At 40.0% G+C, this 119,263-nt stretch overlaps 3 protein-coding genes across 7 annotated transcripts; 2 read left to right on the top strand and 1 right to left on the bottom strand.

Annotated features, from left to right (window-relative positions):
- Nucleotides 1–4,898: 4,898 nt before the first annotated feature.
- col18a1a (collagen type XVIII alpha 1 chain a) lies at nucleotides 4,899–76,238 on the bottom strand. Of its 5 annotated transcripts, none has more exons than XM_061841653.1 (42): nucleotides 75,998–76,238; nucleotides 75,843–75,916; nucleotides 29,302–29,843; nucleotides 27,316–27,399; nucleotides 25,160–25,231; nucleotides 20,925–21,003; nucleotides 20,375–20,496; nucleotides 18,736–18,762; nucleotides 18,404–18,610; nucleotides 17,852–17,878; nucleotides 17,678–17,740; nucleotides 17,516–17,593; nucleotides 17,384–17,434; nucleotides 17,104–17,235; nucleotides 16,077–16,139; nucleotides 15,840–15,875; nucleotides 15,621–15,752; nucleotides 15,410–15,481; nucleotides 15,170–15,196; nucleotides 14,863–14,961; nucleotides 14,587–14,622; nucleotides 14,331–14,420; nucleotides 14,193–14,225; nucleotides 14,066–14,101; nucleotides 13,926–13,985; nucleotides 13,773–13,850; nucleotides 13,645–13,680; nucleotides 13,462–13,515; nucleotides 13,277–13,342; nucleotides 12,431–12,499; nucleotides 12,326–12,356; nucleotides 11,747–11,800; nucleotides 11,573–11,604; nucleotides 11,317–11,445; nucleotides 11,068–11,227; nucleotides 10,816–10,880; nucleotides 10,612–10,740; nucleotides 10,450–10,482; nucleotides 10,069–10,362; nucleotides 9,773–9,970; nucleotides 9,065–9,180; nucleotides 4,899–8,971 (listed from the first exon to the last, which is right to left on the bottom strand). In XM_061841653.1, the coding sequence occupies exons 1-42, from the start codon at nucleotides 76,000–76,002 to the stop codon at nucleotides 8,758–8,760; spliced, it is 4,005 nt and encodes a 1,334-aa protein (XP_061697637.1). In that variant the 5' UTR covers nucleotides 76,003–76,238; the 3' UTR covers nucleotides 4,899–8,757. The 5 variants fall into 5 exon arrangements, with proteins under 5 accessions (XP_061697637.1, XP_061697638.1, XP_061697635.1 ...); XM_061841654.1 differs by having other exon boundaries at nucleotides 29,302–29,840; XM_061841651.1 differs by lacking the exons at nucleotides 75,843–75,916; nucleotides 75,998–76,238 and adding an exon at nucleotides 37,264–37,636.
- Nucleotides 76,239–82,430: 6,192 nt separating this feature from the next.
- LOC133512674 (obscurin-like protein 1) lies at nucleotides 82,431–116,643 on the top strand. Its single transcript, XM_061842506.1, is given in 25 exon segments — nucleotides 82,431–82,649; nucleotides 85,982–87,102; nucleotides 90,108–90,377; nucleotides 90,558–90,818; nucleotides 90,906–91,217; nucleotides 91,294–91,560; nucleotides 91,673–91,948; nucleotides 101,324–101,599; nucleotides 101,685–101,957; nucleotides 102,568–102,843; nucleotides 102,920–103,195; nucleotides 103,275–103,550; nucleotides 103,621–103,896; nucleotides 103,989–104,258; nucleotides 104,365–104,631; nucleotides 104,723–104,992; nucleotides 105,727–105,993; nucleotides 108,150–108,416; nucleotides 110,198–110,310; nucleotides 111,130–111,283; nucleotides 112,634–112,795; nucleotides 113,549–113,653; nucleotides 113,738–114,004; nucleotides 114,695–114,964; nucleotides 116,035–116,643. Coding segments are annotated over 24 exon segments (6,477 nt in total). The 5' UTR covers nucleotides 82,431–82,649; nucleotides 85,982–86,087; the 3' UTR covers nucleotides 116,046–116,643.
- On the top strand, nucleotides 92,707–98,439 carry LOC133512673 (obscurin-like protein 1). Its single transcript, XM_061842505.1, has 6 exons — nucleotides 92,707–92,859; nucleotides 93,079–93,354; nucleotides 93,646–93,936; nucleotides 94,080–94,349; nucleotides 94,444–94,518; nucleotides 97,913–98,439. Exons 1-6 carry the CDS (start codon nucleotides 92,817–92,819, stop codon nucleotides 98,230–98,232), a joined length of 1,275 nt encoding a protein of 424 aa, XP_061698489.1. The 5' UTR covers nucleotides 92,707–92,816; the 3' UTR covers nucleotides 98,233–98,439.
- Nucleotides 116,644–119,263: the final 2,620 nt, after the last annotated feature.

Below are 119,263 nucleotides of genomic sequence, written 5' to 3'. Positions count from 1 at the left end.
AATCTGTTTTTCTAGTACTATAACATTTGTTCCCTAGATATATGTTTTTTTAATTGAGGAGCATAACTCAGAGGGTTAAAGTAGTCAAACGGGGAGTAGATGATGAAAATAAAGAAAAAGATACATACATATGATTCATTTATTGTCCCTCACAAGTAGTGGGCATTGTCTGTATTTGTATACAATCGCTTAAAAAGTACTTTTTATGTAATACATTATGTCTTCTTTAATCCTTTGCTGTCGGCATCTCACCAAGCAAAGTGATACGAAATGATGTCATGAAAACACGACTGTGATGTTTAGCAAATTAATCTCTATGAGGATCCACTGGTGTGGAACCATAGCTGAAGGGTCATAGCTTTTCAAAGGGTCTCTGTCATTTCCAGCAGCATAGTTTTACAGTGCAGGGCTGATACAAGCCCCATCTGCGTGTGAGTGCAAGAGCAAGAGTCATAAAAAATTAATCAGAAGATGGAAGTAGACGTCACATCGAATATGTTGCCAGCTGCAGTGATGACCGCGAGTAGTGAGCTGTGTAAGGTTAAGGAGGTGCTTCCAGATGAGGCATTGTGCAGACCCCATCGGGGTTAAATGTAGATGACTATTTAAATTCATTTCAATTGCAAAAAGAATCCTGACCATTTTAGCATTTTACCATTTTGGTTCATATTTTACAGCCAGTGAATAACTTGAAGCCAGCGTTTACCAACACAGTTATGTGTTTCCTGTGCAACATTCGTCTAAAACCAAAAGTAGCGACGCAATCCACAAGTTTTGAGCAAGTGAAATGCTCACCATGCATACCACCACCTGCACGCACCCATGCAGCAGTTTTATTTGTTTAGACTTCTTTGGTTCAATCTTCTGTTTGTGTTTTTTGCCAAGAACAACTGGAACAACAAATGATAAAACTCACCTCATTTGTTTAAAACATTCTTGGAGAACGTTGTATATGAATCACCTGCTTTTAATCTTCTATTCATTGTAGGCTATGATGAAATGTAATATATTTTGTAAGATTTTTTCCCCCCTTTTTAATCATTCTGTAGAAACAAATCAATCTGTCTTCTCATTTTCTGAAAAAAAAAATATTTGATATTGTATCCTCAAAAACTTTAAAAGGATGGCTAGTATGATATACTCATAGCCACTCTTCACATTGCCGGTAATATCTCCTCTCCATAACACTCTGCTCATCAAATATTTAAAGATAGAAGAGAGAGAGAAAAAAACAGACATAAATGCCAGAAGATCACCTGGGGATTTAACGAGTGGGTGGATGTTACTCATTATCTATCCAAATGTCATTGAAATAAGAATGCCTCCCAGACCAAAAGCAATCCAGAAACACACATCGGTCAATTCAGAGGTCAGAAAGAAGGTAATTTGCGAAATATTATTAATGAAAAGATTGCCCTCAATTCAAGAAAATTCCCATTTAAAATTAATATATACTATATATATAATATTGTGGATTTTATTTGGTTCTTGAGTGTCAAACCATCCCAGGGAGGTTTGTTTTTGTCTTGTTGAAATCAGCCCGTTTTAAGGGGGTGGGTGTATATTGTCTCTGATCTGTCAGCCCAATGATGACAATGGATTTTGTTACCATGACAACGTGGAGCAGAAGAAGGCATGCTCCCATCTTTAGCACAGTTTAAATTTTCCAACTGCCCTGACAAAGACAGCCTAGACTGTATTTTCCCTCCTGAATGCGGCATTTCATACAGTAACGTGCACTTGTCAGTTCGTGTGCAGACCCGTGTATGAGGCGCATGCAAAAGACATCGCCAAAAACCTCACCCCACCTCCAACGTCATCATATAATCAAGTACCGTAATTTCTCAAAAATAATCTGCAAATTTTTCCAAAAATATTTTCAAAATGTTAATAGACCGCATTATATTTAGGTATGGATGAAAAATAAAAAATACAATCACATTGTATAGTTGTATACAGGTATAAAGGGCGGTTAAAAAAAAGGTATACATATACATTTCGATATGATAATCGATGTCTTATGTTACACATTTATATTTGTTACGGTAATGTGCCTGAACCTGAACTCCATGACCTTGTTGGGGAGCTTGCATTTTACGATCGTTAGTATAGCATGTTTGTTGCTACTGCACCAAAGATCAGAAACGACTGCCCGTGAGTTTGTTTTAACTTAAACGAAGACAAAAAATGTCAACTACAACTGCTAGTTGTGCAGCTGCTTTTTAAATAAATGTGTCATCACTCGTGCCGATGACGCCGCCAAATCGGAAGTAGTGCTGCAGTCTGAAACAACGATAGCTCGCCTCAATGGCTACATGAGCTCAAACTACTTAATACGAGCGGCATTGGCACATTAAAAAATAAAAACGGGAAAGCTCACACCATTGAAATTGTTGTTTTTGTTTTTTTTTTCCAAATGTGCCCATTACCCTCGTTTCTACATAGTTTGAGTTCACGTTGTTTTGATGGGAAAGCTATGGCGTCAGGTGAGCGAGAGGCTGCGCTGTGGAACCAAAACTCTTGGGATTCAAAAAATGTTTCCCCACAAACGCCATGGATGGCACAGAGGATGACATGCAGTGGGAGCAAAATAGGATCACTGTTCATCAATTCTGTTCTGACAATTACTGGGTCCAGGACAAGCATGTCCTGTGGCCTGTCCCGAGATAATATTACTGCTACATTAGCACGTGCACAATGATTATTATTAATGATTGTTGTACAGACAGTTTTTTAAAAAACAATACAAGTACAAACCTAACAAAATACAAATACAGATAATTCCCAATATTTTGAGCATATGGGTAGCAGCAAATTGTTAGTGCACATTTTACATTGGTAGAAGGGTTTTCCTGATTGTTTTAGGTCAACTTTTGGGGTGCGCATTATACTTCAGGACCCATTATACTCGAGATATTACGGTATGTGCTGCATACCAGGAGCTAATGCTGTTGGCTAATGCTAATCTATGCATCTAGCAAAAGACAAAGAAGCTTTGCTTACTTTTTGGATTGACACTGACAGTGTTTCAGACAGTGCCGTTTCTTAAAATAAGTAGATCTTTAACCAGCCTTGGTGCCAAGTCAGTGGTGGAGAATTTCGCCGTGGGAAATGAAATTAAAAATGTCAAATTATTAACAAACATTTTTAGAACTAGACAAATACAAACTATTGTCTTATTTGGACAGGTATTCTTGAAACCCAAATCTGTGGATTTGAAAAAATAAAGAATTCCCCTAATAGTAAATCATCTTTAAGAAGAGTTTTGATGTGCACCAAACAAAACGGATGGAGAACAAATACATTCCAAGTGAGGTCATTTTTAGATTTGGGTTAGGGTGACAGTGACTCCCTTACAAAAGAAGAAACACAAAGCACAGCGCTGACAACCCTGTCTTTTCGCGTCCTCCCCTAGTCTAATTAACTCCCCCAATATCTCCTTGTCACCTTGTGACTGTTGTAGGCTTTTTTTTTTTTGTACTTAGTTATTACTTAGCACCCACTAAATATAGCTTTCCCCCAGGCAAGCAGCGTGATAGCTTTTCCCAGTAAAGCCAGATGTGGGTGATTACATGCCAACCTCCAGGGCTGCTCTCTAACCTCACCCACTTAAGAAGATGTAAAAGGATAATACACCACTCATTGAGTGCTCTATTTCCTCAATATTTACTTAGGAAAAAACTTTTAAGGAATTGGACAGGAGCTGAGATGCTGGTTATAGCCCAAAACATTGCTGTGATACTGAGCCCCCGACTCAATTAATATAAGCCATGGAGCATTCATCGGGCTGTGAGGCTGCTTGAGATGTTTGATTGGCATATTTAGTAAAATTGAAAAAGCGAACATACTGATTTATTTTAGGACATTTTGTACCACAGGCTTTGCCTTGTCTGAAAATGATCTTTCAGTAGAAGATCGCTTCAGTTTCAGCTCTGCCTTTACACACTGTCAACAACAATATCAGATCGAAGCCTGCTTTACCGAGTTTAGTTGGATGCAGCTTTAGCCAACAGATTCTGATAACTGACACAGACTTATTCAGTTGATGAAGTTGTCTGCTGAATGAACTGTAGGCTTTGCCCGACCCCCGTGGGGTATTCCTCGTCATGATGGTCGAAAAATCCGTATTCACCATTGATTTCACGGTAGTCACCTCAAAACTGACTAAAATAAGAGTGCAGTGCACTGCAATTCTTCAACCTTGGAGTATTAACAAAAAAAAAAAGAAAAGACAAGCATTACACGCGACAGCAGAGTACTGTTTTAACATGTTGGAAAGACGAGAAAACATTGTCACAATCTGATTTTTCTGTCGTGACAGACAGTCAATCTAATCTACAGGCAAAAGCAATACAGCCCCTGTTTAAGGCTGTGTTCATAATGTAATCAGTGTCAGAGAAAGTGATAAAGTTTGAGTGCGTTCCCCATTTCTTCGTCTCTGTGAATCATGGATTTAGACAACAGTGAAATCTGTGGATTTTCTTACCTGCTATTTGTGGATTACGCAACATTCCATCATTTTGCCCAAAAATAACACCTTTTACATCCATGTGTCCATCCGTTTTCTTAGCCACTTATCTTCACAAGGATCTGTGGAGTGCCAGAGCCTATCCCACTTCTCTTCGAGCCATACACCCGGAATCGGTTGTGAGCCAATCGCAAGGCACATATAAACAAACAACCATTCACACTCACACTGACATCTAAGAGCAATTTAGACCCTCCAATTTGACCTTTCAAAGTTTAACTTAAATTAGTTATTAAAATTCTTTCTAAGGCAGGAGAGAGGACAACTGGTTAGCACATCTACCACTCAGTTCTGAGGACCGTGTCATGGGCAGAAAAAGGGTTTAGACCCAAAATGCACAACTCCGATCCAAGGGAGAGTTCAAGAACAGAATTTTAATCACAGACAGAGGTTGGTAAATGGGCAGGCAGTCCAAAAAAGGCAAAAAGACAATTTCAAAAATCAAAGCAGGGTCTAACTTTACTATGAGTCAGTGATGTAGAAACAAGGAACGGTGAAAGCAAGGTACAACGAATTGGCAATCAGACAGAATAAGATACAAGGTTTGTATTCATGGTATAATTAGGGCAGACGAGGCAGAGGTGGGGAGGCTGCTCTCAGGAGCAGGTGTGTATGAGACAGGGGGAATGACAACACCCATGTCAGACCAGGGTTCAAATGTCGGCCTCGCCTGTGTGGACTTTGGATGTTCTCCCTGTGCCTGTGTGGGTTTTCTCTGGGGATTTCGGTTTTCTCTGACATCAAGTGGCAATCATTGGCGTGGTGGAGAACTCGTTTGCATCTCTGCCTCACAGTTCTGAGGACCTGCATTCAAAAGTTGCCTTTCCCGTGTGGTGTTTTCAATATTTCCCTGTGTCAGTTTTGGTTTTCTCCAGATATTCCGGTTTTCTCCAACACTCCCAAAGCATGCATGGTTGGTTAACTGAAGACTCCGAAATGTCAGCAGGAAGGAATGTGACTGTGAATGTTTTTTTGTCTGGGTGTGCACTCTGATTGGCTGAGTTCAGGGTGTACCTCGCCTCTCTCCCAGTCAGCAGCGATAGGTGCCAGTCTGACCGTGAGCCTGGATAAGCGGTATGGAAAATGGATTACGGGCAATGACCCACGTATTTAGTTTGGAGGGAAATCCACCATAAATCCAATTAGAGCCGAAGAAGGAAACAAGGCTCACATGACAGGGACCTTGAAATTGGAGCCTCAGCTGAGCAGAAAATAATAAATTGTGGAACATCACACCTTAAAAGTTGTGCGTAAAACTTTTGTCAAAGAGTAACATTTGTCTGAATTGTCTCAATTTAATCTCAAAAGGCCTCTCTAACAGGTCTTCCGTTTGACCCACTTTCGTATCTGTTTTGTCCATATTTGGCGCAGACTGCTCCCCTTCCTTTTATTGGTTGCTTCCATACAAAACACCCAATCGTGAGAACACCCGTGTTATGTTGAGAGTGCTGCCTCAGGACCAAAAAGGTAGTCAGAAATTTTTGACCGTGACATAGATAAGCTTGAGTGATTCAAATGACCTGATTTCATCCCTATCGAAAAAAAAATAAAAAAAACAAGTCTGGAACTCACAAATGCGTGGATGATTTTAATTCATATTTCACGTGTTTACTGAGGCACCAGCGAGCCAGTATTACCTCCCAAATACTACAAAAAGTTGCTCAGTTAGATGTGTTTGGCTTCAAACCCAAAGTGAATGAGAGGCCAGTAATCACCTGAATGTGCGCTGTGACGAGCGATGTCACATTAAAGTATCCAGCAAATTAGGCCACCTCTGAATAATTCAAATTAATCTTCTTAATCAAATATGATCATGGAACTCCTACTAACTTAAAAGTGGAGATTTAAGGGGATTTTATCGGCATTCGCCGATGACTAGTGACCTAATTCAGTTCTCTTATAATATCCACTTTACTTTAAGACCTACAGCTTTTCTGTGAATATCAATGTAGCTATATACATGCAAATTGAGGAGTGCTGTGCTAGTATCTTTGAGCGTTAACAGCGTATTGGTTGTTTTCCCAGAACTTGCTCGGCATAAAAGCTGTAGGCCTACATAAAATAATGTTGTACCAATTAAGCTTAGTAGAAACTGACGTCTATCCACAGCGCACTACACTGTGTCTTCAATTATGATGCATAAAGTATACGATTGAAGTTTTTTTTTATGCGGGGGATTCTATATTGTGTGAAATCCCAAGAAGTTTTTTGCCCAGTTTAGATCACTGATATCAATCTCAGACAGGTTTGATCATTATTTTCCCAGATGAGGCGATTTCAAGGGGAATAGAGACTTTCCTAGATACTTTTATATAATGTTCCACATTATCAACTGAGCGCATTTTTTGTTACCCTTAACTCCCATTCTCCCGTGGACATTTACATCGATTAACTGAAATCCAAAAATTTACTGCAACCAATGTATACATTTAAGTACATATCTTGGAAGAAGTTCTCACTTAGCTTGTTTGTGAATATCAAGGGTGTAAACCATTGTAACAGCGAACAGATTCCTGCAGTTAATAGTATTGTAGTATAGTATCACTTTGGATTTGAGATCAGCACAGCTTTTGAGAAGAAGATGAAGATAAGGGAGTCAATTTGAGCTCGTCATATCATTCATGAGTATTTACAGAGTATTTATGGTATAAATAATGTGTCACACTAGACAGTAAACAAATTATTTTGCCATCAGAAGACATTTGTAATTGTATGTGTGTTTCTGTTAAAGTTGGTGAGATATCACAAAAGCCCCGCAAAAAAGAAAGCATCAAAATCACAGTTCTGCTTGACATGTTTGTCCCACGTTTTGTTTGGGTGGGGTGAAAGCCACCCATGTTCTATTGCGGATTACTAAAGAATAATAAAGGTTTGAAATACATTTTGTGTGACGTAAGAGAGATTATATACACATTACAGTATCGTTAGGTCTTGAAACCGAAATGCTCTAAAATGGCTGGCAATATGGAAGGACTCAGTGAGAAAAATGGCTGGCAGTGACTCAGTTAAAAGGACTTACATCATCATCTTACATCAATTGTAAGTTCATACACCACCTCAATGAATTAAGGTCAGTGGATGAGAGTTATGATGTCCTGTCAAAGACGGGCTCCTATTAACATGCACTGATTGGCAGAGAAGAAAATTATTGGTTGGAACAGTTAAAGTGTTCTCAAAGACTTTCCCAAATCTGTGCTTAATAATGTCATTGTGCATTGTAACTGTGGCATTTGAAAAGACATTTATTCAGTGCCTTGAAGATCAGTACACCTCAATGCGCTATTAAGATGAAATTGAAGGAAATAAAACAGGTGCAGTCAAGACATCAGTTGCACTCAAGTCGAGTCATAAGGGTCATAAAATATTGCTCTTTAAAAAAAAAAAAAAACTATACAAACTCTCAACACAGATTAGCAACAGCCACCTTCCGTACACACTCGTTTATGTAAATCATCATTTTGGTGGTTAAATATCAGTGAAGAAAAATGGTCCTGGGTGTCATTTAGGTCCAGTCAAATGTATGCAGTGTAAAATGAACACAAAGGTTGCATGGGAAAGCACTTGCAGCAGCGTAGTACATCATTATAATAGTTGATACAAAAAGGAAGTGGTCCTGTACTATATGTGTGCTAAATGCGCCTTTTTTGTCTTATACTGTAACAAGGCAAACTGATGGAAAGCCCTTTAGAAAAGCAAAAATAAAACAAAAATGCTCAAGATAATTGGGAGTATTTGGGCAAGCTGTAATTATATTCAATTCATCTCTTTGTTCTTATATAACTTCATTTAAAAATAAATATCTTCTTTAAATTTAAAATAGTCTTTGCTGTGCCCAAAGGTAACCCACAACTAAAAAAGTAGAATTGGAACAAATGTGGAAATGATCAATACATAAAAAAATAACAGGATGGCTATAAGGTAAAAATGGATAACACCAAAAAATGACAATGCAAGTAACAAACAAATGTATACAATTTGTGAAATTATTTACTGTATTTCACCTTTTTATGCTGGTTGGACGCTTAGAAGAAAAAATGAGAAAAGGAACCCTCCCTACAAACCCAATCTCTTTGGCATTCATGGAGAGAGAGGAAGCATGCGACGCAAAGCCCCGCAGCCAGGCTGTAAAGACAAAAAAACAAAACACTGGACAAGTTCATTGGATGCCAACATGAAACAAAAAAAGTGAGAATTCAAATTATTTTTAAAAAAAAGTGGACGGATTCTTTTTATTTTTTGGAGTGTGATGTGAAGGCGTTCTCGATGCACAGGACGATGTGGGAATTGGAGCAACTGCGGGAGTGCTGCTGCAGGAGATGGCCGCTCTGTATCGCCGAGGCCAGACCCGTCACGGCTTGCTCGCCCGCCCGCCATGTTTCGCAGTAGTGGTCTGTTTGCCTGTGGCCTTTGCTGCTCGACCCGTGCCAGACCATTTTGTGTGGCCTGATAAAGCGGAGACGGTAGATTCATAAATATACGGGGGGACGTTCATTGTTACTGTGTGTAACCTTCAAATTTTCATTAATAAAGACTCACCATGCGCTGTCCCTGAGAATATCTCTGCCATCGAATGAGTAAATTGGTACACTATTTCGCATACTGCTGGCGTTGTCACCAAAGATTGATTCCCAACTTTCAAATAGCACTTGATCCTTCATGGGGGGGAAAAAAGGTAATTAGGTGGATTGCATTCATGGGACTTGGATAAATAACGATGCAAAATAAAACTATCACAGATAAAAGCTCAGAATTCTCTCACAGTGTAACATTGAACCACATGCTTCAAATAACATTTGTATGACGCACTCTTGTTGTGGTTTTTGTTTGGGACTTTTTGGACCTTTTAATGTGATGTGAATCTCAACATTCGCCTTCACGTACAGGGACTCTGCCTAATCATACAACTTCAACTACTTGCATTGATATTTCAAAATCAAGTGACTGTGAGCTGTTTTTAAGTAACAATAATGCTATGAAATGAATCAGAAATAATATAAAATTCTATATTTGTGGGATAATTACTTCTACCAATACTATTACTAGACAGGCAATTATGAAAAAAATAAATAAAATGGGATGTTCAATTATTTGTATTACTTTGTTAGCTGCAGTAGGGCTTTGCAGCTGTCACCGACCAATAGCTGATTGTACTGCTCTATAAATATTAGATAAAGTGTAATTGTTATCTATGAAGGTGCATAATTGATGGTCTTCTGAAATGACTGTAAAACTGCTGCTTCCCACCTTGAGGTTGACAATGGGCAATGAGTCCCTGTCCGACCTGCGGACAATGGTGTAAAGGTCTTGGAGCTTGGAGGACAGGAAGGCTCTGAAGGTCCCCTTTAGGCCCACAGCACGGGCCTGCTGGAAACACAAGAAGTCTGCCCCCCGAATTCCTCGCATGTTACCACTTTGAGGGGCGTTGAGAGCCACGAGATGGAGCTAATGCAGAACAAAGAATGTACAATACAAGTATTTGTCAATTTATTCAAGATTAAATGAAGCATATAATCAATCTGTTGCTGCTCAACGCCATTTACCCCTGAAACTGTTTTGCCCCCATGCACTGGAGGTTGCAGTACAGGGAGGCTCGGTCTTCGCTGGGGAGTTACAGGATGTCTGTTCTCAGCCTGTTCTGCTCCCAGTCTGCCATCCGTCTGCCTCTGGTCTGGGAATCTGGTATCATACTGTGAAGGGTATCGGTGGTCCACAGGTGAGTGTGACGGCGGCTCGATGGGTCGGACGTCCGAAACGGTCTGAGAGTAGCGGTCTGCGCCATTGCTTTGGGACTGGTCGTGGGACTGGGGGTACTGGACCTCTGCCACCTCGTTTTCCTTGAAGAAGAAGTGTAAAAATGACTATCCAGAAACTGTAATGGTAAGCTTGCAAGTTCTGTCCATTTTGTGTGGTGTCAGCCTCACCAAATCTCTGGAGAAGGGGCTGTAGTCGCCAAGCTGTGAAGGAAAAATGATTCTTAAATGTAGTATTTCACCAAATGAATTTGAATTTGAAGTTTTATGCAGCCTGCGCTTTTAATGTAGATTTCTGTTAACTGGTCTGCAGATGCAGCAGAAGAAATATACCATCACTTGTCGCATTCCATCGCGGACTCTTAAATAGAGGTCGGCTTTGTCGATGATGTAAATGAGGCTGCCTTCTGCCTGCCGTCTGGCACTTGCAAGCATTGCGTCATAGGACCTGAGAACCGTAACCTGTTCAGAACCAATGAAGGAGTTGGTTTGCTGGACCTCAATTAGTCAAACAAAGAGTCAAAAAGGGACACCTACTCCAGATGAGAGGCCAGGACTTCCAGGTGGGCCAGGAGGACCAGGTGGTCCTGGTACATTGGCAGCTTTAAATTAAGAGAATTTATTTAGGATGCGTTGTAACGGCATATCCACTAGTGCTCATTTTCACACTTGATGTCATTGATGATGATGTCAAATAAACATATGTCACGTTCATCTTCGGCCCCATTTTAAATGATCCAATGAATGTTTAGTTTTGATATTCTGAAGGGCAGGAGCAAAACTACTTACTTTGACTGGGCCAAAAGGCCCCAGGTAGAGAGGGTGACGTCACTGGTCCCGGCGGTCCTGGTGGTCCAGGAGGACCCGGGCGACCGTCGTAACCGATGCCCGGTTTGCCAGGTGGTCCCTGAGGACCAGGGGGACCCATTACAGAATCTCCTTTTGGACCCTAACACAAAGAAAACACATTACGTAAACAACCAAGGGATATCCATCTTGATAATGTGTGGGACATTGATGGTTTCATTTTAAACTCACCGGTAAACCTGGCTTGCCAGGAGGCCCTTGTGGGCCAAGCGGCCCTCCAAAACGAGAGTCATAATATCCACCAGGTTCACCCTTTTCTCCCTTCAATCCTGGATCTCCATGCTCTCCTTTTAGGTCATTCTGTTAGGGGGAAAAAAAAAGTCTTAATATGTCATGGTGTTTCCTCTGTTGGTGACCTCTTAATTGTTTCATTGTTGTTAATAGAGGTTGATGCTTTAATTATGAAACTTTTAGTTTGTGCGCTCACCTTTAATGTGTGAATATCAAAATTGAAGACTCCTGCAAAAAAAAAAAAAATATATATATATATATATATATATATATATATAATTTTGTAAATACAGCATGTAATAAATGATCACAGCGGCAATATTAAAGAATATTTTCTAGTTTGATCTGTATTTAAAATGAAGGATTTTACCAGGGGTGCCTGGAAGGCCACGTTCGCCATGGTCTCCCTTTTCTCCTTTAGTTGCTGTAATAAAAAAATGACATACATACTGCAGGATGAGACAATATTCCACAGATAACTCACTTTGGCTTTGCTACTTCTGATCGCAACATATTTAGTGGTTTATCGGCTCGTTTCTTAAATCTAGTAAAACTTGAAAATCTTGCCACAACGGAGATTTCTTTGTAATGAAAAGCATGGTAGATTTCAACATCCATCCTATTGCATCCCACACGCAGTTAAATCGGTACACTTAAATGATACAACGACATTGCAGACAATTGAATTTTAAATACTAGTTCAGATTTTTCTTTTTAATGGCTTGTATATAAGCAGTTGGATCTCTGGAGTGCATGTCCACCATCAAGTGTGAAATCAAACAACCTATAAACAATACAATGTGCCTGTGAGTAAGCAGTTCCATGGGGTTGTCACCATCTGATTTATTTGAATAATAACTGCTGATACGGCAGCTCATCTGGGTGAAAAACCTTTGAACTGGGTCTAAGTCAGTCGACTGACAATTGTTTATGGCAAAAAGGGTCATACCTGGATAATTTCTGGAAGTTCCATCATAGCGCTGTGAACAACAGCATAAAACACATTCAGCCATATCAGTCAACTTGTTATTTCTTTAAATATTTGGCAACTCACATAGAACCGATCAAAGGCTGGTCCTGCAGGTCCTGGTGGTCCAGGTGGTCCTGGTGGGCCTGGAACTCCCTAATGAAAAATGATGCGTAACAACTTTCGACGAACCTAATTGCAGCTAAATTACAGTACAACCAAAAGAGGAACAAAAAAATATTACTGTAATTTCCGGACTATAAGCCACAACTTTTGTTACACGCTTTCAACCCTGAGTTATGCAATGATGCGGCTAATTTAGGGATTTTTTTGTAATGGCCGCCACGGGCGCTCGAGGAGAAAAGGTAAGAGTGAGACAGGTGGAATATATTTGTTGAGGAAGATGCAAGTTTAATGTAATCTTGCACTTTGTGCATGAATAAAATTAGCATGAACAGACCCTCATCATGGAAAATGCTCGAAGAAATGCATATGACACAGCTTTCAAGTTAAAAGAAAACAGAGCTGCTGCACGTAGATGAAGATGGCTCTCAGTGACTTTTATCAATATGTTTTTTTTACCCAGCCCTGTTTGTGCTGTGTTGCTACTGTATTGCTGTTGTGTTACTGCTCCGTCACAGGCACTGTTTGGAAAGAAAAGCTATGGTATATTATTCAAACTTTGAAAACACTTTCTGTGTACCGTCTTTCTTTGTATATACCGTATCTCATATTTCAATGTGGGCCCATGCGGCTTATAGACAGGTGTGGCTTATGTTTGTACAAAATGTTTTTTCCTTTAAAAATCTACTGGGTGAGGTTTATAATATGGTGCACCTTGTCGTACAGAAATTACGGTAGTTGCAACTGATGAACCTGAAAAGGCTAAAACAGAATATTAGCTGTCATCAAATGGCTTCTAAAGTAACTTACTGGATATCCATAGCCAGATGCCGGCTCTCCTTTCTCCCCCTTGTATCCATTTACACCAGGCCGACCCTAAAGGAAGTGACATTTGCTTTTTTACTTTATGTCTGATTAAATATCATCATCAGCTGTGTTCAAAATTTTATTTGAATTTCATTTCAAATTGTACACATTTCACTCTGTATACTTACAGGTCTTCCAGGCATTCCAATTTCACCCTTAATCCCAGGAGGTCCATGTTGTCCCTACGTAGTAATGAAACATGTCTGCATTGTACAATAAAGCTCTGACATTTTGGAAATAATTGCTGTTGTTATATGAGCACTAATATGACCGCAAATGTTAAAGAAAATATAAAATGCGCAAATACTTACAGGTGGACCAACAGGTCCAGATGGTCCTCGATCCCCCTGATGGCATGGTAGAAATGTAATCAAAACAAATGTGATGAGGTAATTCATTTTTTATACAAAAGCAGATTTTCAAACGTATTGACACTCACCTTAAAACTTGTGAGCCCAGCCGAAAAGAGTGGACTCCCATCAGGACCGATGACGAGACCTGGCTCGCCTTTCTCACCCTGAAGAGATAACCGCTATGAGCTCCAAAGATGACATAAGGGTAGAAACAGTACAGTACTAAGGTTTGACCGCACCTTAACGCCGTAACCTGGAGGTCCTGGGTCTCCGCTATTACCTTTTGGTCCCATAGGCCCCTAACAGGACCACACAATTCGAATTACAATTTGTTGACTTCTAACAAATATTAACTTAATAGCAACTGAAGGGGACTTACAGGGAATCCTGCTCGACCTGGCACGCCAGGTCCTCCCTTTACAGCAAAAACAAGACATCAACATTCGATCGATTAGGTAAAGCACACCATGGACTGGTTAACATCCCAACCCAGTTTGAATACACACCTGAGGACCAACACTTCCAACAGCACCGTCAAACTGTAGTGGCATAAAAAAAATATAAGCGTAGGGTACAAATTTATATTTCCAAAGAATATTTTGGGATATTGATATGAAAACAAAATGTGAGTTGATTTAGTATACATTGTCAGATGGCTGGTAGATGATTTGTCCAGGTGGTCCTGGTGGGCCTGGTGGGCCTGGGACTCCAGCTCCATCTCGGCCCGGTTCCCCCTTTCACAAAGCATGCATGTGAAAACATTACAAGTCCTCCATCCATTCAATAAGCTCACCAATATTATAAGCCATTCGCCAGGAGAATAAGATTAAAAATATGATTATAGCAGTTTCATTTGGCATCAAACAAAAAATAATACATAACAAGGAAAAATATATTCACCCGTTCTCCTTTGTCACCACTCTCCCCTTTTGCTCCCTGTAACATTATCAAATGAGGCAAAAGAATTGAAAAAACAATTGATCACAGTCAAAAGGTAAGCAGAGCTGCAGTGATTGCGCAGATTAGCATCTGCTAACATTATAATATCCACATTGCAATAACTTATAAGAGTTTGTCACTGTCTTCAATGAAGGTACTTTAAATTGCAACAAAACTATACATTTAGAAACATGCCCATGCAGAGGCTAGTACAGGACAATCAAAAGTACGGAAGACCTGAACTCCAGGGAAGCCGTCCAGTCCCGGTTGCCCATCTCTTCCTTCGGGACCTGCGCTGCCCTTCTGACCTGGGAGGCCAGGCAAACCTGGTTTACCCTGCAGAGGTGAACGCGTTTTAAGTAGATGTTGGTAAGACTAAGAGACTATATTGTAATATAGTATAACGGCATGTTAACGGTGTAAAACTGTACAAAGAGGGGTGATATTTTCTCCTCTATTAATGTTCTTAACACTATCCTACTACATGTACAGTAATGCATATATATGTATATCTAATTATTGCATAAACTGCTTGGTTACTTACTGGAAGTCCCGGCAAGCCAGGTGGACCCTACGGGAACACAACATTTGATATTGTTAAAGACATCTTTAAAAACATTCTATCTTGTGTTTACATTGACTATTTTGTCTGCCTTTTATACCCTACAGGGCTATTCCAACATATCTTGTGTATTTATTTTTCATTTAATTCAAATCAGTGCCATCCCGAAAAGCAGATTTCATTTTTTGTACATTTTTTAGGGGTATTCACCAAGAGACTAACCTGTCTTCCTTCAGGTCCTCTGACTCCAGGAACTCCATGAGAGAAAATCCCACCAGAACCCTCCATGTCATCCTTTAAACAATAAAAAAAAAAAACCTTTGTTTCCTTTGTGTACTCTTTATAATGAAGCAACAGCAGTTTCCAGTGAAGTCAAATGCATAATAACATTTTGGATGAATACATGACGACATAATGTTTGAAGAGAACTTACAAATCCAACGTGGTATCGAGGTCCAGGAGGTCCGGGAGGCCCTGGTGGCCCAGCTGGTCCAATTGGTCCTGGTAAACCAGCCAATCCAGGCTCCCCAGTTTGTCCAGGTAATCCGGAATCTCCTTGAGCTCCCTGGTGAATGGAAACCAAAGAAATATGCAATTACACAAGGGAGAGAATAATTTCTTTCATTTAAAAAAAATATATAAGTGTCTTCACCTTCTCTCCGGCTGGTCCAAACACACCAGAATCCCCCTACATTAAAACAACAGAGAATAATGTTAATGTGATCACTTTTCAAAGCTTCTAAATTTTTTTTTTAACTCAAACATGTAGGTTTGATTCAGTGGTTAATGCTATCGAGAAAAGGAATCATTACAATGACAACAAAAAAGGGATAGATATAACAAAACCTAGGAAGATGTACTCATCAATATACAAAATGTGTGAAAATACCTTTTCTCCCTTAAGGCCAGGGGCTCCTGGAGGGCCATCGACACCTGGTAAACCAGATAAGCCCTGCAGGCCAGAAGTTCAGGTCATGGGTGGATCATTATAACTACTTAGATTCCTTGGAAGGAATTAAGTGGAATTGGCTACTTTCATATGGCCCTGGCTTTTAACCCATAGTGTTGTTTTGTGCGAAAGATATCGGCAATGTGTAGGGGAATTAAGGAGAACAGTATCAGCGTATGAAAGGCCACACCTGTGACTCCCTGATCCTCACGTTTGCAACTGTCATCAATCAAAAGTAAATCCAAGTTCAATTGTCTGCCTATGTGGGCTGCTCCACCATTTGTGTTCAAATACGTGTTGCATGAAGCAGTGATTTTCAACCTTTACTGTGCCAAGGCATTTGAAAAATCTCATCGCACGCCAGCAACCAAAAATGTCACAAAAAGTGGATACACAAGTCAATGATACACTTTCTGCTGTCTAATAAATGAGCCTTTATAAGTTCTGTCTGTCTTTATATGCCCCTGCTACAGAATTATGAACAATGATACATTATTTGTTGTAAATACATAACATCATGACCAATTAAGCGAAGTTTAATCATTTTCCGCAGCACACCAGAAGAGTTCTTACAGCACAATAATGTGCTATATTGCACACTGGTTGGGATTCAGTGGCTTATGGGGTTATAATTGCCTCAACGTTGATGCTATTCATGAGCTCGTTTTGGATCGCTTCCTAGCATTAAGATAGTAGACTGCCTTAAGTCAAAGTTGTGTGGTTGTGTTACATGTGTAATTCTAATTGCTTTGTGAATAGTTTGGCAATAATCTTGAACTACGAGTGTCAATAAACAATTTGAAGCTCTGAAGAGTTGTTAACTGCCACCATCTGGGGCTTTGTCCCAATTCAAAGCAAGCAAACCCCTACGTCTGGTCACTTGTAATTCAAGGTACCACTGAAGCATTGGAACTCTATTTCTATTGAAACTATTTATTTCTTTAGCAACAAATATATCGGCACTCACAGGTTGACCAGGCGCCCCATCTTGTCCCGGTGGCCCAACTCCTCCAGAACTTGATGCTGCATTTGGTGTAGCAAGACCAGGAAAACCAGGTAGACCAGGAGGCCCTGGCGGTCCTGGTGGCCCTGGCAGTCCCTAAAACAAAAAAGAAACGACAAATGACATTTCAATGTTGCACAAGTGAAGAATAGAAGAAAACAGATTTTATGAGAAATAAAGCCAGCACTGTCCATTATATTTTCCTTCACATATTTTACATTTTATATACAAACACAACACTTACCCAAACTGATTCCAGATCAGGGAATCCTGAGCCCTCCATGTCCACAAAAGTCTGAAATGCGTCCATTAAAAACAGTTATGTCCAATCAATGGTCACTTACAAGACTCAGCATGGAACGCAAGAGTCACTCACAGATCTGCTTCCTGGTCCTGGGGGTCCAGGAGGACCCGGTGGCCCCCTGGGGCCAGGGTGACCCTCGCCACGATCTCCCTGTGTGCATCATTGTCATTAGGTTTAGATGTTACAGCCAATATTGTTATGACTCCAAGTCCACTGTGCATCTGTTCACCTGACCTTCTCTCCTTTCAGTCCAGGGTCGCCAGGGGTTCCTGGGAAGCCCGGGGGTCCATCGGCACCCTTAATTGAGAAGACCATCCAATATATTGAGGTATTAGAAGTTGAAATGGAGCCAAACGTTGGAAAAGCAATGTATAAATGGGACTATACAAGTTGTTCCAAAAAACTCACCCTTTTTCCATCTTCGCCAGGATCACCCTATACAATTACACAAAATACAAATGAGCATTATTATACTGTACATGGATTCCTTGCCACATGAGATTTCACCTGAAAAACTGAACATTAAAGTGGGGATAAAATGGAAAAAATTAATTAGTTAATTGTTAATTAGTTGTAAATTGCCTATGTAAATTGCCTAGTTGGCAACACGGGCTCACACTCGTGTCGTTGCAATGCCCTGGCCACGCCCTTGGATACCAAAGTCACATTCAGCATTTATGCATTTTGACCAAATTATGTCAGAGACCTTTTATTAAGATAAAATTGAGAAGAAAAATATATCTTAATACAGTTTCATTTGAAATTGAGATGATGATATGGTATGGGTGGTACTTCTAAACTAAACCAAAGACACATTCTGGGCCAGATGCTGAAGACTGATTCAAAAGAACACATCGATACAGTTTAGAGACACTCTACACAACTGCCACTTTGCATAGCTAGACCCAATTGTGGAAATATCAAATCTCTTAAGAAGTATTCAATAAATAGTGCACGAACTGGTTCTCCGTCATCTCCTGGTGGTCCCTGAACACCAGGGACACCTGCTGGTCCAGGTGGTCCTCGAGCACCAGGTAAACAGGAAGAATCTGAACCCTCTTTGCATGCTGAGACCTCTGATGCCAGCCCAGGGAGTCCAGGGGGCCCCGGGGGACCTGGGGGGCCAGGGTCTCCCTTCTTTCCTTGGTAGCCAAAACCTGCATTGCCCTAAAAAGAACACGAATTAAGTTTTTGCGGTTCAACCTGGCCTAGCTGAGAAATATTAACTACAAGGCAAAAACAAAAAGAGAAAAAAAGAAAAACTAGGGTAATTATTGGGAGACTCAACTCACCTTTGCACCCTTTTCTCCAGGTTCTCCCTGAAAATGTGAAGAAAAAAAAAACAGCATTGTTACAGTCCACTTTGTTTTTCATCTTGAATCATTTCAGTTGTCACTTTTAACGGAAATTTTGTTTGCCAAAAAGTACTTTGCTGAAACTCAAATACAATTGTCATTTGTTGAATCGCAATGCACAATCGAGCATGATTTTTCTTTTTTTTATCAATTATCTGAAGTGATTGGCTGTGACTTTTTCTAAAATAAATCTTGCAATCCCAGTACCTCAACATTTATCAAAGACCCCCCATTAATCTGTGTGCATATTAGGGCGTATTTACATATATACACAATCCAAGGCCCAAAAAACACTTTCCAAGGTCAAATTCATTTAATCATTCATGTGCTAGGAAATGTTGATGGCTTAGAAATGTTATATTACACATTTATAAAAATATTTTGTACACATAATACTGTATGTCCATAATTCCTCATAGCAGTCAGAGAAGACATTTGAGTCAAGATAATCAATTATACACTGCATTTAAGTCAAGATAATGAATTATATCCTCAATTTAGTATATGCATTTTTTAATACTGTCTATCACACTGATCTTCTTCCCTCAAATCAATGACGTTTTCCTTCTCCTTTTGATGATGATGATTCTTGTCATTTGCTTTTTTTTTCTTTTAGGTTAATAGAATGCAACCTGCCCGTGGTGTAGGATGATTTCACTATTACCGTGCAAGCACACACATTTAATAAACTACGCAAGCCTATTTTGAGAGCTGCATAAGTTAGCGGTATTGCTCTAAATTTTTGTATGTTTTTGTTTTTCCGCTTGTATCTTGTGGTTTCAAAAAAGAAAAAAAAACATCACATTGCATTCAACACTTTTTAAAACTTGAAACTGAAGGATTGTCCTTAGTTTTGAGCACATGTAGGAGATTAGATAATGAAATTGTACAACAGTAAGTCACAATCGCAAGTTAAAAAATAATTAAACTCTCAATATGGGGGCAAATTCTCTGTTTTACCATACTTGGCAAATAAAAATGGTTCTGATTCTGATTAAAAATAAAGGCAACTATAAACACTTCAAAAGGAAATCGGAGCATCAGGGGTTGCGGGGGTGTTTGGTCAAGCTTTGACCTTGGAGGGTTACATTATTACATTTTTCTGGATTATTGCACTCTGTCTCATAAACAAGGCTGAAATTGTGACACCAACTGGTCAATTTTGTGTTTGAAGGACTCCTGGAAATAGCTAAAAATGACCCTGAAAATTACCCTTCAATGCAGCGTGGCCGACTTCCAGTTTGTATTAAAGCATGAGTCTTTTGAGGTGAATTTATGAGACATTCCTTCTAAAAATTCATTTAACTAAGTGAAACTGACCTGAAAGAATGAATTTTAAAATATTCTGGTAGGTGTCAATATTGAACGTTACACGAAAAAATACTTAGTAAATGCAGACAATTTCTTGATTTTTTTTTTTTAAAGTTTGGGAAAACCCTTGACAATGGGCATTTATTTGGATTAAAAATAAAAAAAAACTAGCAATTTCAAGATGGCCTTTGCACAACGTGTTCAGTCTCCAAAATTATTATTATTATTATTATTTTTAAATAAAATATGTCCTGTGGATCCACACCTTCCCTCCTTGAGCGCCACCCCGTGAACTATCAGCAGTGCCAGTGTCTCCTTTTGGACCCGTTAGACCTCTGTCCCCTTTCTCGCCTCGGTCTCCTTTTTCTCCTTTGGCCCCAACTGATCCTGAAAAGACAACAGAATCACTGTCACATAAAAATAGAGCAAAAAACGCCATGTTGTTGTAAATTTATGGGGAGGGGATGAAGTCAAGTAGAGCCATTACGTCTCTGAGCCCTTCATTTTTAAAGGTAATGAAATATGAATGTGAAATGTTATTAAAGTGTTTTGCATTCATATTTTGTGGAATGATTGTTTAAAATATTAATATAGGTAATTATAAACATATGAGAGTGGAGGGTGGTGTTAATTACTCACTATGTCAAGGAAAGTTACAAAAATTCTTGGGAAATGTTTACTTTGTGCAATAGTGGTTTTGTCCACTAGATGGAGGCGCTTTCCACTAAATATGAAAGGCACGTGGCGTGTGGGTAAATAAGAGAAGTGATTGTGCAGCCTCATTAATCTGGAAAACATGCGAGGCAACGCTTCACCTGTATGTCTAAAAGTCGACGTCTCCTCTTGCCTGGCAACCGGGGGCTGCTGAATGGGTCGCGAAGGTGGTGGAGCTGTCTGATGGTGGGAATATCATAATATGATCAGCCCGTCTATTTATGAATAAGGACAAATAAGCTTGAACATTTGATGCTCTGTATCTATAGATACTCGGCATCTATGGCATCTTTGTTGGTTCCCGACTAAATTAGAAGGGAAATTTGTGGATACAGGCCACAGGAAAATGTGCTTATTAATTTTAAACCGACTCAGCACTATTATGTCCAGGTAGTAGAGTCAAAACCCTGCTGTAAGTAAACAACAATGTTCACAAGACTACATGCAAACTGCAGTTTATCTTCATGTCTTACATGACCACAGAATGTTAATTTTTTTCACAAGTTTCTAATTACGGCTCAGATGTGCCGTGGGAAAAGTATTACGTATCTACTATAGATAATGTAGAGTAATTTTGTTCCTTTATTGTATCTATGCCAATGAGATGGAGAAACAGGCAGAATAATTAAATGTTCTTCCACAAGCTGCCATTCATACAACAGAATAATAGCTTTGCGTCCACGCTGACATTCACTCACTCTATTGGAGAGTCAATAACATCAACATTATTTTAGCATATTGTGAGATTTTGGTTTTATTGTGTGCTGTGAAATGATTCACATGTGATCAATATGTGCCCTGGATCAATTACGTTTGGGAGATGCAATTGTATGCTGTTATTAAATTGTCTATTGAACTTAACAGCGACATCAGGAATGTACCAAACAAAATGTCAACGCACGCGCTCTTTTGGGTCAATTAGAATTCTTCTTGCTCTTGACAGAACCACATTTTTTCCCTATTATGATAACATCAATCATGAATGCAGTCTAAAAATTGTTAATGTAAAAAAAAAAAAAAAACAAGGCTGAGTGGCCATCGGTTAGTCAATTAGTCAGCCAGTTAATTCCATACAGGATGTTAACATTTCAATTCACTGAGACCAAGATGTTCGTACGAAGTGCTGCCTTCATGAGTCAAAATGCCTTTATGGTCTTCATGGTTACTTCCTTTTATCTCACACCAATCTGGGCTCTGCTTCGACAAGAAGAAGCCGCTCGAGGGATCGATCACATAGTCCCAACACCCTAGTTTGAGTCCTGGTTGTCATAATAACAAAATACCAACTGGTATTATCATGAAATGGACCTAGAACATGGAGTTTGGGATCCAATGGGCACTCACATAAGGCATGGCTGACCTCTTAAAAACCGGTGAATGTCAGCAAGACAAAAATGGGATTTTGAAAGTGCACTTTAAGTCTTGATTCTTGTGGGATTTTGACAGAAGCATTTCACAGTATTTAACTCAAAGCTGATTCAATCATATGGAGATAATGAATGTGTTGAGTTGATTTAGCACACATGCCACTCCATTAGTGACTCTATAGAGGGAGACTCTGCTGGAGACTCAAGAAAACACAACATGACATTTTAAAACCATATTTTACAGGCATTTCAATCCTACTTGGAGATCCCCTGAATGCACAGGAAAAGACAGGTAAGTAACAGGAGAAACTTTCAGGCTGGTTTGGGGTGAATCAGGACTCAATCCAGCTCCTTTGTGTAAAAATGGAGAGGGGAGGATATAATGGAACCTCCCACCACCCCTTCGCCCCCCAAATGCACACAGCTCATTCTTTAACGATGACACACCTCGATTGGCACTTGCGAAGAATGTAAAACAGAAAGCAGCCGAAGGGGCCTAAATGAAACCTCGGTTGATAATTAACCCGTTGTTTTCTTCTGAGAGGCTGCAGCCCCCTCACTGTGCCGCGTAGCAGATATGCTAAGAATTCCACCCGACCATTATTGACTAGTGATTTACTTGACAGAATTAATAACGTGATAAAGAATAGACAACAACTCATTTATCCATTGATGACAACCGGCGCCCAGATGGGTGGCAGGCTGAGATGTGCCAATAGATGTGAACTGCATGACCTCAACCATCGAAAAGATGTCCAGTCTCCTTGGTGACAGAAATCCCAGAGTGGGTTGGCAAAAAAAACGAAGGTGTTCAATTTACAAAGTACACAAATGAACATTTTTGACTATTGCTACCTTCACAGACCAAGTCTTGTTCCCCATTAAAATAGCTTTTTTTTTTTGACTTAAAAACATTGTGATTTCCTTCTTAAAAAAAAAAAACATTTCCCAGCCATCTTCTTAATAAGCCATCTGTGACTAGTTTTTGTCAACTTACCCCGAAGAACAACACTTCATTGCTAAAGTCTCCAGGAACTGAGCTTGTTTTGAGGGGGCGGTTCCATTTCATGAAAATGAAAGGTTGAACGAGGCAAGGGAAAAAAAAACAGAGGGTGATGAAAATTAAAAAAAAAAATAGGAAAGCTATTAAATAAATGGATAATAAATATAATACAATAAATATATAGATACATAATGAACTAAATAAATAAATAATACATAAATACAAAATCTAACTAAATAAATAAAGCATGTATGTGACCATAAAAACACTTCAAGCATTTTCACTCATGAAGGGAGGGCTTCACCTACTATTGCTATCTGCCCATTAAGGAAAAGTCAATGAATATTTTCGTAGCATCTGGCTTTGACATAATAATATCCATTTTCTTAGCTGCTTATCCTCACAAGGGCTGCGAGAAGTGCTGGAGGCTATCCCAGGTGTCAACAGGCAGGAGGCAGGGTACACCCTGAACTGGTTGCCAGCCAATCGCAGGGCACATCGAGAGAAACACTCGCACTCACAATCACACCTTAGGGCAATTTAGAGTGTCCCGTTAATGTTGCATGTTTTTGGGATGTGGGAGGAAACCGGAGGGCCCAGAGAAAACCCAGACAGGCACAGGGAGAACATGCAAACTGCACACAGGCAGGGCCGGGATTGAACCCGTGACCTCAGAAGTGTGAAGCCAACACTTTCCAGCTGAATCACCGTGCTGCCCGACACAATAATATTTCAGATAAAATTAAAAAGTATATTTTCCACAGTATGTCCCCTTTAATGGACCATAAATCATCTCATCAACATCATGTCATGTCGGACATATTCTCCAGAAAAAAAAATGAGGGCTTCCTCTTGAAGAGGACCCTTCAGTGACAATGCCAGAGATGTCACGAGCAGCTCAACATCCCGACAAATTCCTGCATGACCAAATGGAAAGTTTCACTTCACTAAACTGTCTGCTTTGCATATGCCCTGACTTGTCTGAGTTGCACACATAACGGCCACAAACAGACGTTACGTGGAAAAAAAATTGGTAGGTCGTCATTGGGGGCCAGCTGCTGTCGTTTACACCACCTTTGCATATTATGACAGTAATGAACACTTATTGGACAGAGGGAAAACCAACTTGTAAAAGTAACAGCGCATCAATGCAGAATCTTTAAGGAGCAGACAGGAATAGTTTTTGATGGCACAACATGCTCTGCCCACAAAGTCTGCTTCAGGGGTATGCCTGGAAGTGGCTATTGTGTGCTTCTCAGTGGCCCAATTCAATTTCATCAAATGGACTTTTCTTGTATGTTGATTTTTTAAACCATTTTCAACTTTTTCTCAAATAGAGAACTTATTCATTCCATGGCATTCTGCAGTTAACGTGATGTTTAATCAGCATTAGAATTACGAGGAGGGTCCAGGAAAAAATTCTCCCCTGGATCAAAAACATTTAAGTACTCCTTCTTGTGCTCCACTTTGTTACCTCTTTCTAGTGCTCAATGTCAAACTCATCAATAAAATTGATATCTGTTTTATTTTCTTTTTTTTAAATTCTGTGTGCACACTTTAGCGATGTGGGATCGTTTTCTTCTTCTTTCCAGAGTGGGAAGACATGAGTGGGGAGTGGGACATGAAGCTGGGAGAGAAGTGGTAGATGCAGAGGTGAAATGATGGTGTCAAGTAGAAATCACCAAAGGAATTAATAATTAAAAGGGACATATTATGGAAAATGGCTTGTGTAAAATTCGTGGGGTCTTTAGCCATCCATCAAGTGTTAATGTACACAGCCATGTACATTTGTTGTTGTTGTTTTTCGTGAGGACATGATATAAATTTTGTGATAGCTCTTGGAAGCTAGGGTGCAATATTCAAAATCAGAAGTCAAAATATTGTATATTAGCTTTCATAGTGAGTCATATGAGGAATCACAGCTGTTTTTCTGTCTTTTTCGTTGCAAATCGAAATGAGTCCTTACCGTCAACGTGTGTTTTGCTACACCGGGTTTTGATGGTCTAGTTTCCACATCACCACTGCCCTCTCCTGAAGCCTGAGAAAAACAAGCACACAGTACTTATCATTTTTAGTATTTTATTTTACATCCAAGATGCACTGCTTAATACATTATTCAGTATATTAGCATTTTAAAATGTTACTACGTTGGTACAGCAGCATGAATATTTTCTTATTGTAATGTACGTGTTTGATTTTTTTATTTTATTTTCAAATATAACAAAATGCGGAAAGTTTGCTTTGTTTATTTTATTTATCTGTGCACTGTATTTTTTTTGTGGTCAAACAGGATGTCATCTATTGATTTTTTACTAACTATTTCTGGTATACTAAAGAAACAAACATGTCAGGATGGATAAACAGATCGGATTGTTGCGCTACAAGCGCAGCCATTTACAACATGTTCCATAATAGCTGCTTTTGGTTACTGTAAATCAAGCTAATGTGGAAACTGCCATTCTTACTGCCAACAGCTTGTAAATGCAAGTATCAAACGGCAGCAGTGCCATACTCCTATTAGACCGGAGAGAGTTTGAAATGTCAGTATCTCAAATGTTGTTTCTGCTGGAAAACAGCTGTAAGTCAAGTGATCATTTGCAATAAAAGGCACATCCTGTAATCACAACCCTGTCATTTCCACTCGGAATGTGATTTCCCCTCACCATCTAATACAAACAACACATGAAGCCGGGTAGTGAAGCCGCTGGTTAAATCTTAAACTGGGGAGGATAAGGTTTTAGTGGCCTGTGGAGGTCGAACAGCTGTGGGACGGGGTGGCATGGCGCCATGTTTTATCAAACAAGATCAATGGCGGCCTGCGGTGAGGCACCTGTGTTTGAATCTGGGTGGTCAACAGTGACTAGAATGCTGAAAAGACTAAGATGAGGTACAGATTCATGAGAAATTATGCAATGAAAGAGGTGAATCCAGTAGTGAATCATGTTTGGACTGAAAGGGAAGTGCTACATCATCTTAATGAAGTCTAACACAGGTAAATACAATATAGTGAAGCCACCAATTCGCCTTTCACTATTTACAAATTCACAAAGTAGCACTCTTTTAGAAAGACCCAAAGCTGTCACAAGATGGTGCCAAAGCACCATCAAAATAGGAAAGTAGTAGAATATTTACTGTCAAGTAATTTACACTGAGATTTATCAGAAATGAGGAATAAGCTTTGTATGTTGGGGTGGAGCTAAGTTTAGCCTGGGTTGCTAGCACACGTGACAGATTCTTCACTGCATGGTCGTGCCTTTAACGTCCATTTTTTTCTAAACCGGGTCATCTGCAAGTCATTTATTATTAAGGGCAACATTGTAGGGGAGGTGGAAATGATAGTAAATTTGTGGTACAGTTACAGTTTACAAGTATCAATATAGGTAATTGGTGGGTTTTCAATTACTGTACTCTTATTATTTTTATCAGTCGTGAATACTGTATCTAAAAACAATTTTAAAACTGACATGAAGACAGAGCAAATCCACCTACCAAACAAACATATTTTACAAGTCAAAATGTTCATGTATTTTGTTAGTCTATGACATTTCATTCATTCATTCATTCATTCATTTTCCAAGCCGCTTATCATCACGAGGGTCATGGGAGTGCTGGAGCCTATCCCAGCTATCAATTGGCAGGAGGCAGGGTACACCCTGCACTGGTTGCCAATCAATTGCAGGTCACATAGATACACACAACTGTCGCACTCACAATAACAATTAAAAAAGCAAAATGAAAATTGCCCCAAAGTATATAAGTACCATCATAAATTGGTAAGATTACCACATTTCAAATAACGTATTATCTTCCAATGCTAAGTGAAAGCCCACTATCAAAAAATTGAGAGACTTAATGTTCAGTCACCCAATTCATTTGTGCACGTTAAACACAGTCACAGCCTCCAAAATGTTAGAGACGCGATGTGGTATGGAGATTATTTATTGCCATTGTGGCGGCGTCTCAAGGCAAAAACTGTTCAAATACTTCTGAACACATCAGTAGACATGTTACCCAAAGAAACATATTGGATATTCGTGTTAAATATGATGATTGGATATGAAATACAATAAATGTGTAATGGCAGCATTCCGACAAGAAAGAGGGCACTGAGTTTATGCACACCATGTCCGAGTCGTCGTCGTCCTCCTCGCAGTGCCTCTCAGCGGCACGGGGGTCTCCAACCAGCCTCAGCTCGCTTATCACACCCTGGTTAGAAGACAAGATCACAGTGACATTGACGCTTGATGAAAACATTCCTGTAGAATATCACAGAGCAATTGTAAATATTATAAGAACTAGCATCTATAAATAATACAGGATAAGAACTTTTCATAAGACACTCAGTCATGCATGGGTACACATCTTATAACTGATGCCAAAGCATATAATAAATTGGCATCATAGACATTTACAAAATGACTCGTAATCCACAGACAAAAAAAAAGTAAACTTCACATGCAGAGTCCCATGATCACATGATGCACATCATCATTAATGCCATAGCCAAAGAACAGATGGACTGGAAAAAATCGATGGAGTGAAAAAAGTTAAAACATATCCAAGGCACATTCAGTTGCTTAAGAGGCACAAGCACACACAATGTACTTGTCAGGTAATCAAGGCCAAGTGCTCCATATAAAAAGAATAGATTAAAAAAATCCATGTCATGCATGTTCACGTTGTATAATAAATGTGAATAAATGTGGCGCACAACGTAAATAAACAGAACGACAGAAGGTAGACATTAATGACCTGCTACGCATATATGCTTATTCATAACATTCACTGAGCACTGTAGCAAAATACCAATGTTGTTTCACCCCCCCCCCCAAAATACGTCTGCTGTCAAAGCAGTGCAATCTCAGGTCAAATGTTTTGGGGAGAAGATAAATTATGTCCCTGCTGACCAAACTTTTTAGAACCTGTTTAAAGTGCTATTAGCATGAAGGGACACACTCTTGATTGATTTGGCCATGCAATTGGGTCTTTTTTTTTTTTTTAATCTCCACTCCACTTTTTTTTTCCATATTTAGGAACAGAATAAATTTAAAAAAAAAAACATACGGCAAGGAATCCACCGGGAATACTGATTTAAAGTAGGGAATATCCGCTATTCATATATTTCTAATATTTTATATTTTTTTAGCCATTAAGTTTTCAGAAGAATGTGGAGCACTGAACTAATCTTGCTGGAAATATACCTTTGGGTGCATGCTTTTAGTAGCCAAGGGTAAGGAAAAGTAACTCCTTAACAACTGAGTTCAGCAGATGTCCGGGTCAAATGAGGCGATTTGCTGCAAACGAATAAAAGACGTTAATTATATGCCCGCGCCGAGGACTTCCAATTATTTGCAGACAACTTTCGGGAAGCTGCGGAGGTGATTTCGAACAACCATGTGATGCTTTGGATGAAGCTAATTTGAGCAATGAAATCAGATGAGTTATTCAGCTGCAATGTCTCGTGTGCTTGGTTAGGAGTGGAAACCAGCATTAGAGCTGCAGGAAGTCTGATTTCATCAGACGTTGGTTCTGGTCCAAGACAACAATAGACAAAAGTTTAGCTGTGTGATTATAACCAGAAGACCACGGACATTTTAACTTTATCACCCTGCCTACTATTTGTAATTCACATATTTACCTATTCGTGCATCCCCCCACGAAGTTAGTTATACATCTCGACTGTTGGAAGAGCTTCCCATTATGGCGTGAGCCAAGTTTACACTCCTATTACAATGGATAACTACAGATTACTGTACCGTATTTTCCGCACTATAAGGCACACCGCATTATACGGTGCACCTTCAGTGAATGGCCTATTTTAAGACTTTTTTCATATGCTGTATAAGGCGCACCGTATTATAAGGCACACCGCATTATAAGGCGCATATAATAGACGCTACACTAGAGGCTGGGGTTTCGTTATGCATCCATTAGATGGAGTTGCACTAAAGGCTTAATATTGATCCTATATAAGGTGCACCAGATTATAAGGCACACCATCAGCTTTTGAGAAAATTAAAAGCTTTTAGGTGCACCTTATAGTGTGGAAAATACAGTACTTTATATTGTGCATCCTAGAGTGTAATATAGATAAATCTTTATACATACTGAGAACTTGTCTGTATCAGCACCTCCAGCCTGCCCAACAAAGACTCTAGCACCAGCTTCTAGCTCCATCTCATCAGGGGACCTTTCGATGCGCAGCACTTCAGGATCTATGTCACAGTTCATGTAGAACATGACCTTGTCATCCTTAACCGCAATAGCAAAACGAGTCCAGGTGTCCCTCAAAGAGGGTACGAGGAACTTGGCAGCCTCATATGACGTCTCTGAGTCAGGCTCTGTGTAGTATAATATGACATTCTGGTTGCCGCCCTGCACGGGTGATAGTTTGACACCCACATACATGATCTTCTGTGTGGAGTCTGTGACCGAAAAGATCACACCACCCCTGTCAGATGTGGCTTTCAAGTTGAAGATGATGGAAAAGTCCTGGAAGAATGGATTCGGCAGGTAGGTGTGGGCCAACTGGCCTGTTTTTGTCTTCGGCCCCACCACGTAGCCGGGTGTGGAGTCAGGCCCGTAAACCCGTGTGATCTCATTTGGAGGAGCGTCACTGATCAGCTGCAGCAGGGAGACACTCCTGTCTTCTAAAGGGAAGGGAAAAATGGACATTAGACTACAATTTGCAAAACACAAAGGGCTCATTAAAAGGGAGGGCAGCATGGCAGGGCACAATGTTAGAAGAGGTTTCATGAGGCGTTTGGTAATGTTGTGTGCTTGTGTCTGATGGAACTACAGTACAGTGGTAGGATTTGGCAATTTTATTATTATTATTTTTTTTTTTTACAAACTCAACCAAACAGCATGTTTTTGGAGAATAAGGGGCAAAGGAACACAATCCAGTTCTTCACTTCAAGAGCAACATGGGGGGGGGGGGGGGTGTCATTGTCCCATTTTATCCGGATTTGAAAAGGCTAATATTGGCTGTAAACCTTGCAAACTGACCTCAATGACTTGATAGCCAGACCACAGACACAATCATATTGAAAATAATTTAACACAGAGATCTGTGGCGAATTACGGCAATTATCTAAGAATATATTCAATTGAAAATAATTAAAATAAATTAAAATAAATTAGATAGATAGATAGATAGATAGATAGATAGATAGATAGATAGATAGATAGATAGATAGATAGATAGATAGATAGATAGATAGATAGATAGATAGATAGATAGATAGATAGATAGAGATAGATAGATAGATAGATAGATAGATAGATAGATAGATAGATAGATAGATAGATAGATAGATAGATAGATAGATAGATAGATAGATAGATAGATAGATAGATAGATAGATAGATAGATAGATAGATAGATAGATAGATAGCAGCAAAACAATCTTTGTCCGGGATGTATGTGACCTTTCCAATTGTAAAGTTGATTGAGTGACCTCATTAGGGTCAGTAGTACTGTATTGGTAAAGGATTGGTAATGGTTCAGAAAAAATATTGAAATGCTACAAACACTTGAAGGATCAGGGAACTGATACAGAATTGCATACGTTCATGTAATGGTGCCAGGCAATTGCCTAGCCCAAAAACCTTCAAGCCGGTTATTTGCATCTCAATTTTTTTGTTGTGAATGAAGCTTTTTTTTGTTCATTTCTGGTTCCAATTTAATGCTATGAATGTTTATTTTAGGTGTTCTAAGTAATGCAAATAAAAAAATATAAGGGACAATTATATAAAAAAGATTTTTAAAGTATTTGAAAGCATTGTTTTCTTATTTTGTTGCAAAACCAGTGCTCACACAAATATATAAATTACACTGAAATGGTAAGTAGTTTTTGTGGATAAAAATTAATAACTGTGGTAAAACAAAGCCATAACCTTGAAAAATGTTCTAACCCTTGTAATAGAGAGAGAAGTCAAATTGATTGCGGAGACTCAGGTGTCTTCTTTCTTACTGTAATCCTCCAGATTCAGTTGACCCACTTGATTGTGCTGTTGACCCACTTGATTGTGACCGACATTTGCAAAGAATCAGTTGCACCTATCTCACCGACGAGTTTCATTACATCATCACTCTTGGACTGTTTCTGGAAATTATCATATTTTATACGTGTTCCAGCACAAGTGAAGCTGTCTTTGGGTCAAGTTAATAAGACTTAAGGGCGGCGACATGTTTGAGAACGTGTGTGACAAGTGACGACTTTGTGATGACATAGAGCCATAAGGGCTCAGTTTACCAGTTTATCCATTTATCTTCAATGAGTTTTACATGGTATTCATTCGGTTTTGCAGGATGCGGAAATGCAATATCGAATGATACAGTTATAGGCAGTCTGCTAGTAGGTGTAGCCCTATTTTATATAGTGCTCCTTATTTTTTTTTTTTTTTTTGTACGATTCAACTGATTCAAACACCGATCACCAAACTTATGGATGAGAGGTTCATTTGTTCTAAAGACAATACAGCACTTTTATCCGACATCCCAGTCTAATTTTGTGATAAAAAATGTTGCCTCGAGACCAAAGTAAATAGGTCCCCTGACTTGATGCAACATCTACTGAATGACAGTGCACCATTGTTCATAGAGTCCATCAGCTGGGCCCCTTGAACGCATTACCTCATTTCTCCATCTCCCTGGGTGAGTGGTGACTTAGTACATAATAACTGAAGCTGGCTTAAGCAAACAAAATATTTACAAAGCATGGTGTGTATGTGTCTGACATCTGACTTCAGACAAACTTGAATGACTAATTACAAACAGTGATGTAGCCCAGTGTTTTTACAAAAAGTGCTATTACGGGACATCCCTTGAAGTTTCTCATTCTTTGAAGACAAGCTTTGGTTTACCGCCCGGTGACTCGTGTTCCAGCTTTATTGGCGGGTTCAAAGCCACCCCGCCGCTGCGAGTGCTGGAGATCAGTGTAGCTGGCGCTTGGCTTTGTTTGGATCCTAAACATACAAGGTGTTTGGCTGTACCCAGGGTCCCGCTTTGTGTTCAAGAACCCTCGACACAAGTCTGAATATTCTTGCGTGCTGTTCCATATGCAAACTTTTGAATCGGAGCAGACAAAGAACCAAGTCAAGCCTTAACAGGACGGTAATACACCATCACTAAGTAATACCGATCCCTAAGGTACTAAAATTAGATCGCATTTCCAAATATCTCACACACAGCTCCATTAAAAAAAAAAAAATCATTGATGGATATACAGCACCAGAAATAAAGCATATCTATTTTACACGTCTTATCCTGTGATTCATTTGTCATGTTTGACCATGTAGAGAGCTGTAGATCTTTCAAAGAAACAATCATTTCCCAACACCCCACTATGACCCTAACATCATAAAGAGCCAAGGAGGTGATCTCCAAACTAACCGTTGAACATTGAAGTTTAAACACCAAGAAAATGATTGACTTAACTTGGTGCATGCCATCACGTCTCACAAGATGATTTTCTGTTTCTTCTGCATTTTTTCGACCACAGTGTAGGCCACCATATAGCCAAACCTATACACCCAGACTTATCCATTAGCATTTTAACTACATTCTTGCATTTTCAAGAACCATTGTCAATAAATGACATCCCCAAGGCCGAGCGGACAGTCACTGAATGGAGTAGTGCTGGGTTTATGGTACTCGTTTGTCTTCCTATTCTGACAGAATTCCGAGGTGGGGCTCCAGTATTGTGATTCCTTGGTGAAAAAGCTTTATGCAGTGTGAGAGTGTATAATGTTCAACTTTGAGGTTGTATATAATACGTGATAAAACATTTCATCATCTAAAAAGACTTTCAGAGTAAAAAAGTTTTACAGAGTTTGTGGCGTCACTATTTAAACATCCCAGAAGACCTCCAGACAAGGACAATAATCCTTTCTTACATCGTACAAAAAGCTCAGTCTCGCAAAATTTGTGATTTATTACTGTCCAATGACTGTGAGATGAAATATATGTGCTGCTTGTTAACTTGTTGATTTATAAGTAAAATAAAGACAACTCGAATAAGCAAAAAAAAAAAAAAATGGTGCTTCTCATTGTCACCGCCACAAATTATACTGTTTATTGTTTGGATTTCCAGGAGACTATTGCACATTGCAGTAAGAGAAACGGTTCTTTCCAAAGGCTTCTCTTAAAGTTAAATATGGTACTAGTTACCAGGTTTTGTACCTGTAACTAAAACGTAAAAAGATATCATAACCTTTAGTTGTACGACCATAACAGGATATAATATTTTGGTAGGAAGAAAATGCTTGAGCGTACTATATCCTCAGTTGTCATATGGCTACAATGCGAGCCCTTGGGTCCAAGGCATCTCTTTCAACCAAAAAGTTCAACTGCACTGTGTCCATAAGTAGTAAACCTCTGAGATTCAATCCAAAGAGAGTCCAAGGCAAACATTGACAGGGAAAGGGTTATGTACATTTTCATCATGCGGTACAATTTCAGTCTTTGTTCAATGGAACCGTGTTTTTTTCAAATTGGTGGGATATCAGCCATAATTTTCTGGCTACAAAATACATCCAGACATACCACGATCTCAGAATGATAATGAGAAACTATAATTTTACATGTAAGAAAGGCAAACATATGACTTCTCATCTTTTAAGCAGTCTAGTAATCATAAGAAACCAATGATAAGGCTTGCATAGCAAACATCCTGCTTTAATGACCCCTCAGAGTGAATAGGTCATGTTCAAAGAACGTTCATGTCATCCATCCATCCATCCATCCATCCATCATCTGAGCCACATATCCTCACAGGAGTTCTAGAGCCCATGCTAGCTATTTCCGGGCAGGACTTTACACATATTATATACACATATCTGAATATTTTTCTGCTCATAATTCTCACACATCTGGACCCTGACTTCGTTATATCCATGTTGTGTTTGGTGCCTCCATGATATAGTTGTTCACCATATGGATGTATCCATATCAGGTCACATTCTTGCATGATAGCCTATAATTAAATGATGTAGTGGTAGGTGGTTATTAAGGTCGAAAGGAAGGAGTACCATATTTTCCGCACTATAAGGTGCACTGCACTATAACGTGCACCTTCAATGAATGGTCTATTTTAAAACTTTTTTCACATATTAGACGCACCGCATTAGAAGGCGCATAGAATAGACACTACATTAGAGGCTGGGGTTACGTTATTCATCCATTAGATGAAGCTGCACTAAAGGCTCAATATTGATCCACATATAAGGTGCACCGGATTATAAGGCGCACTGTCGGCTTTTGAGAAAATTAAAGGCTTTTAGGTGCACATTATAGTCCAGAAAATACTGTGCTCGTCACAGCTTCACAGCTTCTGATAGGAAAAAAAAAGTCTGAAGCACCCAAAGCACTTCATGGTAGGGTTTCAATTGAAGTCACATGACAAAAAATGACTTTTGACACTTGAGTCCAAAAATTTCAGTAGGGTTGTTTTCATCATTGTCTCAGTCATCAATGCCTTTGATAGACCTCTCTGACATCCCCAACATTTACTGTCTCGCTTGAGCTAACATAAACTCTGCCAAGCATCTTATTTGGCCAGTCGCCCATCCTTTAGTGTGGGTACCAAGAACTGACTGACCACTCAAACTGTCAAAAGAGCAAGCTGTCAGGAAGATAGTGACGCTGTAAAAAGACCTCCTTGAACACTCACTGATATGAACTGAAGGGGAAGGGCACGGCCAGGTATGTGGTCAAAGAGATTTAGAATAACAGAATTCAATTCTACTCAGAGTATAGTGCAACACAGGATGCTTTTCAAAAGAAGTAGCAGTCAAGTGGCAATAAACATTTGAATCATTGTTCTCTTCCTAACTCCAGTGAGTGGCATGCATGATCCGGCGGGTACATTGCATCTGCTCAAGATTATTAATGTCAAAGAATTTAACAGCAAAAGAGAATTTACTCGAAACAGTCCCATGCCAAAAAAAGCAAAGTTATTAGAGGAGGTAGCCACATTTTAACCCCAGAGGATTGATTGGTCAATATCTTAAATGAGAACAAAGCGAGATCATTTTCAAACATCCATCCATGCATCCATTTCTGCACTGCTTCTCTTCAGTAGTGGGTGAGCTGGTCCCCATCTCAGCTAACTTCTGGTGTGACAGGGTACACCCTGAATTGGTCGCCAGCTAATAGCAGGGGACATATAAACTAACACCCATTCAGCAATTTAGAAACTTCAATTAACCCACCAGGCATGCTTTTGGAATGCGAGAGGAAACTGGAGTACCCGGAGAATACCCATGTAGGCATGGGGTGAACATGCAAACCAGATTTGAACTCGGGTTGTCAGAATGGTGACAGAGATGTGCTAACCAAGTCACCCATCGTTCAACCCATTTTCAAACTCTCATTGAGTAGTACAAAAATGATAAACTGCAACTGCAAAAATCCTTACATGTAATGACAGCTTTTTTCACTACTGTACATTAAGCTACCTACACATGCATTTGTATTATACCGTATCTTAATTTGTGTGTGCGTTTGTGTGTGCGTGTCTTTGTTTATGTGTCTGTGTGTGTAAAATGGTCCATTCACATGCAATATGAAAGGTACAGGGATGGAAATACACGCAACAAATTACAGGTTGCAAGGCACATGCTGTTATAGAACGGCCAAGCCATTAACAGCAACACATACATGATGGTCTTTCAAGTAATATTTCGGTGCATGGGGATTACCGTTGGGGTGAGGGTGGGGGTGTAGTCATTTAGGAAGTGTATGGCTATTGGGATGGTATTGCAGACGTACGGGGGGTAGGGCTTTTAAGAAGTGGGTCAAAACTGGTATTTATTCATACCAATCATTACCTTTTAGATTAAAAACTGACAAGCACTGATACCGATCATCCTCCTCTTCTGGAAGTTGGTGGCACTCCAAGGGGAGGCGTCCCTCGTCCAAAAGTGCCCAGCAACTGTCCCTTAAACCTTCACAAAAGCTTCGGCAAGGCAATACCGTCATTGGAGAGCCACACTTTGGTAGCAACAGAGGACAGAAGAACTTCTCCAAACCACGGTGGCACTTTGACCTCAACAACCAAGCCCAGTCATTTAGGAGTACTTGGATCTCTTCCAAACTGGTCTGGTTTAGATGATTGGGCACAACAAACCTTTGGCCAGTCATGAATGAGCAGAACTGAAGAGCAGTATCCAGCATTAAGCAGTGTGGGGTTTTTCTAATAACATGTGGTTTTGGAAATTTTCTGTCACCTTTTGCTGGTGTATAACTCTCCGCAACTGGATATGTAGCTTCAAACGGAGTCACAATTGGACTGTATTTTGACTTACTGTCTGATGTTTGTGTTAAGGTATGGCCAGGAGTGACTCCATGGCTAGTAGGTAATGGCTGATTATTGATTTGATGCTGGGTAGCAAGGGGTAATAGTGTTCTGTCTGATTTTGTGTCATCTGTCGGTGATTGTTTAGTTAGTCTGTAGGGAGTTTCTAATGCTAAATTCTGGTGATTGTTGTTCAGTGAATTATGGTCAATTTCAGAGTCACCATCATGAGATGGATAAATGTCCACTTCTTGTTTGTCTTCAGGTGCCCAAGTAGTTCCCAAAGAACTATCGTCAACAATCTTTTTTTGTAAATATGCAAGTGTAGCCAATTCATGAGAAGGATCTGTCAAACTGTCAAACTGATTTGTACTCAAAGTAAATCCACCTCCTACAAGATTATTGCTTTCTTCAGTTCCACTATTAGTACTACTATTTCTACTGCTACTACTACGAACACCACTGATTGTACCACTCTTGGTACTACTACTACCACTACTACTAGGATTCACTTGAATTTTCAGATTGTTTACTTCAGAAAGTACACTGCCATCACTGTGAAGCCTTTGAAGGTTACTGGAAACTAACAATGTTTTGGGATTTCTCACAAAAGGTTCTGGGCTTTCCAATCCAGATCCGTCATTAATTTCATCTTTTTTTGCTAATTCAGATTCAGTCAGGAGCCCTGGATTAGCGTGTCCAAATGTAGACTCAGCTTTTGAAACAGTTCCTGTAAAACGTTCATGATTAGATGCCCCATGACTCATACCTTTTAGTGGAGCTCTTTCACTAGCAAGTTTACTTGTACTTGGTGAAATCTCTGTTGTGCCTTTGGCTGATGTATGGTCAATCTCCACTGAAGGTGCAATTGTAAGCAGTTGAAGGGCTTCGGTAGTGTCCAGCCAAGTCCGCTCGACACTTTGCTGACCACGTCTGTCTTCAATGACTACTTCTCCAGTACTGGCAATACTATCCGTTGGTATTTCCCCACTACCTGTAGGGTTGCCAGACCCCTCGAGATCCGCTAATGGGGCCGGAGTAGTGGTTCCAGTCCAGGACCAAAACCAAGCGTCAGAGTAGACCGCACACAGGGTAAACAAAAGCAAAATTTCACTCTGGGTCCTCATCTTTGGTACAATGTTGAGCACATCCATCTGTTTGATCATTCAACTCCCTCAGTATAATCTGACATGTCCTGGCAGCCACTACCCTCTACACGCACAAGTCACACACACATACACATAACCCGTAGTGTCTCTTCACACACTTCTCTGCAGAGAAGACAAGTGAAGAGACCACCCCATTCAAAATAGTCAAGGAGGGAGAGAGCAGGAGGAGCTGTGCACCTCATTGGCTGCCCAGACCATATTTCCTTGCTCAACTCCTCCTTTAAAGCAATGAAAAGTGAGCTCTTCTGCTGACCTATACCTCAGAATTATGGCTGCCTTCAGTTTTAGCTTGTTTGAGCAACATTTCCATCAAATTGATGATGCAAACATTGACATGCATATTCAGGTACAGAGGTCCTCAGTTTACAACAGTGTGCATTTTTTTCTTGCACATATTTACTTTAAGTGGCACTAAGGTCCAGGTTTCAAATCCTAGCTCTGGCCTTCATGTGTCAAATTTGTATGTTCTCCCCATGCCTGAGTGGCTTTTCTCTGGGTACTATGGTTGACTCCCATATTTCAAAAACATACATGGTGGCATAAGTGAAAAATTGCCCTAAGGTTTAAATGTGAGTGTGAATGGTTGCTTGTCTATTTGTGCCTTGTAATTGGCTAACAACCAGTTTAAGGTGTAGGGTTAGAAAGTGACTCTGTCCTTCAGATGATGATCGAGGTTGAGTCATGATCCAAATGGCTTAAGATTCAATTGCTTCATCAAACAAAATGATGGAATGTAAGCAATTCCAATATGGCAATGTTGAAATTGGTGAAGAAACTGAACCCTCGGCAAGCAAAGAACAAAGCTTACTTTTTAAACACAAGGTCAGGCATTTTTTTTTAATTCTATTTGGATGCATTAAGGGAATCATAAGACAAATTCAAACTGAGGAAAAATGAAAGGGACTCGTGATCCCCCCCAAGTGTCTGCATATTTCAAGAGAGCACTTGTTTAATTTTGAGTCAAGAAAACAAACACAAAAATGCACCGAGACGTTTGTGGCATTTTTTGACAAAATTCGATTTGCAGTTGAAAATAGATAAGTGATGAGCCACATTTAGAGATAACCAAGCGATTGTTTATGCCAAAACTCTCAAAATGTTTATTTTAAACCTTATTAACAACATAGCAATATGCAACATGGAAACCTAATGGGTGTCTGGGAGGAAGTAGCCACAGATTAGAAAATAAAAGACCAACAAAAACACAAATATATAGATGTATAGATGTGTAGATTCATCCTTTCACAATGATTATCTTGGAATTTTAACAAAGTGTTTTTGTTTTTTTTCCTCATGAGAATATGTCTTCAAGGTGGGAAAACCTTGTGGTTAATTAATCACAAATGAGGTGGTTAATAAACATTGAGGCGATAAATACTCCCTGGTTGGTAATGATTACCCTAAAACTAAAGAAACTCCCTGAATTCCTTTACTTTACATGAATACTATAGCGCTTTGGGTAGCATTAACGTAAATACATTTAAAGAACAAATTGGGAGAAAATCCAAAGAATTGCAATAATGTGCAATGTGTATCTCTTTTATATGTATCCATACATCTACATGAAAAATATGTATCCATCCATCCATTTTCTCACCCACTTATCCTTACAAGGGTCGTGGGAGTGCTGGAGCCATCCCAGGTATCATCGATCAGGAGGCTGGTTGCCAAACAGAGACAGACAACAGTCACATTCACAATCAATGGAAATTTAGACTCTCCTATTAATGCATGTTGTGAGTCGGTGCACGGAGTACTTTGAAGACAACCAACACACTTTCTCATGAAGAAGCAGAGGCTGGGTTCTCTGGGGTTGAGGTAACATAGGTGGTTAAAATGATGATGGATGGGATATTCGCACAGATTTCTTTCATGATGATCTGGATGTTGTGGAGCTGTCCTGTGGGGGGGGGGGAAAGTGCCTCTGAATCGGTAGACCTGGGTGATGGTCCCCTTTTTAAGAAGGGGGATTGTAGGGTGTGTTCCAACTCCAGGGGGATCAGCCTCCCCATTAAATTCTATTCAAAAGTGCTAGAGAGGAGTGTCCATCGGGAAGCCAAATGATGGATTCATGAAGAGAAGTTTGGTTTTCGTCCTAGCCATGGAACAGTAGACCAGCTCTTTGGCAGGGTCCTCGAGTGTGCATTGGACTTTGACTAAGCAGTCTACATGAGTTTTGCGGACTTAGAGAAGACGTTAGACCTAGTCCCTCGGGGAATCCTGTGGGGGTGCTTCGGGAGTATGAGGTACTGAACCCCCAAGTGACGGAAGAATGGAACGTGAGATCGACAGGTGGATTGCCTCAAGGCGAAGCTCTCAATTTACTAGTTGATCTATCTTCCTAGCCTCACTTACAAGATCACAGGTACAAGCAGCGGCAGGAATGAGTATTCTCCGCAGAGTCTCTGGGCTTCTCCTTTGAGATATAATGAGAAGCTCGGTCATTTTGGATGATCTCAGAGTAGAGACGCTGGTCCTCCACAATGAGAGGCGCTAAGTGTGGTCTCTGGGGTATCTGATTCAGATACCTCCCAGACGCTTCCCTGGTAAGATGTTCTGGGCACGTCCCACCAGGAGGAGACCCCGGGGATGACCCAGGACAGGCTAGAGGGATTACATCTTGGAAGAAAGGCTAGGGAACACCCCATGATCTCCCCAGAAGCACTGGATGAAATGGCTGGGGCAAGGGAATTCTTGGCGTCCCTTCTAAAGCTCCTGCCCTTGTAACCTTACCTTGGATAAGCAGTAGAAAACCGATTAGATAGATAGATAGATAGATAGATAGATAGATAGATAGATAGATAGATAGATAGATAGATAGATAGATAGATAGATAGATAGATAGATAGATAGATAGATAGATAGATAGATAGATAGATAGATAGATAGATAGATAGATAGATGGATACAAAGTTATACTGAGTGATGAAACACTGATCTGTGTACTTAAACATCTGTAGATGTATATATGTTTGTGAGAGAGAGAGAGAGAGAGAGAGAGAGAGAGACCGAGAGAGAGGGGGGAGGGAGAGAGCACAGCTTGGAAAACACCGAAAGATTGTCATAAAAGAACCCCTCTGTCCAATATCTCTTTCAAGTCTACCACTGAGTACAGAGTACCACCATAATTACACCAACACAAGATGAGGATTTCCTGTTTTCAAGAGTATCATTCGGGATTGAAAGAGGTTAATTGCAACCGAAACACTTGAAACATTCTCTGTGTCAAAGCTCAAATGAGACAATGTTTTACTGTCCTCCGTTGGAGATAAAAACATTCCAGGCCTTGAAAACATTAAACAGAGGTTGTCATGGCTCAGTGAGAGTTAGAATGAAATGTAATTGGTTCATGTGCTAGCAAACTGCATGTATATGTCACTCTTGTTCAGCTCAAGAATGAGTTCTATCCCATGGACTTCTTGAAATTGAGTTCAACTGCTGACCGCCTCCTGAGAGGGGACTGTATTTTCGACTGGGACACCTGCTCTTTCAGAGGGCCAGCAAGCATAAACAGGCAAAAACTTTTTTTCTGTTTATAACCAAAGGACTCCATCATGTCTCACTAATATGAGCCCCTTTTAACATATAACTGCCTCATGTTGTTTACATGAAATGTTTGAAGTTCTAAGAGCTGAGAGCCCTCGAGATGTTGGAGAAAAAAGATAAAGTGAAATTCCAAGCTTCCCCGGTGTCTGTCCACACAATACACAGACAAAAGAATGAAACTTAAAACCTGGTCTGAGTCTGCCGGCTCAGACCATCAGTTGGAATGAATGACTGGCTAATTACAACAAACAACAGAAGCTCACAGACATAATCCACCTTGGGTTAAGGATACCATCTCACCTGACAGTTTATCCCATATTGCCATTTAGGTTTCACATTTCATATACAAAGTCCATATTTAAATAGGTCAAATGTAGTAAATCTTTAAGTGAGGGGGCATATTATTTTCAGTTGTTTGCATTTAAATAGTTTGGTCTCCGGCGTGCCTGCCCACCAACCAAGGATGAAGTTAAGTAACCATGTATATCTTTTGTTACCTGCTGTCTGTGCCAAAAAGGGCTGACCGTAGTGGTGCTTTGAGACCAAGTTTGAGTAATTCAATGTCACACACCAGGCCCCATAACTCAGTGGTTAGAGCATTGGTTTGGTATACCAGGGGTTGTGAGTTCGTATCCCGCTGGAACCTCCACTCCCCGAGAGGGGTTGCATCAGGAAGGGCATCTGGTGTAAAAACTCTGCCAAACAAATATGAGCATTCATCTAAGATGTCGTGCTGAAGAAACTTACTTTCCTGTAAGTCAAATCATCTTTCCCCATTGAAATGGAATGGATGTTCCTGATACAACACAAACAATTAAATCCATTCCAGCTTTCCTAAACACCTAGTATTGTGCAATTGTTGTTTTTTAAAACAGTGCACTATAATATAACATCATAACATATTTGAATAGAATGTCAAGAATAAAATAGTTTGTGCATTGTAGTTAATGCACTACGGTTCGCTCTGTTGTTTGTGACTTGGCCATTGGGAGCAGCACAACATGGTCACAAAGACAAACAGAGAAGAGTTGAAGATACTCTAAGTGGCTTGGTAAGATGCAGTCATGTTACTTTTTGCAGTTAAAAAGAAAGAGAAAAAATATATGCTTGTGAGTACCATAATTTCCAGCCTATAAGCCGCGACTTTTTTCACACACTTTCAATCCTGCAGTTTATGCGACTCATTTGTGCATTTTTTCTTACGGCCGCCAGGGGGCATTCGAGCGGAAAAAGTAAGCGTGAGACCGAATATATGTGCCGAGGAAGTGACTTTTACCAGTCCAGCCCTGTTACCACGGCGCTAGTGTTAGCGTACACGGCGTTGCTAGCATTAGCGCTAGCACGGCGCCGTTTGCGTGGCGGCGCTAGCGTTAAATTCTGTGTACTGTCTTTGTAAATATCTCGTGTTTCAATGCCGGTTTCAATATGGGTACTTGCGGCTCTTACACGGTTGCAGCCTATGTATGTACCAAATGGTATTTCCTTTACAACTGACTTTAATGTACTGGGTGAGGCTTATAACCAGGTGCACTCTGTATGCCGGGAATTACGGTATATTAGGACATTGTCTATCTACATGTGTTCTTGTACCATTTGTTCAAAAACACTGTTGCCTAAACCATGAACAAGGAGACATAGTGCAGATGAGATTGGTTACTCCATCTGAGGCATTTCCCATTACGTGTAATCATGATGCTAAAAATATTAAGACAGAGTTATCCGTTTGCTTCAACGCAGTATAAGTAATTATTTAATTTTAACTAAACTTCAACTGGAATTGGCATTAATAGCTAAGTAGCTTACTTTTTAAATAATTGTTTATTATCTAAAAGAGTACTCCTTGGTAAGTGAGTTGAGTTCACTGCCACCATACAGCCATCGGATCTCTAATATTTTGCTTCCAAATCCATGACAGTCACTAGTATCTGAAAGGTGGGGGTTCACTCTGTTCAGGCATTGCAGCTGTAGAGTGTTCATTTGGGGTTTTGCCCTTAGCAAGTGTAACTGCTGTCAAAACAGACGGCTGAACCAGGGCGGAGGTTACGCAGATTGAAAATACAAAAATGTTGGTGTCATCTGGGGCATTTTGACCATCCATAAAGCTTGAGGGCAATCTCCAAAACCCCCTGCAATGTCACCGGTGTTTTTTCAGCAAATGAGGGTCATCGACCTCTAGCTGTGAGTCGCCATCTTTGGCGTTTTTATTAGCTCTCCAGCACTCATTTTGAAATGAACAAGAGACAAAATACAGCCACACAGCATGTCACCATTGAGTCACAGAAAATAAACACTCACATATATACATAACATTTTTTGGACCAAAAATTCCTCACCTGCCTAGGCAACTGCTTTACTTCCTTCAAAATATTTGTATGTCTTCAGTGCCAAAATAACGGTACATTTGTAAATGATTAATGCATCTGTGAGAAAAACTCCTTTCATCTGACTCAAAAATATTGACAGGGTAAGTAACCTGCTGTTTGAATACATGAAAAAATTGCTTACGGAATACAAACTCATTAGAGCTCTGAGATCGACAGACTCACGTCTAATAATGGAATACAGAGTCCAAAGCAAACATGGTGAAGCAGCACTTAGTTATTAAGCTGCACACAAATGAAATGTGTTGCCAACAGAGGTGACGCCACCCCCTGGTGGATGTTTTTGAGTCCACGTTGAAAGCTCTTCTTTTTTCTTATACTTTTCTTAAACTTTGACGATTTCCACTTTTACCTACATTTGCTTTGCTTTGTTGTGAATCTTTAAAAATTAGTATCTAATGACAGTGGGGCTCTTTTTAAAAGCACCGTTTTTGTTGTACGGTGCAATTTTATGATATGGATATTCTTTTTCCTTTACAAAAAAAATGTGCCATGCATGTGTAAGTGAAAGATTCAGCGTACATACAACTATAACGGCGATAAATATATTATTCAAAGCTTCTTGCGTCAGGGCTGGGTCAATATATTGAATTTGTTCCCCAAATTGCAAGGCCTTTCAGAGCATTTGACCTTATCTTTCAAAAGCCACAGAATATTTTGTGCCTTGACAATATAAACGCCAATAAAAAGTTGACCCCTCCTCTTTTACAAAGAAAAAAGTTTTTCTACACTGAAAAAAGGTCCTTTGAATTCACTTTATTTCAACCATGTACTTTGGTTGAACATATTCAAAATATAGTAAACTAACTTATTTCCAAGAAGAGTGGAACATTGCTTTGGTTAACCACATATTAAATATGTGCAGCCTATTTACATGATCAAAATGTAGAACTATTTTCAATCTAGTCTTTTCTTCTTCTTTAGTAATCAGCAGAAGAACATGGTTTGAACAAAAACACTGGTTTCTCAAAAACAGTAGAATTTGAGCGTTTGAACCCTTTGAAAAAAAAACTACTGCTGAATTTATTTGTTGTGGCAGTGAACAGTTGGATTCCAGTTGACGAAAATAAACATATATGGCAGTGAATGAGTTAACATACCTTGTCAATGGAAAAAGTAAAAATATTATTTATTTTGTAAATGGCGGTTTAACACTTTAACATTTGACTCGAAACATAGCACGAGGTTTCCTCAGACACTAAGTCGATCTAAGCAAGAGTACAATAAGCCATCCAGCAGTGGCCCAACCAAGCATCTAAATGAGGAGTGAATGTGAATGTGATTGTGAATGTGTGTCACAATGAGAGGTGGTGGGGGGTTGGCCAGGAGAATGAAGTTCAACAGGTCAGAGCTATCAGACTGGGAAAGGAAGGAGGCTCCTCACAGAGGCTTTTCACGGTCCTGGTGAGAGTGCATGCATCATGCTCTAACACATTTTGAACAAGCCTGGATCCAACACAAAGTAGATAGGCAACAAATATTACATGCGGTCCATTTTTTAACTAGCAGAAAGAAGGGCAAACCTTCCAGAAATGTGACTGTCATACTTGTTATTGAAAGGTGTATTAGTAGATTAGTAGAATTAGTCAAGCTCTAAAAAACACCTTAGAGTACAACCTCGGAATCAAAAACTGAGGTAATGGTTCCCATTTAAAGGAGTGGAAATACAAGTAATCCAGTCCTGCCCCAAAACAATGTTATATATAATTTTCAGCGGTCTGTGGTTAAAAATAAATATAATACAATACAGAAAAAAAGTGAAAAGTAACTTTTTTATGAAGAAAAAATAAACAAAAAAACAGCAACACCAGCGATGTGCGGCAAAGCAATTGATGTTTACGGAGCATGAGTAAAGGATTTTGGTTGCAAATTTTAGTGCACGCTGTTGGCCAACTGGGTTGTTTGTAAAATTCTATTCTGCTATTTTTTCTCGAATGGGTAGTTTAACCCTACTTTTATATTGCTGGTCAAATTCGCCCAAGTTAAACACAATTAAAAACAACAAATAGGTGTACTTTATTTTCTGTATAAAACCTGCCCACATAGAGTACAATGTTCACTGGATTTGTTTGTATGTTTCTGACACTTATGGAGCGTTAAGCAATCATGGGTTCGAAATAACCCAGCAACGTTTGAAACGGAAAGACTTGAAACACTTGATTTGAATCGTTTTATCATGAGCAGAAGGCTTAAAATAATGTTTTTTTAATACGAACAAACAAAAGTAATGAGTACTTTGCACTAATTGGTAAACAAACCCTAAAAAAAATATTTAAAAAAATCTTGCAGACAAATGACACATTACTCATTAACAAGTGCCCTGGGGCATTGCCCTTGGAAACAACTAAACTCACCCTTTCAGGCTATTTCACTGAATAATCAGGCATCCTGTTTGAAGGAAAAAGAGCCCCTCAGGGTTCCCCCACAGTGCTGCTCAGACAAGCAGCAACAGCTTGGCTGTCAGTGTGAATAAGACGCATTCCACAACGACAGGGGAATATGCGGCCTGTGGTGCCCCAACAGTGCTTACAGTATAGTAAGGAGGAAGGGGTGCTATGTGGGAGTCGAGGGAGAATATATAAGCGGTGTGTTTTTTGAGGATTGTAGGCGAAAGGCAAATAATATGAAAAATTATTCTTCATTTGACCACAACATACCAGGAATTTAGAAAAATCTGGTAATGGGTTCCTGGGAAATTTAGGGGGTGTTTTGGTAGAACAAAAATTGACTTTTTAAGGAACGTTTTTGGGTGATATCACATGTAGAAAATGTGGTCAAACACATACAGATTTGTGTTAAAACCGTAAAACATCATTATTCATCCACATGCTGCATCTTCATGACTCTTTTGTCTGCTACTAATGGATTCCTTTTCTGATTGGCTCACAAGTGTCAGTTAAAAATAGCCACTAGTAAGTGCACACCAGCCCAAATTCCAATGGGTTCTCCTCGTCAACACATAAAAATTACTGTGATGTTTCAAACGGTGTCATTTGACTTAAAAAAACAGTATCCAGTAAAATAGGTCAGAAACTTTCAATTGTGCTCTGTGACTGCGACCAATTCAGAGTGAAGGGAAGTTCGCCTTTTGCCCCCGTCACCCTAAACAGGATGAACAGTGTTGAAAATGGATGGATGGATGTTTTTTGAAGTAAATCTATAGTTTTATGGAGGATTTTAGACATGTTTGAAGTGCTCATACCATGTAAATGTGGTGGCAGCGACATGCTCGCACTAGCGGAAAACCAAATCACTCACTTCATTCACACATCAAGATAGTGGCCCTGGTTTAAATGGCATTCACAAAAATATCCACGCCATCCGGACCGCGTCTGTCACTGGCAACTGAAGACAAAAGTTGATTGACTGAAGTATGTAACATGACAAGGGGATGTTTGCCCAAGCAACGCCTGCTGGCTTTGAGAGCGATGACGGACAGCCATCTGGTATGAGTCTGAGACCTTGCAGTGTGAACAGCTGTTTTCTAGTCATGTTGGAAAAGGAAAGAATAATTCCTCAGAGGCCCACAGTGATCGACCTGTGTGGAAAACTATCATTTTAAATAGCATGTAAAAAATGTGGTTGTCGGAAAATTTTTTCAAGGGCAGGATTGGACGAAGTATGACCCGTGGGCCACACACAGAACAGCTGCTTATCTTATTCTGACCCATTGAGCACTTACATTATCAATAGTACTCTAACGTGGAAAAGAATAATAAGAATAAATGTTCTTCCACAAGATGAAAGAAGGTACAATTGACCTGTGTATCCACCCGTCATCATTCATTCAAAAGGAATATAGCTTTTGGTCAATTCAAAAGGTTATACATATGGAGGATTACGCACCTTCAGATGTTATAAAATATGCGATTGGGAATCACTGGACTTGGGAATCTCTGGTCTAGGGTAGCAATTGTCAATTCTTGGAGTGCCGTGGGGAAATGCCTCCCTCTGCTGTCTACAAACATCCTTCCACAGACAGCATCAGAAAAGACAGATTGATCAGTACAGAACAGCCTCATTTTTCACAGGGGGTGGGGGCCGAGGTCTGCTGCAAATAAATAAATGAATAGATCACAAGTAAGTGACACATCCCTAAAGTTGTTTCCAGTTGCCTTACGACATCGTAGAAAGAGCACAAAATTTTGACGAGGACTAACAATCTTCTCTAAAGGGGAAAAATAAATAAATCATAATGCTAATAATAATGAAAAAGTAAATACTTGAATGGGAACAGAATGGGGATTACTAGTTTTTTTTTTTTTTAACAAAACAGATGGGAGTTTACGACAAGCTCTCTGGTTTATGTTAATATTTACCGTAATAACAAATTGCAATAGCAACAATTGCATACGCCACACTACCTCATGCTATCGCACATCTTTCCTGCTCACTGCGCGTGAAGGACAAAATTTAGACAGGTGGTGGTCTCCAAACAAAAACACACCTGGGTAAAATCAAACACGAGATCCAAAAAAGGCCTGTCAACACCAAGCAGCGGCTCACGGGAGATAAAGCACTTTGTCGAAATCACGATAACATACAAAAAGACTTTATGCGTTTGTGTGTGGTGTGTTAAGAGGAAAGTTCAGAGGAAATGTACAAAACGGGCAAGATCGCTCTGTTTATGAAGATTTGATAGATAAAGAGATGACACCATATGGAGTCTTATTATGGTGGTCCGGCCTGCGGCGAGGTTGTCAACTTGCACCTGTACTGTGATGTCACGGCACAAAGGAAACAGCGAACGCGTGTGCCGCACGTACAGTATTAGGTTTCTTTTCATGACGGGATTTAACAGGGTAAGTCCTTAAATGTCTTTACTCTCAGACGTTTGGCAACGTATGAAATCTGAATGGTGATGTATAATTGTTTTAGTGATATGTCATACAGCGCTGGCCTGTAGCACAGACTCCTGCTGAATCCAACATTCTTAAATTGACGTACCAATAACCTAAATTTGTCTGCTGAAAAAAGGACCATTCCAAAATCAGCATCTGAATTTCAAACTCGTGTGTGTGTGTGTGTGTGTTGGGTATGTCTGGAATCCAACCTCATATTTAAATTCAAGATTCCTGAACCCTTAATTAAAGATTCATACAGTTTTTTTTCTAAATCCAAGGTTAGTAAACAAGGACATCAAACACTTGACTTTGCCTAAATGTGTGTCCTGAAAAAGAAAAATCTTACAATGTTAAAAAGGTGCACCTAAACACCAATAAATGATGGCTGCTCTGCAGTTCACTCTTCTAAACACCAATAAATGATGGCTGCTCTGCAGTTCACTCTTCTATCAGTAGAGGGAGACCAAATCAACAAGAGATTTGCTGAGAACAGAGATTTCCCACTTCTGTGGCGTTAAGGCACTGGAAAAATCACAACACATCAACAAATAAGGTCACAAAAAGTGGATGCATTATTGTATTTAACTCCTGAATTCTAATAGAAGAACATTTATTTAGGCCTGACTTATGTGCAGTAAGCTACATAGCTGACATACACATTGCCCAACATCTACACACACACACACACACACACACACACACACACACACAAAATCTTTTCGCTTTGGCTACTCGGATTGCTATTTTGTATACTGTAGCATGCACTAGCAATCCCCCCACAATTCACAACATAAAAATACCATTGGAATACAGAGCTCATCAATCTGCCTTTTTGTTTTCTGCATTAAGGTTGATGCCTTATTATATGTATGTTGTTGTTATATGTATGTATATGTAGTGTTTTTTCTTTTTAGGTTTCCTATTTTGCTGCGTTCACATGTCAGCATTTTATCAACTCATATAACAAATCGTGCCCGACTACAACGAAATATGTCAAATGCTTATCGATCTACTTAGGTCTTATGCTACTCAGGTTTCTGTCTTGCTATTTGCTGACATCTTAACAATTATCAATACAATAGTACTGTAACTGTACTCATTCATTTTTCAAAGTCTCACATTTCCAACACGTAATTTTTATGCATTTCAGTTGTGTGATGGTACTTCAGCATTAACATTTCATGGTTTTTTTTTCATTAGATTTAACATTCTACAACAATTTCCATGCTTATTCCTTCCCCGCAATTCGTTAATATCTTTCTTCAATAGTATCTGGGTTTATCATGGGTGCTGGAAATTCTTTTTGAATCAGTCTGACATCTGACTATTTGAACTCGAGAGCTAAGAGTTATGCCGCTTTGACAAATCATTGACCTTCTTGTCCAACCCACACAGTGGGACTCTCCTACACCTGGAATCCAGACACTCAGTCTTAGGTATAAGTGCAACATGGGGGGGGGAGGGGTTAAATCACTGGGTTGGAATCAACCCAATCAACCTTTCTCCAATTGAGCAGCACTCCAGTGCCTTGTGAAAGTATTTAGCCCCCTTGAACTTTTTAACCTTTCGCCACATTTCAGGCTTCAAACATAAAGATATAAAATGAAAATGTTTTTGTCAAGAAACAACAACAAGTGGGACACAATTGTGAAGTGGAATTAAATTTATTGGATACTTTAAACTTTTTTTAAAAAACCTGAAATGTGTGGCGTGCAATATTATTCGGCCCCCTTGCATTAATACTTTGTCGGGCCACATTTACTGCAATTACAGCTGCAAGTCGCTTGGGGTATGTTTCTATCAGTTTTGAAGATCGAGAGACTGAAATTTTTGCACATTCTTCCTTGCAAAACAGCTCAAGCTCAGTGAGATTGGTTGGAGAGCATTTGTGAACAGCAGTCTTCAGCTCTACCCACAGATTCTCGATTGGATTCAGGTCTGGACTTTGACTTGGCCATCGTAACCCCTGGATACGTTTATTTGTGAACCATTCCATTGTAGATTTGGCTTTATGTTTTGGATCATTGTCCTGTTGGAAGATAAATCTCCCTCCCAGTCTCAGGTCTTTTGTAGACTCCAACAGGATTTCTTGCAGAATGGTCCTCTCTTTGGCTCCATTCATCTTCCCATCAATTTTAACCATCTTCCCTGTCCCTGCAGAAGAAAAGCAGGCCCAAATCATGAGGCTGCCACCACTATCTTTGACAGTGGGAATGGTGTGTTCATGCTGATGAGCTGTGTTGCTTTTACGCAAAACGTATTGTTTTGCATTGTGGCCAAAAAGTTCGATTTTGGTTTCATCTGACCAGAGCACCTTCTTCCACATGTTTTGTGTGTCTCCCAGGTGGCTTGTGGCAAACTTGAAACAAGACTTTTTATGGATATATTTGAGAAATGGCTGTCTTGTTGCCACTATTCCATAAAGGCCAGATTTGTGCAGTTTACGACTGCTTGTTGTCCTGTGGACAGACTCTCCCACCTCAGCTGTAGGTCTCTGCAGTTCAACCGGAGTGATCATGGGTCTCTTGGCCGCATCTCTGATCAGTCTTCTCCTCAAGAAGAGAGTTTAGAGGGACGGCCGGGTCTTGGTAGATTTGCAGTGGTCTGATACTTCTTCCATTTCAATATGATTGCTTGCACAGTGCTCCTTAAGATGTTTAAAGCTTGGCAAATCTTTTTGTATCCAAATCCGGCTTTAAACTTCTCCACAACAGTATCTTGGACCTGCATGGTGTGTTCCTTGGTCTTCATGATGCTCTCTGCATTTTAAACAGAACCCTGAGACTATCACAGAGCAGGCGCATTTATCTTGATTACTTGATTACACACAGGTCGATTCGGTTTATCATCATCGGTCAACATTGGACAATTCAGAGATCCTCACTGAACTGGAGTGAGTTTGCTGCACTGAAAGTAAAGGGGCCGAATAATATTGCACGCTCCACCTTTCAGGTTTATATTTGTTAAAAAAGTAGAAAATAGCCAAGAAATTTTGTTCCACTTCACGATTGTGACCCACTTGTTGTTGATTCTTGACAAAATAAATGAATATTTTATATCTTTATGTTTGAAGCCTGAAGTGTGGCAATAGGTTGGAAAGTTCAAGGGGGCCAAATACTTTCACAAGGCATTGTATGAACTGAGAGTAGTTTTGGAATTAAAGACTTCCTCCATCCATGCATCAGTTCATATTTTATATTACTTCTTTTGATACAGGTTGTGGATTAGATGGGGCCTACAGCATCTGACACTCTGGACAGGTCACCGGTCAATCACAGAACACATGTAGACCACATTTTCTCCATAAAATTTGAATTGTGGAAGAGAACTGATTGCTTATCTGAAGCTAGGTGACTGCAGGTCAAAGAAAGGTTCCTTTTGACCATTGAGTCACCAGTGGGACGCAGAAGACCAGATGGGAAAAGTCTGGATAGGGGAGAAAAAAATGACTTGGCAGGAAATTCTTGCCTTTGACAAAGTGCAAGTTAATTGTGCTTGAAATTAAGTGGATAAACAGGGTAAAAAAGACTTGCTGTTTTTTAATGAATGGTTCCTGCCAAGATTCCGGCTCAGTATTTGTCAGTATGACATACATATACTCACCGTCATCAAGTTAAAGAGGTTAGTTGAGGAACGTTGCAAAGCAGCTGTGGGTTCCCGAGAGCACCTGACAGATAAGTCTAAACCTTTTCCTTTTGCAGACATGAAAGAGGCCACGGGATTCTGGTTTGAGGGCCAAATGCCATGCCCTGTATTTTATCACCCCATAAATATTGACAAGGGGAATTAACTAAACAAAATGTGTTTCTTTCACAACTAAAGATTGCTCTGCTTGGCCAGATGTGAGTCAGAATGTTTACATATGGTTAAGAAAGAAAGAACACAGACATTTAAAATGTATGTAAACACCATAATCTGAGTATGATGAATTTGTTACATTAAAACAGCCAGACTATTTGGTTGGTAACCTGGTTAATGAGTGCAGGCTACTTATACGTCATATCCTTTCAGCTATTGTCGTGTTTGGACAGCTGCTGATGACAATGCTGTCATTGACACTTCCCCAAAGTGAAGCGTGGTGATCAGAAGTTCAGCATTTCAATCTATTGACTTTGGAGGATTAGTACAAGTGACCACAAGGGCTGGAGAAAGCCCCAAAAAACATTGGCATGAAAAATTGACATTTCTGAATATAAGAACATTTTGGTCACAATTTAAAGCAGTTGTCAGCTGTCTTCATAACTTGTCTACGACATGTTTACTAAATTCCTTGCGGATCAAAAACTAAAGCAAACGTTATACCCTATTATTTCAGTATCCCAGAACTTATATTGTTTTGAGGATGTACCCCTTTGTACTGCAGAAATCAATTTCAAGTACGCCTTTTGCTGGATTGATCGAGGAAGGTGGCTTCTATTTGGGAAAGCAGATACTGAAGCAGAAATACATGAGTGGCCGTGAGACCAATAAAAGTGTTTTTATTTGTGGCAGCATCACTTCAGATACGATACTTCATACACTTAACTAGTCTACGGATCAATCCGCCTAAAACCTTAAACTGTGCATTCAACACAATCCAGTAAATCCATTATTCATGGCTTGAAATTTGCTATCTTAACACAACTGAAGTGCGAAGTCATGGCTGGAGAAACATGTTTTTGCCAGGGTGGTTATTATTTTCACAATGAAGAAGGTGGCCGACTGGTCAGACCATTAGTGCATCTGCCTCCCGTTCTGAAGACCAGGGTTCAAATAAAAAAAATCGCATGGTCTCCCCATGCCTAAATGGCTTTTCACCGGGCACTCTGGTTTCCTCCCACATAACAAAAAACATGTACTAGAGACTCTAAATGGCCCTTAGGGGTTTTTGTGAGTGCAGGTAGTTGTTTGCCTTTCAATTGGCTGGCAACCAGTTCATGGTGTACCCCGCCTCATGCCCGAAGTTAGCTGGCATAGCACTCCCGCGAACCTTGTGAGGATAAGCGGCTCAAATAATGGATGGTTGTACGAAGGTCTCGCTCATAAACACATTTTCATAAATAGGCAGCTCATAAAAGATTTCCTCTTTGTTGTGAAATTTTTCATTTGATGGCTGAGGAGGCAGTCCAGACACAACTATCTGTGTACAAGTAATTGAAAAGTCTGTTTTCCATTTTGTGTCACGTTTAATAATTTTTTGAACTTGTTCCTTGGTCTTAAAAAAAAGGCAGTTGGTAACTGCGTCATGGCATTTAGCGTCCTGTATTTGTCTCCAGAGTCATGAACATATTTATTTTTAAACCCATGTTTCCCAGTTGGACACTCTCAGGGGAGAAAGAGCTTGAGAAATATGGTCCATGCCAGATTCTTTTAGGGTACATTAGAGACGATGTTTATTAAAAATCCCCCTTTCATTTCAAGACCAGACCCCTATACGAATAGTAAGACAACTTTGCGATCTTGGCTTGCAACTTGAGCAGCGCAATTAACACGATAGCGCATCAAAGGGTTGGAGTCGGCTCCTCTAATGTGGGGTCTGACTTGTTTTGTGTTTAACTCTTGTAAGATTTCTCAAGAAAGCGAGTAATTGTGCTCACTACCCACATGATTGAGAATTTCCTGTCACACACAGTGAAGGTCTTTGGCCTTTTTTTCAAATGTTTCAAACCCATGTACAAAAACAGTCCAAGCAGACAGGCTGGGAATGTTGGCTTCAGTACAAACCGGCATCCCTTTGTCAGGACCTGACTTAACACCTTAACGCCTATCGAGGGATTTATCTTTATAGCTCTAAATTGAAATCCCCTGAGACGCAAGAAAGATCGGCACACAGCTTTTATCGTTTCATTGCAGGCAAAATTGATGTGCCAAACTCTCAGACAGAGTTTATTTCTGTACTGTGACGCATGCCATGATGAGTAACATGTTGCTCTTCTGTTTAATAGCATGAATCAGCAACAGCAGAGATAAATAGGAAATTTCTCCCAACTTGCAAACAGATGGAGGGGAAATCCAGATGTTGCACTGGGCGGACTAACGCTGGGGAGTGGACATTCGTGCTGAGGGGGATTTGCATACATTTCCACTTTTTCCTTCCTATCTTGCATCAAGGCTCATTTTCATTCAAAAGGAATGCCACACTACGTTGCTCTTTGAAAGTTATGTGCACGACGCTGAGATGACTCCTCAAAAGCTGATTTATTTATTTTTTTTACATAGAAAAAAAGAACAATGCATTAATTCAACCAAGCCTTGCTTTTCGGTTTAGCCGCAGACATTACTTAACATTTCCCCGACATGATTTTCGATTCCAGAAAAACATGTGAAGGCAAGATGCTCACTTCAGAGCCCTGAGGTGCACAGAACAAATAGAACAGGATTTCCTCCCACAAAAAAGAAATCTTCAAAGGGAATTGTTCTCTGACTTCAGCAGGTTTTGAAGGAAGAACATTGATTACCAAGAGGAAATGATGTGCAGTTGCTTGCTCACCGGAACTTTATCGGCATAACCCATTGTAAAAAAATGCAAATGCCATCATCTTGTTGACATGTGCCTTTTGCCATTTAACACAAAAACAGGACATGCGCACAAGCTAATTTGCTGCTACCCTTTCTGTTAATGAAACAAAAACATTTTGGTTACTGCAAACTTCTACTCATCTATTTTCTGTCAGACTTGTCCTCTTTAGAATCATGGTTACGCGGGAACCTATCCCAGCTGACTTTGGGCAAGAGGCAAGATACTCCCTGGACTAGTCGCTAGCCAATCGACAAGCATTACAATTACAATTGAGATTCTTCAATTAACCTAACACGGATGTTTTTGAAATGCGGGAACCCGCACCACCAGAAGAAAACCACACATGTACAGGGAGATTCTGCAAACTGAACATGGAAGAGCTTGAGCCAGTTTTCAAACCCAGAGCCTTTCAACCGTGAGGCAGATATGTTAACTAACTCCTCTGTGTCTATTTTGGCCCACATTTTGTGAGAAAATTTCACAGATGTCCAACAGTTTAGACCAGTCCTCATCACAATAGCCCCATCTTTTGTTCTTTGCTATTTTGGACTGGGGGGGGGGGGTGTTCTCCCAAACCGTTTTAAGGTTAATGTTATATTGCCTCCTATATTTAAAATACAGAATTAGTTTTTTGTGCATTGTATTGTCTGTGCTTTCATCCTGGATAAGGCTGTGCCAAGGTGGAATTTTAAAATTACACACCATCTCATCCTGCACTTTGTACTTTGGCTTGAGACCAGACCTTTCCCACTCGGAAAAGAGAAAATCTCGTCCAGTTCAATCACTTTTTCTTCAATTATTCACATACTCCGACAGTCATTGCATCTTAAAACAACAGCATTTCTTTTTTAACTTCCTCCATTAATATTGAAAGTAAACATAAGATGCATATCCAGCTCGTCTTTGCTCTACTTTGCCCAGAATGTGTTGCAAACTAAATCAGTGGTGGTGGACCCTGTCATTATAAAACACATTGATGGGCTGCGTAAGTACTGTAACATTTGTAATTATGAGTGTACGTCTTTAAGGGTGGGGGGGGGGTTAAGGTAAACTAGGAAAAAAAAAAGAGTGTGGCAGAGCAGCAGTCGTGGTTAGAGAAAGTTCTGTGTGCTGCCTAAAAGAAACCAGTGGCTTTTTTTTTAAACAGTATGTACTGTATATGAATTATGCCATTGGATGTAACAACCAGTCATCCCTCACTCTTTGAATCACATTGCAAAATGCCACAAAATGTATAGCTGTATGTTATACTTTCAATTTGCTTTGGAATTTTTTTCTTTGCGCACAATGCAGAATATCTGCGAAGAGACTGCATCAGAGGTGCACAATTGAGCACATGCGCACTTTAGAGGGAACATTGGCTGATGTTGTTTTTTTGGGGGTTTTTTTGGCACGCCGTCCCACAATCAACCAAGACTGCCTATCGATGCAATGAGCACCCCTATGTTAGGGGATCCCTCACCTGTAGCTGTGACCAATTAGCAGCACATTGTGCTCCAAAATTCCTCTATGGTCTTGAAATTTAATTGTACACTGCACAGATTCAAGATACCCGGTGCTAGATAGAGGAAACCAGCTCCAGAACATATAACCCGAGAACAGATTTTATGATATTGGGTAACACATATTGCTCCATATCCTGCACCGATTCGGGACGGTTTAGGCTAGATGTAGAAAAGCAGCCAGAGAACATAACTGAGGATCCTTTGGATTTTAAACCAGGTACTGTATTCTTATATTTGTATTTTTCACAATCACTGGCCCGGGCAATAGTACTAGATGTAATAATCTTCTGTTAAAGAAAGATAAGCTGCAACTTCTGACAACAGCTCTCAAATCACTATAGTGTGACTAGTTCATTGTTAGGTGTGGTCAAGTTTCACTTGAAGTTATTTCAGCGATCATTTTTTTTGTCTTCTTTTAGCATAAGGGTAGCAACAATTTAGCCTACGTGCATATGATGTCAGGCTAATTAGCGTATGTATCAGATGTTTGCCCAAATAAACGTAACCAGGGATCTTTTGTTGCTCATCTAATCAACAGAAAGGAACACTAGGGAAAAATAATACGAATGATTCCTGTGGGTTTTGAACAAAGGAAAAAGGCGTTTTTGAAGGGGGTGTGATTGACTTCACATCTGTAAACTTTCATGACGCACTCAAAATATCATGGCTAAGTGTGTAGGAGGAGAGCAAAATAAATTGTGATAGCATCTGTCATCTACAAGCAAGTGGCCACCACAAGGCCGTAATATTTTAAACAGACTTTGGTGGATTTCCTGCAGTTTTGCTCAGAGTTTGGTGAGTTTTATTGCAAGGAAAACATTGTCTGAAAAATTAGGACAAGGCATCCTATCAACATGTAACTTTATGAATAATGAGAGCTTGCTGTGAGAAGTTATTATTTTTATGTTCAGTCAAAATTTTGTATCACCAAGTTACTACACAGTCCTTTTTTTAAACTGGCCAAAATAGTACATTCCTCAAAACATTACCAAAAATATGCAATGCAGCGGTGAAAGAAAGAAAACAGGAAGCGACGGTGAGGATCATGTCAAGTCGGCACAATGCCACCCTTTAACATCTGAGTACCTGTTCTCATTACATGTACCTCTTATTTGTCTTTCTGCCCCATGCATGTTAACGTTTACGATCGTTTCTGGGGAGAAAATGTGAGGTTTGAGGGGTGTGGACGGACACTTAAACACACACGAGCCAACCTTGTAGATGAATGATAAAATGAGAACGGCTGCATCCTTTCATCCTTTCACACCAAACATGGCAGAACGTTGACGACAAAGTGCAGACCCGTGAATATTGGAGTGAACTATGTAGCAGCAGTGAACCGCACGAGCAAGGAAATTGCTACCTATAACCTCCAATCTCCAGCGCATCCGGAGATTGTTAACAGTGCTTCACTTTTTCCACATTTTCTGATGTGTAGGCATGGCCCAGTATCAAAATCTGATGCTATGATAAGCTTGAGCAAAAACATTTTGTTTTCACAGTATCAGGGTATTGCAAATTACAACTCCAAGATGTACAATTTAATGTGCAAATGTATAATACTGGAAGCAATGACTTTCTGTTGTTAAAAATTCACTCATCATGCATTATTACAAGGATGAATCGTTTCCAATCGTTGAAAAAAACATCAGATATTTAGCAATTCCACTTCATATGTTAGTTGCTGTCACATTACGTCATGGTGGTCGCTACAGCAAACAAACGGGAGAAAGAAGCCGCAAAACTGTAAAAGCAAGAAGAGACAGTGACTTGGACAGCAAAGATGCATTAAAAATTTAATCTTAAGGTGGCGAGAGAGTCCCAGAGCATAAAGTTGAGCTCTTTAGGCCAATTAGACATTCATAGCAGCAACCATGACATCTAAGTGTTCTCACAGGAATGGTCACTCAGATATAGGTCACTAGTGGAAAAAGTCTGCCTGTGGCACTTTGACAAGATGGCAAGACAAAGAAGATCTGAGTTTATCTGTGTTTAATTTGGCTAGTAGGTAAGAAGGCCTATACAGCTATTGTCTGCACAGGAGCATTCTCCACAAGCTGCGACAGTTCACCAAGGCGACTTCGCTGTCTGCGTGTGTTTGTGTCTGTGTGCGACCACCCCCCTCATTTTAACTTCACTCGCTGAGCTGAGGGCCATTTAGATTAGTGACGGGGGGAATCAAGTCAGAACTTGATGACAGGGAGAAGTACGCCACCAACAACGTTTGCATGCAAAAATGAATCTGGTTTACTGAGAACCAAGTCATCTCATGTTTCTCGGCAGAATCCCAGAATTCGTGCACTGGGTGAAAATCAATACTCGCCCCAATTACGTCTGCAACGGAATGATGATGGTAATCCAATCTTAAAAGACCCTGCAAAGTGAAGTCAGAGCTGTTTCTAAATACATTAGGCTGTACAGCTTTGTATTTTCTGAATACATGCAAAGAATGATAAATTACTGAATTATACTTCTTCAGTTTCAACCATCTTTTACAATTTCAGTTTTCCAAATTTCATTTTTTCCAATTTTTTGCAGTGTGGCCAAAACAGTTATCCCCCTCGGCTCTGATATGAGTCTCCTCTCCCCCAGTATATAAGAACTTGAGTGCATCAGCAGTTATCAGGAGCAAGTGGATTGTGCAGTTTGCTAGTTAGCGGTGCCTACACCTCGAAAATAGATCGTTCCATTAAATAGTCTGCTGGCATGGCCACTTTAGAGCGCTGCATTGTGCTTACAGGAGTCCACACAGGTCATAGAGAAAAAGAGAAAGAGGAAGGGGAATTTTTTTTTGGGAAGTGACAGATAAACCTTTTAAAAGTCTTATTTTGGTTGATTCAATGCAATAATTTCTTGGGTGTGTGTAAACGTAATAATGTTCCTTTTATGATGAACCAAGCTCCATTTTATCTGGAAGAAATGGAAATGCAACAACTCCAAGTTCTTACACAACAACATGCAAAGGATGAAACACATCAGTCATTGAAAAGAAATCAAATTAAACCTGTGAGCGGCAATGAACTTGCCCTTGTACACTTTTTCATGGTGATTGATCATTAAACGTTGACAATATGCTCCACCCACGTGAGCAGATGGGGGCCAAAAAGTTTCATAATTTTGTGTCAGCCATCTTTCTAACGTGTCGTATTACATAGCTTTGATTGATTGATTGATTGCCTCTAACCAAAATGTCTGACTTCCCTTTAAATGTCAGTCATGTGTCAGTGAGACTTTTATCGTGAATACTTTTATGATCGATGGGATACTCAGTAGGCTGTTTTGGGTAGTTTCTGTGGCAAAGTGAAGTCTCCAGAATGGTTTTTAATTAACACAAGGCGAAGAATAAACGAGGAAGAGCGTTCACACTAGCTGGTCCTCATGCTCTAACAAAAATCTCATAGCAGGAACAGTGACAGGCGCATTTTTCTCTTGGTGTGAAAAGGATTCTCAAAGACTTTTCGAAGTGATATTAAACAACATGGAATGCAGAGTAGTTCCACCCCTCAAACCATCTTTAATATCAATCAGTGCTTTCCAGTCCACATCTGATTAGGTAACAGTGCTGAAACCTGTCGGTGTTGCTCAGTTGTAAAGATTGAGAGGTGAAATGCACATCTGGAATGCGCTGGTTAAAAAGGTAAACCACAGTATAAACATTGAATGAAAAGCAACTACTGCGGACCTCATATAGAACAATTCTGTTTTGTCAGCGAAGCTCATTGCCCTCCATTTTGTCATTAAAATACTCAGTTAATCAAGGAGAAATTTGATGCAAGTGAACTTTACACGCAACTAAGAAATTTAAATTACATAAGCCTTTGGGAAGTGACTACCCTGTGGGTTTGCGACCCCCGACATCCACCCATTGACACATTTCTGCAGCGCAACATTTCTCATAATTTTTAGGACTTATTTGGGTGTTGATGTTTTCAGCATGACACAGACAGAAACCTTGAGGACAAAACCTAGGTTTTTACAGCACGGGGATGTGAGAGATTTACTTTTCCCTGAGGCTAAGCATGCCGCTGCGGTGGAGAGAGTGAAAGCTTATTCCATTAGTGCCATACTTACAATGGAGCACTTCCCATTAAAGTTTGTACCTTCAAATAACATAAGTGGAGCTCTCTTTGTGACCCCAAATTGCCTTAAACTGCTATTTACAACTTTAGAAAAATGTTTGCATTCACCAACATTGACTGAAATTACCAAAAGTAAACATACATTACAAGGACGGTAAAGCATATGAGGTTGCCCATCAAGGCATGCGTGTAATTTGCAGCAGGCAAGTCTTCAAGATGCACAGTGACAGTGCAAAGGCACTGTGCAGAAGTATTTTAATGGTTTTTTGCTTTCTTTTGGGGTTTTTGAAGCATGTAAACTGTCTGGATGTATGGCTCAAGCTTATATTGGACTCGATTCTATGATCGAAATGCTCATCAGGAGGGTCTGATCAGAATATTGCCGGCAACCATGTGCATAGGAGTTCCCTCAATCCATTCACTCACAGCCATTTTCAATGCCGAGTTCCCCATCTTTCAAGCCGTTCCAGAGGATTTTGACTGATCTTTCAAGAGCCACAGGATATTGTTTTCTGTGAAAATATAAGCACAAGACCTACCAAGAATAAAGAGTGAACTCTCTTCTTTCACCAGGAAAAAGTTTGGTTCTAGATTTTTTTCTTGTCTCTTGTAATTATTACTTGATAATTAGCCATTAACTTCAGGTTGGTTCACATGATATTCAGTGCACCATATTTATCGGGGTCTGAGTAATCTGTAATGAGATGGAAACAAATATGGGTCTCAATTATGAAGTACAGTATATGTGTGCTTTTGTTTTATAATCTCTGCTAAACTTGACCCAATGAAGAACAAAACAATTACTGGCCTATGCCACACCTGGCACAAGTCCAACCCAGCATTTTGTGTGCGTGTGTGTGTGTAATTCAACTAAATGCCAAACAAGCTAACAATGCTGGGAAACCCGTAAATTCGCTGACAAGGGTAAAAAGTTCACACAACTGACAAGTTTACTGATGTAATTCTTTGGCATGCTTAGGTGGCAATTTAATTATGATCATAAAAGTGCCAATCAAAAATCAGTGGGAGATTCAGAAAGATGATCTAGGAACATTACATCACTTCCAAACCAAGCTGAATTTGTCAGACTCTTCAGCAAAGAAAATTAATCTTGAAATGAAAGATTACCCAGAACCACAGAACAAAAACAAAAATGAGACCAGTAGAGTCACAGTAAAAACGAACTTCCATTAATCCTGACCACTGGAATACTTCTTGACAACCTCCGTAATTGCTGACATCCTATTATTTAAAGAGGAAAACTGACTGAATTGCTTGTTTACAAATGGTAGGGTGTCTGCAGCGCTTGTCCATCTGAAATTAAACAACCAAGTAATGTTTCTAACTATTTTCAAAATGTGTCTTGTGGCCAAGCTCTTTTGAACTTTGCTAATTGGGACATCGCAATATAGCTTATTCACATAAACTCCTCACATCACACTTCACTGGTCATGATTTCGTACCTATGCTGGGCTAAAATCCTCCGTTGTCATTGCATGGTGGCCTTGCATAAGTGTAAATAATTTGCAATTAATCCATATGTGTGCAAATATAGTGTAAACTCTGGTTACATTTTATTGCCTGAATAAGTAAAGGTGATTAAAAAATAGAAAAATCCTCGAATGGCCCAAAAACTAAAGGACTTAATATTTTGACTCAAAGCCCAGTACGTGTCACAGGTTGCAAAAGGTTTTGAGGACTCCTTGACGTGCTGCGGCTTGTTAGCTTCATAAATCAAAAGGCACGTCTGGGTCACATTCCAAGACACGCTCATATCTAATAAAACAGAGGCCCACCACTTTGCCATGTAGAATGTCCACTGACAAACTTCCCAGGCTATCAACATTCTTTAGATTCTCCTGCCACTCAGTCAGGACATTATATTGACTGACCAATGGATAAAGACCTTGTGGCTGCATGTGAAAGAAAAGGGTTACACTTTCACAATAATCATTTGATCTCATAATTGAAGCTTAGCCTACAAAACAAAGTTTTTAAGTATGTCTCAGATTGCTTACACATTTATGAGACTCTGTGATGTACTTTGGCAGCTTTGCCTGCATGTGCTGCAGTGGCAAGCTGCTAAGCTATGCTGACCTGTGAGACATAAAGTGCAACGTGTTGAGGTAGCACGGTGGTGTCTAAGTAAAGCAACTATCTGTAATTTCCGTCTCCTGTCTCGTTTTGATTAGCCCCTTTTCTGACCTTTGAGTGTGCTCTCCTATACTTAACGTGAGTTCAAACTGGTGTTTGCAACAGTTAAGAAGCACCGAATCCTTGATTGAAAGAGAACCTTTTCCATAAAGATTCAAATATGGCTTTTAATAAGAAGATGACACAGACATGTTACTGCCATTTGAACTCACTATCTCACTCATGTATTTACACTATGACACACTCATTCATTAATGCATTCATTTTCCCTTTCCACAGTTGAAGGTTTTGAGAAGGAGCTCAGAAGGTGCAAAATCTTCAAATGGGTACAGCCATCTACTCGGGATTCAGCCTATGCAAATACTGCACTCCACTTGAAGAAATAGCAACGCAAACAAATAAGTGGACAGGATATCAGATTGGTGTGTTGATGGCTGGGGTTTTGCAAAGACAAGGAATAATAGATCAGAAGATTTGACATTTGAAGCAGATCTGTTGTAAATCTATGGTGACTACAAGTCAATCTGTGAGGGGCTGTTGATATTGTTTCAAAGTTTTATCTTATCTGCCTATCACTAGAAAATAGTCTGTGAGTAGGCCAGTAATCTTTCCAGCGTGTCCTGAGTCATCCTTAAGGTGTCTTTCTGGTGGCATGTGCCCAGAACACCTCAACAGGGAGTTGTCAAAGAGGCATCCGAATCAGATGCCCAAGCGACCTCATCTGGCTCCCCTCATTGTGGAGGAGCAGTGGCTCGACTCTGCGCCCCTCCCAGATGACCGAGCTTCTCACCCTATTTATAAGGGAGAGCCCAGACACCCTTTAGAGGAAACTTGATTTTGGCTGCTTGTATCTGGGATCTTGTTCTTTCATTCACGACCCACAGCTCGTGACCATAGGTGAGGGTAGGAACGCAGCAGGACCATTAAATTGAGAGCCACGCCCACCCCTTGAAAACTGTACTTCACAAATAAACATACATAAGTGGGAGTGAACAACTGAGTCCCAGATAATAAATAGAAACATTGAAGGCAGTGAATGTGTTAAGAAACCTCAAAACTGAGTTAAACTGTGAAAAAAATGCATCATAAGGCTCCTTTAAAACATTAACCAGTATAGTCAGCCAGTTAACTTGCTTTACCTTGAGTTCACACATTAATCTCCTTTAATAAATTGAAACAATGGCATCGAGAGGGTAACGTTTTGCCGATGACCATATCAGAGGTCCCAGAAGATGAAGAGAAGGGAATGTGACAAAGAAGCCTTTCATCTAAAAGACAATATCAGGGCCGTCAATTAGTACACGGCAGATTAGAGTCTGGGGTGCCGGCATTCATTGTCCCTCCCTCTATTGGGCACAAAAAGAAAAGAAAAAAAATCTAATCATACTCTTCCTCTGTTTCAGATTAAACCAAGCACAGGCATGTTATAATCCACGTGATGGGGCTTTAAGGGGCTGGTGCAGCAACCTGATTTCAATTGAACTTAGTGAACCAGATGAAAAACCTCACGGCCCCATGTGGGAGACGTCGGAGACTGGTATTTTAAAAACATACGGTAACAAAGACAATTTTTAATACTGCAATTTAAAAAGTAACAGCCATGCACATTGTTGGGGAAATATTGTGTCACGGGTCCAAAGTAAACTTGGTCAAAGTGCTGCCACTTCTTGAGGCACCGAAGTGGAAGAGCTCCACCCAAGCAAGCATCTATAGGTATTCCGTCCCTCAGGCATTAATGGACTAGCGACCTCACTATACTTTCAGAGTTCACAGATGGAAGAACGATAAGGGAGCCAGGGCCTAAGGGTATGAGTGTTTCTTAGTTTTGGAAATAGACGTGAATAACATGAAACCAATTGAAAGCAGAAATCAGTTACGTTTCAAGATTCTTTATTTATTTACACAAAAACAACGGCTAGTCAAATGTGGCAGCCAGCAGTTCTTGGTGACTTCATTGTAACAGAACTGTGTGGTGTAATTTTTCAACAAAATGGGAGAGGGTGATAGTGAGTGACATAATCCAACAAGAGTCTTTGTGTGCTGACATTCAAGCTGAGTTGGGGGGCTAGAGTCAGATTTGAGTTGCCAACTTTAGGACTTGGGACTTGTTTGGCAAAAATTTGGAATTTATTTGAATACTGTATGATTTGCCTCGTCTCAAAATAGTCTGGTATTTGTTTGGTTGATGAAAGAAAAGCAATCCTGGCAAGTAACCGGAATGTTATGATGCAGAGAGCAGAGTCCACTTGAAGCAGGAAGTACAATTGAAAATTATGGTGTCTGCATTCAAGGAATATGATTTTGACAAAAATCAGGAAAAGAGAATGACAACGTAAGGTTTGCAACTCCAAGATCAGAGACAACAATATGTCTAAATTCACAGTTAAGATCACCGATAACCTGCCAAACATGAAACAAAAACATTGTTGGTTATGCGTTTTGTCAAGAAGACAATCAAGGAATAGATAATACAGATCTTAGCTTTAAAAAAGTGAATCGGCTTAGTTCAAATGCATTACTACACTAAACTAATGTGCTTATCTTCAGATATAATTTGTGACTTGGCAATATTGTATGACTTGATTCATGACTTCCTTAACGTAAGTAATGACTTGACTCAACTTGCTTGAAAATTTGTTGCCTCCATTGGACTTGGTTGATTTCTGCCATGGTGACTCGTGACTTTCTTGCCCTTTTCAGGTTAAGACTCGAGACTGAGTCTCACATCTGCATTCTAGGTGATATTCGTTGATGTTAAGTAATGCTTCTCGTCTGTGTAATTACTAGTGGTTAGATAACCAAAGTAGTCATTTACTGTGAAAAAAAAAAGAAGTTACACCCCGGACAGGTCACAAACTAATCAAACATGAGAGAAATGTGTCCATCTATTTTTACGACATTTGATCTCATTAGGGTCAGGGGTGACGTGGAGCTCATTCTCACTGATTCTGGGTGAGAGAAGCAGGTCTCACCCTAGACTGGCCAGATGTCAGGCACATGAGCGGAATCAAAAGTGTAAAAATTCCCAAATTTACAAATGAGTAATATTTGTCTGGTGAGACGTTGAGATTATGGATTACAGTCTCAGTTCAAGCCTTCCTGTGATCGTTTCCTCACCATAAGTCAGTTGCAGACAGGCTCCAACTAACCACTAAACTAAATGCAATATAAAAATGCTGCATAGATTTTTTTTGTTGTTTTTTTGTGGGCGGGATTCACATGTTATAGTAAATGTATTGAATCAGGAGTGACAGAAGGGGCTAAATACTGCCCTTTTGTTTTTGTTTGTTTTTAAATAAACAGTCTCTTTGAACCAGGAAAAAAGGGTGTAGTAAAGAAATAAATGAGAGGATTAACAGACATTAACAGATTTTTTTTTAAATACAAATTGTTGAATATATTTTAAGGGCAAGCATACAAAAAAGGAAGTGCAGAGGCAGTAAAAGTCAAACATACACGTGCAAAGTTACACCGACAGATGAATTTTATAGTTCAAAATAAGTGTTCCACTCTTCTGTTCTGTTTTCTACATTCAAGACAGGAAACAAGTTGCAATAAATCTACATGGCAAAGTCTAACTGAGACCAAATAGTAAACGCAATGTATGAAACCACAGGGTTGTGTTGATCCTGACAGGAAGAGTTTCATGGGCACTTTCCATCTCTCAAATGGTCAGTGAAGGGGAGAATCCACTGGAGACTTACGAGCCCACGTCTCCTTGTAATGAAGTACTTTGCCCCAGCAGATGAATGTGCCCTGCAAATCTCTCATTGGACCTTTAAATATTTAATGTCCTCATGGCTGACCCATGCCCCCCCCTTTCTATCTAACCCTCTCAATGGATGGCATCGTGCCACCTGGCCCAAAGCAACCGCAGAGTGAATAGAGGGCACACTTTATTGTCTGCAAACTCACGATTCACACAATTACAAGTTATGAGCAACCGAGGCATTCATTTGAGAGTGATAAATGAAGACTCAGCACCCCCCCAAAACCCTGCCCTTGCTACTTACTGTATCTTTGGTTCTTTTCCGACATGTGAAACCAGAAGAATAGACGCTATAAACCACAGCCACCTTGGAAATGATCCTTCCTAACTTGTTGGTGCAGTAAAAAAGTCAAACTTTTAGTGTACAGGAACCCCTTACAGGGGAGAAATCATTCCAAGGACACCCACAAAATCCTAAAACCTTTTCTTATGAGAATAATTTGTTTGTTTGTTTGTTTTTCTCAAAATATGTACATCAAACATTGGAGTCCTCAAACGTTTTGGGTCCAGGGACTCCTTAGAGTACAAACACTTTCCCTAGAACAGACTCGCAATCCTAAAGCCAATTAAAATAAGAGGAAGTACCATGCGCTACACTTTCATACCACAGGAATTAAACAGTTGCCTATTTTGGATGTTATGATAAGAAATAATAATTCCTTTTAGTTGAAATGTTGAACTTTCTGGGAAGTGAAAACTATTAAATGGATTTCGTATTGAAATCAAGACGCCTCACAGTCATATAAGAGCTGTTATTAGGGAGACAAAAATGCTTTATGGTGATTGTTTTATTGCCGCACTGGTTGTCTTATGTAGGTACGCAGTTTTTTTAAAATGACACACAATAACAATTTCTTGCAAATTATTTTGCATAACCAAGGGTACGACTTGCTTACCCGCAAGGGTTCGGGGACACCGGTTTGAGATCCGTCATATGCACCTTACCCATTATCTTACTTCCAACCAAACCATACCCAAGCAGGAAAACCCAGCAAATCCCCCTTTTGTCACAAGAGCTCGAGACTTGATGATAATCTGCCCGGCCGATGGGATTCTCTTCAATTCACACCCCCATGGTGTGAGAATTGCAAGGGGGTGGGGAAAAAAAAAACAGAGAGAGGTGCCTCACAGACGTAGCAACTCTTGAGGGACGGGTGAATGACCGGAATCCGCGGACACTTTGAAAGGCGGCCTGCGAATCGCAAGAGTCAATCAGAAGATAAGACGACGCGGGGAGCAAAAGGAGGGATACATAACAGCGAGTGAAGTTTGAAATGCACAATGGCATTCCCAGGAGGGGCCTCAAGAAATCTTGAATGGTCCATTCAGTCATTTGTAAAATGCATTGAATGCGTTGGCCCCGCTTCTATTGACCGGCGTTCACATCTGGCACTTAAAATATGCTTAAACTCACGAGTAAATCTGTGAAAAAACTCATGGGATTTTACTCGCATCCCACAGGAAACTTTGGTGACATGCATTTCTCAAGAACATGTAAAAGAGGTCTCCTGTTTCATGTCATGTGTTCAACAGGCTGTCGGTAAGGATAAGAGAACACACCCTAAAGCGAGACAGGGACAAAGTGCCAGGTAGAGAGATCCGGTTTCCTTCCGCAAAGGCCAAGTGTGTTCTTGTGGTGGAAAACTATGCAACTGATAGCTGAGGGGGCAAAGCGACCACACAACTTAACAAGAAACTAATATTCATCTTTGTCAAAGTAGTCTGGGCTACATATTGATCAGTACCAACTCAATATTGAGACATTACAGCAGAAGGTGTTCACCATGACACTTCTTTACAGAGGTTGCGAAGGGGGTTTGCCAAGCTTGCAGTCTTGTCAAATATTATCTAATCATTTCCATGGATCATGAAAGTCTTTGCTTTTGGAATGAAATCCAGTCAAGGGATACCCAATATGATTCTTTTCTCAGGTGTGTTCGTAACCTGTGACGTGCTTTCATGATGAAATTGCATCTAACGGCGACAAAAGCATTTTCACTTGTGGAAGCAACACTTGACATCCAACAATATATGCACTTGACAATTAGTGTGGATGGAGATCACAGTGACGACTTGACCAGCAAATCAAGTATATGCTCCGTGTAAGAAGCAAAGGCTGTTAGCTAAAGATAATCTGTGCATCCAAATATCCTGATTGCAGCTCGACTAATTATTTCCCTTTGACATGTTAGATCGAGGTACAACAATCAGAAGGCTTACGAACAGACATCTTCATACATGGGCAGCTCACAAAATATTAACTTAGTTGTTTAATTTCACACTGGGCAGCTCACAAAATATTAACTTAGTTGTTTAATTTCACACTTACAAGAACTTTAGACAGCGTACTATTTGTGGAATACAAAGTAATTCATTGACTTCAAGCTCTTTTCAAAGCAAAATTAACAAATTTCCCATCTGTTTGAGAGTGCTTTGACTGCTAGACACTGAATAATGTTTTCTGCGAAAAGAACCGGTGAACCTGCTAAAAGAAAGATTGTTCATTCTTTCACTTGGTTTGGGTTTTTATGTTCCATAATGATCAGCAGTAGAACATCAGTTGGTTTCACCAAAAATCTGGGTTTCTGACCAAAAATATAAGAAAACAACAAAACATACCTGTCAAGGAGGAAAGCGTAATGATCCTAATACTTTTCACCTTTCTCACAACTCAATCAATAAAAGAAAAATATCATGACTGAGAAAAGGCTTTAGATGACAAGATCAGTAGCCTTTTTTTTTGACATGCCGTTCATCATTCACTCCATGACCTGCGTCATCCTTTCTTACACTTTCTACTACCTACTGTGACACATACTCTGATTATACCATATACCCAGACAAAACATATTTTGTGCTAGTTTGGGGTGCCTAAACCTGTCTCTGAGCTGAGATTCATTGCCTAATCTTTATATTCTATTGAAAAACTGTGCGGATCTCAAATCCGAAGCGATGCAAGGCCACCGTCTATAGGTATCAGTTAGTCTTTGCAACTTTTTTTTTCCGCAAAACATGAATCACACATCCACAAACCCCAAGGTTGGAGCTGGGAAAGAAAGATAAGTGAGGGTTTGTCACAAACGGGAAAGAGGTGCTGAAAGAGCACTGAGTGTGCCATTAGTGCCGGAGACAGTTGGCCATACTGAACAAGTGGCCATGTAGACCCTCAGCCTTGAAACAGAAGTAACAATTATGTACAGCTTTGTATTTTGACACTCCCAAACTCGCCTTTTTTACATAAGGGGCAACATGAGCGTCAAGAAGACGAGAGCACCTGAAACTCAAGTGGAACCACATAAAAATACAAATAACTGGTGTTGGTTAATATTTTTTCATAATAAAAAAAACTGTTGCCAGCTATCTTGTCTGTGAAATGCTTTTGTCAAAATAACCCAATGAATGGCCATTTTTATGCAAATGAGGAAGTGTTCATCCTGCCACCTATAATGCAACAGCGAGTATGGATTGTGTTACTATGACAACTAAGGGCAGAGCCAAGGGTGGCTGTACTGGCTGCTCCCAATCTAAAAAACCTACTGTGCAGCGCATGCAAGCCCCCAAAAAGACACCACAGATTGGATGTATAGTTGTGCCTTGCAATAGAAGTGATCCAACTTCCAATTTTTGGGTGGTTCACAAAAATGTTTGTCTTGAATTGTAAATCCTTGAAACAGTAGGTAATGGAAACAAAATATGGAGCAACACATGTAGACAGACAATACAATCACACTCCCATGCATTATCCTCTGTGAAGAATGATTTATAGTGTGTCTAACTTAACATTGACTCATCATCAGATGTATCCATGTCTGTATTAAACTGCCATCATGTGACCAAGGGGTGCACATGAGAAGGGACAGCACAATGGCCATTGAATTGAAGCAAAAGGTGTTAGAACAACTGCTTCATTCTTTACATTGATTTGCCATTATATTATGTTTTTATAAAGTACAATATACTTAATCAAAAACAACTTGAACATTTTTGCGTGGAGGCTAGAAGACAGTAATAGATGTCCCTTCATTTAAATGAGGAAAGATAATTTGAGACGATTTGAGATGAATGTTTTCAGTTCCAAGCATGGTCACTAAATGAATTAAACATATCTGAAAGCACCATTTTATTTTCCCTCATGAAGAAGGCATTTCATGAGCAAGTTGCTAAATTACAATTGTGAATTAGTGTAACGGATCAATATATATGGCACGTGCAGAGGACAAATAGGCAAAACACTATGTTGTCTATTTGAAAGAGCAATCAATTATGTGTTATCAGAAGTTAACAATGCTAGCTGAAGCTTTTGTTTGCATATGACAAAACTCAAGGCAACTCGACTGAAAGAAAGTGGTGAATCGTCACACAGCCTACCTTCCAGGTCAAAGGCGAGGAAATTCACAGTGGAAGTGCTCATTATATAATCCAGCCCCAATAGGGCTTTGCTTGGTTGTGTAATTTAACACTTGATGGTTGGGCAGGAGCTCCAGAGAAGTCACTATTTGTGTACAAGCTATCAGAAAAAAAAGTCACTTTTCCACATTTTGTCCCCAGTGAAGGTTACGCCATATGTGCCATCTTTTGACTCACGAGGAAGAAGAAAACTCAATGACAAACAACTCAAACCTTTCCCTAATGTTTCCGCCACATACGTGGACTAATTTAAACAGTGTGTGTGTGTGTATGTGTGTTTGTGAGGTGGATGTGTGTGAGCAGGCAGGGAAGTTTTGAAACTAGGCCATGTTTTTCAATGTCCCGAACAGATCTGGAGATTTGCAACGAAATCCAGATGGGTCAATCGAAGTAACCAAAGCAGGATGTGTTCACAAAAACACATCCAACTCAAGGTAAACTACACTAAATAGACTGAATTTCTCAAGAGTGGTTCTCCTTTCAAGACATGTTGTGTTTGTAACTTGTGTTAATGTGTGGTCCCGTCCGTGATACAAGTTGTTTTTTTTTGTTTGTTTGTTTTTTTCTATTTTTACAAGCGACAGCTAGTCTGTTTAAAACAATTGCAAGCCTATAAACAAAGAAGAATGCACAACCTTACAAATGCCGAGGAGTTAGGCAACTTCTATCTTGGGGAGTGACACACACTTACATAAAAAAAAAAAAAAAGTGGGCTAGGATTGGATTGAGGACATGGAAACAGGGAGTGTTAATCCCTCGCTTCATGGTTGTACAAATGTGAAGAAAACTGAGACAATAAAGGAGTCACACACCACTTGACACTTTGATTGACCCCCCCGCCACCACCCTTCCTGCAAATCCAAACCTTGCTACCCTGACCCTCCAAGATAGACCCTATCTTCCCAGAGCCAAGATTCTTAATGATCTTTCAAAATCCACGCGACGGAGGTGGCGCCTCTGCGCCTCTGAGCCTCGATGTGCGGCACCTCATGAGGTGGTCGATCGTGAATAAGTCCGTTTCCTGACTAGTACATCCAGGGATTAGACATCACAAGGTTCAGTGAGTCAACAGAATCCGTGCACAGCCGTCTGATTTGTTTCATTAGTGGTCTAAAAAGTGCGACTGATCTGAATTTGTTAGCCTGGTACCCGCTTTGTAAATATGGCCAGACATGTTATATCCCTGTTGAAAATATGCAGAAAATTGCAGTTCTATTTCAAAATGCAAGTCTTTTTTAGCTTTTTTGTTTTTTTGGGGTGGTGGGGAGCAGCGGGTGAAACAATCTAACATGCCAGCCCCCTGGCACGGTCCTCTCGACCTGCTTCATACAGTATGTTAAGTGCCTTGAGATGAATTATGTCATTCTGTTGACTTGACTACGCGTTTTGCATTGCGTTTTGACCGCATCGTTTCACAAACGCAAGAATTTCTTGACGTGGGAGGAATGCCACAGGTTTGTTTGAAAATGATTTTAAAACAAAAACAACAGACCGTCTGCATTTATAGTGTTTTGGATGTTGTTATTGTTCTTGTTGAAGTCATTTTCACTCTTAGAGCCTATCAGCTCCTCAAACATTTTGCTATATTTTTCAGTAAATTTATATTTAGTGAATGCCCAATTCATTTTTATGTTGGCTCACTTGATGGCACACTGAAAATGGCGTAGTGGAAATGATAAAATAGAAATGATGCATTCTAGGTTTACATTTTCCAAAACATGTTCTCTGCATGATGTATCTGTTAACAAAAATACCTAATTTTGTTCAGTTAAAAATAAAAAGGTCAGCATTATAATGCGTACGATATATCATCACATTTAATTAAGCGGCTGGTATTCATGGCCTTTTTTCCCTCAGCTGTCACGTCAAGTACGCACAGGTGTGGGTTACGTCTGCCACAGTTGTCAGGAGATGGAAAAAAAAAGTTGTTAGAAAATATGTATTATAATACAAAATATAACACTACTGCATGCGGCACAGAGACTCAGCTGGTAAAGCGCCTCACAGTTCTGAGGACCCGGGTTCGATCCCGTCCCCACCTGTATGGAGTTTGCATGTTCTCCCCGTGCCTGCGTGGGTTTTCTCCGGGCACTCCGGTTTCCTCCCACATCCCAAAAACATGCAACGTTGATTGGAGACTCTAAATTGCCCCTAGGTGTGATTTTGAGTGTGGCTGTTTGTCTCTATGGGCAACGCAGTTGGTTGGCAACCAGTTCAGGGTGTACCCCGCCTCCTGGCCGTTGACAGCTGGGATAGGCTCCAGCACTCCCTGTGACCCTCGTGAGGATAAGCGGCAAAGAAAATTAATGGATGGATGGATGGATGGATGGATGGATTGGGAAACTACTGCAGATTGCTATTCTGCAGAGCCCAGATTCCGCCCAGCTAGATCACGTTAACCTCAAGTGACTACATTTACACGCACTAATGAATCTGTTTACTGACATAATTGGGTTTCTCTGCATTGGCAAGCCTCCATGTGAAGCCCGAGTTTACATGCACTTAAGCAGATGTTTGATGTGTCCATAGATGTTTCGTTGCAGATTTCTTAACAAGGAAGTGGTCGGTTGTTGCCTCTTGCTCACTGGTATGACTGCAAAGGTAAATGGATAACTGTATCATTCACTTTTTCTCGCATGAGTGCTCATGTTATTTTGTGCGCAAAGGAGATCTGACTCTCGATTATGGTGGAACATTAAAAGGAGAAAACAAATTCAAGTACAAAATAAGACACGTAAATATTTGGTTAAACTGATACGCTAATTCGTTTTGTGGACGGCCTATCATTTTCCATTCGGGAAATGAGATGCAATTATACTGTTGTTTATTTTCATTTTTCATTTGATTTTTAATTGAATAGAAAAAAGGCTGTTTTGGTGTTCCATAGGATGGGTCTCCTGTGTGCTTGCGGGTCAAATAGGAGACCCCCAAAGCCAACTGTGATTTTTAATGTGGCATCTAATTCAGCCATTAAATGGCACAGCGGGGTGTCCCCTTACAAGCTCTACGCCCTACACCCACCCCCCCCCACCCCTTTTCCTCATCCTGCTACCCTTCAGGCAAAACCACTGCTGGGTGCATGTCAAAGATCACATGACAATAGGGATTCCTGACCCAGCCGGGGACTGGGAATGAATTAGACCCTAATTCAAGCATTTCACATGCAGTCAACAGCACTGCGGCCCAGGACAGAATGGAAGGATTTGGAACGCACGCACGTTGGACACTAGGTCATGTTGTCTATGTGTTGGATCACTGGTGGGTGCCTAAACATAGAAGACCCAACATTGTGATGAGTTGATGATGACTGGCCAAAGGCAAGAACAGTCTCGCTTTGTCACAAAGTACCTGACCCACTGAAATCATGTCTGCATACAATACAGCGAACCGCAAAGAAATTTAATCCAATTTATGACTGCCCATAACTCAAATTTGGCTAAATAATGCGAGATGTAAAGTTAACTTTTGAAGATGGTGGCCTCATTGATCCGTGTCATTTAATTCTCAGGGCACTGAATCAATCGCAACTGGACATTCAGAACAGTCCAGTTCCGACTGATACTTTTGAAGCTTGACAATCGCTCATAAAGTGCTACGGGAAGTAGGTAAATATTCCCGAAGACAATCAAAAAGGAAGTTTTACAAGGTTCCACCGACGCACCACTGCTCGCATCAGAAATAAATTTGAAGCAAATGGAACTTTTCAAGATGTCCATCAGCTATGTTCTGGAAGACCTCCAACATCCACCAGCCCCACAAGTCACAAATGATTGATGTAAATTCCCCTCTGAATCTCAAAGAAGTCCATACAGCAATCGGATCGTAAAATAGGATTCCGGATTTATTACCCTGTTCTGGCTTTTACAATAATATGCATTTATGCGGTAAATCAATGAAGGTCTAAAAGTCAGACCGAACTCAACCAAGACTCAGTCATTTTTCTGTCTTCCCTCATAAGCCTGAGGGCTCTGATCCCTTATCAATGAAATATTAATAAAGATCCTCTCAATTTCGTTTGCCTATCAACTGTCAGCGCAACAAAACATTGGTGAGATTAAGTGCAAACCGCCGATTAATTATTCAACTACAAAGAGAGTTCTTTCATTCATTAATACTTTGTGTGCCTTCATTTGTTTCAATGCAAGGCGTAGGAAGCCTGTGGTTCAGGTAAAAAAAAAAAAAACACAATGAGCAACATTTTGTGGTCATATTGAGACAAGACAAGTAGTGGAAAAACTGGGCTTGAACAAATCTACGATTATAACTTTGTAATACATGGAATCTGCAATACTGTATAGGCTGTCTTCAAACTCTCAAGTGGCACAAATCTGATGCATCACATTAGCATCAATAGAAAAGACAGGAAATCCTCAGCTCGCATTCAGCACTTTTACAAACATAGGTCAAAATTTGTATTGAATATGTGCCAATGAGCCTACAGACACATGTCAGATATACTCCCCCAATAGCTGCATGACATCAACAAAAGACACCAATTGCTGATGTATATACTCTGCAGTCTGCGCAAACAACACAAATTAGCATGCTAAAAAAAAACGCTGTAAATCAACACTACATATAGAAACAAATGGACTCATACCCCATAAATATCTCATATCATAATTTACATGGGAATTGGGAACTTTGCTACATAACCCATACTGAATCAATACTGAAAGGGCCATGCCATCTCATATCTATCTATCTATCTATCTATCTATCTATATCTATCTATCTATCTATCTATCTATCTATCTATCTATCTATCTATCTATCTATCTATCTATCTATCTATCTATCTATCTATCTATCTATCTATCTATCTATCTATCTCATTAAAAGATAGCCACTATATTACACAAAAGTACAAAGTGGAGTATGCAAGGATTTCATTATCTTTCATTAACAATGAAATCTTGTGTGTGGGGGGGGGCGCACTTGTTTACTTGTAACAATACACAAAACAAGTGGTATAAGTCTGACTGTATTTCTTACCTGTCCATTGCATTGCAGCCTGGCTTGCAAAGACGAAAACGCAGCACAAAAACCGCCCCAACCCTGAGGTACACCTGCAAGGAAAAAAAAAAAAAAAGGGGGGGGGGGGAGCTCTAAAAAAGGAAAGAGGAAAAAAGGAAAAAAACGTGCTGTACCTCATCGTAATCTTTCTTGTGCCGCACTCGAGCCAAGAAGAAGCAAGATGGACTTTTGTCCACTCGTTCCCGGCCGGCGTCGCTCCTCCAGCTGATTGCACTCACAGAAGCTGCAAGAAGTGAGCAGTGTGTGGGGCCGGCCGGGCTGGTGAGCGGCTCTCAGCGCCCACCGGGGACTTCCGCCAGGTCCTAGAGGAGGAGGAGGAACCATTGACTGCAGCTGGGCTCGTAGGTGTGTCTTACCCCCACTTCCCCCTTCTTCTTCTGGAGACAGTGCGTCGCAATTTCATATTTCCCAAGTGGATAGGGTCCACACCATTTGGACTTGAGTAGAAGTACAGATGCTTGTTGCAATAAGTCTAAATCTTCTGCTTTTAAAGAAAAAAAAAAGTGTGCTAAAATGGACGGACTGATTAGACTCCTAAAAGGAAAACAAGTACAGATTGAAACATAGGACACTTCATGTAAAAATAAAAATAAAAGAGACGAAAAATGTTAGATTGCCACTAAATATTCTGTTGTTGTTGTTGTTAAGTCATAATTCTAGTCGAGTGTAGTCTTACCAGTATAAAGTTGCTATATTTTGAGGGAAAAGTAAAAAGGAATGGGCATATATTCTAAATATTACTCAGGTTTTAATTTTTGGATGAGAAATAAGTCATGGTATTAAAAGCCATGTAAAATTAATTCACTCATTTGTTACTAAATCGGCGGCACAGTGGCTCAGTTGGTAAAGCGTTGGCCTCACTGTTCTGAGGTTTGAGTTTGCATGTTCTCCCCGTGCCTCCGTGGATTTTCTCCCAGCACTCCAGTTTCCTCCCACGTCCCAAAAACTTGCAACATTAACTGGACACTCTAAATTGCCCCTGGGTGTGAGTGTCACTGTTTGCCTCGATGTTCCCTGTGATTGGCTGGCAACCAGTTCACGGTGTACCACGCCTCCTGCCCGTTGACAGTTGGGAAAGGCTCCGGCACTCCCCGCGACCCTCGTGAGGATAAGCGGCTAAGAAAATCAATGGATGGGTAAGTAAATACTGTGTACATTAAATATGTTTGAAGATGAATGTTGAAAACCCAGGCTGAGAAGTGTATAGACATCATTTTGAAGACATGGGAAAAAAACACCTATTAGCCATTTCAGTTAATCAGATGTTTTGGGTGTGATTAAAACCAAATCCAAGCGCACACTTTGGCTTTTCTGTGTTTAGTAGGCCATTCCCGTCTATATACTGTAAGTCCATAAATGGCTATTTTGCACAATAACCAGTTACTTAGTGACAATAACTTGTCCCAGTATGCAGGTAGCCCATGGACATGAACTTGTTTTGTCCAAAAAGTCAGCACTTCACTCGGTTTTGGGTCGCGTTTGGGTACACGTAACAAGCGAAACAACTCCGTTGAATGGATGTTTTGGGGATGTGGGAGGAAACCAGAGAGCCCGGACAAAACCCACTCAGGCACGTGGAGAACAGGCAAACTTCACACGTGCGGGGTCGGGATTTGAACCTTGGTCCTCAGAACTGTTGGGCCAACGCTCCACAGCTTTTATTATTCATTTAAATTTGTCAGACTTATTATCAAACCTCTTTTCTGGTGCATTTTAAAACTCCAAGACATTTTGATTTCCACTCTAAAGGATAATTTCAGTTATTTTGCTCTGCTGCGTCACGTGAGCAAAAGCTGTGCAGCTTCCTGATTGGTTGACTGATGATTGACAGGGGCTTCGCAATATGATTTTTGCTTTGTTTTCAAAACCAGGAAAAAATATAAAAAGGCTCCAGTTAAATATATGCTCAAGACGGCAGGTAGGCGCGACCAAGGACACTACCACTGCAAAATTATAAATTGAAACTAGAAAATGGAATTTCTGTAGTCATTTCGTATGAATAGCAATTTGTTACGATTGTAAAAATTGGAGAATGAGACTTTGCACGGGGAGAATGTGACTATTATTATTGCATTTACATTTATTCTGTCTATCCATCTATATACATTATCTTTGAAGAAGCGAGAAATTATAGATAAATTATTCTGATGATCTTCATTATTCATACAGTTACGTCTATAATTGTTATCCAGTTACATTACACGTCGTTGGTGATATGAATATAAACTAACATGGTTTGTGTTCTTCGTTGTCATTGGCTGGGGTGGGTGTGAACTGTGGGGGGTAAAAGTACACGCGCTGTGTATACACGTCCCCCCCCCCACACACACACACACACAACGGAAAATCTTTGTCATTCAGGCTGGGTTTCCATTGTCATTAACCTCCTTGTGCTCACGAGAGAGTCTTGAGTAAAAGGCTTATAGATATTTGCTTTATTTTGCATGGAAGCAAGAGAAATATAAATGAGGCCACTCAAATTCCCATCTCAATATAAATAAACACATTTTCTTCTTCTTCTTCGAATAAATCATATTCTTCAAATGTTTTTTTTTTTTCTAGCTTTCCAGAAGGTGCTACTGAATGAGTTTAAATGGTGGTGTGTTAAGGAAATTTAAATTAAATATATTTATTTTCACCATGAACATCAAAGAATTGAAGAATTTTCAAGCATGCTAAGATGAAAAACCTGTTTCATTTTTCAGAAGAAAATAGACCTCGTTTCTTTTTTTAAGAAAATGCTGCACTAACACAAGATGGCCACCAGAGGTTAATGTTGCTATCACTTTCAAGATTTGTTGAAGGTGGTGAAAAACACCTTGTGGGGTGTTCAGTATTTGTGTGCATGTTTTTCCACAAGATCTCCGGACCCCCAGAAATTATGTGGACAAAAATAATATGGCAGCAACATAGCTAGAATATGGATGAAACATTTGCTAAGGATGCATAAGAACATATGATGAAAATAGACTGCCCGCCCTCCTCTTTGACCTCTGCTGACAGAAGCAAAGAGAGATGCTTATTTGTGCAGCATGTGAGAAAAAAGTGGGAAAATTCATGAACCACATCACCTTGTTCAAGTCATGTAAAATAAATAAAGTCAAATAAATCTAGCAGTGTCGTGTGGGACTGATTTTACCACATGGATTCTGTCCTGCAGCATCGACATTGCTGCCTTCTTCCAGGCCTCCAGGTCTGAACATGTCCGAATCCCTGGGATTGTCAGTTTTGCTCACATTCCAGTGTCACGGAGAAGAGAAGGTAAAAATGTCGACAAAAAGCAGAGTGACTTGAACAGAGGTCAGGGTGGAACTTCTACATGTATTGCATATACCAGTGGTGGTACAACTGTGGTCCGTGAGATGTTCTGTAGAGGCCAACAAGATAGTGATGAATCACAAAAATCTGGCATTTCTTTCAGTCTAGTTGTACATGTGATGGAAGGTAGACACAGCAAGGGATTGGTGGCTTGGTAGGTCTGATCCCTGCATTTAAAATGTCCATCCATCCATTTTCTTAGCCGCTTATCCTCACGAGCGTCGCGGGGAGTACTGGAGCCTATCCCAGTTGTCAATGGGCAGGAGGCGGGCTACACCTTGAACTGGTTGCCAGCCAATCGCAGGAACATGGAGACAAACAGCCGCAGTCACAATCACACCTAGGGGCAATTTAGAGTGTCCAATTTATGTTGCATGTTTTTGGAATGTGCGGGGAAACCCAGACAGGCATGGGGAGAACATGCAAACTCCACACAGGCGAGTCCGGGATTGACCCGGGACCTCAGAACAGTGAGGCCAAGGCTACACCATCTGAGCCACCGTGCAATCGTGTTTAAAATGTGTCTTTGGAAATGTTCAGTCCAATTGATTCTGTGATTCCCTTCCACCGGATTCATTTTTTTGTCATCTACATAACTATGTCAAAATGATTCTGCTCATGTGTTTGTTTCCAAGTTATTTTTTAAAAACAAGTTTTTAGAAGGTCTGGAGAACTTTCCAAGTTGACAACACTGACTGTGCTTTTGGAAACTAGCACCTCTCTGCTTGCAGCCCTGTTGTTCGTGGAAGCAATGCATGTCAGCCAGTCACAATAGATAAATACATATGTGATTGTATTTACAGTACTTTAATTTAGTTAAGTTCTTCTGTACTAAACATGTCACTTCGAAGTGCTCCCTGGAAATTTAAAGCTACCGTTTTGTATGAAATCCTGTCAAAATGTCATAACAGGACATGTGAATAGCATCTTAAAGGCCCAGGCAGCAAATCAATCAGGAAGTGCGACATTTGGCTCGAGGCTGCTATTTTTGGCCAGTTCATGAGCTTGAACTTTTCTCCTTGGAAACAAAAAAGTCAGTTGTATTGGGTTAAAACTTCAAATTCCATTGCTCGTTCAAATGCGCACTAATCCGAAGTAGGTATAGTAGACAAGTAAGACAACTAATTTAACAATAAAAACATGTATTTCAAAATCCTTTGTATTTTTTCAGTTATGAAAATGGCTTGAGTTGTTATACAGCTTAACAAAGAGCAATAAATGTAAATAAAACATTTTCCAACAATTATTTTGATGAAGGTCAATTGAAACATTTAATAGAATTCAGTAGGTTGCACAAACAGTCAAATAACCTCTCATAAGTAAACAAAATACAGTTTCATAAGCTCATATTTAATAAATCTTCACATTCACCAAGCATTTCATAAGTAGCTCCATGGGTCTGAGTTATATCAGATTACGTCCAACAGCTGAAATCAGCCAGGAGGTTGTGTGGAGCCACTAAACAGCTGAAGGGACTCGGCAGCCAACAACAGCCACAAACAGTTCCATGTGCTAGCTGGCTGTCCTGCTCATTACTGCAAGGCATCAAATTCTTCCAATTTGCAACGCAAAAAAACAAACAAACAAAAATGTCATGCACTGCAGTGAGTTGTTCTTTTGTGTGTATGGTTTACCTAACATCATGTCCCCCACATATACTGACCAGTATTATTAGGACAGTGATGCAAATTCCTTTAGTTTTACCTGAAAACATTTAGACTTCAACAGAAGATTAGTACAAGACAAAAAAAAATTATATTTTAGCTTTCATTTTAGGTGTTGATCTGATACCTGAGTTAGATGAGCATTATTTGTAAAGACCATTTTCTGACTTGAGCAAAAGTACAATACAAGAGATTTGAGTCCCTCTTTGGCAGATAAAATGCATGCTCTATAGGGTTTAGGTCTGGAGATAGCCACGGGGAGTATAAAACTTCCCTCTTCATACCCCTGACAAACTCCTCTATTTGGATAGTCGGCAGACAAAATGTTGAGAAGAGAAAAAAAACTTCCGTGTTCACTTTACCACGGCCATCATGCTTTTTGTTTTCTTTTTCTTCAGGGAAGATTAATGATGAGCCCATCCCTGAAGAACCCATCGATGCCCAACGGGCTCATTCATCATTTTTGGCTCATCAGTCCATAAAACCTTGTGACAGAATCTTGTAAGGTCATCTGGATACTTGTTGCCAAGTTCCGTCTTGACTTTCCTACGGTTCTTCCAAATGAGTTGTTGGCATTTTCTGGTTATAGCTCCCACATTGCTTCTGTCAACTGCTGTTTTTCTTCCTTTTTTTTCTTTCTTTTTTGGTATACCTATTCAACATGAATTTCTTTCCTCTTTAAGACACTCCAAATGGTTCTTTTGCTATCAAAGGATGTTTTCCTAAAGTCTCTTATTGATTTTGCCTCATCCATCGGCTCTTGTGAGAGTTAGGACTCTATTTTGCTTCTATTTTTCTATTTGACGAGCGCAAATCCAGCACTACGCTTGGTGTCATTCTGTGAGGTGTCAAGTCAAGTTTCTTCACATGCCTATACGTTGACCAAACTTGACAACATTCCTGAATCTTTATTTTAATACGGAAGCAACATGGAGACCCCATAGTTCAGTGGTTAGAGCATTGGTTTAGTAAACCACGGGTCGTGAGTTCGTCTCTCACTGGGGCCTCTACTCCCCAAGAGGGGATGCGTCAGGAAGGTCATCCGGCGTTTAAAAACTGTGCCAAACAAATATGAGCGTTCATCTGAAATGTTACGCTGTGGTGACCCCTAACCAGACAAGCCGAAAGAAACTCACGGACTTACTCTAAGCAAGACTTCTCAGATGAAAAGAGTATCGAGGGGTTATAATAAAGACCGGATATTTATGAAATAAGTATGTATGAGCCACCAAACACGACCACAAAGCTTGCATATCTTTCAAATACATCTGCAAAAGACCGGAAGGTTTTCCTTCTCCATGTACTGTATTTTCAACGCAAAGCCTCACATTAGCAAAGCAGTCTTCTGTGTACTGGCCACCTGCGCTATCTTTAGCCCACGCTGGCAAGTGAATGAAAGTGCCGTACTTATCTCCCCTTGCTGTCATCGAGGCTGCCAGTATTTTTAGGGGGCGGCAGCAGCTGCAAAAGCATTTAACAGTATTCCACGAACAATGACACTTGGGGTGTCGAAGGGCTGAACGCCGCAGAGATAGGGGGGTTGGGGGGGGGGAACCATTCTGAAGCTGAGACCGCCGAGGAGCCTGAAGTTGGTTTAAACCAAATAGAAAGCTTCAAACATGTGCTTAAATAGAACGGCCCGAGTTTGGAGGAAAACATGAATTTGAAGTGGACTGGGGACATTACTAGGCCTTCAGGAGACCCGCGGTACTGCTTCTTCACGCAAAGACCGATTGCGACGGCGGAATGTATGTTGACGGTCGTCATTGGCAACTGAAGTGAGGTAGGTCATCTGAGGGGTACACTGCACAGATTCACGAGGGGCAGGGGCCATTTCAATTAAATCAGACATGTAAACATACGCGTTAATCTGCTCCCTTTCAACCACCAGCGGGAATATTGATGACACTTACAATGCAAAGTCCGCACTGTGACATTTTGTCTCTGAAATTTGAGAGGAGCCTACGATGCTAATCTTCACTGAAATGTATCACGTAAACAAACAATAAAAAGTACACTTTAGTAAAACTTTAAGTTTGCTTTCAAGTCTGTTACAGTTGAGTCATTGAAGATACTTGATGACGCAGAAGCCAATTTTCTCACAGAAACAAGTCATGCTTACAAGTGTGAAAATGTTGGACTTTCCTTAGTAAGTTAGTGTAACCAGTTTTAAAGTGTCACGTGTTGCCTTCCACATGCCCTTCTTGAAACATGAACTATGTACTAAGAAGTATTTATGCTCACATGGACAAGCTTTCCGTGGCAAAGTTTGCCTAACAATATTTTCATTCATCAATTTTTCATCCTTAGACAATTGAATTAATGGCAGCTGAACTGTTTTGGTTCTCTAAAAAAATTGTCCAGTCAGTACCCTAAGAATGTCCATGGCAGACTTTTTTAATAAAAACACTGTTTTTCAATAAACCAATAATAACAATGAAATACAAAGAGATTTCATTTTCCTAAACAATACATAAAGTACATGTTTGAAATACAAAGTTCTTGCTTTGCGATTAGAAGTTGTTTCCTGCTCCTAGTTATAACACACTCTGTACTCACATGACATGCTAACGTAGTAGGAGGACAATTCTGGCATGGGTCTTTCGGTCTTTTTCATGCATCTTTTTGTATTAGTGCGCAGGATTTTCTATCCATCGATGGAACTAATTTCAGACCCTAACTAAGGCTGTGCTAGCAACATTGAACTGGCCCTCATACCTAATTTTTCATGGCGAATTCTTAAAATCGGCGATTGAAAAGTGGCTCGGGGACATATCTGGGGTGGATCACAGACAGCTAGTCAAAAAATAACGTACACACTTTTGTAATTTAGGTTCAACCATTTTTCATTAATACCTGCTTCTGATTCCATCTAGCCATTTTTCAAGATGCTTATCCTCACAAGGATCACGGGAGTACCGTAGCCTAATCCCTGCTAACTTCAGGTGAAAGGCCGACTACACCCTGAACTGGTCGCCAGTCAGTCGATTGATTGTTAATCCAAGTGCGATCCCCGGACTTTGGCCAACATGGCCACTTCAAATGAAAATGGAGGAAGATTATGGAATTTTGGCCATGAATCCTTGAGGGTTTTTTCCAGTGTCCAGTTACTGTACAACTGTCTACCAAATGATGTGTCGATTAGTCAAACTGCTGATGTCTGGTTCCTGCTTCCAATTGGGGCTCATTTGGGTGAGTTTCCTTGCATCAGAGTTTCATATTCATCAGAGTACAAGTTATAGAATAGAATAGAAAGATGTTTGCTTCAGACCAAAATGGAGCACGATGTGTGAAATTTTGGGCATTGGTCCTTGAGACTTTTCATCCATACCACACTGACAGTGTTGTCCACCCTAGTTTGTGTTGATCAGTGGGATTTTTCTTTTCTAACTTTCTACAACTGAATGAGTTTTGTAGAGTTCATGTTCAGTACCCATAAAAGGTACATTTTCACAATAAGACATGCACTTGCAAAACATGTGCCTGGTGCTTTGACCCCAACGATGATAGCCATATCGTACGAGTAAAATTTTCAAACCACGTTGACAATGAAGGGTATGCCGGAGGCGTGGCATATTTTGACTGCAAGGTCTCTTGGGTGGGTACACAGCAAAATGGCTCCCGTGTTTGTGTGAGCACGTGTGTTTCAGAAGCTTCTTTGTGATATCTGACACACACTCTCTTGCGGATCTTTATTTAGGTTCCACTATATTAAGTACTTTCCCACTGAAATACAGCGCCAGCTGTACTCGCTGCGTGTTGTGGCTGCCGTTGCAGTGAGCCTGAGCAACACCCCCCCCCCCCGTCCCCCCCATCGCACTACCAGCTTGTGTTTTTCTGTCATGCAGACAGCTCTAATTCAATTAACCCTAATATTCATACCATCCGCTTGTGCTGAAACACACACGGGGCTGAAGTAGGGGGTCTTAATAACTTGTCGGTTTGTAATACTCATTTAACAGTAAACCCAAGCATCGCAATTATACCAGTGATTCTCAATTCCAATATGCTTAATGAAGGTTGGGAAACATGAATTTATACTCCTTAATAATACAAAGTAGGCTTCATTTGCCACCTTCAAGGTACTCAAAGTCACCTCATTCAATGATTGATATACATTACACACCAGTCACTCGTCATAAATGTAACATAAAATCTCATTTCCACACTAACAGTGGCATATGTAGGAAAAAATGGGAAGTGCCAAGTGTAATCTTGAAAGAGAAGAAAGAGGGATATCGGAGAGATGCAATAGCATCATCTCTCTAACTATATGCAACAGCGATGGAGCCCTACTATCAAATGGACTACAGCTTGTTTTACTACTACTGCTTTAAATAGCAATGATAAATCTGGTATCGTTGTCAGCTGCAGATTGGAAGGCACGTGAAGCTAAAGCAGGGGAGAGAACATAAAAAACAACTCATTGGCTTCTGTTCAGAATACTGGAATATGTTTATAACTAGGCATTTATTTTGGTCAAAATCCTTGGGAAGTAGAAGTAGTAGTAGGTGGCTAGCGAAGACCATTGCATGGATCCAACTAAAATCAATACAGCTCTGCTTACCTTTTGCTAAAATTGGTTTAGACAGTGTGGTTTGTCTGAGTTTAGTAATGGTTTGGGGAAGTCGGTGTTAGGGGCACATATTTTTCAAGTGAGAGATGCTATTGACAAAGAGTAGTGCATAATTTGAGAAACAAATAACCGCACGCACAGACATATTGCAGAAGCAGATTTACTTGGTAGTTGTTTTTTAGACCAGACCAGAGACCCAAGTATTGGTGTACAACAAATTTAAAAGTAAATTTTTCATCTGGGTAAACATGAGTGTGAATGTTTTTGACAACAGTATAAGTGCCCCGCAATCGGCTTGCGACCAGTTGAGGGTAAACCCCACCTCTCACCAAAATTTTGCATGGGAAAAGCTCCAGCATACCGGTGACCCTCTTGAGGATAAGTGATTCAGAGAAGGGTTGTCAACTTTAAATTTGGTTGGAGATCTTCAGGGAAACCACTGGAGTGTTATGATTCAACAAGAAATATTTTCCTATTTGATGTGTATTTTTTCAAGTGTAATTTCTTCATCAAACATATATATATTTTATGTTTTTTAGAATTTTCCATTGAAGAACTGGGACTGCCCCGGCCCCTGTGAAAACTGCCAAGTTTGGCTCACTCAAACCGTTTAAGTCCAAACTAGGCTGACGGAGCAAAGCAAAGATGGACGTATTCGGTGGCGCACCACGCTTCCTGGCATACCCCAGGCCGGTGGGGGTACAGAACGGAGCCGATGCAGTCCTAAAGTGTCAGATTGGTGGAGATCCCAGACCAGCAGTCATATGGGAGAGGAACAATGAGAAGATCGACCCACAAGGACGATACCGTGTCTTTGAGGATGGGAACATTTACAATCTGATCATAACAGCTGTTACTATCGAGGATAGTGGTCAGTATATGTGCAAAGCAAAAAACAGTATCGGTGAAACGTATGCAGCAGCCACACTGAAGGTTGAAGGGGAGGCACAAGAGCTGGAGTTAAGAGAGGAGAACAAACCGCGATTCCTCATCAAACCTCTCTCCACTCGAGCAGGCCGTGGAGAAGATGCGGTCTTCTCCTGTAAGCTCTGGGGAAGTCCAAGACCAGACGTGACCTGGGAGAAGGACGGCAGAAAGCTCAGTGAAATATTTGAAAGCACTCACTTCAGTGTGAGTTACCAGGATGGAGGATGGTTCCAGTTAAAGATCTTCAAGACACGTGCACCAGACGGCGGCGTGTACACATGCAAGGCAAGAAACGAGTTTGGTGAAGCCTTGGCGGGAGCTGTGTTGCTCGTCGATGCGGGACCCGGACGTGAGGAAGACTCAAACCGTAACGGCTACACCAACGGACACAGAAAACCTCACCAAGGAAAACATAGGATTAGCAGGCAGATGCCCAACCAAAACAAAGACCAGCCGACAACCAGGTCGACAAGAGTGAAAATGTTTGCAGTAACAGAGGGTAAACATGCAAAATTCCGTTGTTTTGTGACGGGAAAACCCAAACCAGAGATCATTTGGAAAAAAGATGGAAGGCTGATACTGTCTGGAAGGCGGTATTTGTTATATGAGGATCGAGAAGGATACTTTACACTCAAGGTTCTGTACTGTAAGCAGAAGGATAATGGTGTCTATGTCTGTGCTGCCTCAAATACAGCAGGCCAAACCCTCAGCGCTGTACACCTCTCAGTAAAGGGTAAGTCAAGACACTGTCAGAGTTGGGAGTAAGTCACCTTTATGCAGGTCATAAGTAAGTCTCGTCTTAACTCTCGAGTTTCAAGGCTCGTCCCAACTTCTTGTGTTTATGCTCAAAGAAGTCCACACAGATCACCATTAAATTCCAAGTCATTAATTGGGTTATGCAATTCTTAAATGAGGTTTTACAATCTTGCTTTGTAACATACTGCATAGTACTGCTATCTGAACCAGCATATAACATATTCACCGTCATATTGTATTTTTAATGGTTCTCAAATAACACGTTGTATCATACATGACTTTGATGTCTTCTCAGGTAAACTGGCAACCATATCATGAAGCTTAATATTTGACCAGCTATCAGTTGGCTAAACCATGGATTTGATGTAATTTACATGCCTTTGATGGTTTTAAAATGTCAGATGGAATCCGACTTGATTACCATAGGTCTTGTGTCTCCTATCTCTGAGTTGCAAACCTCGTATGTTGCTGTTCTCTTTTCACCCATTTGATGGAAAACATAATAATTGAATGCAAATAATTTGAAGACCCCCTCTATGATACTTGCTTCATGAGGTGGTCTCTGCACTCTGCATCATGGTATACAGGTGACTTGCCAGGATCGCAACACATAAAAACAACTTTAAAAAAACAACAACAAAAAAAGTAAATGGAAATGGAAATGTTTCCTAATGTAAACAGGCGAGTCTGGTTATGTAGTTCCAGTCTCATCCAAGTTGAGTCTCAGGTTCACAGTCTTTCTGATTTTAGCCAAGCTTAACAAGTATCCTTAAATTGCCGACTTAAGTCTGAAAGAGTTTTGACGGTGTAGGGAGTGTGCTTGTGTGTGCGAGTGTGTTGGAAACTAGGTTTGCATGTGTGAGCATGTGTGTGTACAAGCGTGGTTTTTTTTTTGGTTGCAGTTGAGTGTTGGTGTTCATGTTGCATGTCCTTGGATAGGATTTCCTTCCATTTGATGCGAGAGTGATGTCAGTGACATATGTCCAAGAAGGTACACTGAGATCATGAGGTAAATTCCAACAGTGATATTATTTCTGAAAAATTACCATCTGGTGAGGCCCCGAAGAAGGGACCACATGATTACCTTGGGGTGGGTTGATTCTTGATTCTCACATAGCTGTGCAAGGTCTATACGTAAAGGACGCACCACGAGCAAATGTATTTAAAAAAAAATACCCTCTTTGTTTTGTCGATGACATGAGTTGTTACTGGGAGCCAAGATAAATTAGGAGTCACATACTATTAAATGACACTGAATGTGACGGTACCAATTTTTTGTACTTCATGAGTGTTAATAAATCATTTGGTCATTCGTAAATCTTCACTTTTTTTTTCAATTTAACAGCCACTGGATTACAAAGCAGGTATGACCTCTTCGCTGTTTTCGCTTTTTAGTTTCTAGTTTTATAGATTTACTAAAGACAATTTCATATGAATGCTAGACTTTACACCCAATTTTTGGACTCAATTTCCTCAATCTCCATACTCTGGAATACCAAAAGGGTACGTTATATCAAAATAGACCACCTCACTGGATAGGGGAGCATCACAGTAATAAAATTAACTGGATTAAAAAAAATGATGTGATAAAATGAAAGAGATAAGAATTAAGGATTTTTTTATGTCAAACATTTTCCAAAATGTTAGACCCCGAAGTCAATTTAAATCATAAGGAAATGTGAGACTGAAGCCTTGACTCTTTGGTAGAAAAATGCCAGTGTTTCTTGGTAGTTGATAAGAAAATGTGATGTGGTGTCTGCTTGATGTATGCTGCATCTGAGCATTTGATTTTGATGGTCAAACTGAGTGCAAGAGCAATTGAAAGAATGACTTCAAACTTCATAAAATGAAAAAAAAATCACGTGTCATCAACCTATAATTTTCTTTCGTTACCGAATCTGATTAACGTGTGATTTTACGACACAAAATCCCAACCAAATAGAAACGTTTAAAAACGAGGTAGTCCTGCTTCTGGTATAGGTTTAGTATGACTTTGGCTAAGCTCCGTGCTGAACAGCCTTCTGGAATCTGCTGTACCCCACAAAACACACCCTCTTGAACAAGTATGCTGCAATCCTGCCAGCTCTCCAGGATGTTTACCACCACCCATGGATTGCTGTTAATTCAGAGGACTCCACCTGTCCGATACATCGACCGCACAGCTAGTTTGGTCATTATGATGCTTATTGCTAATTATGATGATGGTGCCATCCAACTTACCCCCATCTACAAAGAAGAATGATCAGTATGCTCCACTCTTCTGCTTCTGCCATGGTTTAACATCGCCACTGATCTGCCATCGTGTGGATTATTAGTTTGCTCTATATGAATTGTGCTGTGTCTCTCACGAGTCCAATTCTCCCACTTCGTTATTTGGTAGTGGATCCATTTTGATTTGATGTGAACATGAGTGAATCGGTGTGAGCGATGTCATGATGCTGTTATTGCTGTGTTCATGTGCAGCATGGAAATCGGAAGATTTATCCACTTCCGCTGCCCACACAATCACAAGGAAACATTCAGATATCGAAACATTGTCAAATTGAATTTTATATTAATCGGTATTCGGTAGTGTTGACAAAAGAATCAATTTCGGTGGCCATCCTTACAAAAGGTAAACAAAGAGATCTGTGCAGTGGTTCATAAGTGCAGTCCCCATAATTTAATTTACAATTGTTTCCTATGGCTTAGTGGTGTTGGTGACTAAAACTTTACTGTATTTCCTATCCAATGATCCAGTAATTTCATGATTTTTTTTAAAATTTCATATCCAAATCAGACACTTTTCTCATGATTTTTATCATTTTGTTTGCCAAACAAGAATTTTATACAACAAATTTTGTTTCAATATTTGACAATTTCGTGGTCAGTTTTTTTGGCATGATTAACAAGGGTAGAGGCAAAATAGTTTACACACGGAAAAAATCTTGCAATGGCAACTTTGGTTTAAACCAAAATGTACTTTTCTACTCCTGGTTCCAGAGCCACCAGTGCGGTTCAAACAACCCCTCATCGACCTGGAGGTATGGGAGCAGGACTTGGCTGTTCTTGAGTGTGAAGTACCAGAAGACTCTGTCCCAATCACATGGTACCTGGAGGATCGACGACTACAGCCAGGAGCTAAATATGGAATGGAAGAGTGGGGAACAAAACGCAGACTCACGATCCGTGACATTGGAGTAGACGACGACGGGATTTATCTGTGTGAAATGCCTGATGGTGGACGAAGCATCGCTGAGGTAGCAGTGAAAGGTAACTCTCAGTTACTTCACATATGAAATACTGTAAAACATGGGAATTAGAGTTTTTAAAAAAAATATTCAGTCAAATTTTGATTTTGTCTGAATCCTACATTTCCTCCTAAACGTTAAAAAAATGTTTTTTGTTTAAGTATTTTTTTCTGGTTTTGGTTGTCAAACTCTACCTCTTTAGGTCCAATTATGCGGAAACTTCCAAGGAAAGTTGATGTTTTGGAAGGTGAAAATGCTGCCTTTTGTGTTGAAGTGGAAAAAGAGGAAATGGACATACACTGGTACAAAGATGGCATAGAGCTATGTGAAACGCATCAGACAATCCTAAAGTCTTTTGGTCGAACTCATATTCTGGTTTTCGTCAACACGATGCCCCAAGACTCAGGATTTGTGACCTTCTTTGTGGGAAGATCCAAGACTTCCTCTCAGCTCAGAGTCAAGGGTAGGGTTTAGTAAATGACTGTATCGCAACACAAAGTTTACGATTATCACAACCTTGTCAAAATTTATCGAAATAATTTTCTTTCAGCGGCCAAACATTGTCCTCCGAGTTGTCCAGTGGGAGTGCAGATTAATACAGAGCGGGCAAATGCAGCACTTCTTTCGTGGACTCCAGCCCAGGACTCACGCAAGAACCCTCCGTCCGGTTATGTATTAGAACGACAGGAAGTTGGCACGGGTTCACAGGAGTGGTTACAGTGCCTGACCACGGACTCGGCCACCTCGGTGGAAATCCTCGGTGATAGTGTGCCTTGCGAGGCCGATTATCGATTCCGTATTTGTAGTGTCAACAAATATGGAAAGAGCAACAATGTGGAGTTCCCAAGAGCAGTGCACTTGGGTAAGTTCAGTTCACCAATGAATCATTGCCATGGTTGATTATTTCTCATGTTATTTCTCATTATTTTATTCTTCAGTTCCAGTAGCCAGGATACAAACCCCCTTACAAGATGCTCTGGTTCCAGAAGGACAAGATGCAGTCTTTACCATTGAATTATCTGCGTCTGTTATCGGCTCGTGGTTTCTAAATGGCACACAGCTTCAGGATGATGAGCGTTTTTCTATGCGTCGCTCAAGAACACACCAATCTCTTCGGATCCAAGGGGTTCGAGACACCGAAAACGGAGCTGAAATAACATTTATTGCATACGGGATACGAGATTCAGCTGCACTCTATATTCAAGGTGAGTTTCTCATCACCGTAGCGATATGAGTATTGTCTTGTACTACATAAACATAAACACAAGTATTCCTCCATTTTAATCACTATGATCTTGGATTTTCTCAAATCTACAGCCCCTCTCGTCAAATTTTCACTGCTGTCTGAAATGGATCGAAACAAATTTGTTGAAATTGGGAACCCTATCGTGCTCTATTGCGAGGTCTCGGACCCCGCGGCTCCAGTGCACTGGTACAAGAATGGGGTGGAATTACAGACAACAGATGGTCTTCACATCCAGTCAGAGGGTAACATGAGGAGGATTGTCATCCAGTCAGCAGAGTTCTCACACTCAGGAGTGTATTGCTGCGACGCCATTGATGATGTCATAAGGTTCAATGTGGAAGTTGAAGGTAAGTGTGACTTATTATCATCAAGTGGTAGTCTTTTTTTTTTTTTTTCGAAATGTTGAAATTGTGTAAGATGACCCATTTGTATCCTCTTTTAAAGCTTTCCTTATGAAAAATAAGTAATATATAACTGTATCTACATATCTATAGCCCCATCTGTAAGGTTTTCAGCAATTCCTGAAGCAGCGAGGAACAAAACCGTCTGTGTTGGCTCCCCTATTCTTTTACGTTGTGAGCTGTCAGACCATGATGCCCAGGTGCACTGGTACAAAGATGGCTCAAGGCTCTTCCCGCAAAGTGGAGTAAATATTCAAATGGATGGACTGGTGAGGAAGTTGGTTATCCCTTCAGCTGACTTTTACCACTCTGGGTTGTACTGCTGCAAGGCAAAGGGTGACACCGTCACATTTAATGTGAACATAAAAGGTGATTTGATATGAAGCAATATAAAAATGTACTCCTATGCAAAGCAACTAACTCTATCATGTGTACGCAGTTGTTTAACTTTGACCATTTATTTGAGTCTATTAGAAAAATGTAAGTAATTTAGGTCCTGTAAGGTGTCAGGTTTAACTAATGGATAACAGATCTCTACAGTTGGCTTAATTTTGACAGTGGATATTGAATTATATCTGTAGCTCCACCGGTGAAGTTCTCCCCACTTTCTGAAGACATGACGACCAAATCAATTGAAGTGGGAAATCCGCTTGTACTCCAGTGTGGGATTTCTGATCCCGAAGCCCATGTTTGCTGGTACAAGGATGGAACACAGCTTGTTTCAAGCTCAAAATTTGAAATCCAGTTGGATGGAACCACAAGGACTTTAGTTGTTCAATCTGCAGAGCTGCACCACTCTGGTGTGTACCAATGTATGACAAAGGATGACACTGTGTACTTTCAAGTCGAGATAAAAGGTGACTTTTTTGTCTTCTGCGTAAATATTTTAATGTCAGCCCTTATTTCAAGATACCACTGATAACCCCTGCTACAACCTCATGTAGTTTGTATGATCTCTCCATTCGGAGTTTCTTTAACGCTAGTGGTGCACTACAAAATCTCCAAAGCCATTGAATACTGAAAGTTACTTTTTCAAAGTACTGTACTCATTTGGCTTTCTGAATTTCTAATACCAGCCAAACCGACGATGCCCTCCAATAACTTTGATGTTAAGAGAGCCAAGTCCTTTGAAATGGGCGAACCTTTGGTGCTGGAATGTGAGGTCACAGACTCCACATTGCCTGCGCAGTGGTTTAAAGATGGCGTAAAGCTCTTCCCAAACAAAGAGCAGGACATACAGAGTAATGGCTCTTTGAGACGACTCATTATCCCTTCTGCAGAGCTTGTGCATGCAGGGCAATACCACTGTGAAACATCAGATGAGACTGTTCGCTTCATTGTGGATATGACAGGTATACATCGATTGAATCCAAAAGCAATTCCGGAAGCTGTCTGTAAACTGTGACCAACTAACATTGTGTTTCTCACTTGTGTCAAATGTTGTTTTTATTGTTCTGTAACTTTTTCTTGAAGTGTTGACAAACGAATTTCGACCTGCTAACACAAATTCTCGTGTATTCATTTTCTTCTTGGCCTTATTTATTAACAATTAGAGATCATTGAATAGTTTAACTTCCATCACTTAATCAGAGTATGGATGTGTACAGTTTATCCTCAATTATGATTTGAGTCATCACCTTTAGCTCCATCTGCGACATCATCACCCTCACGGAAGTTTGTGGAGACCCGATCTCTTGAGGCACCCTGCTCCTTCAAACCAACACGTCAAATTTCAGACCCTGAGAGTCATTGCCTACGGAAGGCAGAGGTGTCCCTTCAAAAGGTTAAAGCTACAGTATCAAACACAGAACAAGACGTTGGAATAGAAGACATAAAGAAGACACTTGTAATTGAACCAAGGAATCCATCAAACGCTGGCGCATACTACTGTGCAACTGCAGATGATCTTGCTCCATTAGTTGTAAACACTCAAGGTGATTTTATCTTTTTTTTCATTCGTTTCGATTTTGTATATGACTAACCAACTTTAGTATGCGTTCTCGATTTGTGTTTGTTATTGTTGTGCAAAGTTAATGTGCCACTTTTTGTACCCCCCACCCTTAATGATTGTCCGTAGTGTCAGCTGTGACATATGGGCCAGAAGTTGAAAGGGCCAAATATGCTGAAGACCGCCTCCCAATTGTGCAACAATTTGAGATTTCAAATCCCATTGCCAAAGCTTGTTGGTACAAAGATGGAACTCCAATCTACCCAAAAATGGAAACTGTTTTTGAACCTGAGAGCTACACCAAAGCCTTGCCACCACCGGTCACAATTGATTTGTCTAGTGTTGCGAGTTTCAGCTGTGAAACATCTGCTGACGCACAGTTAAATGTGGACATAAAAGGTGTTTTTCCCCATGTCATATTTGGAATAGTTTGTTTCAGGTTGGGAGATATGACACCCTGTTCATTTTTTTCTCTTTGGCTTTGTCCAAACAGCAGAACAGTGTCATTATGGTGGTGAGATTGGTGAGATGTCTGATGCATCTGCCCAAATAACTGCGGATGTCAAAGGTGATTTAATATATTTGAGCTCAGTCTTCCATTTTAACCCAGCCCATACATGCCACTAACAATGGTGGTGTTGTAGTTTTGGCTCGATCAGCTGAGGCACCTGCCCGTTTGATCTGAAAAATGCTTTTTACCATTTTGGCCTCCATATTATATTCCATTCTGTTGTCTGCGTTCTTGGGAAAAAAAATGGAGATCGTTACTCGAGCAGTTGCTCAAACTAACATACTTGTTGTTTGGTCCCTTCATTTTTCACAGTAACAGACATCTTTGCTCTTTAAATGCTGCTTTCAACTCTTTAAGATCATTCCATGCAGTACATAAAACATCACCTGATCCTCTCAAACTTTGCCCGGTTGCAAGGACAAGGAACTCTTATGAAAGCAATGCAATGTGCATCTTAAAACGAGTAAGGTAATTTCTTGTAATTTATTTGCAATTTTGTAAGTGGAACTATAAGAGCTCAATTTCAGACCAAATCTGGTCGACTATCTTGTTTGTCTTTGCAATGAATTATCTCATAACTCCATCCTAACCCACAATGACCTCGATTAAATTCTGTTGTGAGAAGAACCATTGAGACCAACAACCTCTGAAAACTTTTCTGCTTGTAGCTACACGGCCAAGGTTTTCCTCTGAACAAGAGAAGACCATCTCGACTGATGATGAGTACATTCCCTCAAATCACAAGTCTGCTATCTCCAGCGGAGGGAGGAAAAATTCTCAAACAAATGAAGAACATTGCACACACAAGACAACTCCTCAGTCAACTAATGAATACATGACTGACAGGATTTTAACGAAAAACAAAACTGAGCTAAATTATCAACAAAAAAGCATATATGTCAAATCTCCATCTGACTGCATTCCAATTAAGCCCTGTATCATGAAACCTGACCCATACTATCCCACTAAACATCTCACAGAATCCCAAGGTGAGGAACTGTTTTCCCATATACAGAAGACAAAAAACCCTAATGTTACTGAACAGTTTATGACTTCCTTGCAGACATCTGTCCCATCAGAGGTTTTTGATTCCTTCCAGAGTACAAATGTTGAATCAGAGGAATGTAGTCTCAAGACTGTATCCGCTCAGTTACAAGAGCGCCATAGCTCAGCACCAACTGCTCCGTCGTCAGACCTAGGGGACATCCAAAAGACTTCCACCCCGCAGTCAAAGCACTTTACCAACCGCATAGAGACTGTATCAGTCAAATTAGACAGGCTTTGCAACACTGTAAAGAGTCCCTACAAGGAGAAGTCTTTCAGTTCATTGCAATCCACCACAGGAGGACCAGAGGAGCCCCACAATTCCACAGTTATTCGAGACTTCCTGAAAAATAATCTTCTCAATTGCATCCAGAATAAGATACTAATTTCAAATGACAGTCCCAATTCCAGACAGACAATTTACAAATCAACAACATCATCAACTGTCTCCTCGGCAAAGAGTGATAGGCCTGATACTACATCTTGTTTATCAATGGAACTGAATGACTCTCAACATCCAGAACATGACCTACTAAAGGAAAATTCAAATTTTCATCCTCCGTTTGTTGGACTGGGTAACAACCGTCCAACAGAGCAGGCTGTGACTACCCAACAATGTGAGTCCATGATGGAAACAACAGTCCAGACGGCTTGTCAGCACAATCCGGAGGCTGCAAAGGCCCAAGTGTACGTCACTCTGATCTCTGGGCAAGGATCGTCGATGCAGTTTTCAGGGCAAGGATCGCCTGTGCAGTTTTCAGGTTCTGCCTGTTTCGATGAGACAAGTTTCCAGTCAGAAGAGAGCTATCCCTCAAGGACATGTGGCAGTCACAGCAATGTCACTGCAAATAAGGTGGCTGTTGAAGGTGATTTAAATGGTTAGCATCAGCAAAGAAAAAGAGCACAATCAGATATTTGGTAGGGATCATTAACATTGTAACGATGATGTATTTACTTAATTGAAACAAAAATAACATTTGGGCAATGTAAAATGCAAATGTAATCTGCTGAAAGATCAATCATAATTATAGATTTTGAAGCTCAGTAAAAGTCTGTAAAATGGAGTTTGGATTCAGAAATTTCTGAGTTATTTTAAATACAAAATGTTAATTTGCTCCACTGTTTTGTGAATCAGTAATAGTGATGCAATTTTCTCTCAATGTACCTCAAAACATCCCCAGCTCCACCTGTGACAATTTCAACACCATGTCAGACTGAGAAGATCAATTCTGCGGAAATGGATGACCCTAAAGCGCTACCCATAGTGCTACCATGTGAACGATCCCCTCCAGATGAAGTAGTCACTCCTTACGAGGATGGAATACTACTCATCGAAAAGGCTTGCCAAAATATACCGGTAGATGAGTCCGCAAGAGAGCTGGCTTTGCATTCGGATGTGCTATCCAGTGCAGAGGTTTACAGCTGTGAGACAACAGATGATGCAATGCCATTTCGAGTGGACGTTAAAGGTGACAAGCAGTTCTTGTCGGGATAGTGTGTGCTAATGGAATTTACTGAACATTTGCAATTTACATCAAGATTATCACTCAAGTGTGGTATAACTTGGACAAAGTACTTTAATTATTCTTTTCTTAAACCTTCCCCTGCACTGTGAAACCTTTGTCTTTGTGCTTTTCCTTACTGCTTTTTACCCCGTCTTCCCTTAAAACCCTTTGACATTCTTGTCCATTCCCTTAAGAATATCTTGTGCAAATGGCCAACCTCCAGTAACCACTGATTGAAAACATTGATTGAGCAAATGAGGATAAAAAAGACAGTCCTCTTCCGTTGATTGGATGTCCCTGAATCCAAAAAGCTTCTATCTATATTGAGCTTGATTGCTCGCCCTTTTGAATTGGCATTCCAATTAACCGACATGTTTCTTGCTATCCTTTTCATTACATCATTAACTTTATATACTGTAGCTGTCTTGCGTTCGCGCAATGTAATAACATCCCGGAATCTTGATCTTGATGAGATAAAATATATGGTGGTGTGGATGATGACAGATCGAGTTACTGACTCACCTCTTTCAAACATTGGACATGGGCAACTCTATACTTGTCAGTGATTTTGCCACAATTGAATCCATTTAAAGCTAAAGATGGATGGTGGACACGAACTAAAGAGAATAGTGAGATACACAGTTGCTTTACAAGGATAGGTGTACTGTATGTGCCTTCATCCAGGATTAGTGGCTATTACAAGTTTAAAAAAAATGCATTCTGTAGTTATCTGTCTGTCTGCAGAGAGAATTAAATGTCTCAAAGAGACAGCTTGCGACATTTTTTTACCTTTTATTGCCATGCACTGCCAAAAAAAGCATTCTTTCAATGATTGTATTTTGAGATATTTGGTTCGTAAGTAAGTTTTCAAAACTAACTGGATTTTGCATTCTATCCTTTAGTTCCACTTCAGACATTTTCAGCTGTAACAGAGGCTGAGCAGAAACAAACAGTCACGGCAGGCTGCCCCATTACTCTCCAGTGCGAGTTGTCGGATCCCACAGGAAAAGTCACATGGTACCATGATGGAACAAGGCTCCTTCCTCAAACCGATATAGACATCCAGTCAAGGGATAATTTGAGAAGACTAGTTATTCCATCCACCGAGCTGGCTCATTCCGGTGTATACCGTTGCGAGTCGAAGGACGACAACATCCAGTTCACTGTGGAAGTGAAAGGTGACGCTCGCAAGAGTTTTACCTTGTTGTGCATTCCCAACTAACTAAAACAGGAAGGTGTCCATGTTTCCAACCAACTTACAAAATGTTCTTAATCCATTTTCTTACCTAACTTGGTTTACTACTCTTTGAAAATGGGCTCTCCTCAACTTGTTGAACAATTTTACAGGTTTTTGTGCATGTAAAACAAACAAAAACAAGGTATAACTACTACTGGAACTGAATAATGCTGTACATTCTGTGTTCCCTTGCTGTGGTATATTTTGATGAACACATATTTGATACAACAAAATCTCAGATAATTCTCCCTTCTACTTATACATTCATATTTTTATTTTGAGAAGTGTCCTACTCAACGGCATGTGTCCAAAAATGCTTGCGACTTAACCCTCATATTATGTTGCTGTATTGATTGTAGTGGACTAACAATTTAATCCACTACAAATATTGATACTGAGAAACAAATGTTAATTGTTTGTGTTGTTGTTTCGGATACTTTTGATGAATGGGTCAAACTGACCTTGAACATTCTTCCTGTTCCTGGAAAACAGATGTAAAGGGAGAGGTAATCAGTCAATACAAAATAAGTTTTGATCAAATAAATGTAAGCAAATAAAATTTGTATGGAATGCCACATTATTTCCAAATGTATAAAATGTTTTAGCAGTGGCGCAGGGCCACGTTGTTGTGGCGTATGGGACATTCATTCATTCATTCTTACCTTGAATACTTCATCATAGCGTTTCTCATTGACATTTTCCATGGATGAGCAGTGCAAACATGTGCCACATCTGTTGTGGCGGCAGATTCTTTTTAAAATGCACAATTGTCAAATGAGACAAAAAGCCATCTTTTTTACTCTCTTTTTAATTTATTAGGCCTCTTCATCCAATTGCTGTTTCTATTATTTGCTTTTGGCTTCATTTAGATCTTGAAATATTTTTTTGATAACAAAGATGCTTGAATGCTTAATACATGTTTATTCATGTATTAAGAGAGTCCCTTTTTTTTAAAATGTCTTATACATATAGCGCTTCCCACGAAGTTCTCAGAGCTTCAAGAGGCTGACAGGAACAAGACCTTCCAAGAGGGCTGCACCATTGTCCTCAGCTGTGAGGTCTCTCAGGATTCTGTAGTTGACTGGTACAAAGATGGGCTCAAACTACAACAACAAAACAATTTGGAGATCCAAACAGACGGTCTAAGAAGAACACTTTTGATCCCTTCAGCTGAAACCACACACAGTGGAAAGTATGAATGTGCAACATCTGACGACAACGTCACATTCAAAGTGGACGTAAAAGGTGATCGATTTACTCTCTCTTACCCTCTTCTTTTGTTATTTACCGCACATTGAATCATTTTCTTCTGTTTTCTATTAGCAGTAAACTTTCAACTATCTTGGCTGTCTCCAAGTATGACAATCTGTCAGGATACTCAAAATTTACATTGTTGTTTACTCTTAGGCCAACTGCCACATATTGCGCCAATCCCGCATTCTGAAAAACACAGGATTATTGCAGCAGGTTCTCCGATTATTCTCCAGTGTGAGGTATCGGACTCAGTTGCCCAGGTTTCATGGATTAAAGATGAGGCTGAACTCTTTTGCAAAACCGGCCTCGACATGAAAAGAGATGGGTACCTCCGAAAATTAATAATTCACTCTGCCAAAACATCAGACTCGGGTCTCTACGGCTGTAAACTTGCTGAAGATGTTGTCACATTTCATGTGAACGTCCAAGGTGGGATTTTCTTGTGTTGAGTTAACACAGGATCGATCACAATGAGCACAATGTTTTAGAATGAGTTACAGCCAAAGATCTTCTCTCATCTCATTTTTAATCTCCAAATATTTTCCATTTACCAGCTGCTCCTGTAAAGTTTGCAGCAATTCCAGACAGAGAAAGGAACAAAATGGTAGTGTCAGGCTGCCCAGTTAAGATGCAATGTGAAGTCTCAGAGCCAACTGCCGAAGTCCAGTGGCATAAGGACGGCGGACAACTGCTGCCAAAAAGTGATTTTGAAATACAAACTGAAGAGACATTGAGAGCATTGATTATTAAAGCTGCAGAAGTCAGACACTCCGGTGTGTACAGCTGTGATTCTGCAGATGACCACATAGAATTCAAGGTGGATGTTGCAGGTGATTTACATATTTTCAAAATAATTAACCTTTATTTTTGTGCAACTAAAACAACTATACGACTTGACATTGTTTTAATACTGTGAGACAACGTACACGACGGTAGGTTAAAGTTGCTTAATCATTGAGAATGAAAAACCTGCAGTGTCCTTAAATTTTTTTCCTCTCACTTTTGTGATCTGCTGTTTGGTTTGGTCTGGTCTAACCGGTGTCGTCAACCCTGGTTTCAACACAAAATCTCAGATAAATGGACTGCATGCTAGTCGACCCGCAAGTACAATATGTTCTTCCATCTTTTAGCTGTAATCTGGTGTACTGTATGTGACAAAGCCAAGCGTGGCAAATATTGATTCATTAAATGTTGAAGCTCTGCAATTCTTGTAGCACTGATTTTATTCTCAGCTGTTCCAGAAGTTAAAGCCAGGCAGGCAGTTGAAGCAGGCGATACAGACAAAACACAACGCAAGGGCTCATGCTCCACAGACCACCCTGCCATGCATAAGGATGGAATAAAGCATTTTTCCAAATCAGCAACAAAGATTGATTCGGAAGACCTCACTAGGACACCTGATCTGGACTCAGCGATGTCTTCAGTCTCTGGGGTGTACGGTTGTAAAAGTGATGATGGGTCAGAGTCCAACGATTGCTATGTGGAGGTGAAAGGTGATATGCATAGCTTTTTCTTCTCAAGATTTCATGGTAGAGTTGTGTACTCTGCCACGACTTCTAATATCATTGAAAAGTAAAACCACCCGTCAAAACGCTCTAATTCCATCATACGTACTTCAAGTACTTCACATTCCATTGTTACACTGCTTGAAATATAATTAACATCCATTTCTAACGTTAATGTGGAGTGGTAAAATAAAAAGTGTGGAAAAAATCCATCACCGCATGTTTTAACTGCTGTGTGGCTGCTGTGTACGTGAACTCGAAGAGTGAGTCAAAAGTACTGATTAGTGTAAATTTCCTTTATGTGCCTTGTTCTTCAGCCCCACCTGTAACATTTGCTGACATCCCAGAGGAGGAGGTTTTCAAGAGCGTGGTGGAGAACTCTCAGCTCAGCCTGTTGTGTGAAGTGTCGAAGGTCGATGCTGTTGTCCAGTGGTACAAGGACGGAGCGATAATCCAGCCGAGTGGGAAAATTACCATCCGATCTGAAGCAACAAAGAGGCATCTCACAATTGAATCATCCGAGCTATCTGATTCAGGCATTTACACGTGCCGTGTAGGAGATAACACTGTAATCTTCAAGGTCAATGTTCGAGGTAAGAATGTCTTATTTTGCACAAATACAGTTAAACTTAAGAATGCCAATTGGTTAGGTGTGCATTTCTTACCGTTCCTTCCAAGAACCTCCAGTGATGATCATATACCCCAAGGAAGATGTCCACCTTGACCGTCATGTACCTGAGGAAATTATTCTCAGCTGTGAACTGTCTCGTCCAAACGGAGTGGTAAGCTGGTACAAAGATGGCCAAAAGCTCCAGAAGAGTGAGAATATCAAACTGAAGGTTGAAGGCCCCTATCGACGACTCAAGATTCTTAAGAGTGGAGTTGAGGATTCTGGAGAATACGTCTGTGATACAGATGACGATTCAATATTTTTTAATCTCACTATTACAGGTAAAATCCATAAAATTGTGTGTGTGTGTGTGTGTGTGTGTGTGTGTGTGTGTGTGTGTTGTTTGGTTGGGTTTTATGACATAGAGGTAGAGAGGTAATGACCCTATGAATGCTATTGTCCCTTCCAAGTCTCATTTATAATATACTAGCCAATGATTCTACCCTTGTCTACAGATGAGCTGGAAGGCAGGTACTAATTAGAAACACAAGACACTTTTATTAACCCATAACTAGATTCCTTCACATGAAACATAGCCTACAGGCTCTGTTTTAGATGATCAAAAAAGTCAGTCGGTTAAATTAGACTAGACTAAGATTTCATTTGTAGTCTGGCAATGGATAGGTGAACATCTACTATGGTCAGAAACTCCTTTTACAGAAGTCTGTAACAACACCACCAAAACTGTTTTGCTTATTAGATTTCTGCACGTCAATGGATTTGTTTTGGAATACCCAGGGTTACAAAACCTATACTCAAAATTTCCATGGGACAGAAAAGCTCCCAAAAGTAGACTGATTTAATTTAATGTTACAAGTCGATGTTGAGAGTGCTGAAATTTGTTTTCGTTTGAGGGCTTTAACCAAACAATTTGATTTTGTCAATATTTAGAACCTCCAGTGAAGATTGTATCTCCTAGTCAGTCCCAAATGGAACTGTGCCAGCAGATGTCAGAGAGGATGGTACTGAGCTGCGAGATCTCACGGCCAAATGCACTGGTCCGTTGGTACAGAGATGGTCTCGAGGTAGAGGAGAGCGACAACCTCATACTGGAGGTAGACGGTGTCTACAGACGGCTCATTATCCCCAAAACCACTGTAAAAGATTCCGCTGAATATGTCTGTGACACAACAGATGACTCCATGACATTCTTTGTGAATATAGCTGGTAAGAAAAGGCATAACAATACAATGTGAAAAGTTTTATGATGAACCGCATTTCACCACATTTCATACATTCACAGAGCCTCCTGTCCGCTTCGTCCGTTCACGAAAGATAGTAAACAGACTGGAAAAACTCATTGGTGAAACTTTGGTTCTGGACTGTGAAGTCTCTCGACCGAATGCTGTGGTTGTCTGGAAGAAAAATGGAGAAGAAGTGGAAGATTCCAAAAATGTCACAGTCCTTGAAGACGGTCTAATACGTCAATTAACTGTTCATTCACTGACTGTAGAAGATGTGGGTACCTATGTCTGTGATGCCAAAGATGATGTGATGGATTTTCACGTTAAAGTGAAAGGTAGGTCATAATTATTAGTCATCTACATCATAATGTTTTAAAGATTGTGTATTCAATGTCTCTTCTTGTTTGTTCTCAGAGTTGCCCGTACAAATCATTGGGAAAACCAATGCAAAAACCGAAAAGCAATTCCTAGTTTCTGATGACATAATTCTAGTGTGTGAACTGTCCAGACCAAATGCTTCTGTCAGTTGGTACAAAGACAATCAACCAATTGACAACACTGAGCGTTACTGTAGCGAAGAGCAAGGTGTTTTCCGATCATTGGTCGTCCTAAACGCTTCGCTCGAGGATTCGGGAGAGTACACTTGTGATGCAGTGGATGATAAGATGGTCTTCCACATCACAGTTGCAGGTAATTTCCTTATTATGACATTTCTTTGATCAGGAAGACGTTTACTGCTAATGTTTTGTTTTTTGTTTAGATCCTCCAGTCAAGATTGTTGGAAATTCTGGCAACCCGGAGCATCATATATTAGTAGCGGGAGAAGAACTTATTTTAGAGTGTGAGGTGTCTCGGGCAAATGCCACCGTTCAGTGGCTCTGCAATGACAAGATACTGAAAGCAGACACCCGGATGAAAATTTACTGCCACGACGTCACAAGAAAACTTACTCTCTCCAGACTTCAGCCATCAGACTCCGGAAAATATGTTTGTGATGCAGCAGATGACAAGATGATCACAATTGTTGATGTCCAGGGTATGATAAGAATGTGAATATCTTAAAATACCTTATGAACAACATGTATTCGATTGAAATTCATCTTTAACTTCTCATTTTTCACCCTGCAGAAGAGCCAGTCAAGTTTGTGAATAAAAAGGCAACTAATAAAATCTTAGCCTATGAAAGTGAAAGTGCAACACTTTGTGCCACTGTGAGCCAAGACAAAGATAATGTGCGCTGGCTGAAAGATGGCCAATTACTGAACAAGGATAACGTTCACATCTCCAGCGAGGGTTGTACCCACAAGCTCACCATTAATCCCCTGCAGCTGTCAGATTCTGGAGACTATGTCTGTGATATACATACAGACGATATGATTTTCAGTCTTTTTGTGAAAGGTAAGTATTTCAGAATCGAATCACAAGGAGATGCCCGTCTCCATCAGAAATATTTCCTGTCAACAAGTTAACTTCTCTACTATGATATTCTAAACAACCTCGTCAGAAATGAAGGTGAAATTCATCCGCCCACTGGAGAATGTTACGTCTCTGAAGGGCAGCAGCCTCACGTTACGATGTGAGATCAATAAGCCAAAAGGAGACGTCCAATGGGTGAAAGATGGCCAAGAGATCTTGCCAAGCCGTCGCTACAGAATAAGGGCACAAGGTCGAGAGCGAAGTTTCATGATCTTTGAAGTGCTTGACGAAGACGCAGGCCAATATGCCTGCGAAAGCACAGATGACAGAACTTTTGCTACTGTCACTGTTAAAAGTAAGTAAATGTCAAAATTATTTGATCTTTTAAAAATTTGTCTCAATGACTTTGCCAATGAAAATGAACGTGACAATTTCTACTCTCCCAGCCCCTCGTGTTGTGGAGTTCATAGCAGAACTCCGTAACATCACAGTTCGTGAGGGGGAAGACGCCGTTTTTAAGTGTGTGGTTTCACCAGTGGACACTCAGTTGGTGTTTTGCCTGAATGGCAAACAGGTAGCCTGGAATGAGCGCACTGATGTTTCCAGCAATGGACTGTGCCACATGCTCCGCATCCGCAACTGCAAGGTTTCAGATGCCGGCATGGTGACAGCTGATGCGGAGGGATTGATATCAAAGGCTGAACTCAGAGTTCAAGGTGAGTGTCCTGTCCATCAACAAATTAAGCTTTTCCTACATATTTGTCACAGTCCCAATTTTTTATTTGACTTTTGTGAAGAGTTGACTTCACTGCCACTATGAAGAGCTCATATCTTATTTTTTTTTGCTGTCAAGTCAAAACAAAGTCAGAAACGTGGAAGTTGACTCACTCATATCTGAAGGCTACACTGTATGTTTTCAATAGCCATCCATCCATTTTCTGAGCCACTTATCCTCACGAGGGTCGCGGGAATGCTGGAGCCAATCCCAGCTGTCAACTGGCAGGAGACAGGTTACACCCTGAACTGGGTGCCAGCCAATCGCAGGGCACATGGAGACTGACAACAGTCGCACTCGCAATCACACCTACGGACAATTTAAAGTCTCCAATTAAGGCATGTTTTTGGGATGCGGGTAGAAACCGGAGTGCCTGGAGAAAACCCACACAGGTACAGGCAGAATATGCAAACTCCACACAGGTGGGGCCGGAATTTGAACGCTGGTCCTCAGAATTGTGAGGCCAACGCTCTACAGCTGCTCCAATGTGCCGCCCTGCTTTTCATCAGACCAATAAATACTTACGCACATATACTAGTAAAATCTACTTTAGTACAGTAATAATTCCAAGCATTTGTTCTTCATTATCTCCCAGAACTTTAAACCGGCTAGCACTGTCATCGGCGTCATTCATTCTTTTTTTGTGTTTTTTTTTGTTTTTTTTTTTTTTTTCAGAACAGCAGGTAATGTTCACTAAGAAGATGACAGCAGTTACAGCTGAGGAATACGCCGAGGCGACCCTGCAGGTCGAGGTGAGCCTCGATTCAACGGAAGTGCAATGGATGAGGCAAGGGGTGCTGATCCACCCCGGGGCCAAGTACACCCTGAAAAACAAGGGCAACAAACACAGCCTCACTATCCACAAACTGGCCATGTCCGACCAGGGCACATACAGCTGCGAGACCCTTCATGACTGCACGCAAGCTCAGCTCATGGTGGAACGTGAGTGCGCACGTTTCCGCTATGCCGCCGCTGTTGTTTATTTACCTCTATTGCTGATGTTGCCGCATCTTGCGAACGCTCCTCCCGTGCACGTCAAGGAATCAATAACTGAGTATGAGTAATTTGAGTGCGCAAGGACCAGCGGGGCGCATTTACTGAGAAGTGATTGCAACTGACAGCTGACTACCACCCTGAATTCAACTTCCACTGTGAGAGCAGTCGCTGTATTTGTGGGATATAAGCGCAGGCAGCAAACGTAATCACACTTTGTATCAAAGAAAATATATATATACTAAAACTAGAAATATTGATCCAATTGCTTCAATAAAATAACAGTACAAAGCACTGAAAAACACTTTATTTCAAAAGCTTTTGTTGCGAATTTCTGAGAGACGTTGGCAAAGTGAGTCACTCAAAATATTTATTGAGAAGATTTCATGCCGGACGCCGGGATTCGAACATAAATATTTGAAAACTCTGCTATATTGGATTTCATTGTAGGTGCATGTCCACTGTGAGAGAGATAATCTAAAAAGAAAAATCTAACAATCACAATGTGTGATATATATATATATATATATATATATTTTTTTTTTTTTTAAATTTATTTTTATTTTTTTTTGAACCAAGGCTGCGGTAATGAGTTGAGCCGTAAAAACTATTAAGTAACAAGTATCAACACAGAAACAAAAGGGTCAAGGTCAATTACTGTATTTTAAAAGCTCTTTAAGAGTATCAGTCATTAAGCTGGTGATCTGTGATGGTCTGTGATAAAAAAAAATAATTTGGGCAATTATGGCAATTGTATTGAAATAGAGGCCCTAAAAGGGAAATTACTTATGCAAATTACTAATAGTCATAGTACAGTAAAAAGTTAGCAGTTTCAATGGTGACGGTGCCCAGGGGCACACACGTCCTGTAAACACAATTATTCCTGTGACCCTCCGCCCACAAGGCGACTTAAGGTCTGTTCTTTCATCACACGTAGGGGTGGGAAGGGGAAAGTCAGAGCCTGAGGCTGCTGGCATCCCCATTGAATTTGGATCAGCCCTCATTGCTGCTAAATTTACACCCTGGCCTTCAAAACCAAGGTTGTTGTCATCAGGTCTCCAAAATAAACACTCCATTTTTTCCACAGGGAATGGTCGCCTACGTTAAAAACGCTGAAATATGTTGGCAGTTTCGACAACGGCTTTCGCGTAAAGCCCCCACGCTCAGATGAGCAAAATGTCAGAAGACTGTGATGTTCAAAACAGAATCGCAGCCAGGAATATGGAAACAACCTGCTCAGTGTTTGAAACGTTACCTCGGTTTAAGTACTATTTGGATCGTTACCTGGAAAACAAAACAAATTGAAGAAAGGGCCCCCATCATTTTCGTGGTGACCAAGTTTAAATGTTATACTCCCCCAGCATTAGATAGTGTGAACAAAAAAAAAAAACTCTTCAATTCGTTATTTTACTAATATATCTTAATGTTGATCTGCACCATTTTAGCATACATACATTAGTTTTTCTTTCATTTGTTTGCTATTTCGCACAAATGAATAGAACATTTTTAAATGAAGATGTGCATTTGTTTATTTTGCTAATTTGCCCAATTGCTGCAAGCCTGCATAATTGATACACAATTATGAAAAATTAACCAAAACATTTAATAAATTAAATTATATTACTAATATTCTTTGTTGCATTATTAACAATTATTGTTTTAAGGCATTGAATTATTTTATTTATATCACAATGTAAAATGTAAATAAGATGTTTTTGAATTCATTTTAGGAAAAAACACTAATGCTGAAGCTGAGCTATGAACATGACAGTCGTTCTGATCATGTAATTGCTCAGTTGGCCTGATTTGAGGTTGGCAGATGCCCACTCCTGATCTAATATGAAGAATTCACCCAAAATCACAACATGAACCCAAAACGTGCTGTTCAGTTTTAGCATCGGCCCATAAAACGTGTTCATACGTCCTGTTATGATAGACGTCCGTCAATTATGACACCCTAAATTACCCCCCACCGCCCCCAAAAAATGGATCCCAAATTTACAGGATAGTTTTGGTCCAAAAAAAAAAGATATGCTGATAGCTGAATGGGAATGCAGCATAGAAAAGCAAAGAAATTTCATATTTTATAAATTTTATCCTTGCAGCTCGAAAAATCACAATCAAGAAAGCCCTGACGGACATCAAAACCATGGAGAGAGAGACGGCCTCATTTGAGGTGGAACTGTCCCACCCCAACGTCGCCGGCACCTGGTGGAGAAATGGAAACCAGCTTAAGATGACAAATCACTTTCGTATGAGCGCCCAGGGCCGAGTCCACGGCTTGACTATATCCAACCTCTCGGTGGAAGACTCCGGCACCTTCATGTTCTGTGTGGAGAAGCTGAAAACGTCAGGGAGGCTTGTTGTCAAGGGTAGGCCGTTTTAGGATTCAGACCCCTTTCATTGCTTGGCTTTACACTGCTGCTCTATTAGGCCCACTCCCATTTAGTGCCGCAGGGGTCCAAGTCACAGTTTCCCTTTGAGGGCTGTTAATGACTGTGAAACCATTTAAATGCCTCGTTAGCATTTATTACATATCGTTGCTGTCAGGAGGAATCCATCCATGCCCAAAATCACCACTTTTCAAGAAAAAAAAAATGCCATTTGCTTCTACTGCTATCACATAACACTCAACACCACAATCAGCAAGAACACCAACACAAAACCATGTTTAATTGCTGAATATATATCTTAAAATATTACTAATTTCTCATGGCATCATTGATTAAATTAGCCTTATCTTTCCTAAGCATTTTAACTTTTTGTTCTAAATAATAACCATCCAAACTTTCGATCTTGAGACGACATAACACCACACAGCTCCCGCGGACTGAGGACAAGGCGGAGTTTCACGAGCCTTAGTTCAAACGTTTATAGATTTGTTCTCAAGCTATTTTCAACACTTTAAATTGCTTCATAATATGTAAAAATAACAGATGAAGTGGGGTTAGACCAATTATATTGATTTATCAAATAAATATTAAATTGACCACACGAGCCTGACGGCAACCTAGTACACAACAAATGAATGAAGAATGAGTTTTGAAATCAGAAATCTAAGATACAGTGGTTTATTCAACCAGTGGTTTTTTTTGTTTTTAAACGGGATTAATTACAAAAAATGCTTGAAAAATTATTACATGTGAAAAAAAACATTGGTCCAGATTTTTGGGGGAAAAAACATTACGTAGAGAAGCATGATTTTCTTCAGTGGGCCACAGAAAGTGATGTGGCTGGTCCGATCTGGCCCCCTGGGTTTCAAGTTTGACACCTGAGTTGTAAATATGATTTTTTTTTTTAATGAGAACAGCACACTTTTTGCCCTCAAAATTCAAGTCATCTTTTACCTTCTAATGGCATTTAGGGATACACACGAGACCTCAGATTGACAGCTAGAGTGGTCCAGTCAGTGCATATCAAATAACAGCTGATAGGAGGACTCGATAGGAGAATGGAGTGGCACTTTGGACCAGCTCACGTTCCAAACACGAAATAACCTCGCATGACCCATTGAAAAGCGACAGCTTTGCTCAAGTCTTTTCTGTCATCTGCTAGTTTAACCTCACGCTGTCAAAATAATCCACTCGCTGCCAAGTCACTTAGTTTTCATCCTGCTGAGCCGAGGTTGAGACTTTCATCCCGTTGATGACAACTGGATCAGAATGGCATCATGGTAAATAATGCATAATATAACTGTATGCTTCCTTGTAATTTGTTTTCATGAGATTTAGACCTTTACTTTCATTGCATTGTTAAACATTTTCTCATTAAAAAAATCTATAAATGAGTTAAGAATGAAAAAACATCGTAAGTCGAGTTTGCTGGCTCCAGAATTCCAGAAATCCCAGGATTCAATTCCTGTAATTGGTCTCTGTTGAGACATAATTATTGAATTCAGCGTTATTTGTGAAAGTGATGCCAGGGCCAATTTGTTTTATTGTATTTTTAATTTTTTTCCATGCGGTGTTGCTGAGTGCGATTCGAGTGTTCGTGTTTGGAATCCCTAACATAAATTCACCTGGACTAAATTAACCTGAATTTTGGCCTCTGTACAGTATTTGCACTTTTTTTTTTTGGAGGTCACATACAGTAGTTCAAAACTTTCTCTTGAAAAAATATTTTTCGACATCTTAACTCGTTCTCTCTCTGCCAGAACCTCCAGTGACAATTTTAAAAAAATTAGAGGACCAGAAATTCCCAGAGGGATCAGTAGTCTCCATCGAGTGTGAACTGTCAAGGCACAACGTGGACGTTAAATGGATGAAGGTGAGTACTCTTTGTAGTTGTCTTCAATGATACGGTGATATGGTCACATGGATAACTATGGTTTCAAAACACTTTGATATAATTTAAGTCATCTCAAAACATCAAGCTTCCTAACAAATTACTTAGATATGTTTTTTTTCTTCTTTTTATTTATAATGCACCAGAGGTGCACGTGTGTATGCTAAGTATTTTCACTAACGACCCAGGCTAAACTTAGCTCTCCTCAACATACAAAGGTATGCCACTTTATCTCTTTAGCAATATTTCCTCAACACCAATTTTTACTTAAGCCAGTACCACCTTGAAGTATTTTACTGTAAATAAAATGGGTTTTTCAGTGAATTGGGAGGGCAGGTTCCACCAAAACAAAATTTAAAAAAAGAGTGAATTGGTGAATTTGAGAATTAGGTTTTGCCAATTGATGGATGTTCCAAATGAATTTGCATTTATGTAAACAAAAGCTATTATGGTGTTCAGATTGTGAGTCATTTGTTTAATAAACACTGCTAATATTCTAAACATGACTGTATTCAAGGTGTCCTCCTCAATTTATGACTTTCAACATTCTGAAGTTAGACAATTTAAGATTGAGTTTAAAAGTATTTGTCGCCTTAGTTACTGCAGTACTTACTGTAATGCCTTTGTATTTTGATTTCTGTTCATGACCCACAAGTGATTTTTGAATGTTTGTTTTTTCTATCGGATTAGTGTAGGATCAAAATTACGGTTTCGTCACCACCATAGAAACAAAACTGTCATAAACCAAGGACCCTCCTGAATCTGAAAATCTTTTTCACTGTGTTTTGCCTTCCTTCTCAGAATGGCAGCGAGGTGAAGCCTGGCAGAAATGTGCGCATTTATTCGATTGGCCGAAAGCGATTTCTTCAGATCACCAAAAGTCTTGTTAGTGATTCGGGCATGTATACCTGTGAGGCCGGGGAAGTCTCAACAAGCTGCACTGTGGAGGTCTATGGTAAAGTCTGCTACTTTCAGTGTGGCACATCGACAAGAGCCACAGATTTTTTGTACTTTTTTTTCATTGATTGTTCATTGAGTGTATCATGAATACCAACTTGTACTGTGACATAATGAATCAGAAAAATCCTCTGAAAATAACTCAGCACACAACCATTGTTTTCTAAACCGCTAGCAACAAAAGTGACTACACCCCAAAGGGAAAAAAGTCCAAATGGAGTCAATCCACAAGGTAATATTTCAATGTGATAATGACCCCAAACACACTACCAAAAAGACACAGCAGAGGATAAATGTGATGGACTCGTCAAGTATCTCTTCAGACTTAAATCCGATTGAGCATGCTCAAACGGAGGTTGGAGGAGCACAAAGTCACTGATGCTGTTATGGAAGAGTAGAAAAATTAAGGCAGTGTTGAAAAATAACTACACATTGTGCCCAATTTTGACATTTCCACTTAGGGGTATACTCACGTTTGTTGCCAGCTGTTCAGAGATACTTGGCTGTGTGGAGAGTTATTTTGATGGGACAGTACTGTTACACTGTTATACAAGCAGTGCGCAGACTACTTTACGTAATAGTTTTTTTTTACTCAGCATTGTCCCATGAAAAGGTATATTTACAAAAATGAGAGGTGTACTCCCTTTTTTGAGACGCTTCACCTACAAAACATAAACAATTCTGAGTAAAACAAAAGTACTATAAGGACCGTAAGCTACTTTGCTTTACATTGACAGAACCTCACCACTGACCAGCTAACACACACTAACTCAGTGGTTCTCTAAGTCTGGTGCGAGTACCACCTGTGGTATGCAGGCTCCCTTCTATTTTGCGCAAAGTTTTTCCCCGTTGTGGCAAATTATCAAAATGGGTACTTCCGTCCTTGTGTTTGGTGGCACATTCTGCTGCCCTTCAGTTAATCACTGAATTAAATGTTCAAACTGTGTAAAATGTCACAGCGGCATCCAGTACAGTACATTTGACAAGTATGCCACAGTTGTATTTAAATGCAACTTTTTACCCCATTATTAGTGAACACATTGGCCTCATAGATGACTGTATTTTAATGTTGGGGATAATGGTGGTACTGAGAGAGCCAAATGGTTCTGAAGTGGTGCTTTGTGTAAAAAAAAAAAAAAAAAAAAAAAAATTGAGAACCACTGCCATTACAGTTCATTCCAACACTGCCATCTGCTGGAACTGAGACTCTGCAGTAATTATAGTACAGGAATGGCATTGCTGTTTTGCTCGTTACAAAATGCAACACACACTGTACATGATGGAATAGCAAATCTAATGTTAATCTTAAACACAACTTTATACTACATGTATATTTCTCCAATTTCAGAACGGGAGCTGCTGGTCGTGCAGGGACTCGAGGATTTAAACATCGCAGAAGATCAGAACGCCGTATTTGTTTGTGAAATCTCATTGGAAGACGTCCCAGGAGAATGGTACAAAAACGGAGAGATGATTTACCCGACAAGTACCATCAAGACCCGACAGGAAGGTCAGTGGAATTACTGATGAATGAAGAAATTTTTGTCAAATAATGCACTCTGGCAGTGTTAGTTAGCCAAATATAAAATCTGCAATCTTGTGCACTGTTTACAGATTGAAGTTTTTAAATAATGGCAACCGAAATGGATTTTCATGCATGCCAAAAAGTTTCACACAAAATAAAAATAAAGACGTTTGAATTTCAAACAACCATTACAGTTTCAAGTCAGGGTTTGGCTTTAAAGGAAGATTTCAAACCATGACTAGGGTTTTATAACTCACTTTTCAAGAGTGAATTATGGTTTTGAGCAAGGTCTAGATTTTTTAGATATGGTTAGGGTTTTGAAACATGGGTTAGGGATTCAAATAAAAGTTTCAAAATAGAGTTTTAAACCATGTATACATTTTCAACTATTAGGATTTTGTAACAAGGCTTTCAAGCCAGGGTTGGATTTCAAAAGCTGGTTTTCAAGGCAAGGATAGAGTTTTAAACGAGGATCAGGATTTTAAAATATGGTTTCACCCTTTGGTTTGATATTCAAAATATTGTTTCCTATTGGTTTTTAAAGCAGGATTTCAAACTATGGTTTGGCTTAAAAACAGTAGAGAAAGTTGCAAATGAAATGTTTTAACCTGTGTTAGACTCCCAATGTTGGGTTTCAAGCCGGTGTTAAGATCTAAAACAAGTGTTAGGGTTTTATTATAATGTGAGTTTTCTTTCTCACTCAAAACTGTATTTCCTGCTATATTGTGGGTTTTTCAGGGACCAAATACTTTCTCCTCATGTGCAATGTGTGACCAGAAGACTCTGGAGAGATCAAATTTGTCGCCAGACATGTGGAGTCTGTTGCTAAACTGCACGTGAAAGGTACATTTGCAGCCATAACTGCTTTCCTCGTTCTGGGAAGTCGTGATCGAAATGTCCGAACTAAGCACCGGTGTCATTCCTCAGAGATTCCCCTGAGCATCGTGAAACCTCTGCAGGATAAAACCGCCCTGGAGAAGACCCGAGTGATGCTGGACTGCACCGTGTCCAACCCGAGATGCAGCATCCGCTGGTTCAAAGGCAGTGACGTCATTCTGCCCTCCGAACGCTTCGAGATCAGCAGCGAGGGCTGCTATCGAAAACTTATCATCCAGCAGGTGGCGATAGAGGACCAGGGCACCTACAGCATGCAGGTCGGAGAGAGCACGTGCTCGGCGAAACTCACAGTGGAGGGTAAGAGTCTTAAATCTGAAAATACGAATAAATAAATAAAAATGCAATTTGACACTTGTCCAAAAAATGATAATTGATTTCATGCCATCTTGATTTTTTTTTTTTATGGGTAAATGTCTTCCATGCTAAAACAACCAGGCTTAAAATCCTATTTTCAAAATGTTATTGATGAGTTTGAATTTTAGGAATTTATAGGAAAGGCAATCTTGAGTGACAAAGCAAATAATAATGGCCCACTGAAATACACGTCTTGCATCACGGTAAGGACATAATTGCAGAAAAATTGTGATTGTTGTCCTTCACACTTGTGGATGCAAGTGCATGAGTGATCTTATCTAGTTGTTAAACCTTGTCTTTATACAACCGAAATAACAGTAAAGACACACAATCATTCTGACACTTTCAAAAATCAAATATCGACAAATTAATATCGACTCCAAAAATCAATTATCGCCCACCACACCCCCTTGACCACTAATAATCGGTATTGGCATTGGCTGACCAAAAAAAAAAAAAAATACATTGGTCTCGCTCTAGTATATTTTTTAAAAGCACAACAGTACATAAAATGTAAGCGGTGTACAATATTTAATAAATTGGATTAAGACTTCCTTTTTTCTCCACTAGATGTAAACTAAAATCTAAATCTAAAAAAACAACAACATTCAAACCTTTCGTGTACCGACGCAGTTCAGACTGTGCTGATGGTCCAAGAACTGCGAGACGTGGAGGTCGTAGCCCCCACTGAAGCCTGCTTCGAATGCGAGGTGTCTGCCCCCGTCCAGAAGCCGCCGATGTGGACCCTAAATGGGGAACCTCTGCACCCGGGGGCCCAGGTAGGCCTGGAGAAGCAGGGCCTGGTCTACAGGCTGACCCTCAAGCAAACCTCCACGAGCATGAGCGGAGCGGTGGTGTTCACGTGTGGAAAGGCAAAAAGTGCGGCCCATCTTCGGGTGTTGAGTAAGTTAACATTTTTTTTTTTTACCTTTTTTATTTAAATACCACAACAAATAATCAAAAGGTAGCACAGTGGCACAGCTGAAAAACATTCGCCTAACAGTTCTGAGGACTGGGGTGTGGAGTTTGCATGTTCTCCCCGCCTGTGTGGGTTTTCTCCGGGCACTCCTCTTTCCTTCCATATCCCAAAAACATGCAACATTAATTGGACACTCTAAATTGCCCTGAGGTGTGATTGTGAGTGTGACTTTTTGTCTCTATGTGCCCTGCGATTGGTTGACAACCAGTTCAGGATGTACCTGGCCTCCTGTCCGTTGACAGCTGGGATATACTCCAGCACTCCCCGCGACCCTCGTGAGGATAAGCGGCTAAGAAAATGGAGGGATGGAGGTTTCTATTATGCTCCAATTTTTGCCGTAAAGACCTTGCTAAATAGAAAAGGAGTATTTTTGTCTGGGAATTATGTTAAAAAGATACAGCTTGACTGAGAGACAAGCTTTGTATGTTGTGGGTTTAGCCTGGGTTGTTAGGAGAAGTGACAGAAGGTCTTCTTCACCCCATGTGTATGTGCGCTATGGGCACATTTAAAAAAATCAAATAAGTCATCTGCAACCCGAGTCACAAGTTAAAAATAATATATTCCATGACAAGCCCCGTCCAGGCAAGACTAATTGCTCACGCCCTTCGCAAAGAAATGTCTCGTGCCTATTAATTGAAAAGATGCATGGTAGGAAATTGTGAAAGGGTGTCGAGTGTGATTTGGCCTCATCTGTGGCGCTTATAAATAGAGTGAACGTTTCGGCTTGAAGAGTGCCACATTTTGCAAATTGTAACGGGTGTTCGAAAGTTTCGCTCTATTCGTGGACGATGTGGGTCAGGCGGGAAAAGGCTCCCATCAAACTGAACTTCAAAAACATCTGAACCCATTTGGTCAGGAAAATAACTTTTGAATGAAAGCGTACAATGACATTTACTCAGATGTTAAATCAATGTGGTAAATGTGTGTGCTAGAATCGGGTCATAGTTGAATGGCTAATTTGAAGTCGCATTCTTCCTCTGCTCAAATTTTACAGGCGCTCCGTGAGTGACATCGACTGTCGCCAACCTTCAGAATTATTTTCATCTTGTGAAATTACTTTTGTCCTGACTTTGTACAAGTGTTAAGTGTTAAAAAGGCCCGGATTCAATACCATGTATTTTAATTATTTTGGGGTTATTTTGCGTTTGTCCTTTTTTTGTTTGTTTGTTTTTGTTTGGCTTTTTTTGTAAGTAGATTATCTTTTCGAAACCCAAATTTCCATTAGTATGAACAATGTTGCATTAAGTGTGTCATTTCATCTTCTTCGGAATTTAAGTAATTCAAAAAGCACTTAGAAATATATTGTAAATAATCGCACGTGTGAACATGGTTAAATTTTATGATTTCAATAAATTAAAAATCATGATAAATGTGTGTCTGATTTATTTGAAGCAATAAGTTACAGTTGTAATGCTATTTACAGTACATTTAAAAGATATGAGTTCCGGGGATGAAGTACTAAGTGGTAACCTATGTTTTGTATTTATTAATGAGTTTTAATTGTTACTTTTGACGCTCATGTTGAAAAGTTTTATCAGAAAATGTGATTATTTTCCTGGGTCAATTTGACCGCATGACATACTGTACTAATATTAGCGTAAAATGGCAGAAATTGAAAAAGAAAAAATCGCAATAAAAATGTGCACTGCACACATTTGTTTGCCAAATATGATGGTTTGTATTTTTTACTTGGTTATTTTTAACCATTTTTACGTTTGTTCATGAGGGATAATGTTACTGGCTCAGGCATGTTCACTTGTCCAAAAGTGTCTCACTCCCACAAAAAAAAAAAAAAAGAGACTTGTTCACTGCACAGTCTAATCAATATTTAGTACGTTACCTTTCAAGGATCTTGACTTATAGGGGGCGGTTAACTTGTTTTACATTTAAAGCATGAATCTTGAAACTTAATTTAATCTGCTAACATTTGAAATGTTGATTGCACGTTTTATGACAAAACACAAATCATGATTTTTATATGGACGATTTAACCTCGTGCAATTACAAAACATGCAGAAAATGGATAGATTAAAAAAATAAGCATTTCTATGAGGACATATGTGTATTTATTTTCAATAAACATGCTCTAATAATAAAAAGTTAAAAAATACATCAACCCGCTTTTTATTTGATCAGAATTTCATAATGGTTGCAAGTCAAAAATTTTTATGAAGCTATTAACAACCATGGTAAAAAAAAAAAAAGACAAGTTATTACCTACACAAGTATCAGTAAAGGCTGTAATATCTCCTGAACACTCACAGTCTTAAAAATGAACAACATTCACAACTTTTTACATCATATATTCTGTATAGTAAGTCCAAAGTAGTGTCACAATTCTTCCATGGGTGAATCCCTGTCTGTAATTCTGTTAATAAATAAATCAGTTATAGGTCCAGAGAAGGCCCAGAATAATTTGTTTCATGTTGTTGAACTTTGAACGCATTCTAAAATTGTACAAACATTTTTAATGACAAAAAATATGTTGTATTGCAAGATGAGCTTCACCACAAACAGCTCTACAAATCATAGAATTATTGTCTTGCAATAATATCTTGCAAGTTTCCTATTTTTTTCTAGCAGTATCTGTTGGAACTGGTGGGTCACTACAACCCCCCCCCCCCCCCCCCCGCCCCAACGCAAAAAACACAAACTTCAGATCTTGACTTGTGCTTTTCGGGTCCTTGTTTCAAACGAATTTCCAGTTGCTCTGAAATCATGCTGCTTGTGAGAAGGTTGAAGGTAGCAATCCCGATGTCAACGATTCCTTTCATCCCAGGCTCCTCTGCTCCTTGAGTACATCGTAGATGTCGTCCACGTTGGTTAGCCTTTCAAAAAAGGGGATCAGGTCGAGGAGTTCGCTATCCGATGTGTCATCAAACCAGGATACGACTGGAACCTACAGGATTAAAACATTCAAATGACATCTTTGGTACTTACAGACTGAGAGACAGTATTTATTCAAAGCATACCGCGTTGTCTGGGTGAAAGATGTAGGAGGCCGGGGAGTTATCAATGATGATGACTTTGTTGAGATCTCTCCCTAAATGGCTCAAGTCCTTGACGTAATTCCCTTTGTGGAAGACGCATGCCTCCCTAAAGAGACGGCTTCGGAAGGCTCCCCATTGGTCCAAGACATCTGACACAGGATCTGCATACTGTGTGAACGCAATAGTACGACACTGGTACATTTAGCATTATTGACTCAACTCACACATTTGAAGTCATCAAATTACTGAGTGATTCAGTGTGAACAAGACACTGCTTAACACACAAGCTATGGCCAGTTTGGTGAAATAAATTCCTAAATACCAACCCAAAATGTAGCAAACGCAGACAGTCATAACAATGAAGACAGCAAGAAATGCACGTAAAGAGCAATGTTTAGCTTGATTTTCTACTATGACAATATTGTACTGTAGTTCAAAAAAGCATCTCAAAGAATTTTAGGAAGCAGCGGTATCTGCCAGCCCTACTTCCCATGATGTTAAGATGTCAGGACTGTCACAGTGGAGCACAGTGCCCAATGCTTAAAGCAGGAAATTGCCCGTGGAATGTTATTCATGTCATACAAGCAAAGCACAACTTCCATTTTTAAGTATATTTTCATGTAGATTACATGGAAAGTAGATAGAAGTGGAATTATAGTAGACAATAATTATTAACCAATTTACTTTTATCCCGTGAAGTAGAGCCTGAGGTCTTTGCTCAGCTATTTGTCTTTGGGCTTTTTTGGTAACAACTTAAGATTCCACAAGAGGCTGCCAAAGCCTTGGCTACTTAGAAAGTAGTACATTGTGTCAAGGAAGTATTGTTGAAGTGAGTTGTCCGGACAATTGTAAATATTTTTGTTTATCAGTGAGGTGCCAATTTAAACATGGATTATTCCTAAATGACGGCGAGTCTTGGCAGCACACCGCCACCAAATTCAATGTTGATGTGAAATTGATTTGAATTACATTTACTTTCATTTTCCAGTTGGTGCTTCTGAGCACGTTTTGGAAGGGGCAGAGGGTGTTTGGCTTGCCAAAAATATACATGTTTTCACCAGCACACACACGCTTGAGAAAAAAAAATTCTGTGATGTTGAGACGCCCAAAAAACACTGTTGCCCTTGGCTGTAAAGTTGGACTGCAATTTAAGTCCTTGGCGTTAAAAAAGGTCAACATCTTTATTGTGCACCTCTCAGTCAAACTTGTGCAGTTCAGTGTGAGAGACAGCCA

The sequence above is a fragment of the Syngnathoides biaculeatus genome, chromosome 14 (genome assembly GCF_019802595.1).
Source record: "Syngnathoides biaculeatus isolate LvHL_M chromosome 14, ASM1980259v1, whole genome shotgun sequence".
NCBI lineage: Eukaryota > Metazoa > Chordata > Actinopteri > Syngnathiformes > Syngnathidae > Syngnathoides > Syngnathoides biaculeatus.
This window is presented reverse-complemented; position numbering and strand designations above follow the sequence as displayed.

What these genes read in the sequence shown, in the direction of transcription:
- LOC133512673 (XM_061842505.1), top strand. Translation starts at nt 92,817, where the DNA reads ATGACAAAGGATGACACTGTGTACTTTCAAGTCGAGATAAAAG. An exon ending in CTTTCAAGTCGAGATAAAAG is followed by an intron (nt 92,860 to 93,078) that starts GTGACTTTTTTG and finishes TTCTAATACCAG; the next exon opens with CCAAACCGACGATGCCCTCC. An exon ending in GTTAAATGTGGACATAAAAG is followed by an intron (nt 94,350 to 94,443) that starts GTGTTTTTCCCC and finishes TTGTCCAAACAG; the next exon opens with CAGAACAGTGTCATTATGGT.
- col18a1a (XM_061841651.1), bottom strand. Translation starts at nt 37,621, where the DNA reads ATGAGGACCCAGAGTGAAATTTTGCTTTTGTTTACCCTGTGTGCGGTC. An exon ending in CTGGAGAAAAGGGTGCAAAG is followed by an intron (nt 18,611 to 18,735) that starts GTGAGTTGAGTC and finishes TGTTCTTTTTAG; the next exon opens with GGCAATGCAGGTTTTGGCTA. An exon ending in CTGGCTTGCCGGGACTTCCA is followed by an intron (nt 14,962 to 15,169) that starts GTAAGTAACCAA and finishes TCACCTCTGCAG; the next exon opens with GGTAAACCAGGTTTGCCTGG.